Source organism: Falco punctatus (genome assembly GCF_963210335.1).
Source record: "Falco punctatus genome assembly, chromosome: 19".
In the NCBI taxonomy this organism is placed as follows: domain Eukaryota; kingdom Metazoa; phylum Chordata; class Aves; order Falconiformes; family Falconidae; genus Falco; species Falco punctatus.
In genome coordinates this window covers 4,637,666-4,781,844 of record NC_137599.1, presented here as the reverse complement: position 1 = coordinate 4,781,844, position 144,179 = coordinate 4,637,666, and the positions used below count along the sequence as shown (strand labels likewise).

At 45.0% G+C, this 144,179-nt stretch overlaps 1 long non-coding RNA gene across 1 annotated transcript; it reads right to left on the bottom strand.

Moving 5' to 3' along the window:
- Positions 1 to 71,587: 71,587 nt before the first annotated feature.
- On the bottom strand, positions 71,588 to 128,963 carry LOC308055497. The gene is made up of 3 exons (XR_013924539.1): positions 111,702 to 128,963; positions 71,702 to 97,371; positions 71,588 to 71,670 (listed from the first exon to the last, which is right to left on the bottom strand). It is a non-coding gene; the product is annotated as an uncharacterized lncRNA (long non-coding RNA).
- Between the last annotated feature and the right edge of the window lie 15,216 nt (positions 128,964 to 144,179).

Below are 144,179 nucleotides of genomic sequence, written 5' to 3'. Positions count from 1 at the left end.
AGAAGGAACTGGTACATAGTTTTGTGCTGGTTTGTATGTCACGTAAGACTGGTGAGGTACTTCAAGTGCAATAACCATGACATGAATTGTGCTGCACTTCCATCTTGGCTCAGGCCCACAGACTTTATCAAGTAAGAGAAGAATTTCCCTTCTGATAAGAAGGGAAATTGCTGACCTGGAAGAATGTGCTAATTGAGAGGTACCTCTAATCTAATGCCTAGCATCACTACTTGTATTCATTATTAGTTGAAGTTCAGTCACCCTCCTGGAGGTAATTAAAAGGTGTGTAAATGTGGCACTTAGGGATGTGGTTTAGTGGTGGACTTGACAGCCCTAGATTAATGGTTGGACTCAATGATATTAAAGCTCTTTTTCAACCTAAATGATTCTATGATTCAGCGATTCTAAGTGTTCTCCATCCTCACAACACTTGTCCGGTTTGTGGTCCACCTGACTCATGTCTTGACCCCTGGAATCTGCTGATCAGTGCAGAAAAATCCACACCCTTTTCTAGGTTTTGAGTGGCCATTTCAACAGATTCCATCTCAGCCAAATGCACAATACTCACAAAACCCACTTATATAAAATTTCCACATGGGGAAAGAGATTTCTGGAAAGGCTGGCCACACACTTGCCCTATGTGTGAACTCTACAAGAAAGATGCTTTTAGATGTCAGGAAATAGATACATGATGTTGACAGTTCTTCATCAGGGGAGAGTTAGTAGAACAGAGTAACATTTCTGAAGCATATTAGGAGGCCGTTTTGCATTGCTGGTAAATGTATCTCAGGCGTACAGCATTTTATTTGCTCAGGAGCTGAGCAAGCTTACTCAAACCTTTCACCTGTTGGTTAACAGCAGCAACCACCTCCTGGAAAGAGAAACATGTCCCTTGCTCCATCCAGTTTATCTTCCCCACGAACACAGAAGCTTCCTTTATCTAAGGAAAAGCCTTTCCACATGTCCATGCATGCCCCCCTGCTGTCTCTGCAGCTGCTGAACTACAGCAAATGACAAGGAGCAGCAAGGTGAGGGAGTAAGAGGAAATGGAGAGCAACATGAGAGACTCAGAAAAGGTTCTGTGAATTTTTTTTTCTCCTGCCATGGGCCAGGGCTAACAGGATTGCAGGGAGAAGTTCAGCAGGAGCAGGGGTAGGGGTGGGTGGGTGGTGGGAGAGGTGACAGCAAGCTTCAAGAAAAGCCTGAGATGGGGAGAGGAGCAAATGTGAGAGGGAAGCCAGGATACTGGTGCTGTCTAGAAAGGAAAGGACCTAGACAGATGTCCATGTTCCTGACCAGTCCTTGTCCTGCTTTGAAGGGTATTTAAGTCTCAGCAAAAGAAAGAGGTGTCTCATAATGAGAGCACTTGCTTGGGAGCTCCTATGTTCTGGCTTCATAGCAGTGACATGGATAGTTACTTCTATCTTCACGAAAGCTTCAAGGATCCTGATGAGGGAGAAGATGGTTTTTATCCCTGGCACCTCTGAGACATTTGCTGTAGTCAGCAGGGCTGGACAGTACCGGGGCTGCTGCTGCCTAAATCTGGGGCTGTGAGAGGGAGTTAAGAGCTCAGCAGGGAGCTTCCTGGTGATCCTGTTAGGCTTGAGAAACAAACGCTGCCGGGCCTGCTTTGTGAGATCAGCTGTGCCAAGGAGGCCTCAGAGTTGAGCCCTGACCAGGCCTTGTGTGATGGTTGGCAGCTGTAACGAAATTGGGCCCCACCAACACAGCTGCCCATATCCTCATGCTGCTTAATAACCAGCTGCTGCAGCCTGTGCAGGGAAGTAGCTCTTTGGCACAGCACTGGTGCATACGGCAGAACCTCCTGCCTGCAGTTGCAGTGAGAAAAAAAGAGGCTGTTTTTCTTGAGAGATTTAACTCACTGAGCAATTATTCATTTCAGTGGCTTTACTGCAAAGCTTGCTTTGTTTCTGCTCAGGTTTTAGCTGAGAGAAACGTGAATAATTTACAGCTGAGAGTTTTGGGGTTATTTGTATTTGATCTCTCATTTTCCTCTTCCTTTCTCTCCCACCCCATTGCAGTCATATATCTTTTAACTTAAATCCTCTTTTCTTTTGTTGGAATGATCTTGCTTTCATTGGGAGAAATAGCTGCTACTTTGGGTGGAATTTATCTCTTTTAACTATAGGTACCTGAAGGCAGTGGGAGAGAGAAGCACCAGCCTCCACATTAATCCTGTCTCTGCAGTCTCCACTGAGCTTCTGACTCCAGCATCAGTGTTATTCTCTTCATAGATGTGTAGATGAGGTCCTTCAACCTGTAGACCTTGAGAAGACCTAGGAGGAAGATGCAGATGCATGGTAAACTGCATTACAGAAGAGCCTCAGCCCTGTTCTCAGTCTAGGCAATGCCAGGAGAGAGAGGAATGGGGACAGCAGATTTTCCCATTTTCCCCAGCGGATGCAGTGAGATAAGGAACAGCATTTTTCTGACCTGTTGGGTAACTGTCCTCCTCTCTACTCCTTTCCATGCTAAATGGGGCAGGCCTGCCTGCTTCCATCATCAGCGTGTCCCCTTCAGCAGCAGGGTAGTAGGGATGGCAGCCAACACGAGCTCCCTCGAGCAGGGAGCATGCTGTTGAAAACTGGGTAGTATTGACGTGCGGAATTAGACTCTATAACTCGAAAGTTATAAAGTAGGTATGTTTATTGCGCGCAGATGCACGGGGGATCGCTCCTCCACAAGCGTGCATACCCGAAGTGACGAACCATCCCACATTTATACAATGAAACAAATGAATATTCAATTAGCGCCTATACATATTTGTTACCTAAACCCCGCTTCGTATGTTAATTAGCTTATCAGTCCGTTTCCTGGAATGTGGTGGTCTTGCAGGTTTGTAGGTGATTCATGTTCTTGTGACCATCTAATCTTTTTCAGCAAGGAAAGGTGATTCATGTCCTTGTGACCATCCAATCTTCTCCAGCAAGGAGACTTAGCACTCCCTCCCTCTAGATAGCATTTGAATGTCTCTCATCTTCTCTCATTCTCTTTTAAATAGCCCCTTTTGTTAGAGAAAGAAGGGCAGGCGTCTGCCCTTTGTTAGAGGAAGAGGGGCAGGCGTCTCCTCAAAAACTGTAGTTGTCTCCTCAGAGCTGTGTGCCTATGTGACCAGACACCGCACCCATGACTAGTCACCATACCCGCATTTCCGAGTAGACATATACAATCACAGTCGGTGTTAAGCGTCCCCATTTCACACTATTTCTCCATATCAATCCCCCCTTTTTATTAAATTAAGTAAATTCTTTTACTTAAGCAGTCTTCCCGAATGATATAAAGCATCATACATAAGTGTTACCCTTTTAAACATTCTCCAAACCCACAAATAGAACATAATGGTTAGTATTAAGGAAATTCCTAAACTGATCAGTAAGATCACAATGGGGTGTACCATAGTGTTAAGAATTCCTGTTGCAGAAGGTGACCAGCCAAAGAGAGTATTCCACCAATTATGGTTTCCATCCTGTTCTACCTTTTTTTTTTAAAAAAAACTTTCTTGATCACCTCTATATCATGATGGATCATAGGGTAAAGTTAGATGTAAAATAATTTGAATATTGTGCAGTCTCCTTTATCTCCCCATCTACAGTTATTGTGTTACACTTAGTTCTCAAACACGCACATCCCTTCCCTGCATATATAATTACTGTTTTCAAGTTTGCATTTGGTCGGGCCTCGAAATGGCATATTTTCTGATCTGTATCTAAACAAGTATCCTGGGCCATTATAGTATTGCTTTCACAGAGGAAGCCCTGCTGTTCTCGCATAATACAAGATTCTAAATCTACTGTTTGCCACTTGTCGCCTATCTTTCTGGCCCATGTTCTATGTTCAAAAGGGTATAGGAGCACCCCATTATGGTTAATTCCAAGGGCTACAATGGGGTGTATGGTAATTATTACTGCATTATGTATGGTTAATACAAAAGCTGTGATTGTGTGTGTGTTGGGGTCATAGGTAAAGTTCACCATATTCCACCATGACTGGAGTTTTCTTTCTACTTCTGTAGCATTGTCCCAAACCATCTTTCGAATTTCCGTAGGAAATATGCCTTCCTCTCCTTCTCTTATTATGGATGCAGCTATTGATTGCATCCACATTTGGGCTTGCATACAACTTAGAGCCAGGGCGACGTCGTCCTGTAAACCACCTAACGCCTTAGTGATGAGTTGATGATCTTCCATGTTTATTTGTTCCCACCTGGGGAGTACCTTCGATATCAACCATTGGTGCGCCCCTAATGCCAATAATGAAGATTTTAGTGGTTGTTGTAGTTTTGATAGATCGGCCGTGGTGGCGGCTAGTTTATTCATTATCACCTCTGAGTCTATGGAATTTAATACTCCGAGTCCTGTTCCCAATATTCCAGTTACATCTCTCACTATTCGGTTTCGATAAATATTTCCTCTTTTTCTTAACCAAGTTGTCCATCCCTCATAAGAGGTCCGTAAGAAGGGGGAACAGGATGGCTTAACATCAGAAACATTGACTTGTATTTGTAACTCTATTCTTTTAAACAACATTTGTTGCTGACCTGTATTTCTGATTGCATATGGTCCAATTGTATAAATTTTTGGATTTGGTTTAGTTAACTTAAGATCAAGCGTTAATGGGGTTGTTGTAACTGTGGTGGTGGTAGGAACAGTGGTTAGCATGATTGTTATTTTGATCTTATAAGTCAGAGCTGTTCTTGGGGATTCCTTTCCTAGGCATATTATAAAGATGGGCTCGGTTAAGGTAAAATTGTGCCAACATTCCCGTGAATTAAAGCACATGGCTGTATTTAGAAGGGTAAATTCCTTATCTACCTTTCTGACATTAATCAGGGTGTCTCCTGAAATCTTGGTGTTATCTTTTTCATTATACGTTTGACACCCTACTTTTATCCTATCTCCTAATTTTCCCCATAATCGGTCGACTTTGTGTACATCCTCCCAATCCCATTGATTCTTTTGGTACACCTCATTTTCAGAAAAAACCACCATAGCTAGTTTCGTCTTTGAGTCCACCTTTCCCATTATTCCAGTGTGTTTTTTCTGGGCATGATTCCAAGGCCAGTTATCAGGCTCTTGGTTGTAGGCAAGAGAGAGGGTACAAAAAAACACAAATGGTTTAAACCCACTATTGATCATTTTAAGAATCTAAACGTTCCTCATATATACATATAAAATCTGTTTTGATCAAAAATATCTTTGTTTGAGTTGGGGCTTACTGATAACAAGTTGGGCAAGACTGGCCACTGGCTCAGTCCCAGACTCTTTTGTTCTATATTGTTTGTTGTGGTGCCCTTCCCATATGGTGGATCCACAACCGCTCAGGTTCACTTACTTGCCACCCACATTGTTCCCATTTGTCCGAGTAAATTTGAGTTTCAGTTCTTTTTTATCTGGGGTTACTTTCCACAAAGTTGCAGGGGCTTTCTTGATCCGGGTATGGTGAATCCAAGAATTCTGTCCCTCAACCTTGATTGCAGTGTAGGTGGTGAGTAGGACTTGAAAAGGTCCGGTCCACTGTGGTTCCAGGGTTTTATCTGTAAAACACTTAACGTATACATAGTCCCCTGGTCGTATATCGTGAACAGGTCCATCCAGACCCCTACTGCGTGTTCCCATCACATGCTTCTCAATTCTTATTAATTGTTTGTTTAGTGCCACCATATAGGAAGTCATTGTTTCTTCACCAGTCTGTGAAGACGTCCCCTTTTGTACCCCATAGGGTCGTCCATATAAAATTTCAAATGGGCTAAGCCCCTCTTTTGCTCTTGGTCTAGTTCGAATTCGTGTAAGAGCTAATGGCAAAGACTGGGGCCAAGTTAGATTTGTTTCTTGACCTAACTTGACAATCTGTTGTCTGATTAGATGATTCATCTTTTCTACCTGGCCACTCGATTGTGGTCGGTATGGGGTATGTAATTGCCAATCTATTCCTAGATGGTGGCTGATCTGTTGCATTATTCTGGACACAAAATGTGGTCCTCTATCCGAGGACATTACTGCTGGGACTCCAAACCTAGGTATTATCTCTTGGAGTAGTATTAGTAGTATTTTGGTCACTTCCCGGGCTTTAGCAGTTCTGCACGGGAAGGCTTCTGGCCATCCTGAAAAGGTATCTGTTAGTACCAATAAATATCGATACCCCCCTTTTCAAGGAAGTTCTGAGAAATCAATCTGCCAATGTTGCCCTGGAACATTTCCTTTCCCAATTTTCCCAACTTTGGCCCCTTGGTAATCTTAGGATTAGTCTGGAGACAAAGATCACATTGTTGGGTTACTTGTCTAATAGTAGTATACAAATTTCGTGCTATTATGTTTTTAGTGAGATCCTTATATAGAGCTTCTGCCCCCCAGTGCCTTTTTCTATGTTCTTCCCGAACTACTGACCATACCATGTAGGAAGGAATCACTATTCTCCCATGTGAGATTACAGCCCACCCTTCCTCATTATATGATCCCTCTAGGTCAGAAATCAGTTTGCGATCTTCTTTAGTATAGTCTGGTTTACCTTCTAGAGATATTTGTCCATCGGGTATTAGCGCACCCTCTACCTTGATTGCTTTTCTGGCTGCCTGTTTTGCTTCCCTGTCCGCCAGTTCATTTCCTCTTTCTAATTCTGTGCTCACTTTCTGGTGTGCCTTGATGTGCATAATTGCCACCCTTTCAGGAAGCTGGACCGCATTTAGGAGTTTCAAAATTTCTTCCGCATGTTTGATGATTTTTCCTTGGGAGTTTAACAGTCCCCTTTCTTTCCATATTGCTCCATGAGCATGTACCACTTCAAAGGCATATTTAGAATCAGTCCAAATATTCATAGGTCTTCCCTGAGCTCTCTCCAGAGCTCGAGTAAGGGTTATGATTTCAGCCTTCTGTGCCGAAGTGTCAGCTGGTAGCGGTCCCGATTCTATCACTTCTTCAGAGGTTGTAACAGCATATCCGGAATGTCGTTTTCCATTCAGCATATAGCTGCTCCCATCCATGAACCAATGTTCAGCTCCATTAATAGGAACATCCTTGAGATCTGTCCTACTAGAATAAGTGGCTTCGATTGTTTCTAGACAGTCATGATCGACTGATTCGCCAACATTCCCATTAAGAAACGAGGCCGGATTGACGATGTTTGTAGTCACGATCTCAACATCATCTTGTTCCACCATTATGGCCTGGTATTTTAGGAATCTCTGTGGGGAGAGCCAATGCCCCCCTTTTGTTTCAAGGACTGCAGACACTGTGTGGGATACTAAGACAGTCATTTTCTGGCCCAAGGTAAACTTCCGGGCCTCCTGGATGTTTAGGATGACAGCTGCTACTGCTCTCAGGCAACCAGGCCACCCTTTTGCAGTGGCATCCAGCTGTTTAGAGAAGTATGCCACTGCCCGTCTGTATGGTCCCAAATCTTGTGCCAGTATTCCTAATGCCATTCCCTGTTTCTCATGGGAAAATAGGAAAAATGGCTTACTCACATCAGGAAGTTCTAGTGCTGGTGCCGACATTAAGGCTTTCTTCAGTTCATGGAAAGCTCTGTCTGATTCAGCATCCCACTGAAGATCCTTCTGATTAGCTGCTATCAGGGAATATAATGGTTTAACAAGCAAGCCATAATTACATATCCAAAGCCTGCACCATCCTGTCATTCCCAGAAATGTCTGCAGTTCCTTTACAGTTCGTGGTCGGGGGGCTTGGCATATGGCTTCTTTTCGGGCCTTCCCTAGGACCCATTGTCCGGCACTGATCTTGTACCCTAGGTATGTGACTTGTTGTAACACCACCTGTGCCTTCTTCTTAGAAACCCGATATCCTTGTAGTCCCAGAAAGTTCAGCAGGCTCACAGTCCAAATAATACAAGATTCTTCGGTTCTGGTTGCAATAAGAAGATCGTCTACATATTGTAACACTTTCCCTTCTCCTGACGGTGGTTCCCATAACTCCAAATCCTTTGCTAATTGGTTTCCAAAAATTGTGGGGCTATTTTTAAACCCCTGTGGCAACACCGTCCATGTGAGCTGGGTCTTTCGACCGCTTCTGGGATTTTCCCATTCAAAAGCAAAAATTCTTTGGCTGGCTTCATGGAGAGGGAGGCAAAAGAAGGCATCTTTTAAGTCTAAAACTGTGAACCAAGCTAGGTCAGGTGTCAGGGTGGTTAGTAAGGTATAGGGGTTAGCTACTACAGGATACAGATCCTCTGTTATTTTGTTAATGGCCCTTAAATCTTGAACTATCCTATAAGACCCATCAGGTTTTTTAACTGGGAGGATAGGTGTGTTAAATTCTGACTCACATTCTTTTAGTAGTTTTAATTCTATGAATCGCTCTATGTTTGGACGAATTCCTTCCCTATCTTCCCTTTTCAGTGGGTATTGTTTAATTCTTATCACACTCTGTCCTTCCTTTAATTTTACTATAACAGGTGATGCATTCTTGGCACGTCCCGGTATGTCAATTGCCCATACTCCGGGATATACCTGATCAATAATTCTGGTATCAATTTCCCTTTTTATAGGAGTACTGGCCAAAGATAGGCTCATAACCTGTATGTATTGGTGATCATTAACTTCCAGAGTAACTTCCCCTTTTTTAAATTTGATTGTTGCCTCCAATTGTTCTAATAAGTCCCTGCCAAGAAGGGCCTTTGGGGAATTTGGCATTCTTGTTTGTTTTCTTAGTTTGTACTTTAAAGGTTTCAGGATGTTTTCCTGGTGGCCAGCAGCTCCCACAACTGTAACAAAAAATTATTATTTTTTTTACTGAAGTTCAACAAATAAGTTGGTTTCGTATTCACTAAAATTCCACCTCATACCCATTCCCTGCCCTAAAGGGGCCGTTACGGGTCCTGTTGTACTGCAAATGCTGCAGCAATTGGGGTGACATTGTCAGGTCCCTCAGCTCAATTGTCAGCAACAGCAACCCCCTCCTCCCCACCATCAGGAGGATTCCGGGCAAGAGATGCTGTTCCTGCTCTGCAGGTTACACAGGCCTGCCTCTGCAACAGCAGTTCTGTTTTAACTCTTTCTTACCCTGAATGCAAATCTGCTACTTGTTGCTTTAAGTCTGTGTTATTACATATCAGCCTTCGCAGGCAAATAGCAAACATCCTGCCATGCGTCCAGCGTGACTCAGCCGCACCTTCGAGGGGCTACGGGGGTTTGTACAAACTCACCCCAATACTTTAACACTTTCACAAGGTCTTTGATTCTCCACCACCCCCCACCCCCCTCAGGTTTTACATACATTAGTACAAATTTTTATCTTACAACGTGTTTCATTCTGGTTGCTCCACAGAAGGAACCGCAACCTGAGCTTTTAAACACAGAAATTTCAACAAGAACATCTTTCTAGTTTAGGTCTTAGGGTTTTTTCCTATCCTTTTCTAAAGCCATAATCAAAGATCAGGTGATGTTAATCCCGCACTCTTTCTAGTGCTAGTACCATAGGATCCCGAGGGGGTACTAATCCACAGTTCTTTTGCCACTCAGGTTTGTCCTGGAGGACGAAGAACATGTCTGTATACGATACTTCGCCCCATTTTCCCTCTCTCCTCAGAAACAACATTAATCACAGGAGAGTGTTATAATCTAACGTTCCTCCCTCCTGAGGCCATTTCGCATCACTCCAATTTATACAAAAGCCACCACTGATTACAATATTTAATCAATTTCCTTCTATTTTCAGTACCACCATGTCCTACGATATCACTCCAATGTTTTAATATACAACTCAAGGGCGATTTTTCACAGGGCTTACTCCTTCCATTTCCCATTTTACAATTTTAATTACTTTGTTTTTCTCCGGCCGCCTTAGCCACCCAAGGTCGGAAACGCGGATAGAGCTCCTTACTCGTATTGCACTCAAACGCGTGTCTCAAGCACTCTTGCACTCACACTCAGTCAAAATAATTAAGCTATACACGGAAAATCAAAATGCGCATCTCAATCACACCATTCACACTCTCCGGGCAGCCCTCAGTCACACAAGCAGTATGTTATACGGTACCGTGCACTTATGTACAACTTTTAGGAACACTGACAGTTCACAAAGTATGCATTTCAATGAACAATTGCCAAAAAACAAACAACAAACAAAACCCACATTTTTCCTGGTCTTAAGCAGAGTGTTAAGTTTTCCGCTATTTGCCACGAATTACCAGAATATTATTATTTTTCAACATACATTTCATAACTCCAAGTTTTGAACATGTAACAAGACAACACATAGAACAAACAAGACACAGAGCGCTATTTCAGTTGTTATATTCTAGGAATTCCCCAATTCTTAAGACAACCCAATGGAAGTTTTTAGCTTCCCCCTTTTTTCCTACGCAAAAGTTTCCCTTTTACTTTTGCTGTGAGGTCCCTCTTGTTCCTGTGAGATTCCGCCTTATTCCGTCCCGCCCCCCGCTTTCCGTCACGAGGCCTCCGGGCTTTTAGGAATGGCAGTAACCTCGGGTTTGCTCGATCTGCCCTCAAGATCGCTAGCGGCCACCCCCTTGGTCAGCAAACCCCCTCCCAAGGTACCTTTCCTCCTGGGGACTACACTGCGCGCCGGACGTCTCCGTGCGTCTCACCAGCCGCCCCGTTACTAAACATACCGTTTTATCCGCGGATCCAGGGGTTCTCTTCTGCTCCCGGGTGAACAGCTGAGAAGAGGAGGCTCCTCCGAGGAAATCTCCCGGGGCGCGCCTAGGAGCGTCCGCTCCGCAGCTGGTCCCTCGGCCGAGCAGAAATCCTCCTGCCTGGCTCGCCAAAACTGACGTGCGGAATTAGACTCTATAACTCGAAAGTTATAAAGTAGGTATGTTTATTGCGCGCAGATGCACGGGGGATCGCTCCTCCACAAGCGTGCATACCCGAAGTGACGAACCATCCCACATTTATACAATGAAACAAATGAATATTCAATTAGCGCCTATACATATTTGTTACCTAAACCCCGCTTCGTATGTTAATTAGCTTATCAGTCCGTTTCCTGGAATGTGGTGGTCTTGCAGGTTTGTAGGTGATTCATGTTCTTGTGACCATCTAATCTTTTTCAGCAAGGAAAGGTGATTCATGTCCTTGTGACCATCCAATCTTCTCCAGCAAGGAGACTTAGCACTCCCTCCCTCTAGATAGCATTTGAATGTCTCTCATCTTCTCTCATTCTCTTTTAAATAGCCCCTTTTGTTAGAGAAAGAAGGGCAGGCGTCTCCCCTTTGTTAGAGGAAGAGGGGCAGGCGTCTCCTCAAAAACTGTAGTTGTCTCCTCAGAGCTGTGTGCCTATGTGACCAGACACCGCACCCATGACTAGTCACCATACCCGCATTTCCGAGTAGACATATACAATCACAGTCGGTGTTAAGCGTCCCCATTTCACACTATTTCTCCATATCAGTATGAGTGCTGTCTGCTAGGCACAGCTGTGTCTGCTCGTGGGACTGTTATGGGCAAAGTACTTGCTTAAACATGGTGACAGAGGGCTGTGCTGTTCAGGTCTCAGCACAGTAAACTTACTTCAAGCTAGTGTGAGAGGAAGGCTCCCGACCTCCAAAAGTAGGTAAATTATTTGCTGAGAAGGATCAGTCGTTGTTTCCAACGAGACCCTAGGAAGTAAAGACTGGATTGTTGTCTGCAGCTGTTCAGCCCAGCCGTGCACACCGTTGTCTGAGTGCCAGCTCTCAGGATCTCTGCATGTGCAGAGCTCAGCACCTTCTTTCTGGTGATGTACGGAATTAAACTCTATAACTCGAAAGTTATAAAGTAGGTATGTTTATTGCACGCAGATGCACGGGGGATCGCTCCACCACAAGCCTGCATGCCTGAAGTGATGAACCATCTCACATTTATACAATAAAAAAATGAATATTCAATTAACGCATATACATATTCATTACATAAACCTGCCTACTCTTGCTTGGTATGTTAATTAGCTTATCAGTCCTTTGCCTGGAATGTGGTGGTCTTGCAGGTTTGCAGGTGATTCATGTCCTTGTGACCATCCGGTCTTCTCCAGCAAGGAGACTTAGCGCTCCCTCTAGATAACATTGGAATGTCTCTCATCCTTTTCTCATCCTTTTTATAAATAGCCCCTTTGTTAGAGGAAGAAGGGTAGGCGTTTCCTCAAAGCTGTGTGACTATGTGACCAGACACCATACCCATGACCAGTCACCATACCCACATTCCTTGAGCAGACGTATACAATCACAATCGATGTCCATTGTCCCTATTTCACACTATTTCTCCATATCACTGGCTACGCACTGCTGTGCCCTGGCTGCTTATTCACACTCCAGGAGTAGTTGCATACTCAGACTGCAGTATGTACTGTCCTTGCTGTAATGTACCTTGTGCATCTTTGGGATGAAAAATGCTAGGTAAACGTAAGCCTTGTTCCTTGCTCGCTGTAGTCTTGTCACTACGTGAATGTAGGTTGTGCAGACAGTCCTATCAGGAAATGTTTAGGTTTTGGCCACAAGTTTTGAGCTTTTAATCAGCCTCTGAGTACAGATATGCAGTGGCAAATGATTAAATTACTCCTGCTTATCAGCTGAACCAGAGGAAGTGACCCCATAGATTTCACTTTAACTGCAAGCCAAACTGCATTAGCTTGTTCCAGTGATTAATTTGTCTTCTTGGTCAAAAGTTGGCATTTCATTGCTTGTGTGATGGTTCACTTCAGCAGCCTCTGGGATCAGAATCTCTTGCATATAAATATGAGAGTGATAATGAAAGCTCTTTACTTTCAGCTTATCAGTGTTTTATCTATCCCAAAACATTTGCATTCCTTCCCCAACCGTAGAGCTACAAATGCTGAGTGCCTTTTTTTGCGGTCTGGTATGTCTGTTCCTTCAGGATATGTCCATGCAGGTATGTCTCAGACTGAGTTCACCCTCATCCTAACCCAAAACCGTGAATGTTGCCAGTTTGCTGGAGCATTGCAGCTCAGCCCAAGTGGCTGCCTTAGGTCTTGGGTTTTGTCCTTATTGAACGCAGCTGGATATATTTTATAAAAAGTTTTTGGTCAGGACATAAAATTTTCAACATTTGCAGTAAAGCAAGTTTTTACTTGCTGTAAGAAGTATAAACCCCTATCACATTTCTTAATATTTTTTTACACTGTACTACGATGATTTGACTGTTCCTATGTGTTTGCTTTTAATATTAAAAGAAATGTTCCTCTGACAACATGCACTTAGCTATAGCTATCAGTTATCTTCCTACCAGGTATTTATTGGGAAATAGCTATAGCTATCAGCTGTCTTACTACTGGCTATTTAGCGGGAAATTTGCTCCCAAGATTTGGGATTTGAAACTTGGTGACAGGTACATCCTGACCCAAGTGTTTGCTAGCAGTTGCAAGGAAAAGAGCTTGTTACTTCTGCAGACCTCTGGGAACCACAGATGCTGGAGTCGATTTGAAAACAAAATTAAGCAAAATGTATCTTCTAGCAAGTTTCAGGGTCATCTTCTTTGTTACTAAGTTGCAAAGGAGATACAAGCAATATAAACCATGTGTCTGACCTACTTGCAGTCTCTCCCAGGTCCTCACCCAGAGTTCCTTTCACTCCTTTCAAGGGTGGAGGTCTTGAAAGAGCTCACTTTTTACCTCTTCAGCAACACCTTCTTTCCCTGACTGATTTTGGCCTGCTGGCCACTCCAGTTATACCTGGAGGTTATCTAAATGCTGCTGCATGCAAGTGGATATTCAAAGTGCTTCTGTAGGACAACCTTCCCTCTGTCTCTACTACTTAAGGAAGACTTATTGCCTGGTTGCTTTGACCTCTCCTTGTCTGTGAGAATGCACATAAAACAATGGTAATTTGCCTGGAAATGATTCACATCAATACAAAAATATCCTTCAATATGGGTATTTCCCTCTTTAGATTTATCCTTCTGCTTAGGAAGTAAATTGATATAGCTTTATGACTCCATCCTATAACATAAAAAATTTTATTGGCTTTATAAGACCTTGCAAATCACAAACTGAATACATTTTATGACACAACAAGCTATGTCCCAGTGTTTTTCAGAGCCTGGAAATATAGATATGACTGACTTTGCATGTTTTGATCATAAGCTTTCGGTCTGGGGAACTCAAGCTATCACTTTTAATAATATGTTCTTTCAGCAAAATGAAAACACTTGACTTCATCATGGAATATACTGATATTTGCCTGTTTGGAGAAGTTTGTTCTGTGAAATGTCTAAATCTGGACTGTTGTTTTTCAGTTGAAATTAAATTATTCTAAAGGTCAGAATTTCCCAAGGAATGTAAATGACATGATGCAGTGGACTCAAGTCTTTATGCTTCTTCTGAAAATAAGAGAAATCTGATAGGAAATATTTGACCTAGAACAGTGAAAAGGCTGTCTTGATAACCTGAAAAAGTTCAATTTCCAGTTAAAAAGTTGACATAAGTCATGCTTTTCTTCCACACCTCAGTGCTGATAAATGTTATTTTTCTTACGTATAAGCTCTTCAGTGTCTTCCTTATCCATGCCAAAGAAATCTTAATTTTCCTTCAGGTAAGAGAACAAGAAGCATATATTTCAGTTCTGACTTTGAGCTTGGTTTAAGCTCCAGAATAGAGCTGGGACTGGAAGTTTTTTACTAATTTTGATGTGAGGGTTGAAAATAGGAATGAATCTGTTGCCTGGGATGAAACAGTCCCATTAAGAGCTTCTTCCTAGGTAGTTTAATTAAAAGATTAACTTATAGATTGCACTGATATATTATAGAGCAATTTGCTATAGCGTATTTAAACGCATGGCTGGAAGTTAATAGACATTGCCCATAAAATATCTAAAGACAATTTGTGGACAGAAATGTTGCTCTGTGACAGAAGTTCATGCTTCCCAAGACTACCCTTGGTGTTACCTGTCAACCCCGTAAGAGATAATCAGGAAGGAAGAGGCAAAAGCTGTGCAAGGGAGGGATTCAGCACCTGAGCATGGCTGCTTACATAGAAATCAAGCCTCCAGGACTGCTCTGGCAGCTTCCCCAGCTTGGCCCAGTTTGCTACAGTTGTTTGTATGCTGCACAAGAGCTGTATGAGCAGCACAGAATCACAGAATTGTGCAAGTTGGAAAAGACCTTTAAGATCATCAAGTCCAACTGACGTACGGAATTAAACTCTCTAACTCGAAAGTTATAAAGTAGGTATGTTTATTGTGCGCAGATGCACAGGGGATCGCTCCACCACAAGCCTGCATGCCTGAACATTTATACAATAAATAAATGAATATTCAATTAACACCTATACATATTTATCACCTAAACCTGCCTACTCTTGCTTGGTATGTTAATTAGCTTATCAGTCCTTTGCCTGGAATGTGGTGGTCTTGCAAGTTGGCAGCTAATTCATGTCCTTGTCAATCATCTGGATCATCTGGTTTTCTTTAGTGAGGAGATCTCTAGTTAACATTGGAATGTTTCTCATCCTTTTTATAAATAGCCCCTTTGTTAGAGGAAGAAGAATAGGTATTTCCTTAAAACTATATGGTTATGTGACCAATCACCATACCTACACTCCTTGAGCAGACATATACAATCACAATCGATGTTTATTGTCCCTTTTTTGCACTATTTCTCCATATCACAACCATGTCCCCAAGTGTCACATCTACACCTCTTTCAAATACCTCCAGGGATGGTGACTCAACTGCCTCCCTGGGCAGTCTGTTCCAGTGCCTGACAACCCTTCTGGTGAAGAAATTTTTCCTAATGTTCAATCTAAACCTCCCCTGGCACAACTTGAGGCCATTTCCTCTTGTCCTATCACTATGCACAGAGCCTGCATGCCGTTGGGAAGGAGCAACACTGTTCGGTGTTCCCTTCACTACCCTTAATTGCAGATCCTTATGTCTGATCCAGTTGGATTTGTCTCGTCTGATAAGTTGGTTTCTGGTTTTCATCTTGCTAGCGAAACTCTTCTTTGGAAGTGTTTACTTAAACCACAGAAGGAAAGTACTGAATAGAAAATGGAAGCAGCATTTATTTGAAATATTTGGGTTAGCTTGAAAAATGAATGTGCACTCACCTGTCTACGAACCGTAACAATAAAGTGTGGCACTGCAGCAGGCTGGATTGTACAGAGCTTATGCAGAGTGGCACTGACCTTCAGTCCTCAGTCTGGTGTGCAGAAATTAATGCCATTACCCTAAGGGCTACAGAGGCCGTTCTTGCCCTCATTCCTTCTCGCTTCCCCTCCTACTCTCCTTTACCCCAATGGATTGGAGAGGATGGGTAAGGAGGTTAGAAATGAGATTTTCATATGTTCATAAATATTTAGGAAAGAAAAGAGCAGAAAACAGATGCAAGAACAAGTTCCTGGAAATGCTCTGGGACACAGAGAGGCAGGAGCAGCACAAGAGAAAGCTGGATTCTCACCCAGAAAAGAAGGGGCTGTTGGAGGTGAAGATGGAGGACAGCGGGGGTGAGAATGAGCACGATTCTTGCAAGGGGGAGAAGGAAGAACAGTGGAATAATGGTAATTGTCAATGAGATCTCATCAGAAGCAGATCCAGGGGGGGAGAAACTAAGGAGAGGGATAGGCGTTTTTCAGCCAACCTGGATTAGAAAAGCATAAGCCATTTCAAATAAATGGAATTTACTCTTAAAACAGAGAAAAGCCTTTTGGATAGTAGAAAAGCAGACATCACGGGAAGCAGCGTACTTAAGTGCAAGAAATATGGTATTTTCATAAGCCTGTTAGAGAAATCTAGTCTAGATAAAACTACAGTAGGGTGGGCCAAAGGAGGTTGGAAGAATTAATTGAGTCAGGTTTCATTAGGAGTTGTCCTGTGTCCAGTTCTGCGCAGTACTTCCATTAACTATCTGAACCGTGTGATAGTGGATGCATTTGTTACATTTTTCAGAAGGCTGGGAGGCACACGGTGTGTATCATCTTGACAAATAACATGCTGGGAATGGTTTTGTTAGAATACAAATATACTGCAACTACTGCTAAAACGAAATAGCCAGCAGTCATCACGGGAACAAATGTGTATTTAGGAATACAGATTTGGGATAGGATGTGAGAGCAGCTGAATTTTCAACACATATTGGTGTAAAGAAAAGCTCAGGAGGGATGTATTACAATCCTTCAGTCATATGAAAAACTGGTTTAAAGGGGTTCTCCACACCACCAAAGGTTCGTTTCAAAATTGAGAAGAGTTCAAGCAACCCCAAGAGAACTGACCATTTCAGAGATGCAAGCTGAAAAGAGCTTGCAACAAATCTTAAACAGGGAAAGATGAATGCTGCAGTGGGCACACTGTGCATAGGCACGGTCCAGCAGCTGTAAGCCTGATGGGTAGAGAGGACCTAGCATTTCCAGGCAATGACAACAGTTAAGGCAACTGCTGGGGTTATATCTCAACCAAGCATCATGGCTTAAGTTTCAAGGATGCGAGAGTCTTCCTACACCTCAGGGTAGAGACCCCAATACCAAGAGAAACTGTGTCAGAGGAACAGCATCTCTGGGCAGAGACTAATGTAATTTGACTGCTGATTACAGCTACAGAAATGCTGGTTTAGCAAGCAATATATCAACTGCATTACCACGCCATACGCCAGTTCCACCGCTTTCTAGTCACCTAATAGTGTATCCTGTAGTTAATGGAGATCAAACTGTTCTGTGTCAAAAGTTCAGTTTGTAACACTTTCTTGCATAAATCACCTTCCTTATTCTGCATTCCTTAAACGTAATTCTTGCTGCATATCATGGCCTAACTAATCTAAGAAGACTTTTGTAGTCTTCTTGTGGTCTTCGATGAATAAAATCTTTTCTCCATGCCCTTGCTACTTAGAACAACCTGTAGTAAAATGAAAACGCAGCAAGAGTCAGCTTAAATAGTAGTGAAAACTTTCTAATTCTCTGAGTAGTGCACTGAAACGGATTACTTGATGAATTTTCTCATCATTAAAATGGCAAATCTGTTTTGCCCTTAATGTCTTTCTGCAGAGACAGGCAGCTGGCTTCCAGTTCAGTTTAGTGCAGGCTGTCAGAAGTTGTAAACATACATTGCTCTCTCCACTGGAGACTATTGTTTGTTACTTGTTTCTATCTATTTTTGAAAAAGCCATCCAGGCTAAGAGGGTCCATTTTTTGTATAGCGGAGCAATTATGCTAATAATAATGTAGAGTTGTGCTTTATTTTAATATTAATTTTAGTGACTTGGATACGACAGCAATTTGAATGTATGAATGAGTAAAAGAGGCAAAATGTTTATAGAAGTACATAAAACTAATGTTACACACTCCATTTTACAAGTAGCTTGAAATGGGTTTTTAATAAGCATTTAAAATGATGTATTCATGCCAGTATAAAATGTCATATCTCATCTTAGGAAAAGTGATTTTAAAGAGTTCTTGTAATTAACTATTTATTTATTATTATTAAATCATTTACAATGGTATATTATCGGAAGTGTTGAATGCTTTTGTATTGGAGAGCCTGCCCACTCTTCTTAGGGGTGGTTATTCTTTGTTGTGTGCTGTGGCTGTGCTAAGACAGAACCCTTTGGAGGACTGTGCGTTCCCTGTGCTGGCAGTTCATATTATTCCTTTGCTTCTTGTTAGTTTCTAGTGCCTTTCTTTAGGGTGAAACCTACTGATTGTGCTCACAGGTCCTTGCCTCGCCATGCTGTTGTCTCTCATGAAACACTGAGATGGTGGGGTATTCTTATTTTAGTAAGACCTAAAAATGATGATGTTTTCCAAACCATGCATCAGATTCTTTTCTCTGGTAGGTCCAAAACAGGTTTAAACTCATGGATCAAATTCAGATAGTAGGGTGGTTGTTGCCATTCATTTAAAACTTGAAAGAAGATAGGCCTAGAAGAGGTCTCTAGAGGTCATTTTATCTTATCTATTTTTTTCCTGAATTCGTATTATCTCTACCCAAAGCATGTCTGTATTGTTAAACACCAGTGGTAGTGATTCCACAGCGTTCCCAAGCAATGTGTGCTAGTGCTGTTCTATCCTCAGCACTGGACTGAATGTTTGATTTCAGTGCTGAAGCTAAACCTCCTTACGCCAGACTTTGGTCAGCCTTTTCAGGCTCTTGGGATGGGAGCACCAGAGGTGCTGCAAAACCTTTTCAGAGCTGTGCTCTGCATGGTATTTAGTGGGTGGCTAGGATTAAACCACAACATCTTGTCACTTTGAGGAATTAAAGTCCTGTTAGCAGCTGGCACAAGCATAGTGCTGGTGCTTGCTAGGAGGGTCTGAGCAGCAGTCATCACAGCCGCAGCTGTGCGAACATACCCCCAGGGATTCCAAACAAGATGAGCTAGAGTAGGGGTTTGACTTTCCAGCTCTGTTTCCACTTGGAAGGGGATTGAATTTGTTTCATGTCCATCTCTTTGTGTTTTGTACTCACAAAATAAGCACAATAAACGTAAGAGAAGGCTCAGAGCTAGGGCTTTAGAGACACACCGAGGAGGATGAAAAGCTTCTTGGACAGGTAATTTTGGCTTCTCATAATACTTATGTTCTTATGTCCCTTTGCTATGCTTAGAGCATGTGGGGGTTATTCATTCCTTTATCTATCTATCTATCTATCTATCTATCTATCTATCCATCTATCTTTATTCTTATTTATTCATTTATTTATTTATTCATTTATTCATTCATTCATTCATTCACTCATTTATTTATTTATTTATCGATTCCTACTGGCACAACATAAACTCCTAGTGAGTAATATCTTTTGGTGCTTGGCACTCCTAATGAGTAATATCCTTTGGTGCTCGGAGGTCTAGTCAGTCCTTAAGTATAGACCTTGGCTAGCGTGGGGATTTCCATCAGAGGGAAAGCTGAGCTGTGCAGACTGTTCCCTTCCATCGAAGGTCACATCCTTAGCTGCTATACCAACAACAGTATAGCCACAACAGTTGCTACCAGCTCTACAAATGGAGTTGTACTTCCACATCCCTGACACGGGAGGGACAGCAGGCATAGAATATGTAAGGTAGTCAAGGGATGGACATACTGACCCATCTGCTGACTATCACTCCATCACTCCGTGCACCTGGTGAAGGTTATTCAATGTGTTCTTGCCATGCCTCTTCACATGTCTTGCCTGACTTGCAAAGAAACCTAATTCTAATGATAGTCTTTCTGCTTTTGAGGCTTTCTAACTAAATTGCACCATCTAGGGTTAGCAAGAGAACTGCAGAGCTGTATCCACAACTCATTTTGGAGGAAACAAAAGGAAAGCAGATGCAAGAAACCTGCCTGGAAAAAAAAATAGTGCTGGGAACTAAGGGACTGGAGGTTAAGGTAGTCTTTTGCATCTGGAGATTCAAGGCCAAGTAGCTATAAATGCTGGGGCAAACTGGGAACCAGTATTGGGTTTAACTGATCACAAGGGCTGTGCCTGATCTCTGCAATAACTAAACCAGTTAGGTAGATGCAGCATTCCCTTACTTCTGCAGTTTCTCCTTGCCCTTTAGGTTTTCCAATCTGCAGCGCTCCTTCTGTGGCACCCACATCAGCAAAGCCCTCCAATCTCATTTGCACTGCCAGGCGTGGGATGCAAAACTGAGCATCTTCTACCGAGAGCACAGTCCCTTGTGTGTGCACATTACTCCTCTTTTCCTTACACACTGCAGCAAGGAGCAAGGAAACGAATCTGCAGGTGCTTGGTGAGAAGGCTTGTCCTTCCTGGTGTTTGTGTTGGATGAAATATTTTGTTTAGTCAGCAGAATCTCCAGTTGGAGCATCTCCTGTCATGCTGGCAGGCTGCTTTGATCTGCAGGCAAGGTTGATGGGAACTGATCTAAGCTGAGCTGGCAGACACCAGCTCTTGCTGATACATCCTATCCTTCCCCAGTTTGAGCCAGAGGGAAATGGGAGCCAAAGGCACCAAGTGCTCTGAGGTCACAGGGCTGAACTCCATAGGAGAAGGTTCAGACAAAAAGTGAGACATATCACTTCGGCCTGCATGTTTCTTTTTCTTTCTTTCCCCCCTCCCCAAGATCTTTGTGTCAATCTGTTAGTAGGAACTAAGAAGCTGCACCTCCTAGATCCCTGCTGCTGTCTCAGTCAGAGCTGCACCATATCCTTGGAGAAAGGGAAGGAATCTCCTGCAGGTTTCTGGGCACTGTGCTCTGCTCTAGGATTGATACCTGCTTTCCCACTCACACATGTAGCTGATTGAACATCTTTTAAAACAAGGGTTTAAATATGCATCTCCTTGTAGTGCATGCACTGACAGTAATATATGTGATTTCCAACTGAGGAAACATTTTAACATCCCTGAAGTGATGGAGATCTCTGGGGTGAGAGTATGTTCTTCTAAGTTCACCATCCTCTCTGAATTCAGCTCTTCCTGCCTCAGTGTTTGAACTACGCCCCCCCCCCCAAAAAAAAAAAAAAAAAAAAAAAAAAGAGTTTCTTCTATGGGGGAGGAAAGGGAGTGATAAAACCTTTCAGCCTTTTCGTTTCATGGACAACAGAGAGAAACAGGCACTTTTATGGCAAGATTTGCTTAATACCAAAATGTCTGAATTAAGCAGTTTATCTGTCTCCCTCCATTGACTGAGATTAGGCTTTGGCTGACTTTAAATACCTGCAGTGCTTGTATCTGTCTCAGATCGTCAGGTGAGATGAATCTAGTCCACTATCTTCTTGCTTTCCTGTGGCTTGTAACACGTAAATGAAGCAGGCTATTTTATTAAACCTAACAAAATGGAGATGGTAGAAAACCAGTATAATCAAGAAGGGAGCTGGATCAGGTGGAGCCAAGTGCCTGCAACATTTCCCATGTCAATTTCCAGGCAAATCTATGCAGAGGGGCAATGGACCAGGCGGCCAGTAAAATAAACGCGGAACCTATGAAGCAGCTGGGAAAAGGGAATAGAGCCAGCTAAATGGGACATGTTTGTCCTTGGCTATGCTAGGAGGATCATTACTTTGCATCCATGTGATCTCACTTAGGCAGTTCTCTGTCAAAATGCCACAGAAAGGGAAGGCAGTGGCCTGTTTCTTGCAGAGTTCTCAAAGTAATTTTTAAAGCATCCTCTGGGACGTCCCCAGCTTGGACATGTCCCTTCAGCTGCCCCTCCGTTACAAAAACAGGGCTGCCAGCCTCCTTGGGAAGACTAGGGTGCATGGATGGAGAAAGGGAGAGGAGTGGAAAACACACTCAAATGTATTTGCTCTGGTCAGCTACTGAACATGCAGAGGCAGTAATGAATGAAAGAAACTCACAGTTAGTTCTTTGAAAAAATTATGAGCAGTCCAAGTCTTGATTCTTGCCTTTCAATCTTGTGTAAATTATTCACTGTATTGGAAAGAAGACCCTCACACCCAAGTTAATCAGCTGTGATCTAAGAGTTTTTAATAAGCTCAACAGCACACACCTATCTTTCTCTCTCCTGCTGTGCATAACTGCTGACAACTGATTAGCATCTGACATGCAGGCACTAATCACAAGAGGGCTGCAGTAATTGATCAAACCGGGAGCTGGGCTGTCAGTGCTTTGGAGACCCCAGAGCACACATGCAACAACCTCTGGGCTGTTCAGTGGTAGAAAGATGTACTGGCTGAGCTGCATTTTAAGGATATTTGTCTATCTTTTTTTTTCCACCTCTACTTTTGCTGTCTCCTCTCTGCCACCTTTGCAGCAAATTTGGCCAGTTCCAGATGAATATGACTGCAGAATAGAGACATAAAGATGATTACATTCCTGCAACTGTAGCAGTAAGTGAGCAGGAGGCGGAGACCTTGTACATGGTGCAGTTGTGGGAAGAGCTGCTCTGTGCTTGTTTCCTGTAAGAAAACATAAGAGTCTAACCTTTATCCGGTACAGCGAACAGGGGAGAGAAGGCATCAATCACAGCTTACTCCTGTTTGATAGCAAAATCAAAGGACCACACAGCTGTGGAAACCAGGCTGCACTGCATGACATTTTTCCAAAAAAATATTTTGCACTGAACAGCTGAATTTTTCACATAATGAAGAATTGCCATTCTGCTTGTAAACTTGGTATTTTGTGACGGAAAATGGAAAATATCAGTTCTGTGGGTTTGGACTTCAAAGTCATCTTCTATAGGAAACATGGAGAAGCAAATGAAGTTACCACCTGGCGACAGCAATGTCTTGGTCAAAGACTGTTCCAGTATCTGTGGTTTCTTGAACAGTATCTTGTATGTTGTGAGAGAACAGTATCTGTTCTCACAGTTTTGGTAATGAGGAGCCAGGGAGGGCCACGGTCTCTGAGTTCAAAATAAATCCAGAGGCTCCTGAGTCCGAGACTGCTTCTCCCACTGGAGTTGCAGAGCCCAACAATCTGTTTTGCACACAATGATCTATCAATCTCAACAGGCAGCATTGCCCGGCACCTGCACAGCATGGCAGTTTCTGAACAGTGTTTACTCTTCCAGCAGCCCTTGGGGGTCCAGTAATTTATCTATTTCTGTGCAGCACGTACATGACCTTTAATACAGAGCAGAAGCAGAAAAGATCTTTGTGGTTCTGCTAATAGAAATCGCCCTGTATTGCACATATTTGTCAAGCTACCAATGAAGAACATTGCTTCTGGACGTGTGTCTGGTGTGGGGCTAAAATGCTGGCTTTTTGGCCCAGGAAACCTTCATCTTGCATATGCCTTATCAGCCTCCCATGTTACTGTGCCCACCGTGCATGCCCCATAACGGGAGTCACTCCAGGAGATACAACCCTCAAAGGGGTGTAGGGAAAACCTCTTCCTTTTGGAGAAGCCTTGTGTTACTGCCTCTCCACTGTTCTTTAGTGTGAGGTGTGAAACTGGGGTGGCATCTGGAGATGCTCCGAACTAGACAATAAAATCCCTCCGTTCATTAGCTAGCAAAATGCAAGCTTGACAGCCTTAAAGGATATGCTGAATCTCTTCCATGAAATAACTTTAGCTTGTCTCTGTTTCCTGTTTCTTGGTTTTCCACGACCTTTGCAAGTCTGGTTAAACTTAGGAGAAAGGTGAAGGGATGCTTTGGTCAGGAGACAGCCTAACTCAGCTCTGGGCAGAGACCTGCCATCTGAGCAGACAGCGGCATTGATGGAGGCAGGGCAGAGAGCATCTTGGCTTCTGCCTGCTTCTCTGTGTGCATCAGATTCCTTTCATCAGCAGAACACTTTTAACCATAACCTGTTTCTTCCCTTTTTATAAAGGCAGATTTGGATACAGCTTATTTGCAGCAAGGAATTACCTTGTTACATATTTTGCATTAAAACATTCATCCCACAAGGCACTACAAACCTTTGGCCAGGTAGAATTGACAGGTATTAGCCAAGCAATGGGATGGGCTTGAAATGGTCTTTCTCCTCTCTTTCCTTTTGGGGTGAAGAATGGTGAACAGAAGTTTCTTTGAAGACTGTTTCCAAGCAGCTGCCTTAGCTGAATTTCAGAGATGTTGCAGGCTGCGAGGCTGCTGGAGCCAGCCTGTGTGCCAGGGCGCCCTTCCCACAGCCAGGGTGCAGATGAGGCTTCGTGTCCTGTAAAGGAGAATGAAATGTGCCAAGTGCACAGTTTGCTCTGTTGCAAAGAGCTTGGGCACATGGCAGCTGCCTGACTTTCTACCAGAAAAATAGTGGCTTTACTCCATCGTAGATTTGAATTTTATATATGAATTATATATGAGATTTATTAAGTATATGTAATGACATATAGATCATATTATATATAAAAAAGCATGTTTCCACTGCTTATCCCAGTGCCCTGATCACTTATCCAATACCTTGTGTTCCTCTGACTTGATGGTGACTACAAAGCGCAACAGCTTCAAAGGGGAGCTTGGTTTGAAGTGGTTGAAAATGGTTTATCTGGGGTAGCTGTCAGGCAATTAACTGAATTTATCTGCGGATGAGTTTATAGTGCATAAGCTTAATTTCCTGTGCTCCTGAATTAGGCCATATTCGAAGCAGAGTGGTCACCTCTCAGGAGGATGGTCTGATCACTCGTTTACAAAACTCCTGTTTTTGGTGTGTTTTGTTTTCTTTTGCGTGAAAATGTCTCCAAGTCTCTGGTTTGCTCTGATGCGTGATTGAGTTTTCTGGGAGCACTTTGTTTTGATCTGCAACTTTTTTTTTTTGTTTGTTTGACTGAGAAGTCTGTTCCCTGCGCAGCTCCACTTACGGCTTCTTCCTTGTTTATAAAAGTGAGAAAACACCTTCTTTGCAGTCTCCCAAGGCTCTAGTTTGGAAAACCACTTTTTGGCAGGCACCGGTGGCAGTCTCAACAACATGGCACTTAAAAGTCTTTGCCTCTCAGCTGTTAGCTCGCCCTGCCTAGTGACCCAGCAACTCCTATTTCTAGCAGTATGGAATCCCCAAGGTGAGAAATCAGAATTTTCAGGTGCTGAACCGGCCGATCCATAAATCTCAGCAGCAGGACAGATTGTTCCCTTGCTGTCTTACAGCCTCACCCCCGCTCGTACCTTTCGGGCTCTTTTCCTGTTTTGGCGGCAGAGGTGGGAGCGGGCGCTGCGGGGCTCGGCACCAGCCCAGCCGCGGCACAAGAGCGCCACCCAGGGGCGGCGGGGCTCACGCCGCCTGCGGCTGCGGGTCCTGCCCGGGCTCCCCCGCGCCTGCCCGGGGCCCGGCCGCTCCCCACGCGGCAATTCGTTTTACTGGCAGCAGAGAACTGAAACTGGGGAATTCAGCTTCTCTGCAGCCCCGTGTTTGCCTTGTTTGTGCCTTAGGAAAGCAGTCTCTGTGTAGTGCCTGCCTAGCAGGTAAGTGGTTATCTGCATTTGCTTGGAGAAATGGCTAATGGTACACCCAGAGGCTTATTTACCCAAACCTTTAAGCAGCTTTAAGTAGCACCTATACCGTTGGTGACTCTATGTCACCTATTTTATACTAAAGCTGGGTAAACAGCCCCTCTCCTCAACTGCTTTTTGACACAAAATGGGGATTTTGGTTAAACTTGTGAGCGTGTTTGCCATAGAATTTTAAAGATATATGTAGTTTTCATTTGAACACTGAACACCTTAAAATTGATGTATGTATCACTTACTGAGTTTGTGTAACCTGTTTGTATAATAATCCCACACTTCTGTGCTGCAAACTCCGTAACTGAAGTCATTTCCCATCCGATACTGTGGCCAGTGACAATAGCAGGAACAGAGAAATCTCAAGAGGAAACTGGTCTGACCAGACAATGCAGCATGTAACTGATGATTCATTCTCTCTGTTTCCTACAGTTGATGAGAAATTCCCTTTGGATCCAAGGAACCTCACTGAAGAAAAGATTTGGTTCCAATAAATTGAAATTCTCTGATGAAGAAATATAACAAAAAAACCCCCAAACCACCACCAAAACAAACCAAACCCAACCCAACAAAACCACCAAAACAAAAACTGAGCAAAACCAACAGAAAAACCTCCCATGCAATATAATATAATAGTGATGGACACTATTAAAAGTGCAGGTACTGGGGCAGGTATAGGTAGTCAAAGCTGACCAATCCACTGCTGTACTCACATCAAAGCTCAGCTGTAGTTTTAGTGAAATACAGAGAAATAGAGATGCTAACTAGACCTTCCAATATGCTACTATGTCTCCAGTGGAAAGATTTCTATTAACTCTGTCAGATACTGGATCAGTGAACAATAATACTGATGGATCTTAAGATTCAAGCTCCTGAGCTGCTACCCAAATAAGCAATTATTCATTAAATTAAGATTAAATTCAGGAAATTAAATAATGAACCCTAGGGGTGTATATGTGAATGTTGGAAATTCTACTTAAAACTAACTTTTGAATCACATAAAGGAAATAGCATATAGGAGGAGGAACATTACAAAGGAAAACATGTCCTTCTGATCAGATAGGAGTCTTTAAACACATAAGTGAAATAACAGATAATAAAATTACAATCGCGTATGATGTGTTTTGATTATTTTTTTTAAGCGAAGGTTCTCTCAGAAGAAATTCCTTGCATTTTTTTTTAAGTGTCTGATTCTGATGATGGCTAGAGATGGCATTATGGCATTTTAAGGCTGGGTAATACAGAGGTCTGATGATGAACAGGTCAGGCAGGGATTGAAGTTAAAATGGAAATAGGGAGTACTGTGGCTGGCTCGTGCTCTGTCTTCAATATGTGTTGGGGCTACATCTAACCACTCCGCAGCATTTCACTGAGGGTGCTGGGCATTGCCCCTATTTCTTTTTTCTTCCTGGGACCAGGAAGAAGAAATGGAGAAGTGATGCAGAAAGCTGTAATTTCTGTGAGGGAACCCGGCTGCATCTTAAAATCACAGTATTTAAGCTAGTTACAAAATTTCTTTCTGCTTTCTGACACTTGGTGAGTTGTTTTCTTTATAATTTCCAAAGGATTTTTGAAACTTATGGCCAAAAGATTGCTTCAGTTAAAAGCTCTGGTTCCTAGTGAAAAGCAGTTTGCATGGTAATTTTTTGACTAGATTTGTTCTGTGGCACTACCTGAGCAAAAAAATTCCTGATAGCTAATAAAGTTGTGCATGATGTTACCAAGCTGGCTGTTTTACAGCAAGCTTGTATGTGTCTGTGTGATCTGCTGCTATAGAAATGCTTATTCTTGTGTCCTATAGATACCGGATATACGTCTCTGTTCGTGTAGCAAATTGTGCCCTCCCCGTTGACACCAAGTACCCCAATGCCCTGTATTTTCTTGCTTTGAGCCAGAAGAGTCCCCTGCATTTATTAAGGTGAAAACCACACTTTTCTCCTAGCCTGGAAATGCATGAAAACTGAATGCTGATTCAGGAGCTGTGTGCTTGTAATACAGAAAGCCGTATTAGAATGCAGCTCCAATGTTACACTTCTTAAGACACTGAATAAATCCTATTCGTTTCCAGGACACCATACATAAGCATCAGGATGCATTTGAGAAACCATTACATAGAACTGATTCCACATATCAAAGCCCAAGGATGCTCTCGGAAACCTTAAAGCACACACACTCATGTCTGTCTTTGATCAGCTCACCTGAATGTTGCTTTTAACTACCACAGTTAGAGACATCCTTTGGGACAGCACATTCACAGTGAGATCTAGAAGTTGGTGTTCTCCTGAAGAGACATATATCCCACAGTTCATATTTCTGCCTGTACACATCTCCAGCCTTCCCTCTGCACTCTCCAGCCATCTGCCTTACCTATTCCCATCTCTCCCTGTTATACTGCTCCTTGCTTGCGCCCTACCATTTCCAGCAGGTAAGTGCCTTTAAAAGCATTTAGGTGCCCAACTCCCTAAACACTCTTGGGGACTGCTGGGGGCTGCTTTTCTTTCGGGCTGGGGGCTTTGTGCAGGAGAAGTTGCTGTCTCTGTGGAGGAACAAGGCAGCCTGTTCACATCTAGATCCCGTTTGATCTCCCTTGTGTCTAGAAAGGGTCACAGGAATGTCGCTAGATTGGGCTTTTCCCTTGCATCTGAAATAGCAGCTTCAGCAGTGACTTCTCCCATATAGTTGTATTCTTGGAAAGGAACTACCTTAATATGAAACCAGGTTGTGCAAAAGGTGGCTCAGGGATGACCAAGTTAATTGCCTGTGAGGTACTGGACAAACTGATATTCAGATACCCAAAATAAAGTATTTTTATTTGGGTTGGTCTGAACTAGATGGATTACTGTGAATTTCTGAGGGGGTAATTTGACATAAAGAGCAAAATCGTCTTTCATTCTGTTGAAATTACCCTGTAAAGGCAACATATAGTGAGATTTGTCTGGAAAATTTCTGCTCCTGTATAGATCTGAAGAAAAGCCCCTGAGAACGTTTTAGCATTAGACTTTGGAAGAAAGCTTTTTTCCTCTAGAGGGAATGTCTGCTATTCCCAGCGTAGCAAGACCCTTAGCACGCCCGTGTGGGCTAGGCGAGTTAAGATTTAAGAACTTTTTAGACACCTTGCAAAAAGCTGTTTTATAAAACTGTCTTTGCTCTCAATTTTTGGTTTGTCTTAGAAAAGGATCAACAATATACAATCATTTAACCCATTAATTACAGTTTATCTTCAGTCAACTTTCTCAGTCACCAAAGAAGTGGGTCAGCATATGGCTTTGCTGCTCTGGACCCCAAACCAGCCAACAAACTGCTCAGTGGCCGTGGTTTGTCCCCATTCCTGATGTTCCTGATGCTTGCCACTGTGTTGGATTAGTCTCATGATATCTGATGGGAAAATGGCCACAGGACATCATGCTCTGGTGATGTGGCTGGAGTATATTCATGAATAAATTGTGTCAGTTTGGAACACGCTGAAAGGTTTGAGGTCTGGAATAAAAAGCCCAGCAGTGACATAGGAGTCTAAGTTGCGTTTTCAGGGTGACTTGGGCTCTTGACAATCTTATTAAATAGCTTCAGCTTTTTCATCTCTGGTTCATGTGCCCTGAAGCAATCAGCTGAGGTCTTTCTAAGATTCTCCTTTTCCCCACTGTCTGTTCCAGCTCTGAGTCTGAGAGCAGAGTTGCTGCTCTCTCCTTATCATCACAGAACTGGCAGAAACGACATTGCTTTAGCTCTGTCTGAAATATTTGCGTAAACTCACTTTCTTCAGCAGTTTAAGCTAACACGTTGGGTTGAGAACAGCAAGGCCTGTAGTGCACATACGTATTCCCTGCTGTCAGCTGTGCTGTGGGATGAGAGAGAAAAGACTTAAACAACCTCAGCTAGAGCTGCCAGAGCTTATTAGCCAGATCACGTAGTCACCTGAGAGTCTGACTCTGACCATGTTTTCTAGGAACCAAACCCTGCTGGCATGAGTACACGTGATATCTGAGGTCATGAGATCAATAAAGGATTCACAGTGCTTCTTCGCCGAGGCTGCCAGCCATCGCCTTTCTGTACAGAGGATGGACAGCAGTTGCAGTGACAAGCTGGGCAGGTCACTTTGTAGTCTGAATGTGGCTCCTGGTGTGCAAGTGAGGAACGGGACTAATTATTGCTTTGATAAAGTTCTTAGGGACCTAAAAAATGCGACAGAGTTTCAGAAATTAAGAACATTAAGTTCTTAAACATTAAATTAAACATTAAATTAAGATGATCTGCTCTGCACGCGTTTGCCTATGGAGGTCTGGCTTTAGCTCGTGTGTTTACCACTACAGTGGCTCTGCTGTCAGCTTCCAACCTCTTCTGTGGATCCCCAAGCACAGAGAAAGGAATTGTCAAATTATCTTCTCAGACTAGTGGGTGAACAATACGTAGTGATGGATCTGAGTGCCTGTTTGCTTCTGTCTATAGCCTTCGGCATTTCTGGAACATGAAGTCTTGGTAGAGGTTAGCATTTATACTGGTTTTACCTGGGATAGAGTTAATTTTCTTCATTGTAGCTTGTATGGTACCATGTTTTGGATTTGTGATGGAAACAGCGTAGCACCTCTCACAACATGAGGTACAACTATGGGAGGTACATTCCCTCCAACACACCAGTCTCTCCCTTGCCTTTTTGTTTGAATTCCTTTAATCCAAAAATGTCATTAGCCAGAATTGTTCCTCTAAAGGCAGAAGACTAGTTTTTCTCCAGCACTTTCAGTCAACACGATTGCCAGCATCATTTTCGTTAACCCACTGTTTCAGTTTGGTTTAGTTCTCCAGCGCAGCACCTGGTAAGACCTGCCCTGCTCAGAGCTCTGACCGCCCAAGGGGAAGTTTGTCCTCAGACTGGCAGTTCCTTCACTCTCTAAAGCCAAAAAAAGAATTTTTCTCTGACTAGGATTTCCATTATTTTGGCATTCATTTTTGCCTGCTAATTGGATCAGAAGCCAAAACACCAACATTCAAGTGGTGTTAAACATTCAGGAAAATGATGGTTTGGAAATGGCAACCTGAAAATCATCTGTTTTGAACAAAATAAATACCTAGTTTCAGAGAAATGTCATTTTTGACAGACTGAAATTTCAAAATGTTGATTCAGAAGCTTTAGTTTAGAGTCTTCTTATAGGAAATAGCCGTTTTGACAATATTCTTGTGTTTTGTTATGTAAACTTGTCAAAAGATTTCCATCAGATCTGCTGTTTTCCCTGTGTTGTTCAGAGCTATGCAGTCCTCCATGGAGAGCATCATTCAAACCAGCAAAACACAAACTCATGAAAGCTTCAGAAAGGGTCTGGCCATCCTGGACAGAGCCATATTTTTTGGATGTAGCCGTGAAAATTCCAGATTTGATTACTTTGCAAGCCATTCAAAGAGCAGAAATTAAATGGAAAATGGAATCTAGTGGTAAAAGTAGCAGCTGGAAGTTCCATGTTCTGGCCTTGGACTGATTTCTGCATGAGTTGAAGCTTACTAGTTATTTTTGTTTTGTTTGCCTCAGCTGCCATTTCTGCCTTTAAGTCAGGACCGTTTTGTTCTCCTCCATCCATGGCAAAGATTTCTGAAGATAGGGATCGTCTCTCACAGATTATTTATACAGTTTAAACAAAAAGATTCTGGACTGTACAGGGAGTAAAAATGAAGCTCAATCTTAGGGCTAAAAACCCTTTGGGACTGTGTTTTTTTTCACATGATATCCAGATCGAATACATCCTCTCATTTCCAAAAATAACTTTTCACTCTCATGTTTTGTTTCTAATCTTTATTTCATTTTACATTTCACGTTTCTGCTTTTCTTTCTGAAAATCAATAGTAAACCGCAGACATTTTAGGTTTCTCCTCAGTTTCTATCTCCAGACCACAGTGATTATCTGTTTGTATGACCTGAGGGCTTTTTACTTATCACCTTAATCACCATTGCATTTAATTAGAGGTCCAGGAATGTTAATAATAGGCCATATAGCACCAGCTGGTATTTTCTAAGCATTAATTTTTTGCTGATGTGTTTTACCCAAACCCCCCACTAGATGGTACGAAGGGACTGGAAAGAAAATTCACTCCACACATGGAAAGAAAATTCACTCTAAAAAAAACCACCAACCCCCAAACCCCTGAAATATCTGAATAATAGCTAAGAAGCTAAGAATGGCATAAAGAAGACTGTGTGTTGGGTGGAAGGCAAGACAGTTACTGTTCCTGCAGCGTTCACCAAAGTTGTACCCTTTTGTAACGTGGAGGGTCTTTGGTGGGCTCCATGAAGCCCCAACCCCAGAGGGTGATCTCAGTGCAAATGTGAATTTTACCCACGGTTTTAAGCCCCTTGGCAAATCAGTCATCTACTCCTTACATTAAATGCCTTTGGCTCAGCTTGCAGCCAGGACTCCTGTACGTCAGTCTGGCACTGTGAGACATCATTTGCCCACACCTCTTGGGCTCTGCAAGGAAAAGCTTTTCCTTCTGCTGTCCCTCACATAAAGAACAAAAGGAGCTTATTTTAATTCCCCATGGAAATGCGTGGGCCGTTCCAAGCACGATACTTTCCTCACATGCATTTCACCCCCAAAGCTTATCAGGTGAGTTGAGGGGAGTGCAGAAATTTCCTCATTTGATTCATCATTCTGGCAGAAAAGGTGAATACTTGGCAAAATGGTCATCTACTGGGCACATGCTACATCTCTAGGCCACATTAGAAGGCAGCTGTTGAGTACCTAAGTGCACATTTAGCTAATTAAGAACTTTGTGGAACAAAGGCAGACTGAGTTTCACTTGTAAGCTAGCAGGCATCGGATATGCTGGGAACACCTGGTGCTTTGGTGGGTACCAGATTTCTGCTGAGGGTATGGGAAATTCTATTTCGGGTTTTTGGAGAAAAGTGGGTGCTCATTTTTCACAAGGTCTTTAGTCACAGGTGGTCAGAATTAAGAGAACAGCTGGAAGAGAGATGAGCTCATTTCCCTAGAAGTCACCCAAAAGGGCTCCGCTTTCTCTAAGTCCCAAATTTAGAGACTGAGAAGTGTCAGTTCTCTCTCCACTCCTAGGGCCTTGGTGAGATCTGATGGAACAAAGTTGAACAAAGTCTTCAAAGAACAAATGATCATAGAATCATAGAACTGTTTAGGCTGGAAAAGATCTTTAAGGTCATCGGTGCAACCGTTAACCATTAACCTAGCACTGATCAAACAAGTTGGGTTGTTTCGAGTTTCGTTTTGGATTTATTTATTTATTTATTTATTTTGCAAAAGGTGCCCTCCCGCCACCCCAGTACAACAAGGTTTCCTTGAAAGAAGAGGGTGGAAGAAGAAAGTGATTCTGAGGAAGGAGAAGAAGTGGGGCATCATTGAAAAAGTGGGACTTATCTACCAGCTCCAGTTTCTGTCACTCATTCTTTTTCTCCTTAAGACAAGAGGAGAAAGTGCAAATACAAGGTGGATGCAGGGGCAGTTAAAAGAAAATAAATTGAAGAAAGGAGAAAGAGATTTTAAAATGAACTGTTTAGTTGTAAAATACTAAAAAAGCATAAGAAAATACGAAGTGAGATAATTCCATTTCTTTCCATTGAAAACGTTCCCTGTGCTAGTCTCCAGGGTAGTGATAACGTGCTGCTTCATATCTCTTGTGTCAAATACACAGCACACTCCTGTGCTACGTTCAGTACTTGATGATAAGTGCAAATTGCTTGTGAAGACGGTAATTTATAACATCTACCAAGGGCCTTGGCCATCTGGTGATTAAGCTGGTCTATAGCCTACAGCGCATTCTGGACTCCTGGCCAGACACTTAGCTGGTTGTTGTGCTGGAAAATACCCCAGTCCATCGCTGCTAGCAGGCAGGTTGTGCCCCACTTACAGGCAAAAGCCAACGTGGTGATCACCTTCATAGCCTCTGCTCTGGCTGGGAGGAGGGCCGTGTATCCTGAGACACAGCAGGTAGGCACCATCTTCCCTTCCTCCTCCTCCTCCTCTGCCAGGAGCCCTGCACAGCTCCCTGGCCCTGCAGGTGTGCTGGGATGGGCACTGGCAGGAGACCTGCAGGAGGCAAAAAGGCCCTGTGCTCTTACATCCTTCTGGAAAACTCTTCTTGCAGAAAGATTTCAGTTGCACTGAAAGACTTTTTTTTTTCTTTTTTTTTTTTCCCTCAAGCCCTCCTCATCCTCCCCTGAAAGCATCCTTCTGGAGGCTCTTGCAAAACACCTTTTTACTGTTCAGAAAGGGAGGTGCCTAGGGAAGTTGGACTCTTCTTTCACAGTATTGCACAACAAACATGAGGCAGGCTGGGAGCAGATTCAGTGCCTGACTCAGCAATGATCTGAGGCACAGTATCCCCAGCTGACAGGCAGGGCCATCCGTCCCCTTTCTCTGTATTATTAGAGAGAACTTCAAGGCCAGAAATGTCAGGCATGAGAGGATCTCTCTTTTCACACAAAGCTGTGTTGTGTTTGTGGTACTTCACCATGTGGCCTTGGCTACTATGGCTCTTATGAGGTCTGGAGGAGAAAAGCTACTTTCAGGCAAATCTCATTTCCAGGGTAAACTTTCATTCTCATGATAATTAGACATCCCAGCAAAGTTTCTCCTGCTTTTCCCTTGGAACTCGTTTAATGGTCTAAAGAAATGATTCCCAGAGTCATGCTGTTGGATCCACACAGGAGCCATGGAGGAGTTACCACAGCCATCAATCCAGGAGAAGTTAGAAATATTCCTAAAGTCAAGGATCTGATTTCAGCTGCTTTGAGTTGCCTGGATGATTCAGACTGAAGGATGGCACATCCAAGTGAACAGAACTCAAGAATGTACTGTCAGGACTTCCCTGTGCCTCGGCAAATTTTCTGAGCTCTTGGCATCCTGCAGTCTTATCCTACAGGGTTGGTAAAGGAGAAAATCAAGTCACCTCTGCAACTCATCCTCTCCTTCACCAAACCTCCCAAAGCATGTTCCAGTGAGCTAAGCTCAAGTTTCTGTGTTTAGAAAGCAATATGAGAGACCTAATTTTAATTAAGAAGGAGGTTCCATGATGGACAGGGATGGCACAGAGGTGAAAAGAAAATCACTGCGTGTGTGACAGAGTGTAAAACAGACATACACTGAAATATTACACTCCAGCAGCAAATAAGCAAGGTGGCAAAACCCCCTGATTTCCAAACCCACCACACCTCTAAACATATAAACATATATTATTAGTTTCTTCATATTCTGCAAGAGAGAGACAGCCCATCTCTTTGCTCTGTAAGCTCCCATATTAGCTGCAGAAAATTATCACCTGAATGTAAAAAGGTAAGGGAAGGAGGCAACATGAGAGACTGATCTGCAAGAGTGTGTCTGTACATGGGTGTTAGTGTATATGTGTGTGTCAGACAGTGTTTCAGTGTATTCTGGGTGAGAAATGTAAGAAAAAAGGCTTTCTAGTGTAATTTACATCTGGAGCTGTACTTAGTACTGTGGTAGGGATGAGCAATTCAAGATTTTAAGCACAGCTCTCCAGCTGAGCTGTGTGGTGCTTGGGATCTGTTTATTTAGGCTCAGGGCATATTTACAGCTATAATTCTGGCACTGATAGGTGCAGGTTCACACCAGTCCCAAAAGCTCCTTCTTACCCCCTGCTCCCCCGACAGAGGTTCCTGCCATAGGCGCAGCTGTCTCCACAGTACTCCTGGGTACCAACAAGCACTGGTGAGGCTCCACGGAGAACCCAGTGGAAAAAAAAAAAAGATTGATAAAACTGAATCAGTTCCCAGGTCACTGCACTGCAGAATCGCCATGATCTGGTGGTGCTGGCAGAGGAAGGGCTGTGGCACTGGGAATGGATGGGCAGGCGGGAGTTTGACTGTTCCCTCAAGCATCACCGTGCGGCTCCGTGCCATGGCTCAAGGATGCACAGAATTTTGCTAGCACAGCTGGGCTGTGGCATTGGCGTTGCGTAAGTATGCATGTACCTGTATGTATGTACATAAGTTTTGGTTCAGAAGGGGAGGAGAGAGAGGCACTAGGATCTGTTTGGCTGTTGCTGGTGTGGAAACACAGGCTTACAGACCCCTGAGGTTTATCAGTCTCCTGTTTTCTCCATTCTGTGCAAAAAGTGCATCCAGTACCTTCAGTGTATGGGACTATTGCATCCCAAAAAGTGTTCTGGCTCCCCTTGTCATCCGGAGGAAGGATGCTGTTAGGTGCAGTGGCATTTTCCAAACACCTCAAGAGAATTTTTGCCCCCCTCTGAAAACCTCAGGATCTAGTCCCAAGAGTGACTTTAGCTGTGCAGTAAGCCACAAGGAAGCCGCACAGCAGGGTGGCACCTTGTGTTCCTGCAGGGCCAAAGTGCTCCTCAGATGTAGAATTCAGAACTGGAGGGAGTTTGCTCAGGGAAAGATGCCTTGCTTGCCTGGGCTGTCCACTCCTCTCTGCCCGAGTCCTTTATTCCCAAATGAAATGAAGTGAATGATTGTTTTACTTTGTCACAGAAGAGTCTTGTCACCAAAAAAACAGTGAAATACATCACCTTGTTGTTTTTCCTGCAAGAGAAGAGGGAGCTCTTGTCCCCAGGGCCGTCGGCAACATCAATCACCAAGAAGATGCTTAGTGGAAAAAAAATCTAATAAAAAGGATTTTTTTTCGGTGATTCAGTGCAGGACAGAGAACTGTACAGTATCAATTTTCCTCTGTCTGTTGGCTTTTCTGTCTATCTGGGGTGCTCTCTCTTTGATCCTTTGTGCAAGCTTATTATGAAATGAAAACTTAGAAGAGTAAGCTGGCACGGTTTCTCTTGGTACCGTGCACAGGGAGGTCACAGAGCCAGGATTAGACACATTCCCTGGAGAAGCAGGCGGAGTTTAAATAAAGGTTTTTTTATGGCCCTTGACATTCCTTTAGCTCGGAGGCACTGATGTAGTTCTCTTAAAAAAACCAACAAAAACAAACAAACAAACAAAAACCAAAAGAAAAAAGAAGGGAATGAAAAATCCATCTCTGCCTGAGACACCCAGTGCCTCTGTGTATGTGAGAATGAATACCCATTGAGCTGGCTTTAAAATAAAATAAAATACTCCAAGGCTGTATTTTCAGACTTGGAATATTGATATAAAATAACTAAAATCTGTATCTGGAGAATGAATAAAATATCAACTTAAATATGGATTTTGATGCCTAACTTCCTTCTTTCTCTTCTTCCTTCCCAAAATTAATGGAAAATCTGTAGTAATTTTTCTTAGTACTGTACCTTATCTTGAGGGCTTGTGTGACTCTCTGTTGGCACATTGTCCTCACTGGTGGCAGCAGTACTCGCCTTGGTGGTGTTTTGACTAAGGACACATGAAGTAGCTAAGGAGAGTCCCAAAACTTGCAGGAACCAACTTAAACTTTCAGTGTCCTTGTTTTGTGTTAGGGAAGAAATGAACAAGCACATTTTTAATATTTATTTTCTCCAGACAAAAGATATTATTTACACTAATTTTTTATTAGACTTCCCTGAGCTCAAATTTCATGGAAAAATTTTAGATGAGGTCTTCACAGCTGCCAGTTACAATTTTATTATTGTTACCAATCTTATAATGTGGAACAGTTCGTTGGTTGGTTTGTTTGTTTTAAAGTCCATATCTTTTAATTCCAGGATTCAGAGGGACTCTTCCCTTCCGTACATTTTGAAATGCTAGTGGAGAAAACATTGACAACATGAAATATATACCCTCCAAGTGGTCAGAAACCAGATTCCAAGTGAATTTTGCCTAAAATGTATTATTAAAAATCCCCTAAGCCTTCATGGTTTTTCAGGCAGTATCCTGATTGCTTAAACAGGGGCTGGCAACCTGGCATATGATTCTGTGTGTTTATACTTGACACTACTGGTTCTTAAACAAACCCAACCACAACAACAATTTCTAACATAATCTAGTCTATTCCTCTAGGTACTTATTTCTTATTTACCTCTGAAATATCTGAATGTGTATTTGCTCCTCAGGATCTGGCCACCAAGCGGTAATTGCCCTTTAGAGTTTGAGGAACATGTTTTCTAGCTATATCCTCCTCCAATTTTAAATCCCCAGCTGGGGAAGGAGCTGAAATCAATGAGAAACAATTTGTTGTTCCTGCAGCGAAGCTCTGACAAGTCATATGCTTGGGCAGATGCCTGGTGCCAGCTCTGGTAAGTCTGTATTTGAAGCTTGCGGAAGAAATTACATTGTCTGTCATTGTCAGCATTATCAAGAGCAGACACAAAACAAAACACATTTGAGGATGTTAGATAGATAATTCTTTGGAGCAGGGAAGCAGGTAGATAAAGCTGGATCCCAGAGCAGAAGAGCCAACATTATACATCATTACTGACATTAACATTGCCTTATCTTTATGGTGTTACCTGGTAGGTAACCTACCAGAGAGCCATCAGCTCTAGGATCCTGGGTGCAAAATCTGGAGGATTGATAAGAATGGGAGAAGAAAAAAAAAGAAGAAATTATGTCCAAGCAGAAGCTGCTGTGCCAGCCTGAATAATGGCCTGTGGGAGTGAATGGTGTGAAATTTGTGTGCAGATATGTCTGCAAGATATCTACTGTAGAAGCAGAGTTGTGTGCTCTGGAAACCTGCATGGGTCCTGTCACACCAGAGCCTGGATCTCTTGGTATGAAGCTGAATTCACAGGCAAGGATGTATACCCATTCCAAGCCTGGGCTTCTCCTTGCATGAGGGTGAACGTAATCCCTCAGGGATGCCCAAGGCAAAACCCACCTAAAACAGCTCAGGCAGAGAGGCACAGAGGGGCTTGATATGGTGACCATTTTGGTAAGCAAAGAGGCTGGGACACAAAGGTTGTGATTCATCTCCCCACATTTCTGTCTGCAGTGTAAGTGTCCATGCCAAAGTCTAGATTTTCTTCACAACCACTGGAGAGTGAAGACGATGAGCCACAGGTTGCTTAGCCATAGCTACACAGCTCAGTTTGGTGAGGTGACCATGCCTGCGAGGTGCTGGACTCCATCTCCTGTGACAGGAGGGTCCATGTGTGTGTGATTTACATCCCATGGCAAGGCACCAAGAATTCTTCGCTGATGGGCATGAGATGTAAAGTGACACAAAGTCTACAAAGAGTGAATAAACCCAAACTTTGACAAGTATTGTCTACAAGTGTCTCGGCACCATGCTAACGGGGCTCATTCAGGCAAGGCTGAAGTCCATCCTGCTGTTCTCGGTACCTAAGTCTGTTAAAGATAGTCAGGATGCGTTTACTGTGGCTCCAGTTCTGCATGCTGGGTGAAATGCAGAATTGGAAGGGAAACTGGAATTTTCAATAGCTATCTAACCTTTTGAAAAGTGAGATTCATCTGACAAGTGTTGGTGTTTGTAATGCAAGATGAAAACCTGGGAACTGCTCTGACCCAGGCTGTAAAGCCTTGTGCAGGCATGCAGGGACTCCTTGTAGCCTTCTGACTCTGACCCTGCAATGACTGCTGAGGGATGGATTGCTCCGCTGTGGCCAGGAAGCCATAAGACACAAGCAGAATTGGTGATGGGACACCGGGCAGCTACATCTTTAATTAAGACAGCAACTTTTTTGTAAAAAAGGTGTTGTAGCTGATCTCCCCCTCAGCCTTGACTCCTGCTACTCTTAATGTCAGTTATGCTTTCAGATTAGATGAGCCTGTTATTAACACTTCGAAAAACCCCCGAATTATTTTCTCTTAAAAGCTTTGAGTGAATTTACTGAACTGCATATTACATCCCAGCATGCTTTCTTTGAGAAAAAAAACAAATGTTCATTAGAGCTGGTTGAATTGTCTGGTGATGTAGCTGGGAATATTTGTGTGAATAAAAAGGAGTGAGTTTGCTTTTTTTCTGTGCCTGGAGCCCTGTAACCTGTAACGATTTGCAACCGTCTCAAGAGTGGGATGTCACTGAATCTAAGTTTAGATGTCTGTAGTGTAGAGTTCAGTCTGCGCCAATTGTCTGGACTCAGCTTACAGTTTTCAAATAAGCTGAAAGAAATAGGCACGTCTTCTTTCTTCTCTTGGGGTCAGTATCGAAATGCATGAAGTAAATCATGCTTCAGAGCTGCCTGTATCTGCATGAGACTCCAGATAATTAGTTCAGAAGGGAACATTTACGTTTTTGGACCACCACCCCAGTGAGTGAAGGATCCCACTTGAGCTGGCTCTAAGAAAATTCCCTGATCTTGATTTTTTCATGAGTGGTTTGACATTTTTTTTCCTAAGTTACATGAATAAATACATAAAATATATCATACATTTTTAACGCAGATGGGTTAATACATTGTTGAAACCTGGACGTGTAACGAAGGGCCCACATTTAAATTAAATTTAAGGAACAATGATGGAGGGTCATTTATCATGATGAAAAGTTTAAATGAAACATTTCAATCCACCTGGCCAAAGCACCATTTCACAAATTAATTCAAACAATTCTGCACTGGGATGATTGACCTGCTTGGGCTGTAAACAAAAAGCTTCTAACTTTCATAGCGAAGTGTTTTTACTTTCTCTTTATAGTCTGTCTTGGGACATCTTTGTTAGTGTTTTACACCTGTCTCTTGTTCTCCTTGTAAATAAAACCAAATGTTAGAAGAGCCTTTTGGCCAGTCAGACACATGCACGTTTTCCTTGGCTCCTCTATTTCTCCCAAGATGGTCCCAAGACTCTTCTCTTCCCACAAAGACGGAGGCACAACAGAGAGCAGCGCTCACTGGAGGACAGACCTTGCTTGCAGGCAGTGATCACAGACTCCCGGGAGGAGCAACGGCACTTTGTGAGCTATTATACCTCTCACCAATCTCCTTGCCAATAAGACTCACAAAGAGTGTTCAACAGCCTTGTTATTACTGTCAATTCTGTTCTCTCCCTCATCATTTCTGGACCACTGAGAGGCTAAAATATTAACCAGGACATTGATGAATTTGAGGCTGAATTCTTTTAATTCATTCCTGGCTGAGTTCCTACTTGCATCTGTAACTCCACTCTAGTTAATTCAGAGAATTTATGGCTTTAGCCCTGTCAGGTGCTTTGAAAAGTCTCTATTGGTTCCTCATTAATGGGATATTTTTCCCCTTTCTGAAGCCTATTACCTAAGTAGGATTTTTTTTACTAGGGAAAAAGACATATATATATATATATATATATATATATAAGCAAGCAGAGCAAAAAATAAGAGGCCTCGCTGCCTTCCTCCAGTCTTTTATCAGCAACAGCGATGGGTCAGCCACAGAAACCTCCTGCAAAGCCAAGGTGACCACACAGTGTGACACGCTCCTATCAGCACCTGGACATGTGGCTGCATGTCACTCACTCCGGGCTAGCAGAGAACTTTTTTAGAGTCACCTACAGTCCTTTTAAGAGCTTGGTCTGGTAATCTGAAAAAAACTTGTTTCTTTTGATCTCATCTTCCTCTGCTCATCTGTCAGTGGGTTTGACCTTGCAGCTTCGTGCCAGAGGCTCATTGTTGCTGGCTTTGGAAGAACCTGCCTTAATCTCTTCTCTGTGTCGAATATGACTCTACATCTGGTTTTATTTTTCTCTTAGCATCTATCTGTCTGTCTGTCTGTTTCTTTTGTTCTATATATCTGTCTCGTTTACACTTACACAATTCACTGCTTATGTGAGTCTGCACTAGTATGTGTAGATACATGTAGTATCTGAGCATCTGTCCATTACAGGCAAAAGGGATAACCTGAACTATTTTCATGGGCAGGGAAAACAGCATTGCCAGGTGAGAGTGCTCGGAGCCAGGAGTGCTGTAATACCCTTTTGTTTCACGATGTGGCAAATTCAGGCTGAAGGGCTGAGATATAAGAGTAACTGTGGGCAATATATAATTTTACTACTTGCACAAATTCTTGCATTCAAATCATGTGATTGCTCTTCTTCCTCTTTGGAGCATTGTATGGTGCTTAAACTCCTTGTGTTGAAGATCCTGAGTTTGAATTAGTTCTTTTGGGGATGGATATTCCCCACGTTTTTTCCTCTTTAATATACAGCCTTGCAGAGTGTGTGGCCTTCCTTTCTGGTTATTGAGTAGCGAAATGAGCAGCCTTGGAGCTGAGTTGCAAACCATGGCTAGGTCTGTATCCACCAGCACAGCACACAGCTTTCCATCTAGCTGGGGATGGAGAACAGGTAAGGCTCTTTGTCTTCTCAGCCACCTCTCAGCCCTGAAGTCTCTGCAGGGCTTGAGTGACCTGTAACTAAGGTTGGAAAAACATTTTATTTGCCATATTTCCCATTTAGAAGCAAATAAATCTGCCTGTGCATTTGTTTTGACTCACTGAAGAATTCATCTCAAGTTTGATAAATATTTCTGGCCACTATAGATATATACAGAAGTGGGAGTGGGATTTTTTTTTGAGAAGCTGGAATTATTTTATTTTGGTGTTTCTGCAGTGAATCAATTTGAATTCTCTTATTTAAAATGTTTTGTCTATAAATTTAGCTTTCCACAGTGATTTTGAAATATTTTAAATAGCTGAAAATTAGATGTTTAATTTAACTCAAGCATTGGGAGGAAGGAGAAAGGAGCAAGACTGAGCAGAAAAAAATGGCTCAGGAAATGTTACTTCCTTTAAAAGAAATGATAGCCAAACAAACACAAAGCAAGCTGCCGAGTTGTTGTCCTCATAATCTTGAGTGGGCAGAAAACCTGGGGGTGATGCTGTACTCAAAGTCCAGCTCTCACTGTTATGTCTGGGCTTTGATTCACATTTGTGGAGTGAACAATTCAGCATTGAAATGTTGTGCTGTTAGGAGCGCTGCCACTTAGCCCAGCATTATTCATCTATAGCATCCTCAACAGAAGGGAGGAACCTTGGTTCTTGTTCGCTCTCCCAGCAGCATCGCAGAGCACTGTGCAGGGACACGCTCCCTTGTGTTCTTTGTGGCACAGCCCGTCTTGGTTTTACCAGTGAGCAAGAGAGTGGTGGACTCACCTGATGGTATGGTACTTGTTGCTGAGGTGGAAGCATCAAGCACGGAGCTCATGTCTCTGCCAGCGGCCTGTCCTCATTTCTAGAGGCTGATATTCAAAGTAAATGATTTAATGTAAGTGTGGTTTCATTCAAAGGTTTCCTTGTATTCTGAGGAAACAGAGTAAGAAGCATGGAGCATTTTGTTTGAAGTATGTGGGAGCAGCAGCCAGATGTGCCATTTATTCAGTTAAAAAATTAAAATGAGTCTTTTAACTTGTAATCTCAGCTTCCCTCCCCTCTTTAATTCTTTAATCCTGCATGCTTTTTATTGATCCTTTCAATCCTGGAGGAGAATGAAGAGGCATTTGCATCTTTTTCCTCCTCCTTCTCCCATGGCCATCCAGACACCTTGCAGAGATGCACACAAGGCAGAAATTGTCCTTCTCCCATCCAAACAGCATTACTTCCAGGTCTCAGCAGGCTGCCTGGCTCTTCAGGTGCATTTATATTGATTGAAATGGGGAGTTTTACCAACAAATTCAAAACATCAAGTACACTGCAGAAAATGATGCTGAGAAACAAGACACTGTTGCAGGGTAGCAATTCACCATGGGCTCAGTCACTGGTGGCTCTGATGTCCTGCTCAAGGTGTCACCTATGCTGTGGGGTGGGCTGCTGCGAGCAGGCAGTGATGGATTACACTGTTCAAATAGCTGGAGCTACGCTGACCACAGGAGCTGGTTTTCAAAGAAAACTTTAAATGAGAATGATCTGGGCCCTGGGCCAACGCTTGCTGTGATAAGCAGCTGCCTCCTGTCTGAGCGGGCAGGTAGACAGACAAAAGAAAGATCCCTGGGTCTAGTATCAGAAAACAGATATTTGGCCAGTCTCCAATAAAAAAAAAAAAAAAGCATCTAACACGCAAGGTACACCTTCCTTGTGGCAACACCATGCATTGTCACTAGAAATATTCCATTTTATTCTTCCGTGGTTTAACTCTTTTGTGTTTTAGCCCCAGCTAGCAACTAAATACCACACAGCCACTTGCTCACTTGCTCATGCACTGGTGGCGTGGGGAGGAGAAATGGAAAAAGGTAAACCCCACAATAACAGCAGTAATTGTAATGAAGAAGAGAGGGAGAGAGAGGAATGAAGTCCAAGGGAAAAAAAAAGAACCAAATCCCCAAGTGACACACCATACAACTGCTCACCACCCGCAGAGTGATGCCCAGCCAGTCCCTGAGCAGCGGTCGGCGGTCCCTGGCCAACTCCCCCCGTTTATGTACAGACCATGATGGTCTATGGTATGGAATAACCCTTTGGCTAGTTCAGGTCAGGTGTCCTGTCTGTGTCTCCTCCCTGTTTCTTGTGCACCTCCTCGCTGGCAGAGCACAGGGAACAGAAAAGTCCTTGATTTAGAGCAAGCACTGCTTAGCAACAACTGAAACATCAGGGTGTTATCAATGTTATTCTCATACTAAATCCAAAAGATATTACTGTACCAGCTACTAAGAAGAAAATTAACTATCGCAACAGAAACCAGGACAAATTACTTCATTTTTTTCCATAGGATGCATATCTGTATTGAGGATTGGTTTTTGGCAGCAAAGGACAGGAGGAAGACAAATATCACAAATGTATGTGGGAAGCAGACATTTTTTGTAAAGATTTTCTTTGAACACTTCCAAGCAAGTATTTCCAGGCACACTCAAAAATAAGTTGGGGAAAAAACCCCAGAACTGCTTTAGAAAGAATCTCCTAGTCCCCAAATACATGTCCTTCATTATCTGAATCTAAAGCAATCAGAAATCACAACTCCTGATGAACATCTTCAGGGGCTGCACATTTACATGTCCTGTGTACGAAACCCCCCAAATTCTGTATCGGTGTTTTCCACCCTGCTCCATGGTAAGTCCTTTGACCTCGCTTCTCCAAAGGAAATTTGTCCTGTTACCTCTGGCCTCTTGACTCCAGCCTCCTGCAGGGGAGACTGACTCTTGTTCCAAGCAGCTGCTGGTGACATGTCCACACTGGACTTGTACAGACTGAACTGAGCTCGAGATTTCTTTCACTTGGAGCATATGGTCTGTCCCGAGTGCTCCGCGTCCCCAGGGGGAAGCTGTTCGCCCCTGCAGCACAGTGTGCCAGATAAGACAGCTCTCTGCAGTCACTCCTGGAGACTGATAGCTGCACGAGTGAGGTAACTGTTAAATCTGATGGAGACAAAGAAAGCAACAGAAAGGATAGAAAGACAAATACAAATCAGCTTGTCTGTCAGCCTCCCTTCCAGGAAAGCTGCCTTCTGCCTCTGCAGCAGTGGGAAGGGAGGTGGGCAAGAACTGTCTGCCAGCAGAAGTTTCTTTAAAGGGATTTCACGTTGCTCATGATTATTGATTAGGTCATCAAAATGAAAAATTATGCTTTGATTTCTGCCAGAACGAAACAGTTCTCTTTATTTTGGCTTTATTTATTTATTTATGCCCCTCCTTCCCTCCTCTTAGGAAATACAGTGGATCACGTAAAGATGTAAAAGAATGGTGAGTTTAATGGATGGAAAAGTGATCAAATTTTAGTTCGTTAAGAAGTTTGAAATTGAAGTTCCTGTGATTTGGATGGAAAAGGGAGGCAAAATTTCACATAGTCAAAGTGTGTTGTTGAAAAATCAGTCTTTTCCTCCAAGCTGATTTCAATTGTGTAAGTTGGTGGGAGAAATCTCTTCTGTCTATGCAGTAGAATGGCTTTGGACAAAGCAAAGCCCACGGCTCTGATTAGTGCTTCTGTCAAGGCAAAAATCAACATAATAGTGACGCCTGGCTGGACGCGCTTCCTACATCATTTCACGGGCAAAGCAACCGCTAATATCTCAGTGTAACATGGGGCTGTACAAGGGTTGTTCATATGCTGGAATATGCGATATGAGCTTCGGCTTCCTTTCTACCTTTAAGCACTCTCAGTGTCTATGCTCCCTCCCAATTGTAATTGGTAATCTGAATTCTGTACTGGGAGCCTTCAAGGGAAATAGCTGTTATGTATCATGATAGCACAAGTTGAAGTGATCATTAAACAGTAGGAGTTACTATTTGAAATCTATCCTCACTAACCAGGCCGTTCTGTTTCACCCCAGGTAAAATCCAACCCTCAGAAGAACAAGGCCAAAGCATAATTTAAGCTCCACTAAACCCTTGCAAAATAACTTCGCCAATTCTGAGCACATCAATTTTATTTACATGGAACATAAAAACCTAAGAAATTGTAACAGGGCTGCCATCAGTATCAATTCCCTCTAATAGTAAAGCCTGGGTTGGACATCTCTGCTGATAGCAAGCTCAAACATGTATCGTGAACAGAACAAAATTAGAAAAGCAAATAAATTCTGAAGTATTAAAATAGGAAGAACACTTAAGTTCTGATTTCACAGCTGACAGGCACTTTGAAAGGAGACCAGTGCATTGTTCCTGTTTTAGAGGTGGGAAACAGAAAAACCATCATGGCATTCCCAAAGTCCCATGGAAGGTCACTGACCCAGCTGTTGAGTCCACATGAGCTGTCCCGGTCCCTAGGCAGCGTTGCCGGCATGTAGCACACACGTCACTTACAGATTGCTGGGGAATTTAACAAAGCAGGTCAGAAGTGGGGGGCAGGCCTCCACACAGCTAATTGTCAGAGAGAAAGGGAAAAATTATAATCAGAAGCATCTCTCCATTGTCTCCTCCTCTGCAGCCTGGGAGATCTCCAGTGATTTAGAAGAGCATTTAATTAGCTACTTCATCTTGTTTGAAAAGGGAAGCACGGTCAGGGCTATGAATTAGTACATATGAATTTATCAAAGTAATCTGGTTGCCTGGAGGCCAGGAGCCAGAGGCGTATGTAATCGCTGAAAACATTGTCACAGACATACAGCCCGAATTTTAGGACGTTGATGATCTCAGATTGTGAGCATTATTTGAATGCTAGCTGGTATTGGAGAAGCGTGGGGGGCTCTAGGTGCTTTGCCAGCTGACTTCACTTGCTGTCTGCCTGCAGCCAGCGGAGAGCGAGCCTCCCTGGGTCTGGGTTAAAGTGGGAGCCTAATTCAGGTGCTCTGAATGTTCATCTCAAGGAGCTGGGCTCTCGGTAGTGACTGTAGGAGGAATCGGGGAAAATAAACCACTTGTACTAGCCGTGGCAGATGGTGTGAGCACTCTCTGCCATGGTTTCAGAAAGGATAAGTAGCAGCTCTCCAGGAGACCAAGGTGCTTGTTTTCCAGGTAGGGGTTTTGTGCTTGTGTAGCCTTGGCAGGCTGAAAGAACTGAATTTGTCCTAGAACAGAATTTGTTTCTCTGCATGTGAGTGGTAGAAGGGACTGAATGGTGACAGAGCAGCATCTTTGACCCCTTAATTACTTTCTTGTTAGGTAATGGCCTGATATTATTTCTCTAAGCAGCAGTAATGCAACCTACGGTTAGAAAGACAAATCTTTAAAGTCACAAAATTGAATTTGTCCCTCAGCTGATTTTAGAATCCAATTATGATCAAGAAAAGGTCTTGAACGAAGAATAACAACAAAAATTCACTGCAGATATCTAGAGAGGACAGAGCATGAGCAGCAGCTGAAATGGTCTTGGCTTAATGGGGAAAATCCCCGCAGTTTGTCTTGAATTCCCTCATGTGAGGACCCAGGGAGAAGAATGAAAAAATACTTGCAAAAAGCAGGAAGCTTTATTTCTTCTTCAAGATCTAATAATTCTGACAAGTACATTGAAAACATATCAGAGGAGAAGATCTTACTGTCCCCAGATGGAATAAGTGAAATTAGCAAATGGCACATTAACATATTTCTGATTATATTCCAGCCTTCCTGCAAAAGGAAATGTTATGGGGGAATTAGTTAATTAATTTGTGTAGTTTACAAGATACCTAAGTTTTTCTTGGAGTTAAAGACAATGAAGAGCCTCTGCATCTGAGACAGAATCCTTTCAAAAAAGGAAGGAGACCTTTTCCTTTCTGGTTAGTCTGAGCCCAAGCTTCAGGCTCGTTATTGCGAGCTGTCTTCAGTCATTGTGTGATCTCTGGAGAAAAGACTTCACAGGAACTGGGTGAGAAGTGGTTTTCACAGCCTGACAAAGTTACACATTCTACCCCAAGGAATACTTCACGCCTTTTACAAAGTGCAGTAACAAAGACAGAGAGGCACCTGATCTGATGATTTAGGGCACTTGCATGGAAAATAGCGTGTACACCTTGAACTTGCCACTCTAAATAGTGAACTGCAGAACAGCTTCAACCCAGGAGTCTGCAAGTGCCAATAGTCTTTTAGCCAAAGAGGTCCTCAGAGTTGAGAGAGACGCAAGGCTGCTGGAAGTATAAAAGCAGAAAGCTGAAAGGACACTAAAGTGTTCTCCGGGTGACTGGCTTGAGCAGGGGGTGATTAACTGTTCTTGTATCCCACCCCTTCCTGTAAACCTCAAATGATCAAAAGAATTTTAAGAACAGATTAACACACATCTGCCAGGGACAATCTTGTCCCTGGTGTGAACAGACTGAACTTTTTTATTGCCTGTTGAAGGCTGTGTCTTTTTTGAATTTTAACCAAGAAATCCACATGGTGCTTGAGAAACTTTCTTCTAGAAAAAAAGTCTGTGGAAAATTCAGTTTTACTGTAACGACTTCTCTAAAAGATCTATTTTAAAAGTGTATCAAAAATACTGAAGGAGTTATGATAGCTACAATGCTTAGCAAATCATTAACATCTCAGAAGTAGTAGTCAGTATCTGCTTCCATAGCTCCGAATTCCATGTATATCTATGAGTAGTAGCTAACTTAAGGAGGTAGAGAATGATGGACTTGGAGCCAGTAAAGATGGTCACCTGTATCATTTTGGAAACAGGTCAGTTTTCCAAAAGGTTAGAAGGATACATAATCCTTAGTAATCCAAGTAAGGCAAATAGCATCCTCCTTGAGCGGTACACACAGTAGCTCACAGCAAAGGGAATTAAAGTAGGGGCTTTGCTTGCAAAGGGCATGACATAGTGTCCAAAATAAGTGTTCATGTTCAGATATCCTCCTTTCAGATTACTACTGAAGTTTGTGTCTGGGGGAAAAAAACAACAACCAAACCTCCTGCTTTACAGAAAGCCAGGCCAAACGTTTTGCTGGTGGGACAGCTGCTTGGAAAGGAGACAAGCTGTTCACACTGACTTAGACCTGGAAGGTAATAATACACCTAACAAGGCTCAGATAGCGCTTTTGAAGCCATTTACTGCCATTCCAGATCAGAGAAGGTGTTCTGACAGTCATTGTGAAAACACCTATTGTTCCACCCAGGTCTACCCAGATCACACTTTTTCCTGTGACTGCTCCTAGCTGTACACGATACTATTATTTTTTTTTACGCTTTTTCAGTGCTGAACCTCCCAATCAGTGGAATAGAAAATGTGTTATTACACGTGCTGGATTTGATATGTCAGAAGGGATAACCTTTCTTTTATGCAGCTTGCAGTGTGATATTCTCATTAGCCCTGTTACTGAGAGCCAGACAAAGTCCTAACAATTAAATTACACATTTCTAAAAAGTCAGGCTGATTAACCTAGCTGGAACAAACTAACAAGGTAGATGTAGTTAGGGTGCCCTGAAGTTTCTCTATTAGAACTTTGTGCACTGAAATAAAAATGCATCACCATTATTGCTTTTCTAAGCAAAAGGTCATTTTTCTCTTTCGTGAGAGGAAATTTAAAAATTTCTACAGTGTTCTCAAAACAAAGTTCAGCTTTTCCATTCAAAAGAGCTTTTTGCTTAGGCATGTATGTTACATAAATAGGCAAAAACTTCAGAATGTTGAAAAGCAAAATGAAACTCTTCAAAATCATTGGTATAAAATACTTAATTTATGCCTGAGTAATATTAATATATTTGGGAGAGATATTTTAGTTTCCCCTATTAATCTATGAATTCTTTAGTTTTCCTTTCTCTTTTGAAGAAGGATTTCTCTTTTCTTTTTAATCTTGATGCTTTTTCCCTGGACTTAGACAAAAAATCTTAAGTGGCACTTTCCTCCTCTTACGTAACTTTTTGAATGAGGACTGGAAGAAGTGCTTTAATGTTTGGCTTCATGGTATTGGTGCAGTGCTGGAGTTACTAGCTGCGTGCAGACCCTGAGTGCAGCAGAAGTCCCTGCTAGATGCTATAGGGACCTTAAAAATCTCTAAGCATGTGAAAAGTCAAGCTGTTGGAGATGGAGTATGGGAGCCAACAAGAGTTAACTTGTCCTGTGGACTTTATATATTCATTTTAAAATTCATTTTATCAATTGCTCTGTGTAGTAAATTCACTGAATCATTCTAATTACTTATTGATTGGCTGCTGGTGCATTGCAACATCAATGTCCCTCTGTCATCGCAGGCTCACTCGTTGGTGACAGCATCCATCTGTAATGGACGGGCACCTTTGTTCCTTGTCTCTGGGCTGTACAGCTGCCTCTGGCTTGTCAGCTGCTCTGCAGGATGGTCTACCCTAGGTTCTTCCCTCCAGAAGTAAGGCAGTAGCTCCCAGCAAAATTATTAGTATTTCCCTACCTACTTGATGAGGTTTCCTAGTATTCAGGGGGTTTATTCAGTGGATGCAACCTGGGATAATCCTGCTTTATGTAAAGTCTTGCTTTATTAGTTGCATGTTTAAATCAAACTTCAAGACAAACTTGCTGAACACCCTGCGCTGACCCTGATGTGGGTGTAAGGCTCTGACTTCCCATTCAGTCTTGCTTAAGTACGTAGGGCCTGTGGAAGCTTTCCCCTCCATGGAGAAACGTTAGATTTTCTGACTGTCCTCCACCCAGGCAGTCTGTGCCCTAGGGATGGAAAAGGAAAGCTCTCCTTCAGGAACCAGTAATCGTGAGATTTGGGACTCTCACTGATTATCATTTTAGAGGTGGCAAAGCCCCCTGCTTGCGTTTCTCCTCTGCTGTGATGCCTGAGCTGCTTGTCAGTGAGTGAGTCCCCACGTCTGTGCTGTGCCTCTGCTGAGCAGCTGAGTGACGAGCCGTTAGGAGCAGTGACCCCACAGACTTTCTGGCCTCGTCCGTCGAGTTTCTGTCCTTTCAGGGTCGGTCTCAGAAGAAATCTGGGGCATCTCTGCCCTGCCCTACAACTCCCCTACAAAAGGTTAAACATGGCAGCTACACCAAAGCTGGTTGTGAATCAAAATGAGTGTTTCCAAGGTCCATTTCTTTTGTTAGAAATCTTGAATTATTTGAGTATGTTAATAAAGTTTATCTAGATCACCTGAACTGTCTAGCAGTTGTTTAATAAATTACTCACCGAGGGCCTGAATTGAACAAAAGGTAGGACATTATTTAAAGGTGCTGGTGACTGACTGATATTCAAGCAAGAAAAAATTCTGTGCAGTGGGTAACAAGTGGTCAGGAGGACATGAGAGAGCTGGGGTTTCTGTGTGGGGTAGGACGGGGGGACTCTGGAGCCCAGCTATAGGGCAGGCATGCCTGGGGAAGGGTACAGAGTGGTCAGCATGGCAGCTTGAGTAGAGAAGACAAGCTCTTGAGCAAAGAAGAGTAAGCACATGGTGGATGTCTCTCGATATTTGTTGAGTTGGGCTGTGTCCGAACTAGAGGAGGAGATCCCGCCTTTGTGCTAGGAGAGGAGAAGTCAGTACTGGGGCTGGGTTTAGGCTTCAAGTGAATCCCCACCTGGACATGCTCCCTGCAGCGGTAGCGTGTCTGTGCCTTTCCTGGCACGGGCCAGCTCCTGCAGCTAGGTGTGCTGGGCACTAAGCCCTCCCAGCCAGTGCCGCCTCCTGCTACGAGGTGGGAAGACACAGCTCACCCAGTCCTGCCTGTGCAGGTTTTCTCCCGCTCACTTTTTGGCTGAGATGTGCTGCCTTGCTGGCTCTTCCCTCGAGGATGCTGGGTGGTGCAAGGACTTGAGCAATGAAGAAAAGAGGGACAGGTTTTGATGACTGATGTCTTTCCTGTCTGAGACAGAGTCCAGTCTTTTAGGAATCTGTTTGGGTGGTGGAGGAAAGGAGGAGAGAGAAAAAAAGTGATACCAGGCAGAACGACTGAGTCAGCATCGCATTAGGAGAACCAAGCATCTGCTGATTAGGGCATTTCCTTAGGAGACTAAAAATCCAGGTTTAAAGCCATCTTATGCCTGAGTCAGATATCCTGCGTATACGGTTTCTCAAAAATTGTAACAAGTTCTGGAATATTCCTGAAATACTTCTCTTAATGCTCCTGCATGTAAATGATCTGGAGCTGCAGGTTTTAAAATGTTTGACTTGAATAGCTGTTGTTTAACACCCTCTTTAATTATATTGAATTCTTTCTGTGCAATCAAACATTGCTTAGGGCCATTGGAAAGTGAAGCATTTCATTATCCTTGTAGGATATGAATATATCATCCAAGTTCCAAATACAGAACTGAAATATTTATTGACTGCTGCTTGTTCTGTGTTGCAAGGCTAATTTTCCATCCTGTCTAGTACTGGACCCATTGGAATGGATTCAGTCTGAAATATTTAGGATTAAGTCAATGTGCTCTCAGCAGAAAAAAAAAAGTTGTTTGATTTTTGTGCCATGCACTTTCTTCTCTAGAAGATCAGGTTGGGAAAACCCAAGGATTCCCCTTACAGACATTTTTTATCACTTTGCTGAAAATCCTGAACTCTAAATTATTTTGGTTTTTTAGAGGGGTTCTAGAATAATAAAAGAAAAAAAAAGTTTAAGGAGTTTTTATGGGGAAACCTGAATAAACAAAAAGCATAGGTGTGAAGGTCAAAGGGGCCCTTGGATTGTCTCTTAAGGAGAAAATAGCTCCAAATGTGCAGCTCTGACAGTGCTTGTCTAGCAAACCCTCCTGTTGTGGGGACTGAACTGCGTGTTTGTGGAAAGCATGCCATTCCCGGGAAAAGAAAAGAAAAACACCTTCAATTTTTTCTAAAAATAATTTTCTGATGGGGAAGAAACGTTTACAGGGAATCATTTAACCAAGCCTTAACAAGAACTCCTCTTTTGTAAACAGACACGAAGGACACCCTTTTGAATAGGATACTCCAAGAATCATTCCTACATTTTTCTTCTGATGTTTTTCTGCAGGTACTGAGTACGTGTCACTCCCATCAAACTGATGGGAGAAAGGAGAGGAGAGTTGTTTCTGAGGGCAGACTGTGGTTGCTCCTATGAGAGGGTTTTAAGGAACAAGTGAGGCACTCAGCTTCTGCCAGTGGGAGTCATCTCCATATATGTGTGATCACTAATGTTCTGCAAGGGCTTCAGCTCCTGTTTGCCTGCAAAACAAGAACTATTCCCACAGTTGCCTGCTCTGAAAACCACAAACTGCTTTGTAATGATTTTGCCTCCTTTAACAGTTGATTTTTCCACTCATTGCTTCAGCTTGGCCCCTTCAGTATAGGAAGAAGAAAAACAAAACACCTGTATTTGTTTGTAATGTCTCTTTGCCACTCATTTCACAAGAGCCTGGGAGCTGTCAGAGCCATAACGCACAATGTCAAAGTAACATATTTTTTTTCTGAAATGATAATTATACCCTTTTGTGCTGTGCTGAGCTTGTGTTTTTTGAAGTGTAAATGTGGAAGTTACATCCAAGTTGCATTTTTGAGACATCAGTATGGGGGCATTTGTCCATGTGCTCAGTGGGAAGACTTTTGCAGTCCTAGTGGACATCGAGCTGAACATCAGCCATCATCTTGTCCTTGCAGCAAAGAAGGCCAACAGCATCCTGGGCTGCATTATGAAGAATGTTGTCAGCAGGTCAAAGGAGGTAATCCTTTCTCTCTCTCCAACACCAGTGGGACACACCTGGAGCGCTGCAGCCAGTTCTGGGCTCCTGGTACAAGAGACACATGGGCATACTGGAGTGAGTCTAGCAAAGGGCCATGAAGATGTTTAAGGGATGCGAGCGTGTGACGTACAGGGAGGAGCTGAGTTTGTTCAGTGTGGAGAAGAACTGGCTCAGGGGATCTGTCAGTGGGTACAAAAGCTTCTTGGATGGCAGTAAATTAGACAGAGCAAGATGCTTCTCAGGAGTGCCCAGAAAAAGGAGAAGAAACAATGAGCAGGAATTAAAACACAATAAACTCCATTTAAACATAAGAATAACGTTTTCTGGTTTAAGGGTGGCTGAACACTGGGCCAGGCTGTCCAGACAGCTTGTGGAGTCTTCATCCTTGGAGATACTCGGAACTTGGCTGGACATGCCTCTGAGCAACCAGCTATACTTGATCTTGCTTAGAGGAGGTGGGTTTGAGTAGACAATATCCAGAGGTTCCTTCCAGCCTCAGCAGTTTTGCAAGGGGTTTGGATTGAGCATCTGCATTTTGCTGCATGACTTTTTGTGATCTCAGAGTGTGAATGCTGCCTAAGGACATGGTAAATCCTCTCTGCCCTAAGGAAAGCAGAGATCTGAAGTATTTGCCTTTTCTACTGACATTGGAAGCACTTGCCTACCCAGTCCTCATGTTCAGTGAATCCCCCAAGGCAGCTGCTCCTCAGTCCCCTGCCCTGTGCGAGCTTTTCTGCTGTGTTGTATCCAGAGGAATGCACGGAAACGGCTGTGTAACCCTGAAGTTCAGTGCATTTTTCTCGAAGGAAAAGTACATATGCAGAAGTTGCTGGTTTGCCCTGTGAAAGTTGAAGTTTTCCTAAGCCCTGAGACGAAATCCATCTTGGTTGATAGAAAGGGTTAGTGTAGTTAAATGGTTAAACAGTGCCACCTCTCTTTGGATCATCCACTTGCTAGCACACTCCCCACCTTATGCGCTGCTGTGGGGCTATTACGGCTGTGGTGTAGTTATCCAGCAAAGAGGGCAAGCTACAGATGTTGTATTAAGAGGGTAAGAAAGTGATGGGACAAACACAGGTGTTTGATGGAACAAAGATTTGTTTTACCAGCCTGCATCGGATTCTGCATCTGTGCTCTGGTGGAGGTCTTACTAGCAGCAGAAAAGCTGCACTAGTGTCCAGCTTCTGAAGTTGTGGACATTTTGAACATGACACTCTCTTTTCCAAATGGTGCTTGATTATTTGATAGCTTCTTACTTTAGGTAATTGTTTCAGTTAGGATGGTTTTAAAAGGCTTTTTGTAAGAGGAGGCAGAGTCCAGAATTAGAAGCGATACTTAGCTAATAACGGTGATTGCTCCAAACCACTAAATGAAAGAGCTAGTACAGAGTTGACCGGTGCTCTTTGTCTGCACCAAGCCATCCCAGTTAACTCGATTTCTATGGGCACTTCCCCTCCTACCATCCTGACTTATCTCACCAATAGCTTAATTAATTTAGCTTTCCCGCTGTGAACTTGGGAACATGGGGGCTCTGTCCCTGTTGTCACCATCTCCCTGGGCCTTGATTACACTTTGGGCCACACACCTGTTAATTAATGTACAGTGTTGCTCATATCCACAGTAAGCCAGTAGCAGCTCTGGGTGAGGAACCATACTTGTAAGGGGCACTCAAGCTCAAACACAAAGCCTGCATAACACTAAGAGGGATTTGGAGATATCTCACTGTCTTTATGGACTGTGCTTTCACAGGCTGTTGTAACTCCAGTGACTCCAGCAAACTGCACTGGATTTACACTGGTATAACTCCAGTGTGTTTGGCCCATGTTAGCTGGGAGGTAGACTTGGGCCTGAGCTGAGGGCTTGCTTGTTTGATTTGTGTACAGCTTTATTCATTTCCCGAGCTCGCCTGGCGGTTGAGTGCTGTGTCTGTTGCCATCAGGGTTGTGACAGCGGAGCTCGGCCACCTTTAGCAAGCCACCATCTATCAGCAGGGCTCGGTGCAGGGCTGTCATGGTTCAGAGACAGCCACAGCTCTGAAATTGATGTCCTTTCAAAAACGACTCAAGGTGTTCTCTGGTTGATTGCAGGTGAGGCTCTTGGCCCAGAGTGAGCGTGTTTGGCGATGAAACGTTTAAGCTAGGGGTCAGCAAAAATGAGAGGATATGGCACAGTGCCTGCAGGGGCAGGGGGCTGCAGGCAGGGGTGTGCATGCTTTCCTTCGGTCTCTGATCTCATTAACATGAGCAAGTCAGTGTAGAACAGACAAAGTCATTAACCTGAAGAAGCAGATTGATGCTCTCCTCCTGCTAAAGCCTATCAGAGCAGATGACAGGAGACACAGACATCTCTAACCACACGGAAGGGACACACCTGTAGCCACAGGCAGAACCCGCAGTCCGTTGGGCAGGTGGACAGTCACCAAGCCTCTCACTTTAGCCCAGACTACAACCCTCGTTTTTGAATAAATTCATTTCATCCAGCTCTTTCCAGATTTCCCATCAATTAGCTCAAATTCCCATACAGATTTGAGAAAAATATTTTGGTACGATGTTTCCTCACTGTTAGAACCGCAGGCAGAGGTGGAGCTGAAGCATCAAAGGTGATGTCTGCTTCCCATTCACTCAATACGGTATAAATTAGAAACAATTAATTTCTTAAATTTTCATTAAAAAATAATCCAGTTAAAATAGATTATTCTGAATTTTTATTTTAAAAACCTGATTTTAGCTTGTCTCTAAAGCAAATCATGTGCTTTTTCCTGGCAGACTGCCAGGGCTAAATTAGCTTGATACATTGGACACAAGTGCAAGCTAATAGGCAGTCTGGTCTTCTGTCGAACCTATGCAATCTTTTAAATGTTTAATCAAGAAGCAAAATTAGGACTTAAAAATCCATTGCTTCCAGCATTGGTTTTTTTCTAAGTAAGCAAGTAAAAATTTTAAGCCCCCTGTGATAGGGCAGAGCTTTCGGTGATGCTGCAGGCATCTTTCTTTGGTCAACAGGATACAGTGCCAGAGAATCAAACACACGGAGAGGGCACGACAAAGCTGTGCTGACAGCTCGGGATGAAGGGTCCAGGAGAAGATGGCAGCAAAGAATCTGTTCTGTATCTGTCTATGTATCCATAAACACACACACTCACATGCACATATGCTCTCACGCATGCAGCTCCGTACACCCTGCAGCAGGGCTCAGGGCTACCCAGCCTACCCAGTCTCCTGCCCAAACCCGCTGCATCCCTTGGGAGGCAAGCCCCAGCATTCCCACAACCTGTCCTGACAACAACGTTCACCCCCAGCTGTGAGTTCCTCCCTTAAGGTGTTGGGCTTCCATGAACATGCTGCAGTGATTATACACCTCCAACACTACAGCGGGATTGAAATGATAGAGATCCTGGAGCCTATATGCATTGCCATGCCTTTACTCTCTGGTCCTGGATCTCTCTATAGTGTACCCAGAGCAGGGATTTTTCTTGGCTAAGAGGTATCATTACAGTATTTTCTTTTCCCTCTCACACATGACAAGAAGAGGCTTGCCTCCTCCAGCAGCAATGTAAGAAAGCAATAACATGGCTAATATTATTCTCCCAGTCCACCTCTAACTCACTTCAAGTGTTTGCCAAAGCCCAGGGGAAGCTTTGTCTTTTTAGGAAACATATTACTGACATGTGAGCCTCGGCACATCCCATGTGGAACCCCAAGAGAGTGGCATAAATATTTCTCAGTCATCTTTCAGACAGAAAACACAGTAACATCTCCTAGTAAGACCAGAAGCACAAGAACAATATATATGTCCAATAAACTGCTTTTGGACTACTGTGGACAATGTTTGAGTAAGAGTTAGCAGGCAAGAAGCCTGCAGGGCTCTGTCAGGCTGTCTTCCCTGCTTTGTTGTTGTAACAGCCAGATCTCAGGCTTCAGTGTAACAGCTGCACCACCAGGCTTTAGCGTACACCTACAAACCAGTTTCTTTCTGCTCTTCATTCGGGGGTGGGATGTCTGTCTTTGCAGCATGCCGTGCAGACTCTTACCTGAAGTTCTCAGAACACGAGAGGAAAAGCAGCATCTTCACCCTTTACAATGCCTTGGTAGCCTGCCAGCAAACAAATTGGGCTCTCACATTTTGAGAACTAGCTCAGTAGTCCTCGACTGCAGCTGAAAAAACACTTTTCAGTCCAGAGCCAATGCTTTCAAGTTCACGTGGCTATGGGCACAGCTGGTAAACAAAAGATAAAAACCATCCCCACCACTGAGCAGCAATGAAATGTGACTTTTCACTGTGCTGGAACCTCATCCTCTCCTGTCATCGTGCCCCCTAAGCAGAGCTGCTTCATGGCTCACTCTTTAACCTGGGGATCTTCCTCCCTCTTTGAACTGCAGTGTGCTCACAAGATTGTATCATGGAGAGACATGAGGCTGTGCATGAACATGCCCTTGGGAAGGATTCTCTAGAGCTTTACTGAGAACAGGTTTTGGGAGGCACTTACAGAGAAGGAAGTTATCTCCTGAGATCTATTACAAATAGGATGCCAGGCAGCCTTCAGGAGGCAGATGCTCTCTCTTCCCTTTTCACAATGTGTAAAAAATCCCCATATCCTGCCTTGTCGAAGCTAAAAGTTTCTTCTGGCATGCCGCTAAATTAAAGTGGTATTACTTTTTTGGGAAGGTGCTGGAGTTGGATTGTTCATGCTGCAGATTTGGATTTGACAAGCCATAGCAGTATGTGGAGTGGCTGCAGAGCTCCTGTGGATTGGGATGGGGAAGATGCACAGAGCTTCCCTCTCTAAGACTAAGCACAAAGTTTTCCATTTGGGAAACCCCTTGGGACCTCACTTTGCAAAAAGTCAATTCTGAACAAGCAGTGGGAAGTAAACTCTGAAGATCACCTGAGTTTCCTATGATAACTTAGTTCAAAAAAGGACTGAATTCAGACCAAATAGGTAAAGAAAGTTATCCCTTTAAATTTTTTTCTGGATTCCTTCACCTTTCCTTATCACTCTGGTGGGGGCAGGGGGCAGAATTTGATATCCAAAGCTGATTTAATAGGACCATCTGCACTGGCTAATATGACACTGGCAAAGGGGAATTCCTCGCAGTTAATTTGTTTTTTGTTTGTTTGGTTTTTTATCGTGGCAACTGAAATGGAATGTGTCAATACAAACCTGCTATGGTTAGCAAGGATAATGTTATAAAGAACAGACTGACAATCTATGGAAAATCCTTTTTACCCCAGGGCAGACTTGAGTATTATATATATCATCCCAACAGGGCTGCAGAAGTTGTATTATGGCTATAATTTCAGATAAAATGCAACTAACAGTCAAAGAAATTTTTCCATACCAGAAGGCAAACAGATTTGCTGTCTCCCAGCAAGCCTCCATGGTTCCAAGTAGCTTCTGTTAGAAGTATTAAGTTGTAGAGCTCCTATATGCCTTTGTTTTATTCAACTTTTCTCTGATTTCACTTAGGCATTGGACATTTCCAAGAGCTTCCTGAGCTAAATACAATCTCTGCTTCACTACTTATGGTTTCCACTGACTACAAGGAAATTTCTCCTCCATAAAGTGGGAGAAGAGCTGATTCACTGGGTCTCAAAATGCTGTGTTTAATGCTGGGGAGGATAGTACAGGATAGTGGGGATTTGCTCCAAACCCATGGACCCTCCAAGTTCCACCTTGAAGTTAAAAACTCACGTGAAAGCCGTTGCTCAGACCATGCTTCCAAGTAAGCATCATACAAGACATGCAGGTTTTAAAGAGTTTTCATGATAGATTGAGACAAAAGAGTTTATTCACACCTTTTTGGAGACGACGTGCAGAGACACAAAGGGTGGGATTCACCTCACTTAACATTAGACACCTAATTTTCAAATGTCTCCATCTATGGAAGTCACCCTTCCTCTACCACACACACACACATTTTTAAGCCTGTGCAGAGAAGGGGCAGCACCAGACGGCAGTTCATCTCTAGGTGTCTTGGATGTCTGTCTTGCGATGGGCTGACCACCCCTGGGGCATGCTCATCTCTCTTGACTAGAGAGAAGCTGAAATTATTGTCTTAGATACCTACTCAGCATGTAGATCTAAGGTGACTCCAGCCTGGAGCAACTTGCTCATGGGCTTGTTGCAGGCCCAATGCAACAGCCAAGTTTTGAACTATTTCTCCAGCATATCGTGCCTTAAACGTACAGCGACCTTCCTCCACAGGCAGTGGGAGCAACCCATTCACTGCTGGGTCGCTGTGACTCAGCAGTGAGGGGTGGGCCAAACCATCTTTAAAGGTCAGTAAGTTCCTCTGCCAAGGCTGAAAACAGCAACTTGGCCCTTTCATCTGTCAGGTCTGTTTCATATCATCTGTCAGCTGCTGGCATCCCATCCAAAAATAACTCACTTCACCTCTGTTTTCAGCCTCGCAGCCCATTAGGCTGTTCCTGTCCTGTCACCTCCTATTGCCCTGTGTCACATCATGGGCTTGGTATGACATGACAGGCTGAGGTGCACTGAGCCAGGGAAGCCGTAATCATGGTTCAACAGAGAGAAGGTAAGAGGACAGGATTGGTCAGAATTGCAATTAAACAGGCCACATTTGATCAGCACTCTAAACCCACAATAGATGTGTTCCCTTTCAGCCTTCTCTGAATCATGCTAGCTTCTTACAACTTCTAAATGCATCTTTTTCTACACTTGCATCGATCATCAGAAGTCAAAGAGAACAGATTCTCTTGGCTAGTCTTTGTGAACAGCTTCAGGGAACAGGATCTCTCTCAGCCCGCCAGAATATCTGTATCACCAGAGATTTCAAGAATGAATAAACAACTTCATTCTGTAAGGACTTTTTTGTGCCCAATGGGAATGACAGAGCAAATGGGACAGTTCCCTTAGCATCGCAAGAAAAGACTTGTAACAGTGAAAGCGTATCAGGGCACTGCCTCAACCCTTTCCATGTGGGTCAGGAGAACAAAGCGTTGGTGGAAGTCTTGAAGAGATGTACCCTGCTTTACTGCAGGCTGAAAGGGGCAATTTATATGGCTTGGGCTGATCAAGAGACCTCGAGTTTGTTGCTAAATAATAATGTGGATGGACTCAAAAGCTACAGAACACTCTTCCCCTCCCTCTAGAGACACGCTTTTAGCCTTCGTTACAGGGTGTTATTAATAATTAGTAGCTATGGCAATATTTGTGTAGAAGTCCAATAGCTCATAAATCTTGTGAGGAGCTTTAAACTGGTAGCTGAGGTTCTTTTATACACTTGTACAGTAGCATTTACATTGATGCAGAGAGCTTGAAGGAGAAATGTCTGTTGCTCGCTGTGCAGATGGGGATGGATTTGTGTGATGCCCACAAGGCAGGTACTCAGCTGATGCAAGGAGACAGCTACCTGAGAGCCAGGTGATCATCTGCCCTTCAGGGTCTGAAGGAAGAATGTATCATGCCCTTGGTTTGGAAATGCCAGATGTAGAGGAGAAAGGAGTGGAAAAACCTGTGTATCTCTACAGTTTCTGTGAGGACAGATGGCTTTGCATGCTCCTGAGAGGATGATCTTCTCCCTTATCTTCCCAATCTTACTTTTAAAATTATCTTCTCTTTGGCAATGGGTCGGGCTCACTGGGCTAACGGAGGAGGCCTGGTGCTGCAGCCTGGTACTTCCTTCACAGGACGGCCGCTGGGAGAGGGAGGGAGCACTGCCCGCCCCCCCAGTACATGCCATCCCCCGGGAGCACTGCCCGCCTTAGCCAGGATGCACACGCTGGCATGGGCCAGAACGGACCCTCAGTTAAGGGTGTAACCTCCATCTTCAGCTTCTGCGCTGCAGTGTGCTTCTCCTAGGGTGGAGCTCCCCATCACAAAGCGGCATGTTCGAGGTTTTCCCCCCTCTCCCGTTTCAGGCTCTGCTCTATGCCACGGTGCGTCTCTCTTCCTATCGTATTGTGAGCTCGTACGTTCAGCCACAGCAGGGAAAGGAGGTGTCTGCGGGTACACAGGCACCGTGTTTGCCTGGTGTGAGGTGGGACTGACAGCACTGTTCAGCTTCAGGGTTGTCGTGAGTACCACCATTAAAGAGATTGGATTGACGGAGCCCCAGCCGGATTGCAGGAAGGCAGATGATCTCCCTCAAGCCTGTCGCTGCTGAGGTAACCAGTCTGCTGCTGGGCGGTAATGGCTCCCTTCCGCGTGACTGGAGACTGCAGCCAGGGGATGTCTGTGTCTCGTCATCTGCTCTGATAGGCTTTAGCAGGAGGAGAGCTTCTGTTTCCTCAGGTTAATGGCTTCGTCTGTTCTACCTTATCACGTGTCTTCTGCCACCTTCTCCTCAAATGGATGATAGATTTCCAGCCAGTGCTCACATGTTAACAGGACCAGAGACTGGAGGAAACGGTGCACACCCCTGGCCTGGGCTAAAGCGAGAGGCTTCCCTGCTGTCCAGCTGCACAATGGATCGTGGGTTCTGCCTGCAGCTACAGCTTGCATGTGCAGAGGAGCTCAGCTCTGCCTGTGCATCGCTAGGCTTTTATAGAGTGAATGCAGAAGGATGGACAGTATCTCATCTGATGTGATGCCTGATAATATAAAGCCTAGCTGTGAGCATTTGCACTTCAGAATATTTTGAATGACATTTCCTGGGAGTCACATTGTGCCCTGTGCTGATACCTGGAAGAATGGGTGGGAAATTGCACTGCATTTCACTATGTCCATGTGCTTAAATGTTTTTCTGCTCTTACGCAGAAGGTGTTTTCCGCACTGATAGATGACAAGCTCTCTGAAGGAAGGCACTCTGTGCTGAGTGCCCAAGAAAAGCAGAGCACACGCTGCTATAAATCTGGCAAAAGCCACCTGACAAAGCTATATGTATGATTTATGGCAGCTCCTTTCTCTTGCCATGAATATCAGAGACCAACACTAACATAAGTCAGTGATCTTGGTCCCTGTCCTAGGAGCTGAGTGAGCAATTCAGCAGGACTTGAAATCCTGCTTCAAGGAGGAACTCGAGAGCAGCATAAAACTGTCAAGTGGATTTGAAAATTTCTAGATATACCTTTAGGTTGATGCAAAGTGATGGTGGGCAAAAAAGTTACGTGTTTCGCCAGAGGCGTCCATACATCCCCAAATCCTAGTGGATGCCCCAGTGGGAAACCAGCAGGGTGGGCCTGGCATGTTGCAGAAGGTAAGGAAATGTAAAACTGCTTTTCTCAGTCCCAGCTCTAGTGATGGTAACCTTTCATGGTGACCACAGGTCCAAGTGAATTCTGTACATGGACAGTAGGCAGGGAAATTCTGTTTCTTGCTTTGCGTTAAGCTGGAGTGTAGAAGGCCCTGGAGGACAGGCCTTTAGGAAGAATCCTGCTTTCATTCCCAGACAGCAAATTCCATTTCCAATTTCTCTGATGCTACGAGACTTCCAGCTTGTGCTGTATTGTCAGAATAGAAAGACTCATCCCCTGAGCCAGAGAAGTGTCACACTCTTCAGTTCCTCCCTTCTCCCTTTGAAGGTGACAGTAACCTTTCAGCAGCAGAACTTCTTCCTCAGACATTTTCAGTTTAGCTTTCATGCAGGGAAGAACAAGTGGGAAGTGACTTTCCAGCTACAGCAGCTTTCCCAGCCACGTTGCACACAGGCATGTGGCAAGTCCCTGCTCTGGAAGTACACTGCTTGCACGCTCCCTGCTTGCATGAGCTGTTGCAGGAGCTAGACAGCTGCCATCTCTGCAAACAGCATGGTGACTCTCAGGGGTTAAACCAAAGACAGATTATTTCTTATATGTGCACAAATAAAACCCTTACCACTTTTTTTCTCAGATTTTCTTTTTTTCATGCTTTACATTTTCTTTTTTTTCTTTTTTTTTTTTTTTTAAATCTTGAAAGCTAGATGAATAGGAAAAGTAAATTGCATTGGTTCCAGTTTGCAATGAGAGAGCAGTTTCAATTGATTTAAAGGAAGGAACAGTTCAGGTAACGATCACAGAAAGAGGCTGAAATTAGTCAATAAATAAAATGCAACGTCTTATCCTGCCTTCACTTTCATTATATTAGATACACTTTGAGACTAACTGTTCAGGCAGTAACATGTACGCTGCCCGTTTATAGGCAGCCTGGAGCAGTGCATCCTCCTTGTATGGGGCATCTGGCCAGCGTGGCTCTGGCAGAGGATGTCCTGCAATAAATGCTGTGCCTATATATAAGACTGTCCAGGACTTTATTATAGCAAAATTATTCTACTCACAATGTGAGATAACCTGGAATAATATTAACTATCCTTTGCTGTTGACACTAGCAAGTCTGCAAACAGAAGTTATGTCTAATTTGTTATTTATATTCCCATTGTACAGATGGAAATAGTTTGGGGAACAAATAAGTGAGCTGAACTGCTTAAGGTGGTGGCAATTATGGGTTAGAAACCAGGACACCCTGAATTCCCTGGGAGACCTTCTCACTGCTGCAGCGTGCTCTCCTCCCTACACCTGATGGAGACAAGGCACCGCGAGTGTGGGGAACGGGTGCCCGAGAAACATGCTGTCACATTTGTGAATCACCTCAGGACATATCAACCTTCAGGCGCAGTTAGAACTATAGGAAATCAATATTTAATACAGTTCATTTAAAATTCACAGACACTGATGTGTTAGGAAAGGAATAGATTAACATTCACTATATACCAAAATCACTGTTCTTTGAGATCTTTAGCTTCACATCCTCTGGAAATGGCAGTTTATTATGTCAAGTATGTGAAGGAGAAGGAGAAAGCGGTGGGAGCTGCAGTTTTAAAGGTTTTTACATATTATATTTAATTTATTTAAGCGATATGGACCTTTTCTTCCACGTAACACATTGTGCCACAAGGTTTTGAGGTGGATCTGTGCCGTATTGGTGTGGTCAGACAGATACAAGCTTGTTCATCTGAGATGCTGGATGCTGTGATGTGAAAGCTGCGTGGCTGTACCAGCACGGTGCGGTGCTCGGGCTGCTAGAACTACACTGCACCAGGCTTTATCAGCTTGCTGTGCTAATGTGTATAAAGTGCTTCTGTGTATAAAGCTGGCTCATGTTTGGCAGCTTGATGAGTGGGCAAAGGGACCTGGGACACACAGGGCTCTCCAGTGTCAACCACCCTTCACGGTCGGTGGAGAGATGCAAGCGCTTCCAGGGCATGTTTAGTTCCTCCTTAAGCAAACCTCTAAACTCACTTAGATGAATCCTGCCTGTTTCTTTCTCCTGGGCATGAAAGGAGTTGAGAGTGACAGCTGAGGACATCTGCTCTGTAAATACTGAATGTGAAGTGACCGGAGCCCCACCAACACAACCACTCCTGACACAAAGGCGGGGGGACTGGATTCCCTGTGTCCCAGAAACGAAGGGGTGTGCTCAGCTGTGTGTCCACATGGGCTTGGTTACGACTGGAGAGAGTGCCCAAAGACGGGTTGTAGGAGACTGAAACACATTTTGCAAGGGAAAGAGTGAGACATTATTGTATTTTTAGAGGCAGGTGGTATTTTTAGATTAACTTTTTCTCCTCTGGAAGACTCATATGTAGGTTGAGCGAAGCATTTTAAATGATACTGTCAACTAATGTCAGTGGATCATCTGTTTAAAAAAATCCCCAATAATAATAAAATTAAAAAGATTGAAGAAGTTACAATATTTTCTGTTGACACTTGCAAAACAGAATTTTTCCATTTTTCTATTTCTGTTCAAAATTGACTTTGAATTTTTTTAAAAAGGTAAAAGTATTGTAAATCTGAAACCACAAATGAAACATTTCATTTTGGACCATGTGAAATTGAATACTTCTCTTTTGTTTTTTCATGCTGTTGTGTTGTTTGTTCTTTTTTTCTATACCAGACATCTGAGAAATCGCTGAAGATAATTTCCATTGTAAGTTGTGTCTCCCCATCCATGGCCAACAATTTTATGTCTGATTTTCTTATGGAAAAAAAAACCAAACACCAATTCAAAGCAAACCAGGTATTAACCTAGCTTTACTCATTAAAAAAATCTTGACCCAGTAGGTTCTTCAAAATGTGTTGCATCTGCAAATTAAACAATCCCTTTGCAAGAATAGCTCTTCTCATTGGAGAAGCCATCAACAAAACAATTAGGGTTGTGCAGGTATGCGTTCCTTCTTCTGAGCCTCTTTTCTTCCTTACCCTCTTTATTCTCCCTGGAAGACTTGTATCCCCTGCAAGCTGTCAGCAAATACAAGCCGTCGTGACCGAGCAGCGTATTGTACCACCTTTCCTCTGCTCACTCGAGAAGCCTTACTGTAACAGTGGGAGGGCACAACCTGGGGGAGCAGCGGGCAGGTTATAGACCTGGGGAGCCCTTAGGTCTAAGGCGGAGGGGACCTGCTCACTCCCATGGCAGCGAGTACCTCCAGGAGTGACCGTGGTCTCTCTGGTGGTGCAGAGTTGGAAGACGTGCAGCTTGTATTGGGTTTGCATGGCCAGGTTTTGATAGTGGGGGGCTATAAGGGTGGCTTCAGTGAGAATCTGCCAGAAGCTTCCCCCATGCCCAGCGGAGCCGATGCCATCTGGCTCCAGGGCGGACCTGCCACTGGCCAAGGCTGAGCCCATCAGCAATGGTGGTGGTGCCTCTGGGATAACAGATTTAAGAAGGGGAGGAAAAACCCCTGCAGAACAACAGCCAGAGTAGTGAGAACCTGTGGGAGAGACAGCTCTGCAGCCCCCCAGGGCACTGCAGGAGGGCAGGGGGGGCTCCAGGCACCGGAGCAGAGATTCTGGGGAAGCCCACAGTGAGGCAGGCTGTGCCCCCAGCCCATGGAGCCCATGGGGGAGCAGATCCCCACCCTCAGCCCATGGGGGACCCCATGCTGGGGCAGGGGGTGCCGGGGCTGTGACCCATGTGCAGCCCACGCTGGAGCAGCTCCTGGCAGGACCCACAGCCCTGTGGGGAGAGGAGCCCGGGCTGGGGCAGGTCTGGGGACCCCGCAGGGACCCCCCTGGGGCTGGCTGTGCCTGGGGGGCTGCGCCCATGGAAGGGACTCACGCTGGATCATTTCGTGGAGGACTGTCTCCCGTGGGAGGGCCCCAGGCTGGGGCAGGGGCAGAGTGTGAGGACCCTCCTCGTGGGGTGGAAGGAGCAGCAGGGACAGCGTGTGATGAACTGAGTGAAGCCCCCATTCCCCATCCCCTGCGCTGCTCGGGGAGAGCAGGGAGAGAAATCGGGAGTGAAGTTGAGCCTGGGAAGAAGGGAAAGGTGGGAGAAGGAGTTTTAAGATTTGGTTTTATTTCTCATTATCCTGCTCCAATTTTAATGGTAATAAATTAAACCCATTTCCCCAAGTTGAGTCTGTTTTGCCCATGGTGGTAATTGGTGAGTGTTCTCCCCGTCCTTATCTCTACTCTCTAGCCTTTCGTTATAATTTCTCTCCCCTGTCCAGCTGAGGAGGGCAGTGACAGAGTGGCTTTGGTGGGCACCCAGTGTCCGGCCAGGGTCACCCCACCACACAGGTGTAACCCTAGGGGACCAGGTTGCAATGTGCTTTCTTGGGGTTGGTTCCATTCAAAGCTCGGGCTAGGATGCAGGTGGTTCCTGTAGTGCGCTGGGTTTCTGGTCCAGCTGCAGTGCTCCTGAACAGAAACCGTAACAGTATTAAGCAACGGGAAGGCTGAGCTAGAGTTTGTTTACCATTATGTTCACAGCTAATTTTATCCAATTTAGTTTTCTGCAGAGCACTGTTGTCTCTCCTGAGAAGACTTGGCCTCATTTCTGTTATCTCTTAGATGAATTATTGGAACTATTTGGACATTTTTGTTCAAGCACAGTAACGTTAAAGTCATTTTCAACCCTAGCAGTGGTCAAATAACAGCCACTGTTTAGCTCAGCCAAGGCATGTATCTTTTGCTTGCCAAATGTGTTACTCACAAATCTGTTCTTTTCTCATTCCTCCACCTGTGATGTTTCTGGTGATGGAAGGAAACTTTTTTAACTCTTACGTCTCACTGGTTGTTACTGACTTGGCAATGCAGGCAAGTCAATCTCAAGAACACATAAATAGTACCACAGTATGTGAAGTGTAAGTGGTTCAGTATACTGACTTCTAAAAAACCTGCCCATTCCCCTCCCTAAGGACTACGAGGGCTGGAACGACCGGAGAAAACTTGGCACTAACTAAGCCAGGCTCCCACATGCTTGGGAACAGCTCCCGTTCGGTTCTACAGGGTCCTACATGAAAAGCCTAATTAGAAGCTGGTCTGAAGAAAGTTTTGCCCCCCAAAAGTCTCAAAGTTCACTGCTGTAAACTATTTACCTTAAAGTCCTGATTTGGAACAGACACAGTTTTATAGAAAGTATGAGGAGGACTTCTGGCCAGCTCTCAGGCTCTGTGGGGAAGGTGGCAAGACATTCATTCTTTTGCTTCCTCCAGTCCTGCTCAGTAGTGCTGTGATTCTGTGTTAAGGAAGGCTGAAGATGTCTCCAAAGTAGTGGTTCCGAAACATATTCCTCCGTTGAATAGTTTGAGAAGTTATTGTAAGTGCTTTGCAGAGCCACGTTGAATATTTCACAAACAAAGGTATGCTGAAGGCGATGCCCAGCATCCTCAAGATCCTGTTGAGGGCCAGCATGGCCCGAAATATTGCAAGGCCCTCTTCTAGGGGCCTCTTGAGAGGCCTTCATAATTTAGGTTTTGTTTGTCTATGGAAATAAATGTATTGCATGCTTACTAACACATTGGTACCTAGAAAGTTTATGAAGGCTCCAGTGGTGTTTGCTGTCATACTCCAGGATTCAGAAACAAGCCAAAACTGCAAAGTGTGTGTGCATGTGTCTATAAACCCAGGCAGGCCCTGCAGGCGTAGTAGCACTATTATTATTGCCATTTTACCTTTGCCCACATCATTTCTTCACACCATTTTCATTGTGAGAAGAGAAAAGCTTGCAGCACACCCACTCTCCTACCTGAAGAAGCTACTCCTTCTCTCTGGCAATTCTGCAAGGTGAGAAGCCCATTGATTTTTTTGTTTCCGTGATGTCTGCCCAGCTCCCTGCGTGCGCAGCCACCTATTGCATGTGTAAACCACACATGTCATTGAGGGACATGGCAAAGGGCGCAGGAATTTGGGCACAAAGAGAGGATCAGGGATTAGAATCCTGTGGTTGGCTGGAAAGAAGGTGCACCTCCTTGCTTGTCCCAGTGCCAGACTGGTCATATGGGTGACATTGTATTTTATCTTTCTTCACCCTCAGGCAGTTGAGAATAAAGTTCAAAACATTTGTCTTAAGGCCTTCAGGTGCAGGGTTTTCACCCCGAGTTAATTTGTAACCAATTACCTCAAGATGGTTAATAACACATTTGTAAAGGTTAGTTTGAGCACAGTCCTCCCCCTAACTTTTGTTCCAGGCAAGGAACATTCATGTCTCTGTAGGGCAGAGTGCATGCATTTATATTCTGCTATTAATGTGCTGGGAGTAACCAGGTTTGCAAGTTAATTGGCAATTAATTAACTGCAGGTTAGAAAAAGACCAAGCAGAAAAAAAAAAAAAAGTCTTCGCTGTATGGTGTGGCCTTTCACTGTGTGACTTTTGTATTTCATGGAGGTTCTTTGGGTAGAGACAACAGAATGTGGGTGATGGAGGCTCAGTGCTGCAGTCATCCTGATGAGACCAACACTCTCCACCAGTAAATCAGAGCCTTGTGCTGCTTTACCAGTGCCACCCAGCTCTAAGACCGCTTTTTAATATTAAGCTTATACCACACATTGACAAAGCGAACAGACAGAAATGGTGGATTCTTCTACCAGTTGGAAAATCAGGTTCTGTGACAACAGAAGTACGAGAAAGCAGAGGAGAGCCTGTGACATTAGGCTTGTGAGAGGGAGCCAGGGAGCTGATTTCAGCTTTTCTTGTTAGGAGGGAGTCCAAGATGTAGGTTGCAGCATGCACAATGCTGATGCTGAATCAGTTATCTCTGCCCTACAGTCAGCTGCAGAGCTCTGCTCCTGCTGCAGGTGTCTGAGGCAGCTCAGCCCAAATCCACTCCCTTTGGTCAGAACTAGCTTGAAGTTTCTTCACAGCGGGGAGAACTTCAGGCAGCCTCAACGAGATGGCCGCTGGCATTACCCGTAATGGTCTGTTACTTGGCACAGAGGAGCCCCACTGGCTCTGTAGTCAAGGCAGACCACCTCTGCTCTCCCTCCTGTGTCACTACATGAACCCAGAAAAGCTTTGGATGGGTACAGGCACATCAGCTCGAGCCTTCACCTCCGTGGTTTCCTTCCTTTAGTTATTTTCCAGTCTTCACTTCATCCCAGTCTTCAGTTCATCCAGGACAGAGTGCAGTCCTCACTCCACCAGGGCCAGCTCCTTTATGCCAGAAAGACTGCAAGAGAGGTGGGGGCAGCCAAACTGTGTGACAGGAGCACTGCCAGAGCATGGCTTCAGTCCCAGCTTAAGGTCTAGATCAGGCCCAGAGCCAGCTTTGGGAGCAAACTGGGGAACAGGATTGCTGGTCCTGTAGTGACTGTGTCACCCATGAAACCCAGAGCAGGCTCAGAGCACTCCTCGCTGTCAGCAGCAGTTAGCTCCCCTGCAGAAAGACCTGCCTGCTAAGGACCACACATCATCTCCAGGATTCAACTATTAAATTCAACACTATTTTTGTATATAAAACTGTTCATGTGTCTCTAAACTTTTATTTCCACATCATTAATTGGATCGATATACAACAGTTATCTTTAACCTTAATCTCCTTGCTGGTCTGTCTGTAATTTGCTTTCTATTACTCTCACTTTGGATCCTGCTGGGCGGATTGAAATATGCAAAATGTGGTAGTGTCGGGGTAATGAAGCCACTAACACATCTCAGGCTGTGGTTTCCCTCTGAAGAATTCGGCTCAATCCCAGTTTAGATATTCCACACTGGTGTTAAACCCTCTTGCCTATTCGGTGCTCATTCACCCTCTGTGCCATGCCGCACATGCAACCCCAGCCACTGCAGACCAGCTGGAGGAATAATTCTCTTGGTTTTATGTTCAGTTTTTGCTTATTTTAGTTTAGCTGCCTGATGCAGCTCATGGACCGGCCCATGACAGATCTGCTGTGGGGTGGAGATCAGCAGGGGTAAGGCAGGAGTACTACCTGCTGAGTATTGGGTGCTATGAAAGTATCACCTCCAGACCTCACCACAATTTGGCTGCAAGGTGACACAACTAGGACCAAGACAAAAAGACCTACAGCCTTTCCATCGTCTGGCTTCTCTCTTAACTCTTAGCAGGAAGAGGTGAAAGTGAGCGCAGCTGTTTCCAGCTGAGGAAGAGAAGATCAACTCTATAAATACACTGCAGGGCAGGCCTCAGCGTGGCGGAGGAACTCCTATAATTACAGGATGGACTTTGTGCAAAAACAGTAGAAAATGAGAAGGAGGCTATGGAACAGCTACTCAACCAAAGCAGCAGAGATTAAAAAATAGATATAATTTAAAAATGTATTTTGTTAGGCTCATAAAATGGCATTAATGGTTCTCAGGGTGCAGTCGGCTGGAATGTCCTTTGCTGTCCTACATTAATCATATTTTGTAATACTCCCCTGAGACAGATGGTCCCTAGAACAGGTGGTTTAGTTATTATTTTTTATTGTGCTAGAATAATGTCCTAGTCTTGAAAACTCTAGGCTCTGAGCCAAGGAGAAGTCACAAAGGTCTGGACACATCCCACCTAACTTAATGCTTCTAACTGAAGCACCTAAGTGAGAAGCCTGGTAAAAATCAGGAGCAACAAATCACCGTAGAGCCCCGGGATGGAGGGTGGCTCTGTCTAGACCAAAATCCCTCTGCAAGGACCTCACTCTACTGTTTATGGACAGAGCTCAAACACGAAATCTAAACAGGGGTCCCAATTTAAACGCTTCAGTAAGGGTCCAATACTCTGCAGGATGCATCTAGATCAAAATGTCCTTAGGTGGGGTGTCCATGTGGTGGTTTCTTTGTGCCCTGCTTTCCTCCAGCACTCATGGTTACAGGTTAGCTTCAAAGCAGATGTGATGTAGAGCACATTTATTTTACTCGAGCTTTTGGTCTGCTGACTGGTGTTTAAAGCTGTTGCCACTTCCCATGTTGATGTCTTCAGAAGTTTTTCAAAGGTGAATATGCTCCATCTGTTGCTGCAGCCTAATTCGCATATGTTTTGCACAGCATAAGTATTTTTCTTTGGGTGTTTTAACCCACCCCCTCATTACCAGAACCGATTGTGAGTTGACTGTGTGAAGCTTTTTGCGGAGATGCCTACCCATGAAAATGCAGGGTTATAAGATACCTAGCCATGAAAATGGCAGGCTGTAGTGCACTGAAAGTGTTTAGAGAAAGGGTCTCACAGGGCTTTGGAAAACTGTGAGCATTCAAAGGTTTGCAGGGAACCCAGCTAACCAGGTTCTGCAGTTCTTTTTCCAACTCAAGGCAGGATTTACTGTGCTAAACCATTATATGTTTGTCCGGTCTATGCTTATGCCCCTGATGATGGAGACTCTAACCATGTCCCCAGGCAGTCTGCTCCAGTGCTTACTGGTAATATCATTTAATGCTTTCATAACATTTAACCTAATATTTCAAGCTGCAACTCTTTGTCCTGTTCACTAGCCACGTAGCACAGTTTGTTCCTGTCCTCTCTGCAGCAGCTCCCTATATATTTGCAGACTGTTGTTGTCTCTGCGCTCCTCTTTTTAATATGTTAAAGAATATCATTCCATTTTTTAATTGTAGACTGGTTTGTAGGGTCCTGATAATTCCTGCAGTTCTCTTGTGGATCTTCCTGCCAGTCCACAGCTTTCATGAGGGTAGAGCCCAGTACCACCCCTAGGACTCTGGCTCAGGCTTACTTGATGCTGGTGCAGCAGAAGGACAGACAGGATTTCTCTTTGCCTTGTTGGTGCCTCCCAAGAGGGTTTTTGCCTTTGGTACAACGGCGTCGCATTGCTCATTTGTGTTCCCCTAGGTATGCGCTAAACTGTTCAGATTCTTCTGTGCAGAACTTATGCCTGACAAGTTTTAATCTAGCACGTATTTATGCAGTTGATGTTCCAGTGTAAGCATAAGTTATACCTAGGAGAACTCGTTATTGAATGTCATCTTGATTTTTTTAACTTAATTTCTCCAGTTTTAAAAAAATGTCCTTCTCATGTGCCTGTATTCCCCTGAAAATATCAGAAGTGCTTTTCTGCTTCAGACTGAGGGTCACTGCAGCCCAGTATCCTGCCTCCAAAAGTGACCACACACTGGGGAGGTGTGAGAACAGGAAAAGCGTACGCAAAACTTTCCATAGGTGCCTTCCCAGCCTCTAGCTGCTTGAATAGCTCCTGAGCCTCCTGTGATTTGTGTCTACACCTTTGGCGAGGATCTTCAGAGCTATGTTGCCTGTGATACGAATCACAGAATCATAGAATCATTTAGGTTGGAAAAGACCTTTGAGATTATCAAGTACAACTGTTAACTCAGCACTGCCAAGTCCACCTCTAAACCACGTCCCCAAGTGCCACATCTACACGTCTTTTAAAACCCTCCAGGGACGGTGGCTCAACTCCCTCCCTGGTCAGCCTGTTCGAATGCTTGATCACCCCTTCAGTGAAGAAATTTTTCCTAATATCCAACCTACACTTCCCTGGCACAACCTGAGGCTGTTTCCTCTTGTCGTGTCACTTGTTACCTGTGAGCAGAGACCGACCCCCCCTGCCTACAGCCTCCGTTCAGGTACTTGTAGAGACCAATAAGATCCCCTCTGAGTCCCCTCCAGGCTGAACACCCCCAGTTCCCCCAGCTGCTCCTCATCAGACTTGTGCTCCAGCCCCTTCCCCAGCCCTGTTGCCCTTCTCTGGGCATGCTCCAGCACCTCTACAGACCTCTTGGAATGAGGGGCCCAAAACTGACGCCAGGATTTGAGGTGCAGCCGCACCAGTGCCAAGTATAGAAGGACAATCACTTCCCTAATCCTGCTGGCCACGCTACTTTGGATACAAGCCAGGATGCTGTTGGCCTTCTTGGCCACCTGGGCGCACTGGGGGCTCACGTTCAGCCGGCTGTCAGCCAGCACCCCCAGGTCCTATTCCACTGGGCAGCTTTCCAGCCGCTCTGCCCCACGCCCGTAGCGTTACGTGGGGCTGTTGTGACCCAAGTGCAGGACCTGGCACTTGTTGGACCTCATACAGTTGGCCTCGGCCCATCTGTCCAGCCTGCCTAGATCCCCCTGCAGAACCTTCCTGCCCTCCAGCAGGTGAACAGTCCCACCCAGCTTGGTGTCATCTGCAGATTTACTGAGGGTGCACTCAGTCCCCTCCCCCAGATCGTTGATAAAGATATTAAACCGGACTGGCCCCAGTACTGAGCCCTGGGGAACACCAGAAGAACCATCTTTTTTGTTTCTCAACCTGCTTTCAGTTTCATGAGTCTCTTCTCTGCTTTGTCCCCTGGTTATGTGACAAATAATGAATACGGTGCCCAGCACAGACCCACATCGAAAGACAGTCAGTGCATCCTTTCATTGTGATGGTTAGTCATTGAAAACTGTATCTTAAGTGTAAGTATTATCGTGTTTTTACTCCTCATCCTTGGTTTGTTCTACACCATTTTCTGTGGCTTGCTTATGACATCTGGGAAAGCATTTCAGAAATTAATTCTGGGAAGACCTTCTTGTTCAGGTTTTGCAGTACCAAAGGCATGCTACGTGTGAGGGACATGATCCTCAGGGGTCAAATAATAGAGCAAAATGTCCATATGAGGGTATGGGCTTTTTTCTTCAGTTCATTGCATGGCCAAATTCACTGTTAGTGTAAAATGCTTTGAAGTCAATGGGGTTACATCAGCAGAGAATCTAGAAATAGAAGTGAAAAATGATATTTCATGAGTAATTTCCAAAGTGCTTGGACTATAACTTTAAAAAGAAATAATGATCAAATTAGCTTATGATGCAGAAGTTGAAATTATGCTGCAGCTTTTTTTTTTTTTTTCTTGTATTGTGTTCCAAATTAGTTAATGTCCCATAAAAGAAAGCCATTAATGGAATCACAAAAGCTCCTGAAACCTGAGCTGGACATTCCTGCCAAAGTCCCTGGCAATAATTAGCTTGTTACAACTCCAAATCAGTAGAAGAATCTTGAGATATTATGAAAATTAGCTTAAGTCTGTGGATCTCCAATCCCTTCAGATATCATCAGTTCAAACTTTTTATTTGAACACACACATAAAATGTCAAAAAAAAAAAGAAAAAGAAGCAGCTTTCATGGCATGTGAAGTGTCACAGAGCTAAGTTTGGAGTCCTAGCTTTGCTCAGAGGAGAGCTTCCCTGCCAACCAGTGGTTCATAAAACTGTTGGCTCTAAATTAGCTTAACAGAACAAATGATTTAAAGATGGAAGTATTAGCCAATTGATCATAGTACCCAGAATGCACAATCACATTTTGCTGCCAGTGAGCTCTCAACAGGGTAACATTTAAGCTGATAGTAATTTAAATTGTACTTCAGACTTAGACAGCTTCTTCCTCTAATTCCCTGAATGGGTGCTCATTCTGGACTCTGGGCAGTCAGCGAATCTGCGGCTGTGCTTTGGCTTCCCTGGACTTGCTGTGTCTATAAAGCCACGGTTGCATGGTCACAACATGCAACAGCGTGTTTCTGCTCTTCATCTGCGCCTCCTCTACTTGTAGTATCTCTCCCTGTGCTTCAGTGCCCCCGATCCCCAGGGGTATCTTTGGTTGAAAGTTAGGTCCGTGCCCGGCCTTGGGTTACAGCACAGCCCCACCAGCTTTGCCCTGGTGTAACTGAAGAGGCATGGTGATGGACACGCCGTTTCCCTCTGACCTCTTGCTGGGTCCTGCTCAGGCTATCTGGTGTGATTTTTGAGCAGCTGCCGTAATTTGGGATATCTCATCAGCAATGTGATATTCACACACTTTGTGTGAGGCTTCATGGCATGTCTGAAGTGGCCATAAGCCACCTCTTCCCTAAAACCATGGCTTGGGGGAGCTCTGAGATTTTCTTGCACTGCAGCTGCTGGAAGTTTGTCCAATATCTACCGTTAAAAGGTGGACCCTTAACTTATTGGCCTTACTGGTAAGACAGGACTGAAAGCAAATACTATTGGCTTGGTCCAAATGTGGAAATGGAGAAGCCACCTTCTTGTGACAGATGGTCAGCCACCTTCTGCGTGCTGAGGGCATCGTCCTTAAGATGGGCACCCACTATGGGCTCTTAGGCAACCAAAATAATATGGAAGACATCCTACATGAACGGTCTCAGCCCATCCGGAAGATGAAGCAGGGATATTGGTTGCAACAACACTCGTTAAACAGAGACGAAACAAATATTTCTTTCAAGAAAGGACCCCCACCTGCTCCCCCGATCCTTGTGCTTCACAAGAGAGTCCCTAAATCCTCTTCACCAGAACCAGGCTCACGGCAGCCATAGATGCACCAGCTGCCGTGGGAAGTTCTGCTTCTCCAGCCAATTTGATGTTAAGGATTTGAAGTCTGGGAGGTTGTTTTCAACAAATTATACATTATAAAGCAATACCAGAGGGTCGGGGGGGAGGGGTATAAACAAACGAGTAATTGAAGAGCTGCTTGTGGCCTGGAGCAACCATTTTTAATTGGTTATCTGGCTCTGGTTGGTTTAGTGGTTTACTTAGTGGCTGTGGCTTAAGCAAAATAAATAAGCTGGGGTAGAGAAGATTGTGAGCTGTTGGAGAGGAACCATTCCCTGTATCTCAGAACAGCCAGTGTTCTAATTTTAAGGGAGTTCTCTTTCGTTTCTGCAGTGCTTACAGGCCCTAAAGTCAGGGCTTTTTGTTCAAGGAGGAGATTCACTGGTCTCTGCCACCAAACCACATTTTTTCTGATGCTGCTTTTTGCAGCAAGAGAGCAGCTGCGAGGCCAGCGTGGTTTCAGGGTGAATGATGTGGAGGCTGGCAGTGCAGCTGGTCTTCCTTTCCTTCCACCCCTGCCTGCACGCTCTTCTGCAGCCTGTGCCCTCAGCGTTCACTTACAGGACTGGTTTGGAGTGGGGTCCGATGTGTCTCTAGGAAGGTACCCTAACAATACAGTGGCATCAGAGGAATGCAGTGTTTTCCCACGGGGTCTGTCCAAAGCTTCACTGCTGGCAGTAGTGATGTAGCAGGAAACACCTGGAAACAATCATAAAATAACTGTCTTCTTAGAGAGGAACTAGATGGGTTCAAGATGCTTTTCTCTCCTGAGATCTCATCTTCCAACTGAACAGGTCTACTGCTCTGTGGGGGCATGGCTGTGAAAAATAAGGATGATCCTAACCTCATGGAGAGCAGCTTCTACTCTTTCAAACCTTCCCCCCTTCAGTATGCAAACTTTCTCATGAAATGTTTGCTTGGAGTATTCCCAAAGTTCAGGTTGATTCTGAATTTTCCTTGCAATGCATTATGTAAACTGCTTTTTTTTTTCTTTTAAAATTGGTTAGGTATCCTCTCTACTCCAAGGACACCATTTTTTCACAGGGTATATTTATCTCAGAGCGATCGTGGAGGAGTTCAGCTTCATGTAACCCTGAGATGCTGCAGGCTGAGTGCACACTCTAGCAGCCCTGTGCTGATCCACGGTCACTGGATGGGCCAGGGCAGTACCATCCCGAAGGAGCCCTTCGGATAAAGGTACAGCTGAAGCACATCTGTTTCAGCCAAAAGAGGAGTAGGATGAGGGCAGGCAGAGAACAGAGGCATCATGGAAATGAAGAGACCAAATCCAAAGAGTGTTTTGTTGAGCAATGTTGAGCATAAGAACAGAGAACAAAGGATCACAGCAAAAAGGAGGAAGCTGTGACAAGTTTCACCAGAAGCAGTGAGTTAAATATAGCCCTTGGATTTTCTCATTATTAGAATTGGTAGCTGAGCTAAAGACAATCAAATCTCATGCTTCGATGCATAAACTGCTGCAGGCATCTGGAATGAACCCCCTTCTCCCTCTTCTGTGGCACCATACAATTAATCAGAAATGTTAGTAAAAGCAATTTCCAATAGTTAAATTCAGAAGACCTGGCTTTGGTTCCTAGTCCATCACTGATGCTGTCCGGCCACAGGCAAGCCTTTCCCCTGCTGTGTGCCTGAATTTCCCACTCTTTATGAAAGGAGACAGTGCTACCCACTTGTCTTGAAAAAAGCGTCAGGAGATGAGGGTTGGCAAGAACCAGTGCTCATTAGTAAGGGATTATAAGGGGTTGGGATTTGCTTCCTGGGAAGCCTGTCAGACACTGCTGGACCTTGAAGCAGCAGAGGGGCCTGGCATTATGAGAGCCGAGTTCTTCTTTCATGGAAGGAGATATTCACCTGGAGCAGCTGCTTCTCTACAGTTCTGCCGTAATCTTTGTACCTGTAATCAAATCCATTCAAACAAATTAGTTTTAAATTGAAAAAAGGGAGGTAAACCCACGCTGAATAAATTGTATCAGTTTAGTGAAGGGATAATTACATTCTTCATCTGTCAGGAAAAGCTGACATTGTGATTTACACTCACTAACTCCAGTTTTCACCCCATAATGGGTGCAGTGATGTACAGTTCACCACGCTTGACTTCTCAGTGGCTCTTTGGCTGGCTGGCTGTTCCTCCCCCAGAGTTATGAATTGTGCCTGATGTGATTGTATCATTAGTCCAGAACACAGGCTGGAGATAGCAATTTGCTTCTCATTAGGAGTGAAACTTCGAATTGTTTCCCACTGTTTGCCCTAAGAGATGTCAGGTGACATTACTGTATTTCTAAAGGAAATTAATACAATGAGCAGAGCCTGGAAGGCTCAAGGCAGGGGTATTGGTAGGGGAGAGCTTTTCTTCAGCTCACTGGTTTGAAGGTGACTTGCTGCGATAAATGGCTGTTAGTTATTTCTATCTGACGCTGGCTTTGGGGAGCCAGCTGGAGAAAGCAGTGGCCCTGTCATCGTTCCTGATGAGCTGAATCAGAGAAGCAGCCCCCACACACGGCCGTTTTAAGAGGCACAGCAGAGAGAACAAGGAGTGATTAACCCTGGAGAGCAAACTCCTCTTCCATGCCTGCCAGCTCCTGCGCACCTTGGCAGGGCTTGGACAGGTTTCTGGAGGAGTTCCTGTCCAGCGATGCTGTGCTGGGAGCTGTGCTCTCCCGACAATTGCTGGTAAGTGCAGGGATATTACCGAGCAGGCATTCAGCAGCAGAGAGCTCGGGCTCGCTGGAGTCAGTGGGAATCCTTCATTATGAGCTGGACGCCAGCAAAGGCTGAGAATCCTTTAGTCCATGTGCTCTACAGGAGTTTGGTTGCAGGGTTCCCAATTGCCCTCCTGCAGGAATGAATGAGGCAACGCAGAAACGGGCGGGAGAGGAATTAATAGGCTGACAGAGAGGTGTGTGGAAGGAAATTGAGTTCTGTAGAATCTTTCTCAATAGGTGGGTGAATTCATTACAGAAAATCTTCTGAGAGCAATTGTAAGTGGCTAATAGAGTTTGAATGAAACTGATATGGAGTGCGTGGGAATAACAGACTCATTATGTTTCACAGGGCATCCCTTATATTCAAAGGGTGATATACTGAGTACAGAGGGGTGGAGGAGTCACTTATTGAAGTGAGACAAGAAAGACTAACAGAAGAAACTTTGTGGAGTGTAATTGCAAGAAAATAACTTCGCTGGGACAGCAATTACACTGTGTGTTAGTCTAGCAGAGGAAATGGGGGAACTTACTGCTCCGTGTTGGACTTGGAGCTCTAGAGAACAAGCCTTGTGAGACAATCTTGCAGCAGCTGGTGCAAGGGCTGTCTCTCCTGCCATTCTCACAGAGGAGGCAGCAGAGAAAGCCCTTTTGGCCAACAGCCTAGTGAGATGCAGCCCTGATCAGAAGCACATTCATTGAGTTAATTTACAAAATGCATTCCATTACTGCATTGCCCAGCATGGAATCCATCGTAATAATTATGACAGGGTGTCAAGGGTGGATGCGGTTGAATGCTGGCCATGCTCAGGGTGAGTAGAGGTTAGCTCACCCTGTGGCAAACTTAACAATAACATCATCAAGACAAGCAGATTTCTGTTCTCCTGGAGGCTCCTTGTCTTTGGAGCAGCCTCCCTTCACCGGGATGATTCTGGACGCCAAGGGAGTACGGTGTGCCGAGAGCTTTAAGTGCACTGTGGGGGAGAGAGTAGGGGCACGAGCTTCCTAAGTCAGGTCTTCCCAGCCTCTTCTGCTCTTCTACACCCTCCTGCAGCGCCAAGGCTGGGCTTTGCCTTTGTCACAGGGACATTTCCCCACAGCTGGGAAGCAAAGGCCCCCAGGGACAAGAGGGCAGTTTGAAGTCCTCTGTCTCCCCTTGCTGAGAGCCTTTCCCCAAGACTTTCCTGACTGATTATTTCCCCTATTGCCATTTTTGTGGTCAGTTCTCCATTTGAAGGTCTGCACTCCCTGGGCTGCGGTTCAGCCAGCACCAGGCCTGTGGGCAGCACCTGCCATTCTGCTGGCTCTGAGCTGCTCACAGATGCCCTTACAGATGCCCTCCTCAGGTGTTGTATTTTTTTTTTTGGGGGGGGGCTGCACTGATGCACAGAAGCTTCTAAATTAGATGTCTGATATATGAGCCCCTTGACCCTGCCAGCTTCAGCTTAGAGCGGTTGCAGACTGCTTCACCCTGGGCAAGGTCAGAAAGCCAAGCAGCTCTGACCAGCTCTCTGGCATCTGTCTCCGGGATTTACTCCGTCACATGCGGCAGAATCCGGTGCATCATCGGGCAGTGGGAAGTGGCAGTACCTCAGGGTATCTGCATGGTCATTAGCTTTGTCTAACCTGAGCTCATCTTTGATCAGAGGTCCTCCACGACATCTGATGACTTTGATAAAATGCCCTGGAGGCACAAAGCCTGTTAAATCCTTAGACCTCAGAGCATGAAATGTTGGTCCCCCTGTTTATGTCTTCAGTGGCCACACAGCTACTGTCCCATTGCCATATGGATTTTAATAGGTACAAGCATGCTAACCAAAACCACAGGGACAACTATAATGCTTTTTACAAAGGGTGTGTTCTTCTACAACTAGACCAGGCTTTTAGGTAGAAGTATTATCTTTTATTAGATCAAGTATAGTTGGAAAAAAGCAGAGAAGCTTTCGGGAGTTCTTGCCATTATTCAGGTCTGGAATAGAAGCATCAGATTTGAAAGCTAAATACAAGTTTAGGGTGATTGCTCAGAGTTTAATTAGAGATGTATCAGGTTGTTCATCTCTGAAAGAAAAGGTAGGGGTTACACATGCAGTAGAGTGGACGTTAGTTGTAGAGAGAGATGGGATAGCGTGCCTACCTCCTAGGAGAAAAGTGGAGATAGCTTATAGCCTGTGTAGCACGGACAAGTTATTGGTGACGATTGGCCTGCTGCAAATAGGTATTTCCATTTGATCCATGTTTAGTCAGATTTCCTGTGCCTGGTAGGGACTGGAAACTTAATTCCTGTTCTTCAAATACTTTGGAGAAGGGGTAAACCCAATTTCTGCACTGTGTATCACTGGGTAATTCACATGCTGGTATCCTGTTTTATTTCATGTTGCTGCTTTGAGGGAAACAATTTCACCGCTGTCTTCATGCTGCCTTAAATACTGTTTTATCCATGCACAGTTTCACAACCTCGCCTCTTCGTTTATCAGCTTGCCAGTGAAGACAATAAACTTCCCACTGCCTGTGTTTCAGCAGTGCTTATTTAGGGAATATGTACTGCAGAACTGCACAGGAAATGATGGACTGCCTGTAGAAAGAGTGTCATATCCTTGAATCCTCCAAAATGTTTCATAAGAATTCCCAAATGTTCTGTTCAAACTACCACACAATGATTGCTGTTAATATTCCTCAGAAAAAAACCCTCACACTTAGCTGTGTGTGCCATTTTATGACTTATGTAAAAAGTTTTCCTTGTAGGAGGAGGAGATATTTTACACACAAGTCATCAAAAATCCAGTTTTCAATTTTTACAAAACAGATTCAGTCCAGACTCTTCAGCAAATCCTGCCAGGTTAGCATTCATGCGTGCTACCGCACTCATGATGGTTGGGTGACGTGTTTCCCTAGACTCTCATATCTGAGACAAGCACTGCTTTTGGTGCATCTCCAATCTCTTCCCTTCAAATTATCAGCTCAAATCCACCGACTCCCATAAGTAATAATGAGGGAAGAACCCCACATGCATTTGAAGGAAGCCTCTCATACCTAAAAGAATTTTTGTTTGAATAAGGCCTAGCCTTACCAGGCCATGAGCTATTTGCTTCAGATGAGGGTTTCTTTCTTATTTTTTGCACAAAGCTTCTGGATCTGCTGTGAAAAATTAAAGAATCTGATGCATTTTTTAGCGCAATTTAGTATCTTGTGCTAAATTAAAAGTGACTCCTAGGTTACTGGCTTGCCTCCTGTCTGGCACATAATAAGAATAGCATGTATTTTGCTAATGTTTTCTTATTCATCATTTTCTCCCTGATTTTTAGCAAGCTGCCTCACCTTTTGTTCTCTGATTTCTCTTCCATTTGCTTTTCAGCAGGTAATTTACCTCCTTGGGACCTGAGCTCCCTGATGAATTCTGCTCTGCATTACCTCTTGATTTGCCCTGAACCCAAAATCTATTCTGGGTTTATCCATGGAAGACCAAGTACTACTCCACCAGCTCTTCATCAGGGGAAAATGTCTCATTATTAGTTTGTATTTTGTACTCATTCTTCATTACCTCAAGAGCTCTTTCCCCAGCTTGACATCCTTTAACATGTATTTTCAGACTGTTTCTGGTATTTAACTTCATCTCTGATCATAAAGGCTTTTTTAATTCTTCTACATCTTTTTACTTCTTTTCCTCCCAAACTTGCATTAAGCTGTAGCTTGACTGAATCTTCTGGGTCAGACACCAGCATGCAACTAACAAGTGCATCGAGTCCTCGCTTAAAAGCTTGAGAGGGAATGCCAGATGTCCACTTCTGAGCTATCTTCCAGCTCTTTGGCTTTTCAGTACTGTCATATGGTTCTTACCTACCCTTATGTGGTCCTCTGCTCTTGCCTCTCCCTGTAAAATCAATTCTGCTGCCTGCTGTAGTGTTGTCTCTAGTTCTGCCATGTTACAAAATGCTAAAAATTAAGTGTAATCAGGCAGGACTGGGTATCCTGATGTCTCTGCCAAGTAGTCACACTTTGGGAACATCTGCCATCTTATGCTTTCATCCATGTTGTATATTCCAGGTTGGCATGATCCATGGAACCAACCAAAACATCAAGCCAAACAAAGCTGATACATCCTGCTTCCCTACCCAGACCGCTGGGTCCACAGCAGCGCTGCGCCAAAACAGCAGTGCCAGGGCTGGGGGCAGGGGAAGTGAAGCCTGCTGGGCTCTGGGTACTCCTCTCTGCTTTCAGAAAAGGAAGGACTGAGTTGTTTTGGTTAAGCCTGAAGGTGACAGGTAAATCAGGGTGAAATCATTTATGGGGAACACGGTGCAGCTTGCTGTCAGCTCATTGATTAGTTCATCCAACCCATATGGTCATAATATAAAAGCACCAAGCGTGCATGCAGAAACTGAGATTCAAGAAGAGTTAGTTAAGCAGGGCTAAATTACAGCCACCCCCCTACACCACCACCACCCCGCCCCCAAACCATTTTTAAAAAGTAACGGATAGTCTGGCATGCTTCATGTTTAAATTTCAGTCTTTTCTCTTGGCTCCGGCATGTGTTTTAAACATTTATTATGGCTTGATGATGGTTTGCAATTTTCATTTGTGCTTTATTTCCCTGAGGAAAGCTCAAATGCAAGCATGGCATGTGGCTTGCTGTAGGTTGCCTGCTGGATGGTTTTTGTGAAGTTTTCCAGCTGGGTTCACAATCACATAAGAAGTTAAACGATTTGTTTAAGGTCACCCAATGAACCAAGGGCCTTCATGGTAATAAAACACAGCGGTCTTTGACTGGAAGAATATCATTTCAGTCCTACAAGACAAAACTTTGCAACACTTTCAGTTACCTGACTGGCTGCTCAGAAGGGAAGAAAAGTGTTCACTGGAGATTAAAGGTATATGATGATTAGATTACATGTTTGCACATACAGGGTCATAAACCTTGTTTGAGTATGAATTACCCGTAAGAGATCAAGAGAAATGGCCTCAGTAATGACTACATTGCCATTAAAAAGCAACACTCATTTGGCATTGCAGTCAGTCATTCAAAATTTTCCCTCTAAATGATTTGGTGGACAGGAAAAAACCCAAAAGGTCATCTACTTTCAGAGCACAAGAATAACAAGGATGAAGCACGCATGAAGCCTATCAATATTTCAAGCAAACACACAGCAGCGCTGCTGTTCAAGTAGATGCCACAATCCCGAAAGCACTTAACTGAGATCAGGCTTGAAAATGTTATTGCTGGCGCCATCATATCTCTGCATGGAAGAGACTCCAGTCGGATTTGGGATGGAAGAAACACTTTAAGCGTTGGTTGTCAGTCTGCTCCGCGTACCTGCAAGGGGTAGGTGGGTTGGTGTTGGAGGATCTTAATACGCCACGGCAGTTTCAGTAAGATTAAGCAAAGAGGTCTGGGTTCCAGGCACCACGTGATGGGGACCTGATGTTTATCAGGTCTGTATCCCTCCTTCAGAATGTTCAGTGTGGCAACATGTCTTGAGGTGAAACCCTTCCTCTAGAAATGTAAATTATTCAGAAATTTAACAGAAATCAGACAAAAAGGAAGGCAAAGAACAAAGATAAATGCATACCTCAGGTGTTTTGTTTGGTAACAATTCAGGAATTGGAATGATCAAATGCATCTGCACATTCATGCTAAATTCATTTAACTATTTCAGTGAAAAACTTAAAAGTTGAAACTTCCCATTTCAGCCTTTTCTAAACAATATTTTGAGTTGATGGTGCCCAAGATCCTCCTGTTCACACATGAGAAAACAAAAAACAAGCAATAAAGCTGCAATTTGAAAGCCAAATGAAATAATTAATTGCAAATGACACAGAATATTTCATTTGACCTGAAAGAAAATTCATTGAAGAGCTTATTATACCAGGAAAAAAAAAAAAAAGAAAGGAAGAAAAAAAAGATTTTTTTTTTCCCCCCATTTTGAGGGTTTTGGTCAGTGAACTGAAACATCAGTTATTTATGCAGCTCTAATCACAGAATTTCAAACACCAGGTTGCCTCAATCACACTGACTCGCTCATGTCCACAGGTGATGTTAGTCCCTTGTATGAAAGAGTGATCCACTTAACAGCCTTAACGCCTTGAGCAGATGTAGTTAAAATCTTGATGCCAAGTGGAAATAATGAGAATACTCCCAAACAAACGCATTAGCTGCTCCTCTCACAGAAGTCAAAGGGATCATTTTGACTTGTATTTGCTGTTCCATATTATTGCTCAATTACTGTAATCTCAGCTCAGCTTTGAAAGGTCATCTCTGCCTTTTCTTTCCGCTTGGAGGCGGGGGACTGAAGAGGGTTTATCCATAGGTAATCAAGCCGGTGTAATGGTCACTGATTAGAGCCCATCTGGGCTCTCTCCCCATTCAGGTGGTATTTGTCCTGCAGAAGGCATTACTCTCAGCTCAGCAGTGCCTCAGGGATATTTGACACGGAACAAAGACATCAAGATCAGGCTGTAATTGGGTCAATTCGGGAAGCAGAGGAAAGTTGCCTGCTTTCTTCCAGTCCTTTAGCCCAGCAGACCCCATGCTCAGTGGCAGTCACCGTAACTCGGTGGAGTGGCAGAAGGTCGGTATGGCATAAGGAGATGGGAGGGTGCTGCCCCAGCCTATACCACCACAATTGTGGCTGGTGGTCCGGGGAGCTGGTGTGATTTACTCATTGAGTTTATCTTCCCTCAGCCCCCATCTATGCATTGACTACCTGGAGGGTGAGATTTCTTCCTCATCCTTTGAAACACCTGCTGGGCTTAGGCTCTTTTGGGAAGGAAGGTGGTAGGATGCTTTTTTTTTCTGACACCAGATGATTCTGAAGCACTTTCTCTTTGCAATTATTTTCTGCTGTCTCAAGAAGGAGGATTAATAGAGAAACTGCAGTGAAGAAATCTGAGGAATGTACATGCTATGTAGAATGAAACACTTGGCTCAGATGGAGTGAGAAAAGGTAGAGGAAAATGAGGAACAAAAATCACAAATCTATGAAGCTGAAGAACCAGCCTTGCAATTTTAAGGGCTTGAGTTCCTCACAGAGAGCACAGTGCATGGGATTATCTGGCTTCACTTTTGTAGGCACAGCTGCCCATGCTGACTGATCTCCGATGACTCTGTGGTGCTTCTAACAAGGCTGGCTCCAGCAGAGATGCCTGTACTGTAGACATCTGTCTTTAGGTGGATGGCTTCTCATTTTGTCCAAGAAAAAAAAGAGTAGACTGAGTGAATTTACCTCCACTTCATAACACCTACTCTCTAGCAAAAAGCATTGAATCGGACTGGTCTGGCTTTTGTATTAATACATTTGAGGACGCAATTGTTGACACATTAGTTGCTACCTGATGGCTTTTTATTTAGCAGAAACCTGTAAACAAGGTCTGATATTTTCTGATATGAGAATCCCTGTAAAATGATGCTAGAGGTCTGCAGATGTATAACGAGACAGCTATGAGAAAACAACTATGTCAGGAAGATTTGGGTGTCTGAGGGTTACCCTGCACTTCAGAAAAACAGACGTGAGAATCCCTGTTACGGGAGAGAGTGGTTGCAAACAGCAGGCGTTTTGCAAGACAAGCTGCTCCAGTAAAATGAGACAGGTACCTTGGAGATGGTTCCTCCAGGGAAAAGGGAACCTTCTGTCCAACTGACAAAGTGGGGTGAGGATGCCAAAATGAAACAGCTCGTTCTTCCTGATGAATTCTCGACAACATTGCAGTAACAGCAGCAGAACCACCGACTCCTGGGGCACGTTCCAGTCAGAATTACTGGGTTTAGCTTTGCCTAGCAATAGTAGTGCTGCTGTCACACCAAAGACCCATCCTTCTGTATGACAGCTCAGAGCACCTCCGAGATGGGTAACTTACTCATTTGTGAGACTTTTTTTCTTGACAGTCAGTATCATGTTGATGCTGATTGACAGTTGTTATTTCTGGGTGGGAGAAGGTGTTGTGCAGAACTAGACCTTTAAGAGATATTAGGGGCGCTTGAAATCAATAGTTTTGTCATCTGAAGACTCATTTTTTGCTATCCTGCTCAGCCAGAGCTCAGATACTAACGACTAGGACTTCCTCCGCATCCTTAGCACCAAGCCTCGCAGGCACTATAGGAGGAGGGAGCTTTAAGGAGGATGGGGAAGGTTGCGGAGGTTTTTGGAGGACTGTTCCTTCTTGTCATGGAAGTTATTGGAAGAGATCTACCCTAGCTTGCTTTCTCTCCTAGCAATTGGGCCCCTTTTCTTCTCTTAGTCTTCTTCCTCAAGCGTCCCTCGTCCGCAGAAGCGAAGATGCCTCCACTCCTGCCTGTTGTATACTGCTATGGGAAAGGGAGCGCCTTGGAAAGCAGAGTGGAAGAGCTAAGGTTATTTTTTAGGCTCTGTGTCATGTAGAGTGGTTGAACTACCTTATAAACAGAATCTGGGTAATAGCCCAAGCCATGATTTATGGCAGCTTCAACAGTATGAGGTTGCTTTGAAAGACATTACACAATGCTGAATGTGCCGCCTGTACAGAAATGATTCAACTAAAATGTTGCAGCCTGCACAGGACTATGCATTTATCTCATAAAACAACCAGCAAAGAACCACCATAACTCACCAAACTCATGGTTTTAGCAATAGAAAGGCTTTGCAACAAGAAAAGGATAAAGAATGTCACTCAGAAATTATTGTAGAAATGTGTCTCTTTAAAGGAGTTGACAATAATATGGGTTTGATTATTTCTGAAGGAGCTTAACCGGCCTGTATATCCAGATTCCATTGAAAATGGATAATTTTCCATTTAAAAACATATTTTTTCCTCACAGTGAATGGGAAATGAAACTAGATGACTCTGTATCCTTAAAAAATGTATTATCCAGATTATCTTTGGGGAGATTTAAAGAAAGAAACCAATCTCTTTGCAGCAGTGAAATTTCAAAGCCTGCTAATTTTACTGTTACGCTTTAAAATAAAGAGACAATTTAATTCTCCTGATGTAGCAATATTGTTTGGTCCTTGCTTCATCTCAGGTGCTTCTGAAAGGCACTGGAAAACAATAATCATGTTCCCTTCTAGACACATAAATCAGACTCTCTTCAGCAACATAATTTTAGATTACAAACATAAAAGTTCAGGAAGAATTTCACATCTCACTTCAGCTGTTTGCAGTGAAGGTCTCCCTCAAGTGATGTCTTAGCCACCACTAGGCTTGCATCTTACTCCTCTGCCTTGTGTTTTCTGGGCATCACTTGGGGCCAAAGCACTTTTAGGAGTAAACTGATTGTAAAATGCTACAGGAAGGAGGATTTCTCAGCAGGGCAAAATAAACAAACCCCTCTCTTTCTAATCTGGAATCCTTTGAGGTAATGAAGGATACCGAGAAGAGACCTGCAGGTTTATGTCCTCTGCTTACAGAACAGGTCAAGCAAGGACAAGACTAGTTTCCTGCCTCTTGTCCAGTCTGTCGGTGCAGTGTTTCTGCTGAGATGAGCAGGAGTTCAGCCTTCAAGCCCAGTTGTTCCCTGACTCCCACGGAAAAGGCTAATCAGCAAAGCTAATCAAATTATAACAAATGGAAGGCAGAAGAATTGTAACTGTTTCCATGAAATACGTATTCCTTTCTGCTCCGTAACTAACAAATTCCTATTTCTGCATGCTTCATTTGTTAGGTATATCTGTATCTGTTAATATATAGCTATTTACCTCCTCTGTCCTCTCAGAGAAAATAAGACTTCCCTGGTCACTTCAGAACCCGTGGGAGCCTCTCATGCTGATGCTACTAGTGTCCTAGTGACAGGAGTATGGACACCTTGTTTACTACAGGCATCTATCCTTCAGGCTGAGGGAGGAAAGCCACCGTTACAGAACATGGGGAATGTCCTTCGTAGAGGTGAGATGTTCAGTTAGTTTGGAGGGTTTGGAGTCTGGGGGGGGATTATTAATTTCCATCACACCTCATACAGCCCTGAGTAGTAGCAGTGTTAGTGAGGCAAATCCTGTTTCCCTCATGCTGTACTGTTTAGTACAATTTAGACTAATCCTGTGAAAATAGATGGCATTTGAAGAGCAATTTTGGACAATTTTAAGAAGATTGGCTCCAGTGGAGATGCCTACATGCCTACAATTTTCCATCTGCTTTATAACAGAGACTAATCAAAGCCCAGGACTGTGAAAAAGAGGTGATGAGGTCTGGCCCAGTCCTCTGGTCCCTCTCGACAACACGCAGACTTAGGTGACCCATCTGCCTATTGCAGATCTGCCCTGTCCTCTCTGCTGGGGCTCCAGGGACTGCTCCTTGCAGAAGTATCACCCTTCCTTTGCCAGTTCTCATCTCACATGTGTGACAGACATCTTTGACCTTAGTGTGCTCCTGTGGTTCGCTACAGGGGACTTCATCAGGTCAGCTCAGGTCACATCCTACCTACCTCGTGTCAGAGAGAACAGGGAGAGATCGTCTCATCTGGGCTATGTGGAGGGAATAGCACTATAGGCTGGTATACAATCAGTTAAAAAAATATGTTTTTTGGTAATGGTCAGACTGGCAAGGAAATCCGTTGTTGGAAATCAGGACAGAGGTTTTAATCAGAGTCATAATGGGTGTATAGGAGCATACAATGTCAGATTTGAGACCAATGGCCTTGGAGTCTCATATTTAATGGATTTTTGCTTAGAGAAGCACCTATCTAGTGATTCAGAACAGTGAGATAACTTTTGAATGTTTTATCTTTCACCTACAATAACAGAGTTCAGTTCAAGTCCCTATTCTTCCCAGGACAGAGCAGCAATTTGCTTTAGGGCTTTCTTTCTAATCCTATGCTCTATTCATGGAGCTATTGGAAAAACCTTGAGGAAAAAAGCATCACATCTTATAGGTCTGCTCTGCTCAGAGTTCCTCCTTCCCATTCTTAGAATTTCAGAATTGCAGCCATTTATTCAGTGTGCCTCCTTTTGCAGTTTATAACCAAGCACAATACCCTGCAGTCAGAATCACAGTTTAGTTCCAGTTGGAATTTTGCTCGCACAAAGAATTTACTAAGTAATCCCAAGTAATGAAAAAACTCAGAGCGAGTATAGCTGAAGCACAGATCAAGCAGAAGCTGTAAAAAAGCTTTAAACTGGCAAGCCCTATGAAGAGAAGAGAAAACTTAACTTTGGGAATAATGCTTTAAGTTTATAGGGATCTGCTTACAGCCTTAGATCTGTCTTTCATAGTCTGGGACCACAGACACCAAACGTCTCACTGCAAGCTGTAGCTTGAGGCCAGTGTTTACATTTGTTTGCCTTTGTTTCTGGTGTCTTGCAAACAGCTCATTAGCTAAAGCTGAATGTTTCCCAGGCATGGGTAGAAACTTCTAGTTTGAGCCACATTCTGGCTCGCATTTAATATTTCTTGCCCTTGGAGCACAGTTTGTTCCATTGTTGCCCTTTAAGGGCTTTCTTCCAGAGAGTGGAAGAATGGTTGCTGTGAAGCAATGCTAGATGCCTTATCCACGTCCAAATATGTTTTTATTTGAATGGAACAAGATCAATGTTTCTCCACACTCTTGGCTGCAGGTTTCTCCTCCCTAATGCTGGCACATTTCTCACTGTGTTCCACTTTCAGGGTATTCTTTGACCTCTGCCAGCCTTGGACGCCTGGAGAAGGGGCTGAAGATGCTCTGTGCAATGCCTCCAAGCCATTCCTCGGCTGAGTTGTAAGGGCTATTTGGAGGAGGCAGTGCTTCCAGTGCTCCCCTGCCCTCTCTGACACACCAGAAGCAGGTGACCATGGAAGATGGTTATGCTACTTCTTTTCCTGAATGGGAAAACTGGTGAGCTGGAAGAACTCTACCCAAACAGTTCTGTGTACTTAGAGGCATCTTTGCTTTTCCGCCTTGATATCCATGCTGTTAAACAGTCTTCCTCTGTCCTTCCCCCTTGTCTTCTCACGAGTGCCTCTGCTTTACCGCTGACCTGTCAAAGCTGCCTCAGTTGAGGCACCTTCTTTCCAGTGCTGCTGCCTTCTAAATAGCTTCTGTAATGTTAAAACTCCTTGTAAGGGTAAAATCATTCTTGGGAGGTTTTCAGCATCCTGGTAAACCATTATGCCATTAGGACAATTTGCATCACCAGCATCACTTACACAAAATAGCAGCTACTTTATCTTAAAATCCATTACAGTGTTGGCTGCTGCCCAGCGCTAGAGCAATTGCATTACAATTAATAGCGTCTCCAACATAAGGCTTAGAACATCATGATTGTGCTAATACTTAACATTCAAAGTTTCCTCTTCTTTTTTATGGAGAACGGACTGAACTGACTCTTTTTCTTTTGTTTTTAAGAGATCCATCCAGATCTTTTGGGTTGATATATTTGTCCAGTCCCTTTCTAAGAAAAAACTTGGGTTCCCCAAGGCAGTTAGAAAATCTGAATGAAATGGGGAAGGCTAAGACTGCTTATACTGAGCTGACAAGTATGATTCCATTGTGGCTCTGATCCTTTCCATCCCTCTGTCTGAATTCACAAGGGATGGGATTCATCTCAGGGACTGAGTATATCTACAGCTTGTCTCCAAATGAGTGAGTTGTCCTGAGTTTCCTGGTGGTCACTGAATTCAGACACCAGACAACAGAACACGGTACCTTCTGTACCGTGGTTCCTGGTTGGTGTCAGTGCAGTCCTGATCAGCTAGGCTGGAGAGGTTTCCATCGTGCTCAGTAAAATTTACTTTAGGCCATTTTGGCTTTGCATCACAGAGGCAAATCTGTGACACATCAGTTAGCTCAGCACAGCTTTGCTTAAGGTAGCAATGAAAGAGGACGCAGAATAGCCCCGGTGATAGTCCCTCTCACTGTGACATGACACTCCATGCTAGACCCCCGCCCCCGCTGCAGAACTCATGTTTGTTGGTAAACTGAGGAGGGGAAGATCTGGTTTCTGGCGGTAGCCAAGGCAAGGTGAATGCCATTTGTCTTGGCATCTGCCTCCCTGTGGGGAGAACGTGGTTGAGAGGGGGGGTATCCTGCTGCTGCAGATGGTCTGCAAGTTTTGAAGTTTTGTAAAAGAAGCAGAAATCACTATAGCTGCCGAGAAAAGGTGGGAGTGCAGAGGTGGTTTAGCTGGTGCAGACTGGCTGAGAGGCAGTGAAGGCGATGCTGGCCTTTTTTCTGGATTGGTTGATATCGCTGCTTTCTGGTAAGGTAGTTCCTAGTGGAAAGAAATGATCTAGAATTTGAGGATATGTAACTGTTCTGTTTCCTCCCGCCCCGCCCCCCCCCCCCCCATTTTTTCTTTCTACATCACACCTTTGCTGTGATGGAGTTCTGGAGTTTTTTTGTTGTTTGTCTTTTGTGTGTGTGTGTGTGTTATGGTTTATTTACTGGAAATATTGATTCCTCATCAAAAATTCAGCAGCTTTTTGGCCTCAAAACACCACTTTTCAGCCAAGAAATGACTTTTCATTCTCAGAAAAACCTTTGCTTGGGTACAACTCACAGTTTCTGAACTTTTTTTATCATAAAAAGCCCCACTTGTGTGCAAAAAAATAATTTTGATGGATAATCTTTGATCAGTCTCATTGGGAACATCAAGCTCCTAGTGCCTAACCTCTTTCTTTGGCTATTTTTTTAATTCAAGATCTTTGGAAAACACAATTTATTTTTCTTAGAGCTTAAATGAAAGCCTGGTGGAAGCACAGTTCTAGAAGACAACATCCTTTCTTCTGTTTGTCAGACACTGAAATATAAATCTTTTTCTATTCTCCTCAAAACGTTTTGGCAACACCCTATTTGGACCAGCTGTTAATTCCTGCCTAGCTTTCTCCACTTGTATGTCCCAGCGTGAAATGTAACACTTCCCATTTTATAGGTAAAGGAATTAGACTAACGCCAGCGTTAGACGTGAGTAACCTCCAGCCCCAGGTCCCTGTCTTACCCTGTCTCGCACCTTCCCTGGACCTGTGACGCTGTCACCCTCCAGCAAGCTGCCAGCCAGGGTGTTACACATGATTTTTTGGTCAGACCCACATCAGCTTAAAGGTTGTAGGCCACAGAGAGGATGCTGCTTTCAGCGGGGGACTGAAGGCTGTATCATTAACATGCAGTCAGGGGAAGAAGAAAGTATTCAATGAGCATGGCTGCTTCACAGACAGACTTTGAAAGTGAGGGCACACTGCAGCTCTGCTCCCTCCACCCCGGCTGCCTGGCCCGTAGCACACAGACAGGGTGCTGCACACTCTACAAACAGTTAAAAAGCATCTATTCAGGCTGCTGTTCCCATCTAGTGCAACTCAGCTAAAAGAGCCTTTGAAGTGGGATTATACAGTTTATCTTGTTTCCTCTTTTCTTCTGCATTCAGGCACTTTTGCTCTTGAAGCCTCACTAGAAAGAAGGCAGAGGCAGAGCGCAGAACTGTGGCTGGTTTTGGAGCCTGGTTTGCATGAGGCTGCTTTACATAGCACAGCATCGGTCCCATTTTCCAAGGAAGGGCTGAAAAGAGAGGTTTTGGTCTAATAAAGGATATTAGCTCTCCCCAGAAGCCTTCCTTTAAAACGAGAAGACAAACAAACATAGCCTGAAGGTGAGCTTCAAGCTCTAGTCACAGTTACCTTCTCCTGAGAACTTCTCTGCTTGGAGTAACAAAGCAATAGCTTTAGGGCACTGAACACATGTACACTGCTTCTTGGTTGCCTGCTGTCATCCTTGAGTAAGCAACAAATAAAAGCCTTCCCAAAATATCCCTCTGCTTCCACTGGGCTGGGAAGCTCGGACTGTGAGGCCCCAGCCTTGAGCATGATGCTCAGAAACACGGGCTGGGTGTTAGGTCCAAAAATGGTGTCAGTCAATATATTTTCAGTGATTTTTTCTAAGTTTCCCATGGAACAAGCACAGACTGTCTGGCTGCCGAGGTTACAGCTGCAAGCACGGGCAGAGCCACAGCTGGGCACACCAGCAGGAGCGTGGGGCTCTCGGGGCGCCCGCCTGCTCCCCGGCAGCAAACTGCTGTTTTGCAGCGAAGTTCAGCTGCCAGACACTGCTGGCCAGGCTGTCCTCAGACATGGTGCCAGCCCTCGGCGGGGTGTCTGCCAGGCCCTCGTGTGCGCAGGAGATGGACCCATCAGGGAACATGCTGTGCTCGCAGCTGCTCCCGAGATCCCTACTTATAGGCAACATCAATATACCCTTGGCCTCAAGCAGCTAAGGGCCGTTGTAAGCTCTACCGTCTACTGTTCAAAGTGCAAGCATCGCTGCTATAGATTGAGAAGAAAAATACAAGTTAACAAAAGGGCATTTTCTGCTAGATACTACTTTTCCCTCCAGCTACAGGAAAAATTTCCTATGATAAATGGTAATCACACTGTTTAATACACTGCTGAGAGATGCTGGGATCCTGTAGTGATGAGGAAAGGGTAGAGCCTTTGTAGAGCATCTTGTGCTTCTTTTAGGCATGCGCTGAAAGTGGTTTTTAGACCGTCTTCTAGGATTAATGTCTTTCAGAGGCTGTTCAGCTGGAGCTTCCAGTTGAAAGCTGCTAAGAATCAGGTGGTCTGAATCTAATGTGCTGCTCTGCCATGGCTTTTTGCATCTTTAGATGCACTTATGGCTTTTTCTTCCAACAGCTTCCAGCTGCTCAGTTTTATTAGTCTCATATTCAAGAGTTCTCAAAGCTATACTCATGTTACCAACACCGGAATTCCCCCAGTCACTGCCTCCATCAGCTGCATCTTGCATGGACTATGGGGAATGAGCTGGCCTCTTGGTCGTGATGATTCTTCATTTGGTTCGTGGCCTTGCCTCAGATGACTGTGTTTTCAGAATCTGTTTGGGAAATCTGGGCTGAAGCTGAAAAATGGTGTTAAAAAAGGGTCAGATCAGTTGCCTTCTCGCTGTGTTTTCTCAGTTTCTTGTATTTGCAGGCTGGTAGGCATTTCAGATCACACAGACAATTTAGGATGAGGTAAATAGCATCTTAGCCTTCATTGGGCTGCATTAACTAGTTCCCCATCTCCCATAAAGAGAGACAATTACAAAAGATTTTTCATGCCTGTTCTCTACATACTAGAAATTATTTTAACTGTGTACTTTATAAAAAGGCACCTCTGACCCCATCCATGGGTCCTGTCAAACTCACTGTGGGCCAACACAAGCCTAACGCATCCCTTGCCTCTGAAGCTTCACCTTTGGAGCTTCATGCCTTTGGAGCTACATCCATCCTTGGATGGGGTTTGCAGGTGGCAGGTTTTAACCAAGTCAAACGAAGTGGCCACTTGTTTCCAGGGAATTTGTCTCAAGGAATTTGTTTGCAGGAAATTTGTCTCAGTGCCTGACCTGTTGCATCTAGGCAAAACCTTGTTATCTATTCTGGTTTTACCTCGAAAAGGGTATGTTACCTATTTGTGTAGCTGGAAATTCAAGGCTGCACCTGCCACATGCACCAGCACCATCCCACCCTGAGCGCAAGGGAATTTTTGCAAAACCCAAAATGACTATATTTGTAACCAAAATAATCTCTGTGTTTGAAGGCCTGATTCAGTACATACGCAACAAGCTAGGTGGTGGAGATAAACAAGCCCATTACTGCTGCAGCCAGGGACATGCAGTCACTGGCCTCGTTACTGCTATTCACACAAACAAAATGAGAATAATACAAAAACATTCCCCCAGACAACAGATCCCCGGGAGGGGTGGGGGTACACTGGAATTAAACTTGCTACTGTTCAAACATTCCTGGAAATGCTTGGTTCCTGCACTTTCTTGCCATCATTCCCTCTTCTCCAGCCTAGGATACATTATCTGATGGGGTGGCACCTTGCAGGGCTCTGAATTTCACATGTGATTATCACTTTCAGAGCCAGCATTGCTGCTTCAATCAAAATGTTCCCTTCGGCAGCCATTTCCCCTGGACTGAATACAAAATACAGCTTAACTCTGCTTGGCATCCACATGAAAAGTGTACGGAGATACTGACTTTCTCAGGCCCTGTTAATAGAAGAATTTGCCCGTTCTGTGAACATAAAAGGGCATTTGCTGTAAAACAGGAGGCAATAATCTTACCTTTATTAAATTGCCCCATATCTGGGGCCCAAACAACTCTCTCCAGGTACATCCCAAAGTGTCTGCAATTGAAGGTGTCATCCCATAAATATCCACAGGAGCGGCCCGTGCCCAGTTCAGAACTCTCTTGAACAGTGGCTGTGGATCAGTGATGTTTTCTGCCATGCAGGGAAGGTGATTTGTATGAAGGAGAGCTTTGTTTTTTCCACAGTACTGAAACATAGAGCAGCCTCGGACAGGGAGAAACCCAACTCAGAAACCAGCAGAGATGGCACCTCTTTTACACTGGGGCCTGGAGGTGACACCCCCAAACCAGCAGTGCCAGTTACTGTGTGCTTGGCGGAGAGAGGTGCCGCTGCAGGGACGAACGCTGGCGCAGGGAATCGGAGACCTCAGGCTTGAGAGGTGACTTTCAGTCATGTTTCCTCAGACGTAAAATCAGAGTATGAACAGGGATGAGGCATCCTTTGGAGCCACAGTTTTCAAAACTATTGCAAACCTGCTGCAGACCACCAAAGGGAAAGAATTACTCCTGGCCTGGCCCAAACTGGAAAATATGAATCAAGCCTTGAAAGAATAATGATATTTATGGGGTTTATGGTATTTTAGCGTTTCTTTTGTCTTTTGCTCCCAGCTTTATGGAACCCGATGGCTCATTTAGGCTGTATTTAAGAACTTTCCTCTGACGCTGCAAGATTTTAGATTTCTTGTTTGTTTAATGCTACCTGAGAATTTCACAGGGCTAAAGAGCTGAGGCTTTAATGCTGCTGTGTTCCTTATAAAATAGTGAGAACCTGCAAAGCTGGATACCTGTGCTGAGTTTTCTGCTTTAAATAAATGCCAGTATTTCTTGTCTTCTTTACCAACATAGTCCTTTCTTCTGTTTCCCTTAACACGTTAATGGGACAAGCAGTCTGATACCTCTTCCAAGGCTTCTGTGTCTCCGTGCTCTTTATCAGGGGTGAATACACAGAGCCAAAGACCCAAAGATACAGAAATAAAGTGTTCAGAATCTCAAACTGATATTCTGCTGCCACTAGCTTTGAACCCAGCCTGGAAGATGGAGGATAAAGCCAAGAAACTAAGGAGATTTAGCATGATTCAGAAGAACGTGATGTTTTACACCCGCAGCATTGGTAGGAGAGATTAGGCTGGGTCATTAGCAAGTCCCAGATTGTTTGATTACCCTAACCAGACTGTGCAAAGGAAACAAACCAGGAGGAAATTGGCCCACAGGGGCACTGAGATTCTTCTAGTGATGTTCCTGGTTTTATTATTTGTGTGTTTTGCTTAGTGGAAGGTTTAAAATCAGCCAAGTGGGAAACATTGGTTTCAGCAGCAGGACTGGATCCAGCACCATTGAGTACACGTGTCCATAGCATAAAATGCTGTAATACTGAACTAGAGCTGTTTGGGAATAGGGGAGATGGAAGGCAAAGCTAACCAGTTCCTTCCCCACTCCCTCGGGGTGCTATGAGTGTCTCTCCCAAGGAGGCACTACACACTGTGACAGCTCTCTGATCATGTGAATATTGTGCTCCTGCTGGTAGTTGAACACCTCTTTTGGCCAAGTTCTCCACCATGCTGCCTCTCTGCCCACCCCACTGCTCACTTCCTGACCTGGCTCCTCAGTTGCAGTGTTGGTTGGTGTTCCCTGCCCCAGGGTGCAGCTTTCTGCTGTGCCAGACCAGCCTTGGTCATCCTCTGAAGGCAATTCCTCTGCAACACCAGTTTGCCGTGTTCTGGGCTCCATCCCTTCTCTGTCTTCTGGCTCTGTGATTTGTTTTCCCAAGGCAGGTTCATGCAGGGACCTGGAAGATAAGTTCCAGATTGACATCCTTGAGGAGAAAAAAGCTTGCAGGTTACCATGCCCCATTTTAAGCAGTGGATACGTTTCAGTTTTGCTTTTGTACCTAAGTTGGCATTGCCACTGAATTGTTCAATGGGGCAAGATGTCAAACTGTGATATATTGGGACTTTGCTCTGGCTTTCAGAAGAAGCTGACACAGAGGAGAAGCATAAAACGAATAACCCTTTCTCTTCATAGAGTTTATTAGCACTTTCTAGCTATACGATAGTCCAGAATCAAGATAGCTCCAATCCGGCACTTGCCCAGATGTTTTCAGAGTCAGTAGAGCCAGTGTAACTAATTTCAGTTGATGATTCTCAGATATTAGGAATAAAACAAAAGCAAAAAAAAAAGAATATTTTCAATCAGGATGGATCACTGGGAAGTGTAAGCAACCCCATTCTGTTGCAATGTATGAAACAATAAGCCTTGGATCTTCCCAAACTAGAAACAAGAGATGGACAAAGTTAATTTTGATTTGGACTGTACCATCGTGTAGGGTTGGTTTAGCATTAATGTAAGAAGAATTGAGGTTTTTATTTTGCTGATCTACAGTGAGCACTATTATCCTTTTGTAAAGGAACTGAATTTAATCACATCTGGCAGACCTGCTGGGTATAATGTGTCCCAATATCCCATTACATTTTCAATTTACATGTATTACCTTTCCCTGGGAAAGTTCCCTGCACTTCTGCCCGTTGAATTAAGAGGCTATTATGAAAACAGAGCAGGACATTTTAGTGATGTGGATGTTTGATTTTACCCTGGGAGGCAATTAGTGCTAATAAGTCCTGTACCCAATGTCTGCCTCTGATTTGTCTCAAAAGTAGAGCATATAAAAGGCAGAGAAGTGGGACAAAAGTTTCGTGGGCCAATTCCCTTTCAACCAAACCCACCAGTAACGAAGGACAGAAGAGCTGTGTCTACGCAGAGAAGATCAGAGTCAAATTCTGCGTCTTTTAGACTGTGTAACGTGTCTACAGTTACTTCCAAGCAAAGAAGTAACATTCAAAGTCAATGCTGCTTTAGTCTGTGTCTTGCAACACTAACAAATGCCATCCAAAACATACTGGGGAGCTAATGATGTTAGCGAGATAAATAATTAAAGCAGACGGGAAAAGGCAGGCATTTAAAGGCTCAACAAAAGTAAAGGAAACACATTATAGACCAGATTTGAAAGGAGATGAAGACTTGATCCCCATAATCTATATTGATCAAGGCATTTCCAATATGCTCATCACTAGCAGAGAAGGGAAAGGAGGAGCAAGTCATTAATCACGCAACGGCTCTACCTAAGGGCTCAGTCAATCACGTTCTCGTGCTGCCTAGGCGCACATGGCATTCACACACAGACACACTACTTGCTGAACACTTTACAGTCCAAGTATATGTTTTACAGGCAGGAATACGAGCCCTTTGATTTTAGGCGTTGGGATTTAACAGCTGAGACCTTCCAAGCCTGAAGCTTGGCAAAAAAAGTACAATAAGCCAACATGAAAAGAGCACGGCCAGGGAGCTGCAGCGGAGGCTCTTGCCATGAGAGTAGAGGGATGGAGTAGGAGGCTGGTGGTGAGCAGAGCAAGGGAGGAAAAATGTAGGAGCTGGAGCTGGACCAAGTTCATGGTGCTTAAAAAAGAGCATCTCATACAGCACGCACCGTGCTGAAGCTGCTTCCTCAGAACCGGCGAACCGGCTCCTGAGCTCCTGAGAAGCTGACTTGGGACAGAGGGATCTGAAATTAGAGGATCCATCTCTGCCAGCTTAAAGCCAGCCAGGTTTTATTTCCATGAGAAACTACAGCCTTATGAGGCATGTGATCTCTGTGAGCAGCTCACAGGAAAGGTTCTGCTTAGAAACAATACTGTCCATTGCACTATATTTAACAGATGAAAATATTCCCCATTTTTAATTACTAAGGACATCTGTTCCAGTGGCTTATTCATCACCTGCAGTTTTTATAATCTTTGTAGCTTCTAAATGCAATATCACGCCAGGGACATAAGCAATAAAGACCTTATTTTCATGCAAATATGGCTAGCAAGAAGAACAGCAATCAGGAGGAAGAAAAATAAGGAATAGGTGAATATTTATCAGTGCAATATTGCCCAAAGCTCTCTGCGGGATCTTGATTGGTATTTAGTGTTAGGAAAAGTAAGAAATGATAGACAGAAAGTGGATACGTCTGTAGTTTTATACCCTGTTACACAAATGTAGGGATGGAAGCAGAGAGCTGTAAAATCCTGTGTCCAGAGAAGCTTGTTTACCATTTGCTCATGTGGCAAAGTACCAGCAGAGAAGGTGCCTATGGAGTAAGAGGAGGCGCATTTTCTGAAGACTTTTTGAGCGCGTTTATTGGTTTTTGTAAAGACTCCTTTAGGAAGCGTGCATTGAGATCAATTTTTTATGTGCTCCAAAATACCCAAGATTTTGCTTTGGAAGTATTAAAATGAAATTAGCATTACACTTAAGAGAGGGAAGTTCAAAGGTGATAGAAGCAGTTGAGATGGCAACACAGTTGGGCTTCTCTGCCGGTGGTGGGATGGTACCACTGAATGCGGTCCAAGTCAAACGGGCATGTACGAGTACTAGGGGGAGTGGAGCCACCTCTTCTCCTTGCCTACAAACTCCACCTGCTCTCCTCACCTCAGGGGACGTTCCTGTCCCCTGTGAAGTCTTTTCAGTGTCTTGCAAATTGCTGCAGAAAGCAGTTTATCACTTTATTCTGTTATTGCAGATAAATATTAAAGGCAGCACAGATAGAATTTCTATTCAGCTTAATGCAGGTCATCTCCCTGCTTCGCTTTCTGAAGGGTGTGAGTGAATTCTCCTGGAAGCAAGAGAAAGCAAAGGAACAATAACAACTCAAGAGCCTTAGAGAAAGCATGCAGCTTCCAGTCAGTCCTCCAGTTATGGCCTAAGGTGTGTGCGGTGTGCGTGTGTTTGTTCTTCTCATATTTTTTTTTATGTTTTGCACACACCAGTGCACTCCCATCCTGGGCAGCAGTAACTGGACTGCTCCTGGCCAAGCCTCAGGCAGTGCTGCCTTCCCCTGGCCTGGCTCACCAGGGCTTGCTGGAAGTAGGGATGTGTAGGGAGCCACCCAAGGCCAGTGTCTTCTAGTGAACATGCCAGAAAGACAGGCAGGAGGAGCCCTTCAGGCAACACCACGGATGGCTGGAGTGAGATTCATCCCTTCTGACCTCAGATAGCTACGAACCAGGTATCTGCATTCCAGTCCAGTATAAGCACTGACCTTAGGACGTGAAGAATTTCACCATAAATGCAACTTAATTTTCTCACAGGAGTACATATTTCCATACCCTCACACATGCCACAAGCTTTTGTGCCCCAAGGTAGTTTCTGACACATACAACCGCACTGCCATGCATGCAAAAGTGTTGCCAGGTTGTTTATTAGTCTTGAGATTTCTCTCCCAGCATTTCTACGATATCTTCTTGCGTATGCCTAGAATTTATTTATTTATTGCCTTCTGCTCTGTGTATCAGCAAAGTGATTTCTTTGAAGGCTGTATAGATTTTTTTCTTGTGCTCTGTTTTTTGTCTGTACTGAACTTGCAGGCTTTGGGAGGGAGGGGGGGAGAGAGAGAGGTTTTTCTTAAGTTTTTAAAAAGAAATTGCTGGAGATATTTACATATTAACAAATTTGTACTGAAAGACAGACATCCCCATAGGTTTCCAGCTGTAGTTGAATAAAATAATCAACAAACAAATGCAGCAGAAGAAAGACAAGTGGGAGAAGTGGGAGAATGGGTATAGAAAGATGGAGTGTCCTGTTCTCTTCTAGCCCTTTCTTTTTTGCTGCAAACTTTCAGCAAAACTGGTCTCTTGGTTTATTCAGCCATTGCCTTCTAAAGATGGTTATCATGCCTTAATTCCTTTCTTCAAGCAGACTTTCCTGCAAGCTTCTTCTGTTGCTAGAACCGTCTTCTGCCTCAGGATGATTTCAGGCAGAGGTGTCTGTTTGTCCACAGCTCGGAGCAGAGGCAGCTGGCTTGGAACCAGCAGCTTGTGTCTGTGGTTGCTTTGTCATTGCAAACACATTTAAGAGCCGGGTACATAAATGCAAAGCCGACGCTAATCTGTGCTAGACTAAGGAAGAAACAATTGACTCTGTTGTAACTGAGGATGATCTCTCATGTAATCGGGGAGGCGATGCCTGTCATGGATAATGAGAGCCCGGAGTGAAGTAAATGTGTGCTTTGCAGGGCTGGGCTGTCCCAGATGCTTTTCTCCCCAGTCTCTGCACATGAATGTGCTGGCTCCTCCTCTCTTGTGTCAAGCATAAGTTACTTGTCTTGGCTTTATAGGCCTGTGAGACCTACTGGGGGATCTTTACTATCATCTCTCATACTCTTTAGACAACTTCAGTGCCCTCTGGAGACCTGTCCACAATGCCCCATCACTCATCGGTTAGGTTTTCAGCCAAGGGTTTTGGTGCTGCTTCCCCCGCTGCTCCTTGTGCAGACAAACTCAGAGCCTTCAGAGCCTCCCCAAAACCCCCCTTTCCTGAAATCCTTTTCATGATGTCTGTGAAATCACTTGACAGCAGTTGCTCATCAGCAAAGAGCAATCGCTGCGTGCTGAACAGCTCTGCCGCATCGCTCTCTCGCTGCTCTCCCCTCGCCATCGCCAGCTGTTGGCCTTGGTGCAAAGCCTCTCCATCTTTACATCCTTCTGTGTTTTGTACCACACCTGGCATGACTGCGTTGTAGACTCACAGACCTTGATCATATAAATAACCAGTAACTATAATAACTACAGCTACAAGCTACAAGCTGTTTTTCCTGGCTGTCTGGAAGCTCGGAGTCCCACTGCTTTGAGCCTCATTCTTTTTGAGCGTAGACTGTCTGCAGCGTGCTGGTCCAACACCCGCTCAGGTATTGATCACAAGTCTCTTCTCTATTGAATTTCTCTCCAGGCAAACGAATGAATTAGATTCTCTATCAAAACAGAGGAGCCCAGCAGCAAGTAGAGTATCTCTGGGCAGAGATCTTTCTCTATTGTTTTGTAACAAGCAAACAAAACTGTGAATCTTTTGTGCTTATCTAAAAAAACAAAGCGCCAGTTTGGTTTTGGAAATAGTGGCCTATATTTTCATCTTGTGTTTGTATTGTTTTCATTGAGATTGCTGAAATCTGTTCATTAGTCACAGAAGTGACACAGGTTTTGTGAAGGAAAGCTCCTCTCCTGGGATGGCTGTTTTACCATGCCCGAGGCTTGAGGTCACGTTCAAATCCAAAGCTCCGAGTCACATACTGGTTTCACACTGTGGGCTCACTCTCAGACTGGAGTTTGGAAGTTTCCCAAGTTGGGAAACTGAGGCACGGGCAGGTGGAGGGAGGAGCATAGGTATGGACACTCCACCTCATCCCACATCACACGTAGGGAAGATTTTTTTGGCATAGAGGACAAAGGAGTCTGGGCAACCTTAGCTCCAGAACAGTGAAGCAGAAAATGACCTACTGATACGGGATGTTCGGGGCCCATGTGCATGGGATGTGCAGCTCAATCCCTACACAACATTTACTTGCAAGATGATCTTGGGCAGAAGGCAGCAAATACGAAGGAAGGAAAACCAGCTGCATGTGAGCACTGGAGAAGGGGCAGCTTAACGTGCCAGCAGACATACGGTGCTCCCCACAAGCACAGCACCTGGCTGCCAGTGTGTGGTTAGCGACTCCCAGGCAGAATACTTCAGAACAATTTTTTTCAGCTCCAACACTTCCTCCAGCGAAACCTGAGCCACAATACTTTCTTCCCTCTGACTATCTAGAAAGTGAACTGAAATGGCTACAGCAGGCGCAGTCTCCCAACTCTACTGATCAATGCAAGTCTAAAGCCTAGGCTGATCTGGAGGAGAAATTTCAATCCCAGTCCTAGTGTAATGAAGGGCAGGAGATCCTGGGATCCTTCAGCAGTCCACACGCGGTCTGTGACTCCCTTCTACATGCCCACGGTTTGTCTCTTATCACAGTGAAGTTAATTTTTTCTCCACTAGTGAAGACCTTTCAAGAGAAAGCAGAATTTTCTGTGCAGCTGTTTTCTGATGAAAATATTCCCACTGAAATCTGGGACAAAAAAGATTCCCTTTCTCACCTAGGCAAAGGAGTACATTTCAAACAACTAAACTGAACCTCTGCGGTTTGATCTTTTGCTGCACTTTCTCCATTTTTGGTTGTCAAAAAATACTCTTTGCTGTCCACTGAAATGTCAACCCCCCCTATTCCTAAACGGCAAAATGGCATAAAATTTTTGAAATACATGGGCTTTGGTGGTACCTCCCGTGAGTTCTCATTGACCATTCAGCGAGTTCCTGCTTGGGGGAGGTCAGCTCAAGGGAAGCAGGCTCCTTCCCACTGCAGCCCGGTCAAAACTTCCATTTTCCCAAAAGGAGAAATGCAACAACATGCCAAGCCAGTAAAGCATCTTCTTCTGTTCCAGGCAGGGTGGAAGCAAATTCCTCTGGTTATTTACTACTTAGAGTTGTGGGTAATAGAAACATCTTGCAGCTAAACCAAAGCAGTACCGTTACAGAACACGGGGTGACTTACAGGCTTTGCAGGGGTGAGCACAGCTGCCCCTGGAAGATCTGCACAAACCTCCTGTATTTTCTTTAGCAAGTTATAAACCTGGAAAAAAAAAAACATCAAAAAAGTAGGAGGTAGAGCTGGTAGTAGCAGTGGGACGGCCAGTCCCTGAGCTGCGGGCCGTGACAGAGGGCTCCCATCGGGGAAGCACACGGAGAGCTGCCTGTCCTGCCGGGAGCGAGCAGCTCGCTGCCTGCCTGAGCTCGCCTGCCTGCCCGGGGTGAAGCCCCACCACCCCCAGCGTTTCAGGACGAGAAAAATCCCCCAGTCCCAGGAAGCCGAGCTGGGTAGACCCCTGAAAAAGAAGCGGTCTGTAAGTGATTAGGATGAGTCCTAACACGACTGCATTTCTATCTCCTGACAGCTAATTATTGCAGAGCTTTGCAGCCAAGGCTTCGCTTTGTGACGTTGTTTAATGAATCTCCATTTGTTTTCTTGTCGTTAATATTTTAAGTGTATTCTATTCTTTGTATGGCTTTTTGCCATCATAAAAGGGCTGTTGTCTCAGAGATCAGGCTGAATTCTCCCTTCTTTGAGGGGAGAAAGAATCGTCTGTGTGGCAAACCTGTAGAAGAACGGGCTGAAGAAAGGGAAAAAAGGAAACAAAAGACGTTGTTTTGGAAAACCTCATTGTGTTAAGGAAAATGCATCCACCACTGAAGGCTCCAGGCCAAATGGGCAGGGGACAAACGTCAGCTTGTGGCTGTGTGTCTTGTTCCTACTGCCAGGGCAGACCGAGCAGAAACTTGGAAGCGCTGGAAGGACTGTCACGGTGGGTGTTTTTTCCCCAGTCTTCCAGCTGCCTATCCCGGATACGTGCGCGTGTACATGGGCTGCAGAAAGTGCGGTTTGTAAGAAGCTTGGGAAATATGTCCCACCTGCCCCTGCCCGCCCCACAGACAGCAGAGTCTTGTTCTCCAGGCAATGCGGCTTGACATGTTCCTCTGGAAAGGCTGCGTCTCCGTGGCGATGCTCTTTGGAAAAGGCAAACATGCTTTGTACAAATGATGTCTCACAGGCAATGCTCTTTGGAGGGAGAAGCCTGTGCCTTACTCGGAACAAAGAAGCTGACGGCATGAGAAAGAGACGGCAACTCACCCTGGGCACTGAGAGAACACTGTGACCTGGACTCCCCTGAGTCCTCCCTGTCCACTGCGCAGTCCTGTATCTCCCATGGCTTGTGGGAAACATTGAGCAGGAAAATTGTGACCTGAAGATAGTAAAAGGACCTCATACACATATGAAACACATACGTGTGTGACATGCATACAAGCACATGGTACAATGAGGACTTTGAGGAAGCAGAGTAATTCCCAGGCTGTATGTTTTCCCCAGGGGTGCTGTTGCACTTGTCCCCCTTGCTGAGGTTCCCACCTCTTTTTACCAAGCACAAATAGCACTTCACACAGAATATTCCCAGTTAAAAGGTTTTCAGCTGCTGATGCTCCCCAAGGCCATATGGTATGAGAGACTTGTACTCATTCACATGGCTCCCTGTGCTGGAGGCACCTGCCTGCGAGAGGAAGCTGCTCTGCTCCTTTGTGGACGCGGACTGTGGGATCACCCCACATCGGCGATCCACACCACGAGGGTGATCGGGGTGCTGGGGCCGGACTTGTGTAAGTGGTTTGTGTGGGATCGTTACTTCTAGCAGGCTGGCTGAGAGCATGTGTTTAGCTTTGATTCTTTAACTTCTTCAGCAGCACTGGAATTTCTGGGAAACTTCTTTCTGCAGACACTGATATTTTGAAATGAAGGATTTGGTCCTTCTGGTTAGGCAGGTCTCTTGAAAGGAAGCCAGCAATACCATCTTTCTCGGAGGACCACCTCTGAACGTTTATCATCCTTTCTTATTTGTACTTCACTTCACCCTAAAACAAAATTCAGGTGAAATCCGTGCTGCATGGGAATGATCTTTTCATCTTCAAAGAACCTTTAAATGATTTTCCTGTTCTGAATCAGAAGGAAGAATCAAAAGCCTCAATTTTTTATCACTAACTGAGGAAGGAAAAATTTGAGCCAGTCAAAACATTGGGTCTTCAAGCTGTTTATTTCCATTTGACCTTTAAAAAACATTTGTAGTGTAAACTAAGTTACGTTTCTAAGCTAGAAGTTGTTCCACACAAAAAATATTGTTTTTGCTGAAAGTGACAAAATAGGCTTTCAACAATTTTTTAACACTTTTTTTTTCCTTCAGCAGGAGATTCAGCAAACTGATCCTTTCTCATAGATATTTTTGGCTTCAATAAATTGGCATTGTCTGGGGAAGAGACATTTTGCTAGCAAGAAAGCTAGACCAGGAGCCGTAGGAACAACCACGTGTGACTGATTTGTGGGACAGAAAAATAGAAAGGGCAGATGCCCGAAGAGTACGTGAGTGCAGCCCCTGCTATGAATCCTCCATCAAGCTGGGCACGAAGCACTGGGTTAATGCCATTTCAATTGTTACTTCTCATCAATAGGTCACTAAATTCTCCTAATTGCGTGGTGCTCCCCATTCATCATCCTAGGCTGATGTGGAGACCTGAGGACACTGCTGTGCACATGAGTGCCATCTGCACACAAGAGCGCATTTTCTTCTCGCTCTCCCAGGCTCCATCTGTTGACACTAATGCATTAGTGACACATTTCCTTCTAAATTTCTACGACTGCACCTTTATCCATTAATCAGTATTTACTTTTTTAATAAAACGTACATGAGTAGAATCCTGATTTATACACTGGACCAATTCTGATCCCGCCGTCTGCTGGTCTGCCCTACAAGCCTGGCGCGTACTGCTTGAATGCCCCTGGGTCTTCCCCGTTCTGCTTTGGAGTCCTTCGGGGCCTTTCGCACTGGGCAGGCGTGCTGGAGCATGGTCCCAGGGACCCAGCCTTCCAGCCTGAGGAGGGTAACATGCGTAAGACCAGCGTAAGGCTTTACACGGCTGCTTATTAGGTTGAGTTTTTTAAATCTGGGGAGATTTCTGTTTAGTCTGAATCATTTTCTGCACCTGCCTTTTATCCCCCTCTGGTCCCCATCTTTCCAGGTCTCGTCTTTACACTGGCTGGTTACAGAATCTCTCCGCGTGTGTCTGTATTTTGGCACATTAAAGAAATGTATTTGCTATGTCTTAACTCACCACTCCGGTTTTCTGACCATTCCCCCCATTTACAGGAGATCTAGCTGCTGGGCTGTGTTTGTAAGTAGGTCTCTGAGCAGAGCGTGGGTTTTGGAGCACTGAGCGCAGGAGAGCAAGCTCACTGCTTGAGAAAACCGTGTTGTATCCAACTTCCCCTTTCACAGCAGAAATCCTGCTCTCAACCACAGGACCCAGCTGGCTGAAGCAGGAGAGGCAGCGAGGGTGCAGGACAGCAAAGCATAAGCAGGCAGAACACGCAGAAGTGGGGAGGGAGTTAGTGAGGAGGGGGGACGAGGCGAGGCAGTGATTCATTTGTGGGCTGCAATGAGGGAGCTTCGGGTACAGGCCTGAAAAGTCTTTCTCAAGCCTGACAAATGGGATGACAGCCCTTTCAGGCATTCGCTTTATTGCTGCTATTAGTTATTTTAGAAAAAGCATTGTAATCTGCCATTTCTCTCATGCATTATTCAGTACATTCATTTGCTGTCCCATACACAGGTAGTCGCACCCCAAACACACTTAAGTGTGCGTATACACACAAATAAATGGATTTCTAGAATGGTTCCAGGAGCAGGCTGAGAGCCAGCGAGACCCAGTGGTGCATTATAACCCTCCATTTCCACTGTACTTTGCCAGTGTTTAGTCATTTAGCAGGTCCACATTGCACAGAGGCTGAGGTGTGGAGATTTACTCTGATGCTGTCACAGCTGTGGACCAGAGGAAACACCAGATGAGAGCACTAAGCTGGCGGATTTAGGACACTGACTTCAAGAGTGGGCAGCAACAGACAGTTTGGAGTGAGGGTGCTCAACCCACACCTTACAAACCACCCCTGGGTCAGCAGAACATTGTGCCCGACCTGTTAGCTGGTTTTTCTCCTCCTCTTCCCAGGGCTGTTTAGCTCCCTCCCTGCATCGTTCTCTGACTTGGAGTACATCCTTCTTACCACAAAACCTGCAGGTAGCTCCCGTCAAGTGCTGGGGCACACTTCTGGGGTGGGATAGAGGTGCATGTGGATGCCAGGTCACACGGCAGGGAAACTGTGAGGGGGAAATGGTCAGGAGAGGAGCACAAGGGGCTCTGACCTCAGGAGACCAGCCTGGTGAGAAGTTACGGTCCCTCGCGGTCTGTAGGAGCAGATGCTGCGTTGCTCGGGAGCCAGGCTGCATTTCAGCCATCCCTTTGGCAGAGGCAGGCAGTGTGCAAGGAGAATATGACCGAGGACCCTACCCTGTGCCCTGCCCTGGGCAGGGGCACTGTCCCACCCTGTCCCTCCGTGCCCAGAGCCCTTCATCAACAGGGGGAAAGCGGCCAGTGGTAACAGGCAGAGCCCTGCCCTCTCCTCCTCCTGGCTCAGCGGTGTGTGACTGATGTGCTGCCGCTCCTGCCAGCGAGGATGGGTCTCCCAGGGGAAAATGGGTTCTTGTTCACTGTGTGATTCCAGAGCGTTGTTTCCGCTACAAGCGAAAGCAAGTAGATCGGAGATGGGCTGACAGGAGTGACAGCTGAGCTGAAGAGCAGGAGCAAGAGTGAACAACTTCAGAAATGGGAACTGCTAGAGAAATAATCAGAGCTGAGGATAAAAGCTTGGAAATACCTTAGAGGCAAGGAAAGATGAAGCAAAGCCATATTCAGTGTTACAAATCAGTGTCTTTCTGTACTGACACAGCACTGTCGCAGAAAGTCACCAGGGAGGAAGCCTGTTCTGTGAATGCAGTAGCAGGACAGGCTCCAGGAGGTGAGTGCCAGGGCCATGTACCTGTCCCGGGCATGGGAGCTGCTTACATGATGCGTCTTCATTAACCAGACAGTGTCACACCATCTGCAGGCATCCAGCTGAGCAGCCGTGGAGAACTTTTTAGGCAAAGCTGGCCAGAACCAGTCACAGAACAAAGCCAAGCTCTTGAAAGCACTGCAGGCGCTGAGAGATGCTTGATCGCCATATGGCTGAAGGAATAAATTGGACCTTAGAAAATACCCCGAGGAGAACAACAGACCTCTGCCAGCTTTAAAGCTCCCCCAGTACGTGGAAGACCACTGGCAGACATTGAAACTGCTCGTCTTTGACTCTCTGTGAATACTGGATGCCAACAAAAAGGCAGGCAGGCATGTAGGCAGGAGCCTCTAAAGCACTTCAGGTGCTTGGTAGTTTCCTGCTCAGTCAGGCAAGGAAAGTTCAACTACAAAGTTCCATGGAAAGGCTTTGATGACCTCTGCACTCCACCAAAAGCAAGACATTTCAGAGACCTGTACGGGGAGGATTCTCAGCAGAGTTTGTTCCCTGCTATCTCTCCGTCCTTGCTAACAATTATAACTTTCCCATTCAAACTAGAAATCCTTAATACTGGTGATTTAAAGGAGACGTTGTCATCATGATCCCTTCCAATGGCTGAAAAATGACTTGGGTAGCATTTGGAGAAAGGGACAAGAATTTGTCAGAGGAACTTTGTCTCATCTTCCTTTTCATTAGCTTTCACGAGCCCGGCTGTGCTTGGCAGAGAGATATGCAGGCGAGAGAACGGGGATGCAGCGTAAACGGCAGCCTGTCTGACTAATTGCCCTTGTGGCGATTCAGTGGCTCATGCCAGCGCACTGTGAGATGAGAAAGAGCTGGGGCAACGTGAGCGCTAGTCAGCCAGTCCCAGCTGCATGGATCATGTTTGCAGCTCACCACGGGCTGTTGCAACCTGTTTTCCATCCTTGCAAGTGACAGAGGCTTTGGTGAAAAGCTGACTGGTTTCCCAAACCAGATTCACTTCCATCCTCGTTAGGCCTTTTTGCAGCATCTTTGCTGAGCCCCAGGCACCAGGGTGAGGGGCATCCTTGGGCCAGGACCTTGCAGGGGGTTCTGCTAGGAGCTTTGCTCACTTGCATCGCCCTGCTGCAGAGGGGTAGTCACCTCCTGGGAGCATTTAGTTTTTGGATATGCCTGTCCTCTCCCTCTCTGGAGACTGAATCCCATCAGTGGCCCTTGACAAAGAACTGAAGGATGAGATAATTGGCCTTGACCCCATTATGGATCTTCCCCTTGGCTGTGGAGACATAAGTCACGAGCTGAAACCACAGCTCTGCATAAAGCCGAGTGAGTTAGGCTGCTGCTGAAGGATGAGGGGTGTTTTATAGCTGACAGGGGCTTCTTCTGTCTCTGAGGAAGTGGTGATGCATCTTGCACATGACGGGCTTTAGCTGGCAGGCGCAGAGACAGCGCCACGTAGGCTTTTCCCTGCAGGGCCCTACCAGTGTCAAGGCTCCATCTGCACGGTTCCTCGCTGCTCTCCTGCCACCTCATCCTGACCCTGTGTGCAAAATGAGGGTCCTCAGCCCAAGTCCCCTCTATGGTGTTTGTCTTCATGTAGTCACCAGGGAAGCAAGGCAGCCCAAGGGCTGCAGGAACCTCTCCCAGTTCAATCCCACCTTCCAGCCCCAAAGCTTTTGTGCCTTTTCCTGGGTTTCTGTAATGTTTTCCCGAGTGTTGTGGTTTAACCCCGGCCGGCAACCCAGCCCCACGCAGCCTCTCACTCACTGCCCCTCACCCAGAGGGATGGGGAGGAGGATCGGAATGTAAAACTCCGGGGTTGAGATAAGAGCAATTTAACAGGTAAAGCAAAAGCTGCGCACGCAAGCAAAGCAAAGCAAGGAATTCATTCACCGCTTCCCATGGGCAGCAGGTGCTCGGCCACCCCCAGGGCAGCAGGGCTCCGTCACACGTAACGGTTAATTGGGAAATGCCATAGTGCCAGATGTCCCCCCCCTTCCTCCTTCTTCCCCCAGTTTATATACCCAGCATGATGCCATACGGTATGGAATATCCCTTTGGCTACCTTGGGTCACCTGTCCTGGCTGTGTCCCCTCCCAGTTCCGTCCAGCCCTCTCGCTGGCAGGGCCCAGGGAACCAAAAAGTCCTTGATTTAGTATAAATATCACCCAGCAACAACTAAAGCCATCAGTGTGGTTATCAGCATTGTTCTCACATCAGAGCCAAAATCCAGCACTGCACCAGCTGCTAAGAAGAAAATAACCTCTATCCCAGCTGAAACCAGGACACTGGGCTAAGCACAAATACGCAGCCACTTTCAGCCCGTTTTGAATTCTGCTGGTGGTTTTGGGCATATACATTATCTGTCCTCAGAATTTCTCCTAACTCAGAAGTTGAGATGTGCGTAAACTGAAGCATACCAGAGAAAATGGGGAGCATCACATAGGATTTATCAGAAAACCTTACGCTGCCCCTCCGGCCTGAATAGGGTGTGATTATCCAGCAGCATCACCTCCATAAAGGAAAAGGCAAAGGGATCCTTTTCTTCCTGACACCTCCTGGCACCAAAAATGTTTTCTTCTTCTCTCTAAATCAAAAGGTGCCAGCAACTGCCATTGCCTCCTCTGTCTGGGAGAGCTTGTTATTGCAGCATAGGAGAGGAGGAACAGGAAGGGCTATACAGCATGCCTAAGATTATAAAGTGCCATCCAACCTGTTGCATATCAAAAAGAAACAAATAAGTACCATTAACTAGGAATTATTTTCTAAAAGGCTCTCCAAAGATTAAGAAGCTCTTCAGCTCCTACCTGCTCTACTCTCCTGACAGCTGTGCCTCAGTTTCCTGGTTCATTAAGCGGGTAAGGCAAGCTGAATGCAGACGGGTGCTCTGGGGGTAATTAGTTAAGCTTCCAGGAGTGATCTGAACATCGAACTCACTGCATGAATTATTTATCCGAGTTAACATTTCCAGCACAATGAGACAAATGGTCTGTAAATACCTTGTTGAGTTCTGGGCTACATTCTGCTTAGCTGCTTTGGTGGGACCTTTTCATTGACTTTTGCAGAAACATTGGCAGCAGCAGATGTTTTTTTCTGGGTGGTGGTTTTTGCAGGATGTGACCTATGCCCTATGAGACAGACTTTATTTAATCACAAGATAAGAATTATTTTAGCGAGAGATAAAATTAGGTTGACAATCTTTCAAAATCTCCATCCAAAGTGAAAATAAAATTATTGAACTGGAGGTAAGATTGAATGCAAAATGCAATAACATAGTCAAAAAATGTTTTGGGAGAATGCTGCAGGAATGATTTGAGCTAACATGTAATACTCCAGGAAATTCAGAGTTTGGTTAGATTTACAGGAAAGCTAACAATCTGAGAGTATGGAAATAAAACTTAAGATCTCCTACAACCTTATCTGTGCCCTTGCAAATCTGACACTCTCTAGATTTCCCATATTTGTTCCTTCAGTGCAGTCACATTCCTATATCCATATATTTTGAAGCCTGGTGAGACCACACAATAAGAGAGAAAAATAACAGCAGATGACTACGGAGACATACTGTCACATGAATATAGAGAACTCATGGTGCCCAGTTCAAGAGTTATACTTAAATGGAAATATTTGCTGAGCAACACTGGTTTTGAGCACCAAATTTAGAAATTCTTTTCTTTTCATGGACACCTATTTCCAAGGAAAAAGGCTTAATGTGCAGACTCCAGAGCTGGTTGTGATGTGTTTCACTGGTTTTATTTGTCATTAATTGGAATCCTTGCAAAAATCTGTGCTATCAGTTGCAGATTGTGGCCTTACAGAGAAAATAATGAAGAAAAAAGATCCCAGATCAAGCTGCCACAGAAGCTCAGAATGTGATATAAGATGCTGCTAATAAGAGCAAAGTCTCTTTGTTTGTGCCAAGAAGTGGCGCAGCAGAGGCGTGGACATATATACCGCCTGTGCATATATTAACACATACAACTGCCACCAAACATGAGAGACCCAGACTTTTACAGATGGCAGCTTGAATATCAAGTGCTTTTTTGGAATCTTTTACCCGTTTCAGGAAGTTTCTCCACTGTTCCAATGTAGCTGGATTTTGGTGAGGGGTCGTTTTCTCTGGAGCCGGGTTGCCAAAGGAACGTGGTTCGCATGGTGGTGAGGCACATCTGTGGGGACGCGCGTCTGTTAGTCCTCCTCATTCCCTTCTGCATGCACTGGGCAATTTCTGTAAAATCTGACCTAGCGGTTAAGGATTCAAAGCTATTATTGTTTAGTGGAAACAACATTCAAGACACTGGGCTTGTTTATGCAGTCACGAAAGAAAAATATCCTTAGCTCACCTCCTTATAGATAACGAAGAGTCCGCACAAGGAACAGCTTTGAAAACCAGGCTTTATTCTGCTGTTCTAGGAACTACTGGCTTTCTAATCCAAAGCAGGACCCACTTTCAAATCTAAATTGCAGTGCAAGGCTTGAAGAGTATAACAACTTCCTAGAAACCACTGGCACAGCAAAAAAAAATACCTGCTTATATTAATAGGTTATATTTTTAGCTTAAGAATTAACTTCTGCTCAGCGAGCATCCATTCCTGCAGTGCATGATGTTATGTATCCTCAGGACTAAAGCTGAAAAACAAGAAACAAAGAAAATCTTTTCTCAGGGGGTTTCTCCACCCAAAATGCCTGTTGAAGGACTGGCCAAACATTTTTCTTCATGAAACTTTTCTTAGTTTTTTAGATAAAATTTGAGGGAAGTGTCTGCTTGCCCCCAAAATGCTCAGTTTTAATTCATGGAACCAAACCCACAACATTTCTTTTTACACATGAACCTCCAATTTTTTCCATTTTTTTAGGATTTAATTTTTAATATCAGTTTTCAGCCAAAAAATGTTGGTGTTCAATTACTGAGATTCAGTTTATTCTCTTTCTGAGCACTTGGCTTAATCCAGTGCAGAAAAGTACATTAATGAACTCTCTTACAGATGAAAACAGGGAGCAATACTTTGCATTTCATTAGCTCTTAAAAGAAAGCTGAGCAAGTTAAGCAGGGGCCAGCAATTTTTTAATTAGCCTTCCAGACACTGTCTTCTGCAAAAATAGCCCATTTTAATTACATCTATTAAAAATAACCTGTAGCAGGTTGACTCCCTACTCAAAGATCTCTCCACAGCGTGGTCTCTGCATTGCGGGCACGCAAATAAATCCGGAGCAAGTCCCGTCTCCCATCTGTGGCTGGAAGTGCTCCTCGCACAAGGTTACCTCCAGGTCTGGGCTGCCTGAGCTTGAGAAGCAGCATTAATTAGTGTATGTCTCTTTGTCAGACGGATTTTAGATCTTCGCTGTATGGCCTTGCTATCTATCAGGGAAATTGCTACTGGTTATGCTGGCAAAAGCAGGCCTGGCTCTAGATAAAATATATCTGGGAGATTTACGGGACGAAGCAGCATCAGTCATTTCACAGTCTTCGCCTTCATGACGGTGCTATCGTCAGTCACGGTATCAATCACCGAGCCTCTCTGTGGGCACAGGCTTTGTCACCGCTTTGCTGCAGAGCTTATTTCACCTCTACTAATTATCACACTCTGCATTAGAGTAATTGGTCACTTCTCAAGCTTTTCTCTGGGGATTTGGAGGAGAGTCAGCTGGTTCAGCTGGCGTGAGCAGCGCTGTTCCTCGGGAAGGGCGATGTCGGCGTCTGCCAGAGGACAGAGACCTGTGTCTGCTGTTCCCCTGTGTCCGAATGATACAGAAAAAGAGCCAGGTCCATCTGGACCTTGAAGGGCAGGATGTTATTGCGGGCCCTCGTTTATCCTGGCATCCAGAAACGGCCTCTTTCCTGTCCTCTTGCAGGGACAAGACAGATTTGCTGAAATATTTTCCTCTTAAAACTGTTCCCTCAGTCCGCACAAGAATTATCGTTATGATGCCACATTCATCCCTTTGCCTTTGCATTTTGTACATCCCGTGATACGCCACTGGCTCCTGCCTTGGAAAAAGGAGGGGGATCGTGGGATATCCTTGTTTTGCTGTGTAATGGCAAACACGATGTGGGGGGACCGTGGGATATCCTCATTTTGCTGCATGATGGCAAACACGATGGGGCTGGGAACCTGCCTGCAGCAAAGACGGGGGTCAAGGGACAGCCAGGCTGCAGCTCCTGTACGCTCCTGCCAGGTCTTTCCGAACTGGATCACCCTGGTGTCCACTGAAACGGCTTTGATTGCTGGCATTGTGCTGTTCTGCAACAAACAATGAACTCTTTATTTTCTGGAGAAACTGCTCCCCAAAACCAATATTAAATCATGAGCCAAATTTTCAGCCAAAAAAATTATTAAAAATCATTAGGAAATATTCAATTAGAGGTGGCAGTGCCAGCTGAATTTCTGTGCTGCCTCCAGGTAGCTGCCTGCTCTCGTCCCTGCTGCAGTGTCTGCAGGTCCTATTTACGGAGCTCCCCAAAGACCCCAGGGGGGTGGAGGATGCACAGCACTGGGGAAATCGTCATTTCCAGCTGAGTAAATGTTGCTGCAGCTGCTTGACATGCGCAGAACCAGCCAGCTCACTGCACTGTGTGTGAGCCGAGATGAGTCAGGGAAGTGGGGAGCCCCTTAGGGTATGCTTTCCATAGCATGAATGCAGCAAACTCCTCTCCGACCCATTGGTCACACTCAGATCATCTCTTCACCAGGTTTACACAGTTGTAAAGGACGTAGACCCCATGTTAAACTCAAGTCGTTTTTTTCCCCCTGCATTCCCAACTGGCAGGATCGGAGATGTTTGGTATTCACCAAAGCAGAGCTCTTCAAGGCCACATGTCAGTTCGTTTGCAGACAGATGTTAGTTGTGTTGTCGAAGGCAGCAGCGTGGGAGTGCTTGGACTCGGCAATGAGGGCAGCATGACAACAGAGATGCAATGGAATAGCGCAGAATTTGTGCTGGGGGAAACGAGCAGGAGTCGGTACTTGCTGTGGGACGTTTCACTAGCACAGCTTTTACATAATGTCATGTCCTTGTGTTTCTTCCCCCACCAGCACAGGCTCTGGATTAAAGACTAAGCCTTGTTGACCCTTTGGACGCTATCAGGAATGGTATTTCATCCTTCTTGTGATTCATGTAGTGGGATAGAATCATGGAATCAAAGAACGGTTTGGGTTGGAAGGGACCTTAAAGACCATCTCGTTCCACCCCCCTGCCATGGGCAGGGGCACCTCCCACTAGCCCAGGTTGCTCCAAGCCCCGTCCAACCTGGCCTGGGACACTTCCAGGGATGGGGCGTCCACAGCTCCTCTGGGCAACCTGTGCTGGTGCCTCAGCACCCTCACAGAGAAGAATTTCTTCCTATCATCTAATCTAAATCTGCCCTCTTGGAGCTTAAACCCATTACCCCTTGTCCTATCGTTACAAGCCCTTATAAAATGTTGGCAAGCAAATACTGCCACAGATGTCAACAAAGGGTGGCCCGAAGCTGGTGTCATGAGATCCAGCAACTGGTAGTTATATTATGGGAGACTTATACCATGGTAAGGTATCACCCTCATTCAGGCAACAGCTTCACCTCTTGACCTTAACAAAATAACATCTTTGGACCAGGAAAAATATGTGGGATGTGTCAAATTATCTTGAGATTGAATCCAGAGATTTTCAGCAACTGTTGTAAGGCTCTGTCTGGACATGTGGTACTGCTCCCGTTACTTCAAGTTATTAAGAGAAGCTAGAGAAGCTTAATCTGGATTTTGTAAGTCAGTGCTGAAGCTGTCTCAAGGAAATTCTATGACCTCTCTTTGTAGAGCAAGGCATGTATTGCTGGGGTGGGAGGTGGGTCTCAAAAAGACCGTGACAGCATGTCCTGTACCTGGGAGCAGTTTGAAATATGCAGGTCTTATTCTGTTGTCAGTATCTCACATGCCATTAATTTTCTCTAAGCAAAGTAAATATCATAAGTGACATAATAGTAGGGAAAATGTCACTATGAAATATGGTTAATAATCATAATCAATTCTACTAAAGAAGCACTAATCAAACTTAGTACCCGTTGTAGCAGACCTGTTAGAAATACAGCATGGGAGATGTCTCTACTCAAAGCTTATGAGGAAAATCACAGCTTATGAGGAAAGCCAAAGCTTACGAGGAAAATCGTGTGGTTTCAAGGGAGCAGGGAGGTTCAGCCAGTTGTAATTGCTGCTTTAACTGAAACCTCACCAGCGCTATCCCTGAATCCAATGGCATGAGTCTCAATAAAAATCAAAAGCCAGGCTTGTATGTCATGTCTAAATAGCTGAAGGGGTTTGTTTTGCCCGCCACACCTGTCCTTGGAAGATTTCAGCTCAACACGCTCCATCACTAGGCAGTTTCCCCTCTGGAATCTGCGCGGTGCTGGTGAGAGAAGTGGAGGTTCCCTGGTGAGCCTCAGGTGAGCGCGGGATGCGCTGTGCCTGCTGGGGTACGTTCCCTGCCACAACCCCTGTGCTTCCCCCCTCAAACCATCCCAAGAAAATCACCCAGAATCACGGAGATCTCTCAGATAACAGCCGCTGGTCCAAAATACCACACATCCTGGGAGTCAAAATTCTCCTTTTTTTGGGCATCCAAAGAACCACATGTTAATTTGAATGTGGGGAAGAGGCAGTTCTCAGGCAGCATGCATCAAAGGACCTTTATTTCTGTTTTTCACAACTTTTTCAACAGTGGTAAACTTTTAACGAGCAGAGATTTTTCACTTTTTTTGTTCAGTTTTGAAGTTGTTTTTGAATTATTTTTTTTTAATGAGGAAATATGCTTCTTAACTTTTCCTTTCAGAGGGTCTGTTTTCACAGGCCCTGACTCTTTACATAACAAGCCTACAACTAGTACGTGATGGAACTGCAATATGCTGCTCAGATCCCAACATGCTTCCAAAGCAAGATTCAAATCTAATCCGTGGTCCAGTTCGCTGTGTGACTGGATTCTAAGCTGCAGCACCAGCTTCCTTAGTGTTTCAATATGTGGTTAAAAATACTCCATCAGCTGATGTCCATTTGCAGCCTAGAAAAGCCGTCAACACATTTCTCATTTTGCAAAAAAACCATGTGCCCAGTGTCAGTTCTGTGGTTTGGGTTTGTGTGTGTGTGTGGCTAATGCTGAATTTCTCCAGGCGCAGCAAGGCAGGAGAATCTGCTGGTTTGAATGTGGGTTTGGGGGTGGGGGTGGTTTTTTTGGTTTTTTTTTTGGTGATTGCAGGGACAAGCAAAGAGGTGCAAAAGGAAAATCTTCAGCAGAATAGTGAAATGCCACATGACAAAACCTTTTTGTACAATAAGAATTATCTGCATTGTATCTAGTGCCCTTGTGCAGGGATTAAAACCTGATTCATGGTGAAAGGGCAGAGTCTGGCTGGAAGTGGCTGTATGAAGGAGAAGGAATTGATTTCTGAAGGGGCTAATACATCTCCTCTGTCTGCGGGGTGACAAGGCTCCGGGGGATGAGCTTCTGCCAAAACTGCAGCCAAGGCGCATGGATCTAGCCTGGCTTGGGACTTTTTTCTTCTTTTCATTGCAGTCTCACAGTTGGAACCAAGCAAGTACAGCTAAATTTGGACCCTTTTTTCAAATCAAACCTTTTACATGTCTTTGTGTCTCTTCTTGTTTTGTCTTGGAAACTGGTCTGGTCTCTGAGTTTTACTCAGCGTGTTTCTGTAACACATGAAGAAAATTCATTAATGTGTCCTTGAGGAAGGAGATCATTAAAAATTAAGCCACTTTGAAATGCTGGATTTTTGTCTGGTTTTTCTCCTTCCAGCTTGGAAACAATTTTCTCCTGTTTTCCAGAAACTTTCCGCAGTCACGTCTCCTTGAAAACTCCTCCAAGTTTCTGTGGGAAATGCTGATTGCCTAAAATGGGCACTTGCCACTAACAGAACCATCCAGTGGAAAATTCTTGCCCCATCCTGCACCACTGGCCTGATTTTGGGAGGGTTGTACTCCATGAATAAACACGGTTTCCCAGAATGAAGGATGTAGCCTTTTTAGGATGAATTTGGCCCTCTTTAATAATTTAAAAAGAAAAAAAAAGAAAGAGCTGTTGCAGTTGGCTTTGACCTCAGGATGGCCCTGAGAAAGGTACAGATTCCAAGGGCAAGAACAGCGTAAGGTAAGAGGAAATTTCCCCAAAGGGCTTATGTCCTGCTTACAGGCTCCAGCTTTTTGTTAGAAGTGAAGATATGAACGCAACCTTCATTTTCACTCCTGTTTAGCTGAAGTGAAAAAAGACAAAATATCTTATTACGTGTGTGTATGCAGGCAGCCGTCCTTACCAGTAGAGCTGGACCTGGATCCCTGAGCTGCTCTCATTTTCCCTGTGCAGTTGAGAGTTTAGAAGCATTTCTCCGTCTGGACATTTCCACCTCACCAGGTTCTCTGCACTCTAGTGACCAGTTTGTGTGGCTTTTGGTCCCCTGTCGGGATGCTGGATTGATTATTTTAAGACTTTCAGTCTTTTCCCTGAAGGCCTTAGCATTGGAGAAGAGTGTGGGATAAGGGGCTGGCTTGTGCTTGAGGGTGTTCGTAGGGTCTGGCCTGACTTAGGGGGAGGTTTGAGAGAGACAGTGAATGAATAGGGTAGGGTAGGGTATAGGGTAGGGTATAGGGTAGGGTAGGGTAGGGTAGGGTAGCGTATAGGGTAGGGAAGAGAAGAGAAGAGAGGAGAGGAGAGGAGAGGAGAGGAGAGGAGAGGAGAGGAGAGGAGAGGAGAAGAGAAGAGAAGAGAAGAGAGAAGAGAAGAGAAGAGAAGAGAAGAGAAGAGAAGAGAAGAGAAGAGAAGAGAAGAGAAGAGAAAAAAAGAGAAGAGAAGAGAAAAAAGAGAAGAGAAGAGAAAAAAAGAGAAGCGAAAAGAGAAGAGAAGCGAAAAGAGAAGCGAAGAGAAGAGAAGAGAAGAGAAGAGAAGAGAAGAGAAGAGAAGAGAAGAGAAAAAAAGAGAAGAGAAGAGAAAAAAAGAGAAGAGAAAAAAAGAGAAGTGAAAAGAGAAGAGAAGCAAAAAGAGAAGTGAAAAGAGAAGAGAAGCAAAAAGAGAAGCGAAGCGAAGCGAAGAGAAGAGAAGAGAAGAGGGAAGGGGACAAGACTATTTCAGCTGGAAGGGACCTACAATAATCATCTTGTCCAACTGCCTGACCAGGTCAGGGCTGACCAAAAGCTAAAGCATGTTGCTGAGGACATTGTCAAATGCCTCTTAAACACCGACAGGTTGGAGCACTGCAGGGAGCGACGAGCTCGTCCCTCTGCCACCTTCTCTCTGCATGAGACAAACCCAGTGGCTGCTCTCCCAGTTTATACTTGTGCCCACCATTACTCTGTCCTGGGTGCAGAATCTGGCATTTGGACTTATTAAATTTTATCCCAGCAGTGGTACGTGGCTACCCTGGATTCAGCAGATGTGCTCAAAGTCTTTTCTATTACTGGGCAGAATCGAAGCCTTTTCCTTTGTTTTTAGCAGTGACACAAAGCACTGCATGATAATAACTAAGAAGGTCTCAGTGGGAGCAGAGATGCTCCAGGTTTGCACAATTCCTGGTAAACTGTGTTATTTATTCAGAAAAAAACACTCTGGAAAAAAGTCTTGCTCGAGAAGTGCTTACTGATGGGGAACGTGGCCTGCTCGCAGAGCCATCCCTGAGCCTCGCAGGGCAGGAACTTCTGCCTTTGCTCGTGGCTTCTTCACTGCCACTGCTGAGCGAGCTGGGAGGATACAGGGAGATTCCCAGTAACTCTGCTAATGAAGAAGGAGTGCATGAGCACTCTATGTATTTGTTGCCTGATTACTATAGAAATAAATGAATTGGGGAAGCACACTGAGCAGTCAATTCCCTCTTATTCAGAAACCAGCACAATTTAATTAAGTCTAAATAGCACTTAGAATGGTGAATACGGAATCGATTGATGGACTGAATACTCTGAGAGTGTTTTATCGGAAGCTCTTTCTGATTCCCTGGATGCTCAAGCAAAAATTAAGAAAAAGATCCTTTCAAAAAGCTCCTCCTCTCAAGACTAGAGGCTGTTAGGTTCATTTGCAAAACAGATTTTCCTTTCAAGAGTTAATTGGTCCCTAGTCTTTCCAGAGACGTGAATATCTGAGTATTGAGCCAGAGTCTTTTTCATTTCACAGTGATGTAAATCGGTAGTGACAGCACCGAAGTCACTGAGACTGCACGGGGAAAAGGAATCAGGACCTTAGTGCCACAGGCCTGGGGTGGTGCCGTGTCTGACAGTGCACCTTCATGTGAGTGTCTCAGCTTGGTTCAAATAAATTGCTATATACACACTGCCCCCGTGGAGAGAGAGCTGGGTTCAGCAGCCGATCCCGTCCAACAAGTCTTGCAAAGCCCTGGACAGAATATGTGTCATGACCAAATAACAAAACCCCTGTGCTGGTGAAGTTAGCACTGAAGCACAGGTTCTCCTCTTGAGTTCTGTCCACCTTGGTCTGGAGTAACTCTGCTGGGTCGGTTGTATTGGAAAGTTCTCAAGGGTGTGAGCAAGGACCCTATTTCCTTGCAGGCTTTGACTGTGCAGTTACAGCTCTTAGAGGAGCACGAAGGCTGTCCTCCCATCAACACCTGGCTGCTGCAAGCTGACAAAGCAGCTGATGCTCTTAGGTGTAGCTGCTAAACGGTAATGTTACCCAGTCTGCCTCCCTTTTCACAAAATGCCTTCTCGCCTCCCGGCATTTTCAAATAGCCCTGACCACAGGAAAGTACACGAAAACCCAGATTAAGAGATTTCAGCAAAAATCCCAAAGCAAAGAAATTCTTTGCAAAGGATTATAGCAGGATAAGCGTGACACCCTTCAAAGAAACTCTAATAAGCGAGGAAGTGCCTGGTTCCAGTGCATCCCCTCACCTCCGCGCCAGCACAGTCTCCCTCCCCTGAGCTATTGCTTGTGTCCTGTGGTGACCTGCTGTCACTCTGCCATAGTAGGAATGCAGGGCTTGATAGCTGGGGTGAAGCTGGATGTCATCATATACTGTCACCATGATTAAATCTAGTGTGGGCTCAAGTGCACTAAGTCCAAGCTCAGGTGTCTCTGGGCGATGCTCTTGCCTGTCCGTGCTGGCTGGGCATCACACTCAGCACCTGCTCTGTGCCAGGAGCTGAACTCTGGGGATATTTGAGCTGGAACATCCAGCTTTCCATAAGTCTATCACACAGTGCAGCACATCTGTGGCCTCAAGGATACTCTGTCCCAGCTGAAGGCATGCAGACGTCCAGATGTCAGCTGGGCACGAAGTTATTCTCCGCCCTAGTCCGTGGAGAATAACTTCGGGGTGTCTAAACCAGAACAGGGGAATCACACATCTGGCCCTAGGATTTGAGCTGTCACCGTGTAAATGTGGTGGCTGAGGGTTCATCTGCATTTTAGTGTGGACCCGGACCCACGTGGAGCTGAGGTACCCCAAGAGCAGACAGATGTTTTGGAGGAAGATGTACAGTTCTCACATCAGGCGGCTGTAGGGTAATCCTCTTGCTACATCACACACTTCTCACCCTTTTAATGTCTTCTTACAAAAGTTCTGCTCAACTTCTTGCATTTCCCAGCTGTCTGTATTTATCTTAAAACAATTTGTATTTTTTGTTCTGTTGGTCTCTTTTTCTTTTAATTTTGGCCAGAGCAATAGTAACCAACATCACCAAGGGCAGTTGATTGACAGGGAGCTGCTGAGATGACAGCAATTTCTTTTTTAATTAGAGCATTCCATAGATCCCACTGGAAGAAATTCCATTAATCAGTTTTTAAACTGTGCAGTGGAGGGTTACAGCAAACACAGACATGCAATACGGGTGCTGGTTTTCTGAAGGGCAGGGTTTAACTAGATGCAGGAGCAAATGGTATAGCTGGAGACTGCACAGATGTTTTTTGACTATGATGGGAAGCCATAAACCAAAGAGAAGTTCGAACAGGATCACATCTTTATTTTAAAGCTCAAAAAGAACAGAAGTGTTTCTAAAACTTTTCTTCCTTTATCTCAGGGGAAATTAAGTTGCACATTAAGCCACTGACTTATTCGTAACAGAAGAAAGTGAATTGTTGCAGTAATACTTCTGTCAATTCTTTTTTGAAATCCCAGCACCAGATCGTCTTGTCCCCTCTTCTCAGACGCAGAACTCGTAACAATACTGTGTTTTAATAAACAACATACTGATTCTTATCCAGTAATTAAGCTCATTTTGCATGCGGTATTCCTTTTCTATTGCTCAATCATTCAGTGTTTAGCTACCACTTCTTTCTGAGTCTAGATCGGTTTTGTTCTTCATAAAAGAAATCACTGTGTTACATTGCAGTTCTTTGGACTGCTCCAAGCCACAGTTCCACAACTGCAAGTTGATTTATATGGCATTTAGCATCAGTCCTAATTATAAACCTAATCTTGTAAGTTAGCATTAAAGGAATGCCAATCTTCTTGCAAGTCTAGCATTACAAATGGGGAAACTGAGGCACCGAGCACACATCACCCAGATTCCTCCAGCTAGAGCAGGGATTCCAGACAGATTTATTGAAGTCTTAAGCTGAGACACAGCCAGGGAGATCTGTCTCTCTCTTCCACATCAAATATTATAAGAGCTCACATAATTCATGTGGTTAATGCACAGGTTTTAAATGTAGTTCTAATGAATAGTTCATTTTAATAATGCATGTGTTCCTGCCTGTGTAGGTACCATGTTATAAACAAGCAGGTGAAACTGTAGTGGGAGCAACTGCTTTAAAAAATCACATGAGCAAGTGCTTCTTCTAGTTCCAGCAAGGGAAAAAACAAAGAGGATGAGGAAGGATCATCTAAGCTGACCATTAATTAAGTTTTGGAGAAACTTATTAACTGCTTAGTGACCCACTTACCTGAGGGCAAAGCACAGATGAAGAGCTTCTGTTATAATAAGAGTCAAAGTGGATAGTAAAGTCATACTGAATATTTGTTAGCTGTGACTCCAAGCAACTGCCCAGGATCTAAGGGAAGCAGCAACTTGCCCCAACCAGAGAATGATACGGTGGAAAAATTCACAAGGTGTAAGAGGATATTTTCCCAAACTTTCTGGAGATTTCTCTCGAGAGCATAAGAACCATCAAATTAGATTAGACCTAAGATCCATCTAGACCATTACTGCATCTCAGAGGGGCTGTGCTTCATCATCAACAAATGGATGGGAAATAATCTGCTTTCCACTTTCTTAATCCTTTATAACCAGCAACTGGTTTGAGATGTGGCGTTATTCTGACTTCTGATATCTTGTTTATCACTCTTACGATTCAGGTTATTCTCACTGCTCGTGTAAAGAACAGTCCTGCTCTGGCTTCATATAACTTCCCAAGGCAACACGGCCCACTGCCAGATCCGTGTTGCATGTTCACCATGTGCTCACAGGGCGGACACACGTGCATGGAGTCATGTGGGATGGTTCGTTCGCCTGATTTTGGGATCCCTTCCTCCTTGCAAAAGGAGGAAGCCACAGTAATACCCGCTAAAAATCATTTCCCGTTCAGGGGTAATAGGCTCTTCCCAGCTCATAACTTGTTTACGTTACATATTCTCCCAAAGTCATGTAGGAAATGTGTCAAATGTTTTAGGGGTGTTGGGAGTTTTGGGCTTATTCTTTTGTGGAGGACTGCTTCATTTCCTTCCTGCAAGCTAAGCAAGGGTTCCCAGAGCTGAGTGCGACTCTGTGGGTCTGGAGAGAAGAGAAAAAATAGGAAATGATAAATGCTGGGAATTAAAAGTGATCTAAAGTTGCTGTCACATTATAATGTGATTTTCAGGTTCGGTATCTCATATTCTGCAAGATTTGGACATAGATTGCGTGCAGCACTGGAAAGGGAGTGCTCACCCTCGATCCCAGGCACATAAAGCACTGGCTCTGCATGGGGAGTGTTTGCAACATCCAATAATAAATAATAATAATAGGACCTTAAATATGTTGCTAAGCAGGGCTGAATAATGCCTATCATATATTGCAGACCAGTGCTAGTGGAGGGTTTCCTGCCGGGCTGAGGAGGGTGGGATTTTTTGTGGCTTATTTGTGGAAAAGCAGAGGAAAATTGTCTGAAGGCTGCTGGGGGGCTGTCAGCGGCCAGGCAGTGCAGGTGGGGGGGCCAGTGGCTGGCAAGGCCGTCGTGAGATGCCAGTTCATCGTGCCGTACCCCAAAATGCCAGAGTGCAGGGGGAGGTGGATTATGCAAGGCTCAAGCAGAGCTTTGTATTATTTCTATAGCAACATATAAAGCATCTGGGATTAGAAAGCAGCTTGGGCTCTGGAAGAGGAGCCAAACTACAGTCTTTGACTTTAGAATCAATCCCTACTTGATATATTTGCTATACCCACTGCTTTCCCAGGGAAGGCTTAACAAAACAGTATGGCTTAGGCATGGAAAATTGGCTCCTTGCACTGCCCTACCTGATTGCTCAGGCTAATGATCACTCTGCAGCGCGTAGTATTTTTTCAATCAGATTTAAGAGGAAATTCAATTGATCATCACTTTCCCAGACTCCTGAGTTCTCCACACAAACTCAGGGCTGCTTTGCATTCCAAACAGGCTCGTACTTCACCAAGCCAACCTACGGGAAATTAATTCAGTGCAATTTTTAAAGTGCACTAGGTTAAGTCTGACATGCCTTTCATCTAGTAGGACACAATGTGTGGTGTCTTGCATGTCACCCTTACAGAGGCAAAAAGGGGATGAGGCAATGTACAGTTGGAAAAATAAGATGATTATTGATACATGTTTCAGGCTTATTCTTCCAGATCTCATTAGTGATGTATTTTGGAACTATTGAGAAAGAGACAGGGAAACTTCCACATAGATATATTGTTTGCAGATAAGAGAATATGGCTCGTCCTGCTGACAGTTTGCTGAGGAGCTGCTGAAATTCAGGAAAGCTCAATCTGGCTGTATGCAGATGTTACAGATGTGTCACACAGAAAGCAATAGTCATACGAGGTGTGCAAGGGGGGCAATGCCAATGTGAGGAAGATGAAGGAGCCGGGAAGGGAACAGTCCTCACGTGATGGAGGGAGGCACCAGAAGAAACTCATGGCAAAATGTTTTGCCACCGCTCTGCCCACCGTCTGCAGAAAATGCAACCTCTGCCTGGTGGCTGCCTGTATTGAACAGTGATCCCAAAAATATTGCCCTTCACCCCACCCTACCTCTCCTTCCTCCTCTCCTGTCTCTTCTTGGTAACTCCTGCTGTGCCTCGGAGCCAGGTCCCTGCAAATTCTCCATTGCTCCTACCTCTGCTGGCTCCCTGCCTGTTACCATCCCTGGTTTTTTTCCAGGCTCCCCATCTTCAGAAAGAAATGCAGAGAGGCTCAGTGGTGTGCAGGGAGGAGGATGACCTTTCTGGAGACCTGCAGAAGTAATGAATGCTCCAAGGTACTACGGGCTCAAGACCCAAAGCCTTTATTCAAGTAAAATCTCCCAGCGGAGTGTGAGTCTTGAGACTGTGAGAGGGAGGGGCTTGCCTGAGACTAAGTGGGTAAAGTACGGAGACCTTGGTTCAGCAGAGAATTTTATTTCTGTTGTCAAACCAGGAAAATCAGTATGATGATGGCACATGTGGCTGAGAACTTGTTGAATTGGGGCCAGTCTGCTACTCTCGGTGCCGAGATGGATGCTAGCACTTTGAATTGCGTTGGGGAGCAGCTTGAGAGCCAGAGGAGGTTGAGTGTACCGAAATGTTACAAAATGCTGGAATTTGTTGTTGCCTCTGTGGAAAACAAGCCCCAAAACACTTCACCACTCTCCCCTTCATAATATTTCCTTGGACATTTGCAGCTGAATTTTTGTTGAAACCCAGTCTTTTCCAAAAACCAGAAAAAAAAAACCCAACCAACCCAGGTATGTGTTGAGTTGAAAATGAATGATTTTGATGAGCTCTGGGAGTAGAGAAGTCAATTTTCCAACAGAAAAAATTCCCACTGGTCTGGTGGAAGACTAACACACTCTGTCAAAACTTATTTGATTTTTCTTTAATTCCATCAGTGCTCCCCCCACCCCCCACCCCCACCCCCACCCCCTCACCTCGTCTGCTGAAAAGCTCTCCCTGTGTCACGGTAAAACATGTTTCTTATTAAAGTGGCAGCCGAACTCTGTACAGGCTTAAGGGGCAAGGCAGGGGAGGATTTGCCAAAGTGACAAGGAGGGATTGCAGCTGCGTGTGCTCCAGGGCTACGAAGGTACAGATGTTTGCCTCTGCATTGCTGCTCCACGTACTTCCAGGCATCTGTGGCCCTCATCTAAAACCCTGAAACCCTTTCTTGCGATCATTCAGCTGCCAGGTGACAAAAACAGGAAGGGAAAGCCGAAAGTTCCAAATGCAGAGGAGAAATACTGGTTGGGTACGTACTTTCCAGCCAGCACAGACCACTCAGGGCTTTGTCAATCTGTCAGCCCTGGGGATGGTGCATAATTCACAACAATAATTTCTCTGGTAGCTGAAATTTGCTCTGGACTGCAATTTCTTCCAGTTCATTCCTTCCTTGTGTTTGAATCATGTGTGTAGTCTGCGGTATTCAAAAACTTGAACGCTGCTGCTGAGCTATGATTGCTCTGATAAGCCCGAGGTATCATTTCTGATCCGTAGCTGGAAGTGCGTATTATCCATTTCCAGAGTGAATATTTGCCTGCAAAAATTCGCAGTGCATCATTTGCCTGTGCTGATTTTCAGCAGAACCGGCTCCTTCCGCTAAAAATTTCAGCCCCCAGCCAAAGCAAGAGCAGCTCCGCTTTGGGGCAAACCTTACCAGGATGCTCTTTTCATGTCATTCCTCCCTGGTCCCCAGGGACGGAGGGTGAGGGGCTATCCGAAGGGCTGCCCGGAGCTAAGCCTGGGAGGAGTGAAATGGCACGAAGCCTTCATTTTACAGATGGGGAAACAGAGGCACAGAGTGATGGGCTGGAAATCCAGCAGATTTATGGAGAACTGGGGCGAGCAGAAGCCTTGGCGTGCTGTGCTTGAGGCTGCTCTGCCTCCTTGCTGGGGTCCTGCACGCACGCGCTGGTGAGTCGCTGCTTTCCTGCCTCCCACCAGCCCGAAGACGCTGCCTCCCAAGTGGGGAAACTGAGGCCATGAAGGCCTTTCCGCTGCTTTGAACCACCACAGCAATCATGAGAAAAGGTTTTGTGAAGGCTTTTTTGTCCCCTTTTTTGTCCTGCTTGTAAAATTGGCTTTTTGTGAAAGAAGCCAACATCTCCTTGCCTCCCACTAAGATGTGTATCCCGGGGTAATGGCAGAGCTGGTGCTGGGTGAGGGGGGGGGCGGGGGGAGATCGGCCTCCATGGCCCCATCAGAGGCGTGAAAGCTTTCATTTGTCAACACAGAGATTCCACCCTGGATCCTGCAGTGACAAATGATTGTCACTAGGATAATCAAGCTGCAGAGACAGGGTCATTCATCCTGGCTTTTTGCTAAACAAAGCACTTCCCTCCCTCCTGCCTGGCACCTGCAAGGCCAAGGGGGCTGCTTTGCCAGGACATGTAATGGCAGAGGTCCCCATGTCCCTACCGCTGTCAGTCAAAGCCTAAATTACCCAGAAGTGTCAGAGGTGAGACAGGTACATGAGCCTGCAGCATCCTCCCAGGCACCCTTCGCCAGGGGAAGAGGAAAGCCAGCCAGCCAGCGTAAAGGCACTTGATGCTCGTTGCCTCTAATGCTAAGGCGGGCTTGCAGCATTCACCAAACGTGCATTTGTGAGCTGGGTAGCTCATTTTTCTGGTCCTTTCATGCTTAAAATGGGGAACATATTTGACTGGAACTGGCAGCTAATAAAGCCAACCTGGTAGAGAGTAGCTGGAGTGGGGTTTGAGAGACCGGTGCTCATTTCCCCAATGCCCAGCTCAACCTTCTGCACGATTTAATGAATCAAAATGCTGCCGGCTGAGTTTGGTGCCTAAATCTCAAAGACTCAACTTGCAGAAGAGTCACGTTCCTGGGCTGGGATTCACAACGTGCTTGCCCAGTGGAAGCCACCAGCTTTGCATCCCTTCAGGCTGGCTGGAGCTTTCGCCGGCATTCGCAGCGAAGCCATTGAGCAGGAGCCCAGGCGCTCCCGGCAGCTGCTCACAGCCTTACCCGCATGTGCTGCAGCGGCCCTGGGCTGGGCTGGGGGGGTGAGTTTGCCCCTAGCTCTCGGGGAGACTCTGCAGGAGTCGGAGGATGTTCTGGATGTCAGATGCAGAGACGGCGGTCAAACCAGGGCGGCGTGGATCGGTGCTTGGTCATGTCTGAGGGTCTTGCACGTAGGACAGCAGAAGTCAGCTTTGCTCTGGCCGGCCAGGCTGCCTCTCCCTGCTGAAACAAGAGGCTGAGGATAGTGACACTACAAATTGTTTTCTCTTTTTAATAGAATGAGGTGAGCTCTTTGAAGCAAAGCACTTACTGAGTCTTTTCTGCCACTTCCTCTGAACACGGCAAATGACTTCTCCTCTTCATTGACGTGCTCACAAGCTGCTATTACTTTGAAGTGTGGCTGGTGGGAATGTACTTCAGGCTGTGGATTTGCTCACAACCTCTTTCTCAGCACCTCCAGTTGTCCCTGTTCATCTCTCTGCTGTTCTCACTGAGTGATGGATCTCTTAAGTTGATGTGGTATTGTTCCTCCTTGGCGACTGGCATGCTCCTGTACGAAAGCGTATAGACTGTGCAGCTGAAAAGGCCAGCTACTGAGAGAGGAAAAAATAATTATTTTGATTTGAGTCATGATTTTCTGTATTTATTTAAGTCATTTTTAAATTTAAGGCAGATGTTTATTTACGAGTTGCCTGTTCTTTAATATCACTTTTTTAGCTGAAAATCACTAGTGTGCGAGTGTACTTTCTGTTGGATCATAAATCCTAGGAAGTGTTGAGAAGGCAGTTAAAAAAACCAAGTACATTTCCCTGCCAGGAGACTCTGGCTACCTACATGCTAATATTTTACATAAGTGCTGCTCGCATCAGTGAAATTACCAGCTGATGACTTGGACTCATAAATTTTACAGAACCTTGTCCTGATTTCAGTTTCCCCCTTCAAAGCTGTGGGTGCCGTCTCCCAGCCAGGAGCCTGCGTATCTGTGGGAAGAGAACAGAGAGATGCTAAATCACACTCAGCCCCACTCCCAGGTAGGCATTGAATCGGGGGAGCTTGGAAATTAGATGAGGTTGAGCTCATTCCCTGAAGTTCTATGCGGTTGATTGATTTGTGGTTGGACCTTGAGCTTTGAAGATGTCCCATTGGGGCATCAACCCCAAAGATGTTCTCCCTTCTCAGGATCTCACCCCAAGACAACTTGATGCAAAGCAGGCTTGATTCCCTTCCCCAGCGTCTCAGTTCCTGCTCGGAGCTGGGGAGAGGGTTTCCTTTGCAGACAGGCCTTGGATGTGAGCCAGCCCAGGCTTTCTGAACTCCTGTAATTAGTCAAAATATGAAGGTGAATTATTTTCTGACAAAAAGTGTAGGCAGACAGGATTTTTAAGGCTTCATTAGTCCAGGCGCTGGCAGGGCCAGTCTCCTCAGCTCAGTGGCCTGAGCGTGTGACAGGAGAGCAGATTCTGATATGTATAATTAACAAGCACTGAATAATTTGACAGATTGGAAAAACATTTCAATATGTGTTCCAACAGGGGAGGTGATTGGCATTTCTGTGTTACCTCCCTGCTAAGAAACTTTCTAAAAGAGATGTCAACGCGTGCGGCGACAAGCCCAAGGTGATGTGGGGGCCCTTGTGCAACACGATGGACACCTCCACGCTGGTGGTGGCCTGGGCACGGATGGGGCTGAACCCCCCAGGATTAATAACATTGCATGAGGCTGGAGCACCTGATCAAACGCCCATAGTTCCTACGGAGCTTGCAACGAGGAGCTTGGCTGTGACTCCTTCGAAGTCAGGGTACACTGCTGACTCACCCTGTGCCTCGGTTTACCCTTTTACTAAATGATTAGCTGAGCAGTGGGGGACATCACCCGTGAGCTACACCTTCCAGACTGCACTCACTACACACAGAGAGGATAACAGAGCTGGCTTCTTATCTGCTGGAGGCCTGCAGTCTGCCCAGACCGGGGGAGATTCTCCCAGCCCCACAGTGATCTAATCATATTTACAGAAATCCTCTGCCCCGTCTCCTCCTCTCCTTTCTCTCTGTCATTATCGTTTTTTCCATTTGATGGCAAGCTGGAGTTTTCTAGCAAGGCAGAGCCATCCTGCGTGTGTGCAGCATACGCGTACACAGCCTGTGCTGGGGACTGGGGAAGGAAGGAGCTGCTCCTTGCCTGATACACAGTTTTCCTTCGATCCAAGCAGGAAAGAAAAGGGCTTCCTGATGCACAGGCTCCAAAGAAATCCTGCCCTAACATCCTGTTAGTGAGACAATCTCATTATCCAGTAACAAAACTGGCTGGAAATCTGCCTTTGAATACTTTTTTTCCCCCCCTTCAAAAATCTTTGGACGAGATAGACATTCTGTGGCAAATTGTTTTTTTGTAGAATTTCATTGCAAACACAATGGGAGCTCAGGAAAAGAGGTTAAGCATCCAGACTCTCTGTTCTTCTCCCCTCCTTGTTGCCCTATTCTTCTCTCATTTCTTCCAGCATGTATCTAGGAGTTGGCCACAGCTTTATATTTAACACGTACTGGTCCCACTGCACCTTCCACCAGCCTCCCCAGAAGCACTGTGGTAGGCACAGAATTAGAATCTCCCTTGAACAGAGCTGTTATAACTTACATTCTGCTTGGATGCTTGAGCTTCTCATGTTGGGTCATTTCAAAACAAACCCTGGAGAGTTTCATTAACTGAAACAGCAGAATTAATTTCCTTTTCTGCTTCTTTTTTTTGTTCATTCTTCCACTGAAATTTCCAGCCGATGCTGATCCAGACTCAGCAGGCCCATGGTGACTGCCTTTCTCAGGTGGGGGAACAAAGGCAGTATTCACCAAGGGATGCAGTGAAACAATAATAATAATTAAAAATTATTTAGTTTCGCCTTTCGTTTTCCCCCAAGCCATTCATTTTCATCCCGCCCATCTTGCCCCGAGCTGGTCTGAGTTCAGAGCAAACCGTATTCCTGGTATATCAGGGTTCTGTGGTCTGGCTCCATCCACCAACTTGCATTTGTCCCCTGCTCTGTCCCCAGCAGCTGTGGGCTGCCTGGTGGAGAAACAGAGATGACGAATCGGTGAAAATGAGCAGCATGAGCCCCTCCAGTGCTGTGAGGAAGCGTCTGGGTCTGCTCTGGTAGGAGTCACAAAGCTCGGGCGTCCAGGAGAGACATGAGCTAACTCTGTCTCCGTGGCAGATGAGGGGGAAGGGCGGGTGATGGGTCACGAGACCTTCATGTCTTTCAGACATGGCTTTCAATGGCAAATGTAGTGAAAACAGCCATTAGCTTCATGATGTGAGACTAGCTCTTGCTTCACATGCTCTTATTAATGTAATCAGAAAAAGTGCTGTTGCAAGGCTTTCTCTGGCACGCTCTACGATACTTGGATGTTGTAATCTACGGAATTCTTCCTCCTGGAACCACTGAAGCGGGGTGCTCTACTCTCCCTACTTACCACCTTCTCCCAGCCCCGTAGAGGCAGAGGGGCAGCAGCACTGCAAGCTTTCCTGTTGCCTGTGTGCGCAATGGAAACATCTCCGCTGTATCTCGATGGCCAGGTCACCTTCGTGGTTGATGGTCTGTGAGGCTGAAGGTGGGACTCCCCAGACAAAGCGTGGTGAGCGTGCTCCTGCCATACAAAAACTCCCAGCTCTGGCTAGAATTCCACTAACTGGCTCCTGGCTCCCAGTAAAGTCCCTGCCTCAGTGGGAATCAGACAGCAAAACCCTCATGCATGAAAACCTCATTCCGTGCAAATCCGGTGCCGATCCCTGCCTCGCTGATAAAAGCCAGAACTGGCTTTCCTCACTGCCAACAGCTGCATACCGCAACGCATGAAATACTAATGGGCCTTCTCCTTGCTTTGTGCTTAATGCATCGCTCCTGGGAGATTTTCAGGGTTTTCCTGGCTGCTGTGCGAGGTGAAGCTGGTCACAGCCATTGTTCCTATAGAAATGGAAACTTCAAAACACTCTGGAATAATCTATGTAATAGTCACTTATTTTCCTGAGTATGTCTCGGTACTGCATTTGTGCTTTTTAGGAAGGTTAGTGTGATGGTCTAGCTAGCGAGGAAGGGCCCACTAATGATCCCAGCGCAGCAGGGAGGCACCCAGAGATGTCTCTCCCTTCTCATCACTTCCACACAGAGAGCGGCAGCAGCGCTGATCTCTCTCTGATTTCAATGCAATGATGAAAACCTATAGCCAGAAGTGCCTGGGGTGACTGCGGATGGGTGGCGATAATTGTGCTTGAGGACAGTGAGCCATGGAGACACTTAAACGTGGGGTCACCTCGGAAATTGCAACCCTGGGGTGATTCTGAATGCTCCTCTGCTGAGGAAGAGAGAACTGCCATCTCATAGAACACATGAGGTTTCTTGGTGAAATAGCACTTCTTCGCTTCTGTGTGGGTATTTGTAACTTCTGACTGAAAAAGGAAAAATAAGCGATTGCCAGTAGCGCTGTGTGAGGAAGGGCTTAGGGGTGCAGCGCTGAGCAGTGAAGCAGGACTCAAGGGTTCTTTTCCTTGTTCAGTGATGAACTCACAGTATTACCTTGTGCAAGAGACTCGTGCTGATCCCTGAATTGCAAAGCATGGGTAGCAAAGGATTATGATGGGGTTTGTGATGGGAAGCGAGGGGAATCTCTGCTTTTGGCTTAGCTAACCAAAACACATTGCAAATGCCCCGAATCCTGGACTGTCTGACGGCAAAGCGCTTCCCCTGACTCCCTGCTGCCTATGCAACCCGTAAGAGCTCGCCACTCACTTTGGATGCACACAGGCTGTGTACAACCAGAAGAGACACTTTTATTCCTCATTTGCCTCCAGAAATCCATCTCTTGCTCCTGCTGGAGAAGTTACCGGGGAGGAGATGCCCTATGCTGTGCAACCCAGGGCCAGCAGTTAAGGGGCACAGCTGGTTTCCCAGATCTGCGCTGATTTTCGGCCGTAGGGAGGGCTGCTCCAGCCCATTTGGTTGGAAGGCTGAGGCTGTTTTCACACCTCACCCTGGTGCTGTGCCCTGCTCTGCCGTGCGAGCTGGCTGATCACTTCTCTGCTCCATCGTGGTCCAGGCAAACTATTCCCTGCTCCTTGGTTGAGTCAGGACTGTTGCAGTTCAGTGAGCACCCCAAGAAAACATGTTCCCTGCCAGGTCATCCTGGCAGAGACTTTCTAAGCAATCCCTCTTGGAGGTAGCTGGCAACTTTTCAGCCGACCTTTTTTTTTTTTTTTTTTCCTAAACTAAATGGTGCTTTGATGAGTGAGACTGTGTTTTAAAAAGTAGAAATAAGTCTCCCATTGAAGGTTTTGGGATTTGGATTGAACTTGTGAGTAGATAGCTATGGACTTGCTTTGCAACGGTCAGGAGACAGCGTGAGCAGCCCCCAGGGGTGTTTGTTTAAACACGTGCTGCCGTAGAGGCAGGGCAGGAACCCAAACTGGGATTCTTCTGTGTCCTGGAGAAACGAGCTGACTGCCGAGCTCTCGGGCAGGTGAAGAGCTTCTTTCTTGGGAGCTTTTTGATGGGAGTTTTGAAGGCCCCTATTGTCACGTCAGTGGGGTGTGACAATGAAAGTGTACATCCTCACAATACTTTGCAAAAGGCAATTGTTGTTTCCCAGCCGTTCCCCACCACAGTGGATCAGAGGTTCTCCCCGTGCAGAAGAGAAGAGCTGTGCCCCTGTGTGCCGCTGGCATTGCTGCCCTGCTCCCCCTGCCCCGGCACCGCGGGCGGGCAGGGCTGCAGCAGGGTCTGCTGCCTTGGGGTCGCCGTAGGGAGCGATCTACAGCAAGCACGGGCTTGCAGCTTTGGGGGGGAAGGAGAATGGGGGGAATCTGATGGAAAATGTTGGGGTGAGGTCAGTGGGATAGGTACCGATGGGACTGTGGTTCAAGGCGGTCACCCCCAGACTCATGGGGAGGTCACCCCACCACGCTGAGCGGAGAGTAGGAACGAGCAGGTCTCTGCAGCGAGGGAGGGAGCAGCTGTTCTTCGTGTGAAGAGCAGCTGTGTAAACACTGGCTAAAGAACAAAGTTACTTTTGAAAACAAGAACAATTATCTTTAACAGTTTATTATTTACCCCTAATCTGTCCTTCTGTAAAAGAAAAGTTTGAGACATCAAATTGAGAAGCAAAAATAACGCCACAAGAACTGGATGAGAAATTCTAATGCAGGTTAATGATTAATAAAGAAATTAATTGCACCTTAGTGTTCACAAAGCCTAGTTAACAAGTATGAGTAATGAGTAAACTTAGAAAAATCAAACTGCAAGTTGTTTTGCAACACAATAAAAAAAGAAGAGTCAAACAGTTGGTTAATTTATATGCAATGAATAAATGAATCAGTTCTATTTTCTCTAGTAGAATAAAAGCAAACAAGAGAAAGGCGTTGTATCTATGCACACAGCATTGTTTTCAAACCTCAGCTGTTAAAACCCAGAAAATATTTGCAATGGGGAAAATGATTTGAGAAATTATACTGGAGTGGGAGGGGGAGTCTGCAGTGCTGCCGTTTGCCTGATATTAACAAAGCCCCTCGGTATTTCATGCTGGTCACGGGGAGCAGTGCTCCGAGCAGCAAGGAAATGAGAATGCCACAGGAGGACAGCACCTGGAGAAAGTAATGGCTGCTTCGTCATCTCCCCCAACACTTCTAATGCGCCCACTGGCAAAGGTAATATGAGCTACAAAATCCACCATCATAACCAGGAACGGGGACGCATTGTTATCTCTGTGTCCTGTGTGAGTTAAATGTAGAGGAATGAAGGCTGATTAGCATCGATAATGTGCAGCTGTGGCCTTGCCGCAGAGGCAGTGGGTTGGTTGACGTGGATGATGTGCAGGTGTAGCTCGTTCTGCTAATTGTTAAATAGCCCCGAGGATGGTGGGAGAGGGGGTTGGGTGGAGGAGGAGCAGTGTGGTCTTGTCTCTGGAGGAAGGAGCTACAGCATAGATAGTAGAATCTGACCAACAGTAAAGCCTTGCTGCAACCTACTAGTTTGATTGTGCTGCAACAATTGGTGCCCCGTGTGAGGCTGACTGAGTTGGACTCCAACAACTGGTGCCCAACACAGCTGAGACAAGTGGGAGATCCTGCAACCCATAACAGACACTGTGAGAGGTGAGCCGTTGCAACTAATTGATATGGGTATATTGCAATATTTGTTGTCCATTCTGACTCAAATTGCAACTTTTGGTACCCATTGTAGATGGGGACTAATTGATATGGGAATGGAAGAAGAAAACTCCAGTTTGACAATGCTTATAGATATATTTGAAAAAGGAAGTGTCAAGTATAACAAGAAGGCGATAAGAACTTTGCTAGGATGGTGCAAAGTAAATGATGTGCTAGTTATGCTGAAAAATGTCTCCACTGTTCAGACATGGCAAAATGCTAGAAAATCTCTTTTTGAGGCTGTCTCAAGGGGTGATAAAATCGCAACACTGGAGTGATTTGTTGGTAAAGGTGGTCTTGACTTGCCCATCCCACTGCAGTGGTGCTGTGGCCACTGCTGCCAGCCGTCTCCCTGCAGGGCTGGGTGGCTCAGGAGCCTTCCAGCCCAGAGGGGCATTGCTCAGATGCAGGCACTTTGAACAAGATGCCTGGTTTACGATGGCTTTTGTGGTGTTGGCACCTTGCGGTTTATAATGAGAGTATTTAGACTTAAAAGACTCTCCACTGATACAGTCCTTGCCACCTGAAAGCAAGTATTTAATTTCTAGTCAAAAACAGGTTTTTAGAGGATTGTTTTAGACTGAATTCCCAGTCTGGGCTCCCCAGATTGCACCTGCGGGAGGGTTGTGCTATTTGGGCATCGCTTTTTCTATAATTTGCAGTGTGCCCACTCTCTGGTTTCAATCCCCATGCATCAGTGAAGCAGACCCATCATGTGGCTGGTGCATAACGCACTTGGCAACTTGCTAAATCATCTGAGGTGCGTGCAGATCCCAGTGCCATTAGCTCCATGCCCAAACTGGCTGAGGAGGTGTGAGAGGCAGTGACAGAAGGATGGCAAATGGCAGACTGTGGAGCATGTCCCTTGGGCAGCCACAGAGTGCTGCATTTTTGTCCCTTCCTTGAACAGTGCTGTGCCACAAAAAAAACCCCAAAACCCCAACATCATAGATATCAGTCCTGTTGACAGGCTGCTGATGAGCCCATGTGTCCTGCTTTCCAGTACCTGCACCAGTTCCTGGTGGCAGCGCTGCGCACAGACTATTGAGATGTTCCCGGTTACTCTTGTCCTGCTGCCTGGCTGTGTTGTCCAGTTCAGCAAACTACTTTTTTTTTCTCCCTGATGTTTTCTGTGAAGCAGGAGCAGGTTGTAATAATAACACAGCAGACCTGACAGCTATCTCTGTGCTCTGATTTTGTCCAGTAAAAAGAGCAGTAATTGCTCATCTCTGCTAACAGGCTGACAAACCTGGATGCTTTCCTACCTTAAAACCTCTGTTGTGAGAGGGGGAGGCACCAAGGGTGGCTGTTCAGCAGGAAGCCTCAGTGCTCTGCTTTTTCGTGCCTGTGCACATTTCTGCTCTGTGTCTTTAGTCAGACTATGGTTTGTGACAGTGGATTTTGCCTTGGAGCTACGTGGGTCGAATCCTTTGCAGGCCACGTGCTTGGGCCTTGGCTGTCTGAGCGCAGGCTCCTCGGAGAGGTCCCCACACACCCTCAACCCAGGCAGACCGGAGCCTTCAGCTGCTGGCACAGAGGGGTTCTCCGAGCCCCCCAGGAGCTGCGCAGTCCGCTCCCCTCTGATACCCGCTTCCCTTACTGAGGCTACAGCCCGTCCTCTCTCCCAACACTCCATTCCCAGTAAAGACAGAGATCCCGAGCCCTGCCTCAGCGAGGTTGGGGGTGAGGGTGCCGTTTCTACAAAGCATTGCTTTCCAAATAAAACCATTTTGTCCACACCTGGAGTGCCATCCTACAAATCCTTTGGATTTGCTCAGTTCCTTGGCTCCCTCGCAGCAGCAACACAATTCTTCACGTCCAGGTGTGGATCTCCCGTTGCATCACATACACTTGCAACCATTTTTCTGCAATTATAAGTGTGGCAAATAGACTGAGCAGTTTTATTCTCAATGGCAGAGAAATTCTCCTCTCTTTTTGTGCTGCCTGTATTGCCCATGCCCCAGATTCCCAACCTCACCTCTTGTGAAGGGGCAGCGAGAAGGAGCTGTGCAGAGGGAGAGGCAGGAGGAGTTAGAGGAGCATTCAAAGGCCCCAGCATAGGAGAAGATGCTCCAGGCATACAAAAATGAGAACTAATTAAAATGAATGAGAATTATTTTTATCTCTTTAAACAATTGTATGATCACATTTTAATTAAAATAATTTTAAAATGTTATACTTTTTTTGGTAATTTTGCTAATGTATATGCTCATGCACTTATCAAAAATAGACAAAGAGACTGGAACGATTTTTCTTCTTCCTAAAAGGCTTTTAGTGGCAGTAAATTGAGATATATGTATATATGTAAGGATTATAGGCATAAAGACTGCACTGAGTTATAGAAGGCTTTGTCTGGGTGAGGTTTCTTTTTTTCTTCTCAGCATTTAACTAGTTTTTGATGTTGTAAAGACATTCTTGCATGTAAAGCTCTTTGCAGCTCATAGAAACAGTTATTGAAAAATAATTGGAAGCCTTGATCCACTGAGGGAGAGCGCTGGGTTTCTTGGATGCTCTTTGCATCTATCCCAGCTCTTTTTGAGAGTTTGTGCCCTGTGTGGAGGCCAAGTGACTGCCTTTATTTCTTATTCCTTCTCTGTTGTTTGGGTAGGTGTAGGTGCCTGTAGGAAATACAGATTTTGGGGTGGAGGGAGTAGTTCAGGAGGTGACTGGAGTGGAGAGAAAGGGGAAACCAGTAAAGAAATAAGAATGGAGGAAGTCAAATATCCAGCTGGCAAAGGATAAAAGATCATGTATGCTGAGGAGAAGAAAGCAGGTACCTTCATCTGCTCAGCTATGGAGGGCTCTGAAATCCAGGGAAGCTTTTTCCTTGCCAGCGACCACTGTTGTTTGATGCATTTTTCAGGATTCTTCTGGGCACTGCATCCACCAACCTGCCCTGTGATTGCACCCTGACCCATCCATGCCAGGGCCACGCTTGGTGTCAGGACCACTCACCCGCAGGGGTGTGTGGCTTTCTGAAACTGGTGGCAGCCAAGGACAACCCTCCCCCTTGCTGTGGCTGCTTCATTAAGGCCAGGTGGTTAATGGGCCCGCAGGTTTTGTGTGACTGCTCCAGACTCATTAGCTTTGTCTTGACAGGACCAAGCTGAAAAAAGCAAACATGCATGTTTCGACGCTGGTGATTGATGATGCTTTTACAGAACTCCAGAAGTATTTGGAAGTGGCATATGACACATGTTTAGCTTATCACTAGCATGCATAATTTGGCACACTTATTTTGCTCATTACACATTCTATTACATTGGTTTCAAATTATGTCATTTAAATTAAAAAGCACTACCAGAGAGAGCAGGATGTGGCTGCTTTTATGAAGATGATCAGATTTAAAATGCAAAATTATTATGCTGAAAAGGAACTAGAAATTTAAGCCAGTGCAGAGTCAAGAAATACTTAGAGGTTTGAAGCAGAAAATTCCAATGCTCTGGATTTTTTTGAAGGATGGAATGAAAACTGTGACTTATTTATTTGGTAGTTGTTGTTGCTAAAAAATATAAACTTTTTTCCTACCCTGAAGGAAACCCTGAGCTTGAAATAAGATCATTTCTGTAAATAAAGCTGTAGGACTTCAGCCAGTCACACATGTGACATTGCATATTTATATCAAACCTAGTGATAATTGCAATGATGCCTCTCGTCAGGGAAAAAAAAAAACAAACACTAAAGTTTCTTCCAGCAGCCAGTGCTATCATCCACTTTCTGCTAGCTGAGCTGCTCTGGGATGAAATGAAAACGTTTGTCTCCCTCGTGACACGTTTCCTAGCATGTCCCTGTGTAATCTACAGAGCCATATGCATAATAAAAAGAGGGAAAGAAAGCAGAAACAATAAGCAGAGATGATAAATGACCAAAGAGGAAGAACTTCTCTCGGTGTTCATTTCAGACCAAAGTAGACAGTATCAGGAAGGTTTGGAGCTAACTGGGAGGAAGAAATAGTCAGAATGTTTTAGAGTTTTAAGGCTGATTCAAGGCTAATTGGGGAGGGGTTGAATTCAGTGTTTACCAGAAGGACTTTCTCATTTGCTGAAAATGTGTGCTTTTCTTAAAAAGAGATAAATAGAAAATAGAAAAAGCATCTGAAAATGAGGATGACTTGGTCTGGCTGTATTTATCACAAAAAAAAAAAAGGTTGATGCCTTTGGGCTTCTTGGTGACAGTGGGGACTCCTGGGCTGATAGTCTAAACTGAGACTGAGCATCACGCCCTGCTCGAAATGGGCTTTCCTGGGAGAGAAGCTTTCCTCCTTGATACATGCACCCTGGGATCCATGTCTCTCTGATATAAAAACTTAGCTGCTATAATTCTGTTCTAGAGAAATCATATTTTGGGTAGTGAAAGAAGGATTATGATACAGGTGATGTTAGGGCACTTTAATAGTGCTGTAACCCCTATTAAAGCCTTATCTCCTACATCCATCCTTGTCCTCTCCGTTGGCAAGAGCAGCTCAGCTGAGGGTGATGCTGTGCCGTGTCTCCCAGTCTGCGCTAGCAGGACACCTTAAAAAAGATGTTCAAACTCATCCAGCTGGCCAGAGCTCTGAGACAGCAGTACAAGGCAGCCGTTCTGCTCACTGAGATGTGGAGGCTCAACAGCAAACCATCAGACTGTGTGAAATGCCTCCGAGGGGCAGAAGCCACTCGTGAGCTGCTTGTGTGGGAACATCAGGAAGAGCTGGATCCTTATCAGCATTCCCAGGTCCATATTCAGCTCTTCACTCTGAGGATTAGAGGATAAATAAGCCTTTAAACTTTAGAAAGAAACAAAGTGCGTGACAGTTGTCCTGGTTTTGGCTGGGATAGAGTTAATTTTCTTCTTAGTAGCTGGTACAGTGCTGTCTTCTGGATTTAGTATGAGAATAACATTGATAACACCCTGATGTTTCAGTTGTTGCTAAGCAGTGCTTGCTCTAAATCAAGGACTTTCCAGTTCCCCATGCTCTGCCAGTGAGCAGATGCAGAAGGAGCTGGGAGGGAGCAGACCCAGGATGCTGACCCCAACTAGCCAAAGGGCTATTCCATACCATAGACCATCATGCTCCGTATATAAATGGGGGGGGGAGCTGGTCAGGACCACCGGACTGCCCGGGGACCAGCTGGGCATTGCTCAGCAGTTGGTGTGTCACTTCTTCGCTTTATTTTTCCCACTTTGGGTTTTATTCCTTTCTCTCCCCCTCTCTCCTTTTCATTCAAATTGTTGTTGTTATAATTATTATTTCAATTATTAAGTTGCTCCTATCTCAACCCAGGAGTTTTGCCTTTTTCCTGATTCTTCTTCCCCCCCCATCCTGCTGGTGCAGGGGGGAGTGAGCGAGTGGCTGCGTGTGGGTTCGGAACACAAGGAAAGGCCCCAGGTTTTCCTCTGCCGCTAGCCATTGTGTATCCCAGCCCCTGCAGGCCTCCCGCTCCCCTAGGGAGATTTTCTGATCCTTTCCTCCTTAGGAGAGAGACGGGAGATAAATGAAGATCTCAGAGCGGAGGGAAAGGAGAGAAGCCTTCGGGGAACTGCGGGCTGCTTTACGGCAGGAGGGTTATGAAGTTGAGGGAAAGAAATAGGACTTTGTCAGCCTACAGCCCTGCAGTGAGAGCCACGCCGGGGGGGAGCTCTGCACAGTGCCCCTGGCCTGGGGACCCCTGACCGGCAGCCTGGGCAGTGCCTGGTGCAGGACCGTGCTGGCACCGCCAGGCGATGGTGGCTGATGACCTTGCTGTCGCTCCGCACCGTGCCGTAGCATCACAGGCTCCTCTTCCCTGCAGCCCTCTCCGTTCCTGCAATACCTGGGCCGTGGGACACGTGGGTTCAGTCTCTGCCTGGAAGGTGAATGCCGTGTTCCTCCGTGCTGACAGAGTCTGAAAGAACAGCTTCATCATGAAATTACAGTTAAATTATTGTGTGCCTTTGGCCCCGCTGCATTCCTGTAAAGAGTCTGGGTTTCTTCGTATTTTCTGAGCTAGAGATCTGTCCATCAGATAACTTCTGAACAGAGTGAATTTGCCGTATTACTTGAACCATGGAGAAGTAATACTCCACTCACATCATTCTATTGATTAATGCAGAGTTCATTAAGGAGTAAAGTAAAAGGACAGGAGAGTGATCTCATTTGGACCAGCGGAATTTGAAGGGCTCCAAAGCCATATGAACCAATTTCATTAAATTGCTGTCTCCTGTGTCAGTATAATCTCAGCTCTGGTTCTTCATCACTTCTTCACTGTACTGCTTGATCTGTGCCTGTTGATGAGGTTTGGGAAAGAAGGGGTTTTTACTGTTGGAGATATGACACATCCTGGCTCAAATGGACTCATCAGGCACAGAAATGAAATGACTGCTGTTAGATCTTCTCTTTCTGCGCTCAGCAGGTATCTCCGCTGTATCAGTGGCTTTCCTGGAATTGGGCTAGACCAGCAAAAGCTCTGTTGTTTCCCTCAAAAGTCCCACCACCCAGATGGAGTGTTGCACCTGAGAGCATCAAAAAGAGAGAGAGGCAGGGAGAGAGAAAGAAGGTGGCAAGGCATGAATTATTGAGTATTATTAGATTGCTGTTACTTGTATCGCTTCTATAGCTGTGGCAGCTGGGGGCTTTAATTACAGAGATTAAAGGAAAAAAAAAACCTTATAGCTGCTCATCAAATGATACATAAAATAAGCAAACTGGCATTGTGCCTGGGAAGCCATCTGAGTAGGGCTGCACCAGCAAATGTGAACAGGGAACGCCAAAGTCAGGATCCCTTCTGATGAGGAAGACTGTGGGATCAACTTGAGCTTTAGCAGTCCAGAGAAAGCAAGGAGAGGGGACGGTCAAGCCCTGTGGCGAGGAGGGGGATGACCAAGCTCAGGCTGATGGCAGCGCCCGGCTCCTCCTCCTGTAGCCAGCTCGAGAGCTGGAGCATGGAGAAAGACTTGCAAGAAGAGGCTGGGAGAGACCGGGGACGTCGATGTGCATTTAGCTGACAAGAGTCTCTCCCTCAGCAACTCATCAAGGACTGGAGCTGTTAATGACAAGCCCGTTTACTTTCATCTAAGTGGCGTGCATGCTGCCCATCAGTGCTGCTGAGACGCTGGCGGTACAGCTCCCCCATCCCGGGCTCTCTGGGGTGGCCCCGGGCAGCTCCACAGGCTGGCCACATCTCCAGGGCACATCTCATGACCCTGGACAGGAGCCAGTTTTCCCATTCTGAGGAGAAAGGGAGGACAAAGAAGGAATTGATTTGTCAAAACCCTCTTAATGAGCTGGTGAAGACGGCTCAGCCAAGGTACTGATGACCTACCAGGTTAATTAACCTGCAACAAAACCTGATGTCTTTTTTTTATTCTCCCTGTCTAATTTTCTTCTTATTGCCAGCCAAGATCCCCTTTAGTGTGGGTGCCGAGCTGCTCATTGTGTGACACCTTCAGGTGCTTTTATGCCTTCCACATCCTCTGCCAGCAGATCTGGCACTGGACGGGAGTGCCAGAAGCCAACATCCCTCCCAGCTAGCTTCATGCTTCATTTTTCTTTATAGTGCAATTGCATCTGGCAGGAGCTCTCTGCCTCCCAGCCTGCTGCTGTCCTGTCTTGCAGAACTGCCATCCCAGCCCCTGATGCTGCCAGAAAGGTGCCTTCAGGGCCAAACCAGCCCAGGCTCATTCGCAGGGCAGAGCCATGTGGGATGGTGATGGAAAGGAGCACACAGACCCCCCCAGGACAGGAAAGCTGATGGCAGCAACAAGGAGGGGCTCTTGCAAACACCTTGTATGGCCTCGGTGATCTAGGGGCATTTCAGCTCCCTATGGAAAGCAGGGCAAGAGCTCAAACACTGAATCTGCAGGTGGATCTTCCCTGTTAGGGATGAATTTAGGTCCCTTTCATTGTATGTCTGAGAGCAGGCACGGTATCAGAGACCAGAGCTCTGGAGTTGGGCACAAATGGAAGGAGTCAGGTTCCCGAGGGACCTCTGGGGCCTGGCCATGGGTTTTGAGCCTCTCTCGAGCATCCTCTAGTTCAGACAGACTCCCTGGGAGA